Raw genomic sequence first — 141,491 nt, forward strand, 5'->3', positions numbered from 1 at the left:
ATGGTCATTATTTTACCAAAGCTCTAGGTTGCACTTGAAAGCTCATAATTTTCAAACCGCGTGAGATTTTTTTTTCTAAATTTTTTTCCGAGAGAAAAAGAAGATCTCTGTTTCGACTTGAGTTTAGTTCTGGGACACCCTGTATACATATGTCCCTTAAGCTCATCTATTAATTGTATAACGGGCACCGTCGGCTGGTATCGTACAAAATGACGGCGCGAGATGCAAGATGCCAAGATGTCGGAAAAGCGGTTGCGTTCAGCAAAGTCGTGACCCTGCTGGACGAAGGAGCTTTTTACTGCAGAAAAAATTACACTAGAGATGCTCAGAATGTAGAAAATATATCTGATAAGATTATAATGTGATAGCGAATAGAGGAACAAGAAAAATCTTGCAGAGAAATTTATGATTTCTAATTAAGGAGCGAAACATATCAAAAACATATAAAAATAAAAGCAACCATTAGGTGTTTCACACAGTTAGGTATTTCTTCTTCAAATTTGCTAATTATGTTGCAAATCATCTTACAGTTTCCAAGCTATTTCCAGTATAAAGGCCTTCCTTGAGCATCTCAGGTATTTCAGGTACGCAATTCTCAGAAATCATTTACCACCACTATATGCATAATTCTCTGATAAAAACCAAGAACGTAAGTTACAAGTTTTAATAACATGCGGGCTATAACAACAAATCCTGTTAGAAATCCATAGTCGAGGACAGCATGTCTAATATTTTATACCGTGGGATGATTAGATACACAGAAAAAATAGTTTTAAATGGGAATGTAAATAGTTAAGATATTCTTGATGCGTTTTATAAGATGAATTTATGACTTGTTTGTTGATAGTGGGATAATAGAAATCGGTGATATATGGTTTTTGGATAATTGCATATATGCAATTTCTTTGGATGACCTAAAGGTGATGATGAGAGTCAAATATTGGATTTATTAATAGTAAATTAATAGTAATTATTTATATTCATAAAAAGCATGATAACATTTATAAGTGTTAATGCATTAGACTAAATTTGGATCAGTTGAAAACAAAGCAAAATAACTTTGAACTGCATTTCTGCTATTCAAATATCATTTGGATCTCATCTCAAATATCAGTAGCAATTGCCATTTTCCTAATATTATTGCAATTTCAAAAGAAAAAAATTAACCAAAAAGCACTGAATTTAAGTGCTATCAAAAAAATTTTAGTGGGCATTACTGCACTACTAAAAAATTCATCAGTATCACAAAAATGATAATGAAAAAAATAGCAGATTGATTTAAAATAATCGTTCGGGTTGCCACCATAAAGCCAAGTTGTTCAAGAAGTCAGCACAACAGCTTATAGTATTTGTCCACTTCAGATTGCTGTTAAAAATAATCAATTCTCAATAGCACAATTTTATAGGTTACAGCACAAATGCAAAACCTGGGTCCATTTCCAAGGTCCCTCAAGTGCAGCCACCGTTATTTTCCGCGCCGTGTGAGAATGTTGTTATTTGTAATGACGAGAAATTCAGTAATCGTCGTCGATACTCGTCCCACAATAATAATAAAAGTATGCATGAGCTCATAAAATTTGTTTGACATGCGTTTCTGTTCGATGAAAGTCCCTCGCTGACATTCTGATACAAAGAGCAGAGGCAGTTAGTTGGAGTCGAAACTCGTTTGTTTCGCATAATCGCGATTGCCTTCCTCCTGAATCGCTCCAATGCTCGATTGCTGAATTATATTGCCATACAATCGTATTTGATCGAAGGTCGAATCGAGGAGATTGTAACGAATCGGTGTCATGAATCCAAAAAATAAAATCGGCCGTCGCGGCTCTCGATTTTACTCACTTTGTTGTGCCGGCGAAATAGATGTTAAAGGTCGCGGATAGATTAAAAAAAACGGAGATGAGTAACTGTTTAAAAATGCGGAGATATTCGCATGAAGAGATTTAGAATTCTGCCATGCAGGTGACAACTTCAACTTATTATTAGAAACATACTGCCAACAATACCAATTGAAAACTGATGTCACTACTGCTTGACATCAGACTGTCCAAAGCAGAATTGAACCTGAAACTTTCCATCCGAAGGCTATACCTACAATGCAATCCATTACCTAGTGTTTTCCTCTTTGTTTTTTACCTGAGCAGCAACCAGACATTAAAAATCATATGAATTGTGATGATTATACTTAAAGTCTTGTCAGATGAACAATTTACTAGTTGTCCTATGTACAATTGATAAATTTTATATTCGATTTTTTTATAGTTTTTATATATTTTCTATCCAAATGCAGCAATGTAGCAAGGATTATTTTCACTTGAAATAATGTTATAGTCCAGTCTCGGAATTCGAGATACCCAGCTGTAAGTCTGTAAATACTTGTATATTGACACCTAAAAGTTGTCTCAAAACCTACATATGGTAGATTGTACGCAACATATGTATGTATGTTTTGAGATAACTTTTAGGTATTAATATACAAGTATTTACAGACTTACAGCTGGGTCTCTCAAATTCCGAGGTAAACTTACTATAATGACTGGACTATTATCATAAATGTGGATTCGAACCTGGAGCATCTAGACTACAAAATCAGGAGCTTATCTACAAACTCCCACCTAGTGAAAAATAATAATTTATTTCTTTTTCTTACTCTGTTGTGCCTTCAATACACAATAATAAACGTGACTTCCAGTTGTTAACACGTTCTTATCCAATTGTACACAGTGAACTATTGTTTCTGCAACCAGTTTATTTATTAATAATTAAGGTGTTGATTTAATACAAGAACCACTGTATATATAGGTATATAGTAACACAAGCATTATTATTTCTCAACGTAATAAAAATGATTTATTTAAAACAAAGGCAAATGCAAAACAATGAAAGCTCTGCAACAATATTAATCTAAAATAAACAATGATTCGAATGATTGATTTTTGTTATTGCTTTGAAATCCTATTTTTATTTCAATAACTTTTGTGAGAAACTTTGAAGCTTTTAATTTAATTGAGTTCATAATTTAAAAGTACATATTCAAAATGAGAATATGTTAGAAAGTGTGTTGAACCGTACAGAATTCATCATCGCACGTCTATTGTTTTGGAGAAACATCAAAAACAATGAATAAAGGAAATGGGTGTACATGTTGCAATATTTCGCCATCGATCACATGCAGTCTACTGTGAATGACAGCGAGAAAATATCATATAATACTTTTTATAATAACACCTTTCAATGAAATTATTTGGATAATAAAATAATTAATTTTAATACTTATTATTAAGGCTTTGATATAAACCATAGATCCTGAACAGTCCTAGACAGCCACGAGTATTCTGCACACTTTCTGCTTCTACTTCATTTAAATAATAAATCAATTTTACATACTACAAGTTCAGGATTTATTATTTGATTTTGTGTAATCACAAATTAATTCAAAATATTTTCAAAATCTAACGCCAAGGGAATCCTGTATATCAAATCAATTGCTCAGACTGTGATTTACTATACATTGGTGAACCTAGGTGAAATTTATAAAATGCATTTAATACAAAAACTATTCATGAAATAGCAAACATCAAACTATGTATATATAAATTTTCATTTATACCTATATTAAGCTCAAGCTTGTATCATTGTACTACATAACGATAAGACCATAAATAAACGCAATGACATCTCTGTTGGATTTGGATTGTTTTGCAAAACTTAATGTACTAAAGATATACATCTATTGCTTTTGCAATAAATTATACCTCAAAGCTTTGAAAAAAAATAACATAAATTATATGAATTAATAATAAAATTTTAAATTTCAATTTTTCAATTTCAATTCCAAGAAAACTCCATCATAATTCATAAACCTCATTGTTGTTCCATGTTTACACACACAGTAGTCTTTTTTGCACCTTCTCATCTCATTAGCTTCCATTCCCACAGGAGAGTTCTTAGACAAAGTTTTGGTACAGAGTGCAGCATCTCGCTAATTATCTCTGATCACGATAGTGAAACTGTTCCACAATTCTCAGAGAATACAAGTCGTGTTCGTTCACTGATTACGATAATTGATTTCAAAAACTTTGGCTTCCAAGTTAATGGGTCGATGATACATTTTGCATTAACCTGTTATTGTTATGTTTGCTGAAGTCATGAATGGAAATGGATGGATGCGCACTTGGTAACTGGGAATGCATCAGAGGATTAATTTTAAAAGCAAGGTAATTTAAAACTTGTGGGATAAAAATATATATTATATTTATATGTATCATTTTACCATTTACCTATTCCACGTGTATGTAATACTTATAGAATTATTGGTTCAAATGTCCATATTTTTCTTTTCTTTCGAATTTGTCAACAACAAAAATTAACAATAAGAGTGTGTCAACTTGTGCATTAATATTTCACCAAAGTGATGACAAAATCATTGCAAAATAAAACGTTTTATAAATGTTTATATTTCTTTGGTGTGACACTTTTTTACAATTTTATGTCACGTAAGGTTATGTGCTAAATTATTTTGCAACAGTAATGGATTATTCTCTAGAAATTCATTTAAATAAAAAAGGTAATTTTAGACACGCAATTTAGTATCCTAATTGTTTACGCTTTTTAACCACAATACTTTTGTTACCAGAATTAAGACTATTTTCAAAATCGAATGCCTTGGTAATCCTGTATATAAAATCAATTGCTCAGACTGTGATATACTTGATATTGGTGAAACTTGCCAAAATTTATAAATATACTGGGCACTCGCACATATCAACTCACAATATAGTTTTAACTCGACTATCCTTCACTTTTAAAATTTTTCTAGAGAAAACGTTTTGCAGAAGCTTGTTTTATTTAACTACATAACGATAGGACCATAAACAAGACTCGATGACACTATTTGTGATTATAAAAGCTCTCAGTTAATGAAATAGTATCATTCTAACAAATGTTACTTTACAATAGGCAAAACACAAAGCAAAATCTATGCAAAGGCCGTTTTGTAAATTCCTGTAACAAATGCAATTGAATTGAGTAACAAAGCGTTGTGAATTCGATTCACGCATGATTTGACTGCGAAATCGATTTCAAGATGGTTTTTACATCAGTAGAATGTTAAAATCTTGATAATGTGTATTTAGTTTTCATCTTTAATCCTGACTAATGCAATAAATTCTATCTGCAAATTGCTAACATATGGTAATACATCGATTCCGTATGTAATACAAATTTCTTACAATTAGTTGCGTCAATGTAATGGATAATGAATAAATAGTTTTTGGAATTTGAAATCGATATACCTATATATAGCTACATTTTAAATTCTTTAGATATTTTTTTTATGAAAAACCTAAATTTTGGTCAAGAACTCATTTTAAAAACATGGATATCCAATAATGGATATGAATGTCTAATATCAAATTAAACTTTTCCCTCCCGTGTGCGACGTAAAATATGCAATAATAAATTGTTTAATAAATCAGCCAATTAAACATTTACAAACTAGCTGTTAAAATAATAAAATCTTACATAATTCTTCATTAAAATGCAATCCACGACTGAATGCTATAAATGCAGAATAAATCATACTCGAAGCAGTTTGAAAGTAAAAGGTTGAAAGTATTTTGTTCTATCTTAAAAATTCGAATGAACATTTTGAGAAATTAAGTTGTAGACATATAAAACATCTTTTTTACATTGTTATTTCAAATTTGAATATTTCACGGTTGTATACATGAACGATAATGATGCTGACCGAATAATTTTGAGTACAAACTTTCGAAGATTTGTATCGAACAATAAGATAAATTGTGATTAAGTACTTTTAGAAATTGATCAATTATTAACAGTGATTTGTAAAAAATTTAATAAAAAATTGATATAGAGTACAATAAAAAATGTGGTTCAACTAATATTCATCAAAGTAAGCATTTTAGATACCAAATCTAAGAAATCTTTAAACACAGTAATAATAGAATTATTTGTTAACTGGCTTTCTTATAATTGATGTGTGATTATACATTTGGTATTTAGGATGATTATTAGCTTTCTTTAATGTAGTCGACAAGAAAATTATGATTAATTGTGATTTTTAAATAAATTCCAAAATTCTATATCGACACAAATACCCTCAATAGGGCTTAAAGTTCAAAAGCTCATTGAACTGTGACTGTATTTTTTATTTACATTACTATATCAAATACTAGATTTAGCTGTATTACACTGGAAATGTAAAAACCAAGGTCTTGAATGAATCAGTCAACAGTCATAAGTTTTTTATTGTATAATATTTCCACATATTGGAAACCCAAATAAAATTTCCTTGACGTGTTCTAAGTTTCTAAGAAAAATGCTGAAATATTTCAAATAGAAAAAAATAATTCAAATTTATTGTGACGTTGAACTAGTTTGTGGTTTACCTATGTATGAAATTATAATAAAAGTGTAATTAAAACTATAGATAAATTTTTAATTTAAATCAATATTTGCTTCTTATTTTAAATTAAATCTCAATGTAAAACCAATTACAAAAATTACATAATTTATTTCATATGTAAATAACCGTTTAGTAATAATTTAAATTAATGAAAAAAACCTTACTTTTTTACAATCTCTTCAAATTGAGATATAAAATAATCCATAACAAAAAGTGTGTAATATCAATTACCATGCAACTTTTCAATCTATCACGGCGTTTTATGGTTATAAATTCCTAAATCAGATTTCACTTTTGCTTGCAAAGTTTTTTGTACTAACAGACATAAAAGAAAATTAAATTATCAGATACCAAGAAATTAAATTATTTAAATGGAAAGTATTTATAAATGATAAACGACAGCTGTGTTGGATACTTGGGCAGATTTAATAATTGAATTGTTTTTGCTATATTTTGTGAAATTTAAATTTATACGTATATTTAATTGTTTTACGATATTCATTATTATTTTATTTTAGACATAACAGATTTTTAATAGAACTTCTATAAAAGCTTACATTAGTTGGAGAAAAAAAGACCAACGGAACCTTTACACTCTCAATTATAAAATAAGATATAGTAATTAAAAAAGTTAAAAAGTTAGTTGAAAATGGAATTTTACAAGAAATAAATTGAATTTTTATTCCTACTCTGATGAAGTATATTTGAGTATAATCTTTGCCATTGGTATTTGTATTTGGCATTAGGTAAATAGTAAAGTTTTTATTCAGAAAAGTACCTTGGTGTGTTTGAAAAATAGTAAAAAATAGTTAAATAAATATTTCTACATTTAGGCAATAACTTGGAAATTTTCTGATCAAATTTCGTTAGTTTTAGCAAATTTACTGAAAAAAACTGATAACTTATAAACGCATTTATTGTGATGCTGAATGGATTGTTTCACTTGATGATGCATTTTCAATCTTGATAACTAGATATCAAGTAAAAATACTGATATTCTTATAAGTCTATTTATTGTGATGCTGAATGGATTATTTCACTCGATGATGCATCCAATACTCAACAATCAATCAAAAAATATACTTGCCCTATTTTGAACTAGATGTGACAGAATTGCATTTTTATAAGTCGCGTACAGCTAGTCTTCTTTATGTTCATAAATTAATAGAAATAAATAAATATAATTTATTACTGTTAACATTGTTATCTATATTTTATTTCTGATTGTTCTATGATAAAAGGAGCAATGTCAGGATTTGGGAAGCAAAAAAAAACAAAATAACAAAAAATCCGGTGACACCACGATTTGATCAAAACTTTCTATTATCATCTCGTTTTAGAGATTATGAAACAACAGTTTTGTTCGTAATTAATTAAACTTTCATTTGCTCCGTCTCTGCCGCTATTAATCGGTGCGATGTCGAGTTGAATTTATTTCACGCCCATACGTTTCGAGAGTAAAATCCCGTTTCGGTTCATGTCAGAGATTTCTGCTCTATTCCCGATACTCTATTTCTATTTCTATCTCTACATCTACTGTCACTTTCGGTGACGCAATCGGACCGCGCCCGTTAAAGTTGCCGCCGCCGCTCGACCGTTCTTTTCTGCGTCAAGTTTTAATTCACGCACACGAGCTTTTCAAACTATATAATTATAAAAGATAATTGAATAAATGTAAATCAAATATTTATTGGAAACTAGATCTAATCGACATACAAGAAAATAAGTAAATAAATAGATGATTTAAATGAAAATCAAATGATTTTCTTGAAACTAGATTGTACTGATGAATAAATTCAGAAATTAAAAATCAAATAATATACTTACAATTATGTCAATACAAGAGAATAAATTGAGTAAGTGAATGAAAATCTAATTGAAGAGTACTAGAAAATAAATGAGTAAATAAAAATTGCATCACACACATGAGTTGAATAACAAGGAATAAATGAGGAAAATGAAAATATAATCATATACATATTTGAAATTAGATGAATAATAGAAAGTAAAAACGTAAATAAATAAAAATCAAATCATATACTTGAAACTATAATATTGCAAGAAAATTAATGAGTTAATCATACATTTGGAACTAAAAGGATAACAGTGAATATATACAAGTACGTATATAAAAGTAATAAATTTCGTAATTTTTGTTGAAATATTTAAATAATTGTGTTCTAGAAAATAATATAACATAATTTTGTTTTAATTTAATAAGTCATACAATATCTTATAATGCTTGTCAATCCTCATTTATATTTAAAAAAATTAAACTAGTTGTGTTAAGAGTAAAAAATCATTACATGTGAATCAATATAATTTATACAATAATTAAAAAAACTAATTTATCATAAAATGTGTATCAAAAAAAGTGGTTACAACAACCTTGCCCTGGGCAAATATAGATCATTCTAACGTCCTTGTCGCCAAAGGAAATTTAAATTTGTAAGGACAACCACTATCTAATAATAAGCTAAAATCTGTAACAAATGTAGATATAAATCGGTAAATTGGTAAATTTATCTTTAAGATAATGCTGTAATCTAAAAAAAAAAATCAAATATAATAAATAATAAATTTTTCTTATTTTGGCAAATCTTTTGAAATAAATTTTTAACAATGTTTTGTGTGCAATTAAATTTGCAAATTTTGCTATAATTTGATTCAGTATATTGCAAATATTGTTGATGTCATTTCATGAACTTATTTTAATTAATTTATGATAAACGATTGCGATCACAATTTCAATATAACCGCGTTCACCTAATCCATTTATATACCAAGAAAAAACAATTTTTTACGCTAAAAACCGTAGGTATTTTAATATATAATAAAAACAGTGAATCAAGATGTAATATGTCTGTAAAGGTGCTGTAAATCAGTAAATATTTTTTGTTCGAAATAATCTTGCTCTATTAACAAACTTGCTGAATTATAAGAGAGCAGCAACAAAAGAAGCCAATTGAGTGCATTTATGATATATCGTATTTTGAGTAAAACAAATTATTTAGTCTTATTAAAAACAAGTTAAATAAGCAAAATATGTTATATTTAAATATGCCTAAACAATATATGTAATATATTATTAAAGTTTAAAAGATTTAATAAATAAATTAAATTATCAGTTGAATCAATGATTGTAAATGATTGCTATCCGGAGTCATACTAAATCATAGTAAAAATAAATTTTAAAAGAAATCTTAAAAATATGAGGAAAGAATATTTTGGTCCATAAATATAATATAGTATTGAATCTTATTACCCAGATATCAATGGATTGGCATTTGATTTTAATATTTTTAAGTACTACCAAAACTTTGCTGTAGTTTCAATGATATAAGCGCAGATAACAAAAACAAAAATCTTACGAGATATTATTAAAAATCGAATTCTAAATTGAATTTTTTCTTATATTGAAGTGTTTATTTAAGAATATTCGAAAACTACTGATCTGTGACAAATACTTGCACCTAACGCACGGTACGCACACAGGTATCACAGGTAACCTGCGACGCAGCTTCGATCGCGGGCAAAATCGAGGTGTACGAACGCGTAGCCTAACTCGCACAATATGACACACGGCAAGTATAGGTATAGGTACGATACCTATTACAGTACAGTATAAATTGTTATGCATTTACCTCGATTAGATCGACTATGCAGTTAGATCAGAAATTGCATTCGTTATAGCTGATATTAAAATTAAAACGGTATTACTTATGATCGTATGGTAATAGATCGGGGTACATGATCCTGAAGTGAATAGCGAAGTGAAAATTTAGAGGAATACTGAGGTATGTTGCAATTTAGTCAGAATTTTTCAGATGTAAGTAGGAAAAGCTAAATATCAAGTATTATAAACTAAATATCAAGTATTCCTAATACTACAACTTTAAATATGCAATTTATGTCACAACACACCCAACAATCTATTACTATATGATCATTTTAATTTTTAACCTTTAATTTTAATATAAGAATTTTGGGCCGGTAAGGTAAAGGTAACCTTACAAGAGACCTTAGCTTATCATGGCTTCAGCGCGTTGTAAAATCCAAATGTATCAATAGTTTTAAAGACTAATTTGTATCTAACACCTAAAAATTAAAAAAAAAGTTGATCTAATTGTATTGTATCGAATAACTAACAGCTCTCTATTTATTCGCAGTTTTATCCACAATTAATCATCCCACAATTAAAGTCTAATTCTTTACTCTCGAAGAAACGATAAATCACCGTCAATTTCAATCCAGTTTGAACATTAATATTAATGAAAGCTCAATCAATTACCCTTTGATAGTTAAACTAGAAACTATTCCAATACTGCAATAGAAAGAAAAAAATTGCTAGACAAGATAGAATAATTTGCAAAAGATATAATTCGCAATTCACATTGCTATTTCCAGTATTTCCACACTTGCATGCATAATACGAGATTGTTGATGAAGAAGCGCTCGCAATGCGATATACCAGGGCGACTGCCTCTCTGACATGTAATAAATTATTCTTGTTGGATTTATGAAATCTGCCTGCATTTCACGACATTTTAAATCAAAATACTATTTATCATTTTTTATTAGTTACCGGTGCATAGAAGAAATTTTATACCCTAGAGGAAGGAAATATGATGCCGAAAATTGCATTCAAAAGAAAAAATTACAATTTTTTGTCTATTATCACATGATAATCCCTACACTTTTAGAGATAGCTCACATACATATTATTTATACCTTCATATGAATTTTATAAGCAACTTAACTAGTAGCTTTTATAAGTAGCTGATTTTTCTAAACTAAGTACAGGGAAAGGTGATATGGTACCAAAAATTGCATTCAAAATATGATCAGTTCCATTCGGGCCAATATCGGTTCCAAAAAAATTTACAAATAAAATTTTCATTATCACATGATAATTCCAACACGTTTAGAGATAATTCACATACATATTATTTGTACATATGTATTTTATTAGTAACTTATTCATTGCGTTAAAATAAAGCTATTGTTCGCCTCTAATTGTTCTACTTTTCATGTTTGAGTGAAAAAGTATTTAGCATAACTTGTAACACAATGTTAAAATAGAAATTCTACAAATATATGGACCAATGTCTCAAAAAAAAAAACACTCAAAAAGAACGGTTTTGCAATTATTGGTAATAGATACAGTATTAATCCTTTCCACTCAGATGCCGCCGCAATTCGCGAGAGGAAAAGGTTAAATTATAGCGATATAAAGTTGTAAGACGCTTATTATGTTATTTTAATTTATTTATTTTATTATGACTGTTCATGTAATCTATAATTAATTCTTTTTGATGAAGAAAAATTAGAAAACTATTTTTGGATTTACATAAAGATTCTGAAAATCTAGTAGTGCTTGTGCTATCTGTTTGCTCAAATAATTTTAAAAATTATTCATTACAATTATTAGATTGAAGTGCAATAGATACTTATGAATGACTAACTATTTGCAGAGATAAAATCCATTACAATAAAAAATAATTACAATGACTAACACAGGATACATCAAACTGTTCAAATATTTACTCGATGACGAATAACATTCAAGAAATCAGGTGTTGCTTCGAAGAAATAAGAGCCGAGATAACGTTTCAGCTTAAGAAGTTCCAAGAATTTTGAAGCAGCCTCCTTTGTTTCGGAATGTAATTCTTTTTTTTTTCATTTTGAAAGGTGAAAAAAATACCAGTCGGTATTCCTTGTGAGTCATCGAGACTTAGATGGTTTCTATACAGATTAATCCTTGGTGTTTGTTGTTCTGACATTTTATTAAATCAATTACTACATTCACGTCATAATTTGTTTATAACCTTTTTCAATTAGCAAGTTTTTATACTACATACTTTTTTCGCACACGTGTCATATTTTCAAACAAGTAATCAATCGAATGATGTGAATGTTTTTTTTTAACTAAAATAATAAAAACGAAAGTATTACACAACAACTTCTTACCAAAAAAGTTGTCTTCATGAATAGTGCCTCCTGTTGAAAAAATAATTTTCTAGTAGTAATTTGGATTTGGAGATATCAGATTAATTTCCAAGATCTGGTAATAATTTTGATTGATTGAAAAATTGTTTTTACAAACATTGCACAAGGTTGAAAAGAAAAGATTCTAGTAGTAATTTGGATTTGGAGTCATCAGATTCATTTCCAAAATTTGGTAATTATTTTGATGGTTCCAATCAGAATCTAGTGGGAAGATAGTGAAAATTGGAGCAAAAATAAAATTGACATCTTCAACATTTGTTAACTTTAATAATTTTTTTCAATTAGCAAGTTTTTATGCTTCATACTTTTTTACACACGTGTCATATTTTCAAACAGGTAATCAATCATATGATGTGAATGTGAATATTTTATTGAAACAAAATAATAAAAACGAAAGTATTACACAACAAGAACTTCTTACCAAAAAAATTGCCTAAGGTTAAAAAATAAGATTCTAGTAGTAATTTCATCATTGGAAAAAAATTACTGGATTCACTTCTAAGATCTTGTAATTATTTTAATTGTTGCAATTAGAATCTAATAAAATGATAGTGCAAATTGGAGCAAAAATAAAACTAAAAGATGAATGAAGTTTATATTAAAATATTTTGAAGGCCAACTGGATTTATATATTTTACACACACAATAAGAAAAGTGGAAATTTTAGTCGATATTATTAACATACCTCTGGCGCGAGGAAATGCATTTCGGTGCTTTGCAAATATGTAAAATAGGGCAAATTTCCAAACTGTTTTATTTTTTTATAAAAAAAGTACATACACACATGTATATAACATTTAATATGACTATTTATACAGTTATTCCATCTCTGGGCAATTACGGAATAGAGCTTTATTATTATTTGCGGCTTTTGAGTCGGTTGCCGTTGAATTTCTTAGGAATTCGCCTTCTCATTAGAATGCAAGCTCTTCGGTATTGTTATCACGGACGTATTATTAAAATGTTTAATGTCCTCTTTGTTATTCATGGTTACCTTCATTTATTAAAGTGTCCGATGTACCTATATGGTAATAGGAATTCTTTGTACAAGAACTTAGGCGGCGCGAGAGGTTTCTTTGTGACTGAGATTGGATCGAAAATTGGAAAAAAAAGATTTAATTTGATCCTGGATAGATAGTATTAAACCTATTATAAGGGATTATTTACACCGTAGTCTATTAAGGAGTGTGTATTAAATAACTCGAATTTAAATATCGTGCATAATCTTCGAAATTGAATTAGAGAGGATTTTATTTAAATTTTTAAGCTCTTGGTTCCTTCAATGATTATATGAGCAATTGGTTTCCAAGTCAAAATAGCCCTTATCCGAAATGGGTAAATGAAGGCCAAATAAAGTTTGAAGTCATTTTCTGACCACATAGTTTTTTATTACACTATATAAAAATTAATTATTCATAAATTTACCAATTCATCCTACAAATGTAGTCATACCACATTGTTTGACATACTGACATTAAGCTCCGCAATTAATCTATTAAAATCCTCAAGCGTTACAGTATTATATCTCGCGGTGTAAAAATAACAGTTATTACTCACTCTAAATGTCGATTGAATAATCTACCTCTATCATCATATTTCTAATAATATACTACTGTACATCATCAGATCAAATGCTCGTCTATGCAAATTAACGCTAATAAAAAGCAAAATGGTATACAACAATGATTATTCCACGTGAGTGTGTTCACAAAACATTAGTCAAAAGGATATTCCATTGGCGAACTGAATGAATTATTCATAGTTATTCTGAGATGTTTAATTAAAAACTTGTCTTAAGATATGGTTTTGTACGTCAATAAGCAAGCATTGTGTAAAAATCAGTTACAGTTTAATAAAATATCAAATGTTACTATGGCTATAAAAATATTATCCTTACAATCGCTGCAAAATTGGCAATGAGGTAAAAAATATACAGAAATGAGTATGATTTTATCATGAATAAGCATAATAACCATCAATTAGATAACTAAACGATCTTATGGGAAAAATTATAAAAATCACTTTAAAATATATTTGGAGCAACTAGATAACTATAAGATCTTATGAAAAAATTTAGAAAAATCACTTGAAGCAAGTATTTTATTGATAGAACAAACGTCTTTTACATTTTACCTGAGTAAATTTGTTGTTAGGCACGTGGCGACTATTTAAAGCTTGATTTTTTAAAACATTTCATCTATAGTAATATAATTGTTACTATCACGAACATATAAAAATTTAAACAAAAATGCCATTCTGTTATATTAAGTTATCAAGATGAAAAATAGTACACGTATCTTTCATGATTGATTGTTGAGGCCTTTGATGCATCATCGAGTGAAATGTTCCATTCAGCATTCCAATATAAAATATAAGCTTATCAGCATTATAAACTAATTAATTATAAAATTTTCATCTGTCCTCTTTTATCCCATAGGTCGCAAATACATACATAAAAATATAATTGTTATTATTTTTATAATATATAAAATATATAATGAAATTTTGTAAATAAAATTCTGATCAATAATAGCAAATCATTCAAAAGATTTATTAAAAAAAAGTTTACAATGATCTCTGGACTTATGTATATTCAGTAGAGTTTTTTTAGTGTCTACGTTTTGTTTAATCAACACGTAAGCAAATTATAAGTTTAAATTCTGCAATATCATTAAATATCCAGATAAAACTAAAAATATATGTCTTTTGTATGAATTTATGTATAAATTTATGTATAAATAAATTTTGATACATAACAAGATATAACGGAGAATTCATGTTACTTGTTATTAGAAATTAAATAATTTATCACAACGAAAATTATTTATAGATTTTCAGATATCGTAATGCTAACAAAAGGTAAATAAAAAAAACTAAAAAAATAAGTAGATAAATAAAATATAATAAAATAAAGCAGAGTTAATAAAGTAAATAAGTAAAATTCATAAGCAAAAGATTTATGGAAAATACAAAGCACCAAAATCCGTCATCATAAAAAATATACTATTAGTATATAAGGCTGTTGGATTAACCACAAAGTTCCAAGTTCTATGCCTCGGACAATCTAATATCAAGCAGTAGAGATATCAATTATGACTTTTAAATATCGGTCTAAATATGTTACAATACAATTTAAAATAGCTTGCAACATTATTAGAAATATCTAATAACAATCCCATCACGAAGAGATAGGTCAAACCACTAGGTTGATTTCTAATAATCCTAGGTTGTAAGGAATTATATGATATCAGCTTATAGAAATTCATAATATTGTGGTAATAAATATGATTTACAAAAAATTAAAAAATATTAAAATTATTATTTGGCACATAATTTTTTTTATACCATAAATCAGCAATCGTTTCGTTCTGCTCCATATGAGCTATAACATATTACGTGTCATTTATGCATAAAAAAATCTTTTATTCATAAACATATTATCGGAACACGCATAAATAATTTATTACAATAGAAAGCATTTAATAAAAATGCGTTAATCGATGGCATATCTCTTTTTCTTCCAAGTGAGACGTTCCTCATAAATTGACGGCTCATCATGAGAAGAATGTTACAAAATTGCATAATAGAATAATTCTACTTATGTATTATGCAGTGATATAATACTTGAGAATTTTACTTGTGAGCTTTATGAATTATGTTAATGTAAACACATAGAATTCTTTTGTTTAGATTTGAATTGTGGGGACGGTCCATCGGCTTTGATTCCATCAACTGACATCACGATTTTCCTTTCACATAAGTTACGGAGTCTGCATATTTTTAACACGGAAATGAAATAAAAGCCTTTAGGCAATAGTTTGAAATAGATGCATCCTACATAACAAGATTCATATATCAATAGATAATATTACTAATATGCATATGAAATACGACTCTGAGAGTTGTCACCTTCAAAGAATACATTCGAACTACAAAAAAGCTTCCAATAATCATGAGCATTTCAACTCATCTTCAATGCCGAAAGTCCATTATTAAGTTTGACTATAAAAATATCAAACTTGCAACTTTTTTATCACAATATTAATGTATTATTATGATTATCATATTATTCTAACATCAGTTGACACATAGTCTTTAGATCTTAGTTTTAAATTTCATGGATCTACCGCTTATAATTATGCAAAATCATAAAAAAAATTTCATGTAGTTTATCAATGTCCATGTATGTTGTATATATTTATTCACCGTTATCCGAATATTTTCGTTATTAATCCATAAATGCATATTTATTACACTCTTATGAATGCATCTTTATTTAAAAGAACCGGTAGTGAAAACGACCACATAGCATGCAAGATTCGGTAGAGAAGCCATCCAGGCGTTTGAAACCATTTTTAAACATTTTGTACATATTGTTATATTGTTATAGTTCATGTTTTTCTGGGTAGCTAATATTTTTCAGAACTAAAAGCTTCAAACACATATTGATTTAATTTTTCAATTATAATTATTTCAACATTTTGAAAAGGTTTTTGCGGAATCAACTCAAGAATAGACCCAAAAATATCTTAAGATTCATACAACCTTTTATTTTGAAAATTTATCGACCAAGATTGAATTTTAAAGAGACACCAAGGATTAACTTTTAAAATACACCTACGAACCTACATATACCATCAATTATATTTTTAGTGAATGTAAAATATATTTTTAAGTGAGTTTATTTTATAAAATATTTAAAAAATAATAAATCAAATTCACTACAATCTGTCTCTAATTATACAATATTTTGATTAAAAAATACTTTTCATTCATGAAATGAATCTAGAATTTGAGGTATAGAATAAAATCAATTCATCTAATTCCAATAATTAAACAAAAATTCAGTAAATAATAATTATTCTTTTTTTTATTGATAAGTAAACATATTGTTATGATTACGTTTATAAAATTAGCACTTTTCATTTAATAAACTATTCTATAAAATTCAATAATTATTTTAGTCAATTTAATAATTAATATCATTAAGTAAATCTAATTATATTGAAAATTTTATTTTTACATATATGTACAAAGATTCATTAAAATTGTTAACAATTTTTGTAAAAAAATTCAAAACTAATTATTAAAATTAAAATTATTAAAATTATTAAAATTTATTATGTGGTTTAGTATATAGCTGGAGTATAATATTAATTTTACCATCCTCTATTACGAAAATATTTATTAACCTGTTGTGCATTTCTGAAATAGTATAACGGAATATTTGTATCGTTCAATTTCGAAATTTATCTAGTGGTCAAACTAGGTATAAAATTCATTTCGTTTTTATATGCAATGTTGCAACCAGATTGATGGTCTTGTTATTTATTAGTTTAGTAGAGAGTTTAGAAGCAAATTGTAAGTCGTAAATGATTATGGTTTCAAGAGCCTATGTAATGTAACAGTAATCAGTTCTGAGGCAATTTACAGTCGTTTGTAGTAATTAAGGTTTGTGTAAAAGTTTTATGATTTAAAGCTTTATTAAGCTTAAGTAATAATAAAAATGTGTAAAGATCAGATATAAAATAAAATTTTCATAATTTTCTCAAATTGCAGAAATCATTTTCCCAAATAGCACAACTTAACTAAATCTTGTAAAATAAATTAAATACTATCGTACCAGATCATATGTTTGAAAAGAGTATCATCCAGTGCAAACAATAAATTTTTTTGGCTGCGCAATTCTATATTCTGATAGAATATCCAAGGAAATGATTTAACAAATAACTATTTATCCATATAATTACTAATTTGTGAAAACATGATTATTGTCCATTCATCCTAATTGATATTATATCACCAGGTCTTTGACTTTGTAGCAAATATCGTGACATGTGGGCATCGTGACATAGAAATCACATAACTGTTTTGGTTCTTTTGCGATTATCGTAATGAGGTGAGACAACTTACCAAAAATAGTATTGAAAAGATTTAATTTTTTTTTTAACATTTACCTTTGTTTAAGATATGTAACTAGTTCTTTTTCAAAATTGCTGTATTGTAACATAAATATGACAGAACAAGTTATGTTCTAGTATTTAATTTATGATTTATGATGCTACTCTTTGGATGAAACAATACTAAATTTATAATACTAGTATTTCTGATATTTAGTGTTCAATGTGTTGATTAATAAATTTATTATTAATAGAAAAATCCAAAGATACATGAAATAATAAAAAATAGTAAATAAATTTATTACAACATTTTAGTATAAAATAATAAAAACATTCTAGTTCTACATAAAATAATAAAAAATAGTAATAAATTTTTAATTTATCTTTTAGGACTTTGGACAATATTTTATTTCTAAATTTTTCAACAAAAACTTCTAGAAAAATTCTAAAATCCAGTCCAGTCCAGTTGTTAAGCAGTCACAGTTGTTAAGTGGTTAAAATATAAAAAAATATCTATGGCTACTAGTGTATAAATATGAAAATATCATTAAATAATAGGTGTAATTTGCGATTATTATACCTATTGTTAAATTTGAATACATATGTAATAAATTAAAATGTCTGATTTGGTGATTTATATCAAATATAAATACAATTTTAATTTGATTCGTTTTCACATCTCGTAAATAATGAATAGATATAATTTTGTTAAAGGACATATATCTCTTTCAGTTCAGAATTATTCTCTATTCTCATTTTTATTATTATTTTATTTTATTATTATTTAATTATTTGTCTAGTTATTTATAGTTATTATATCTAGTATGCATGCATTATTTTATTATATTATATTTTGTTGTTAAATCGTAGCCGAAGAAATATATAGAATTAATTATACGTAATTTAGATTACTATTTATCATTAAAATAAATAACTATTTCAAATTAATAATATACAAGACAAAGAATATATATTTCAATAGTTTTTAACAGCATTTTTAGTAAATAAGTAAAATTTGCATACATATAGGTGGTATACACATACACACACATCCACGACTACATAAATATCTCTACATTTTTATTAATAAAATGTTATAAATATTAGTAATTTTTTAAACTGTTAAACTTTGTAATGCACAATTTTCTTGAGGAGATATTAGTTTAGTTAACAATAAAATTAGCGTTCATTATTTAAATTTTTTTATTCTATTTTATTCTGCAATCTGCATATATTATTACATTCAGTAGAAAATGCTGACAAGTATATGTTATCACAAATTAGTAGATACCCCCATTAGTTAGTTTATCACAAATTAGTAGATACCCCCAGTAGCGTATCTACTAGGGTTAATTGAAATATAACAAAAAAACTAAAAACAAAAGAAAAAAAAACAATAAAATATAATAAAATAAAAGTATTATAGTTAATTATACTATATTAGGTCTCTAGACATTTTTCTTTTAAGCCTGTATTTACATAAAATAAAATAAAGTGGAAGGTAATGTCCAAAACTTTTATTCAGATAAGAAGAAAAGAAAATAAGTTGGTGAAAATCAAGCTTGATTTGTACTTTTTAAAATTAGCTAAAACGCTCTTTTAAAAAAGATTTTTCTTGATAAGATAGATCAATATATAAATATTGTTTAACAAAAAACATGATTATTTTTAATCTTCTTAATATGCCTTTGAATCAGGAATAACAGCCACATCAGATTTTACCCATCGCATCTCTAGAATAATATAAGGTCGTAAAATTTAACGTCAATTTCCAATTACTTCGACAGTTGGCTGAAACTTTTATTACCAAATAGTTGAACAAAATAATGCGGAAGACTTCTCCAATATTTTACACATTAAAACGTTCTTCGTCCTTCCTCACATCGAAATCTCTCCAGTATAAAGTATATTATTTTCTGTTTTCTGTTACTGCATATAGAGAATATCACCGGAGATTTCGACGAAGCCGTGCGATGCAAACCGGCTTGGATCGATCTCTTTCGCGCGGGGGAAGTCCGAGAAGAAGAGGCCCGAGAACGAGAAATGGAGATGGGAAAAATAATAAAAAATCGATATTAATCGATAATTACGGTAACTATTAATATTAATACTTATTTATGAGTTAAACGGCATGGATTAATAATAATTGTTAATGATATAATATAAATTGTGCAGATAACGTTATTTATTAGACATGAAATGCACGACGTCGCCGAGGTCAAGAAGGATTATTGGATTTATTAATTATAATATTGATTATTATTCAAAGGCCATTTGATAAATGGTAATTAAATATTATTGAATCAAACGTTTCAACATATAATTTCAAGCCATCATCAGCGGATTTTAAACATTGAAGTTTCACATTGATTTATATACAGAGCAATCGTAATTGGTACTACTAAGTATCATTAATCTTATAAATTTTGTATATATTTTTAACAAAAAATGCTCATTTTATACCTGCCATTTCAGGCATTAACTACTTGGTATAAGATTTTTTACTGCATCTATAAATATATAGATATTTATAGATGCAGTAAAAAATCTTATTTTTTTAAATAATGATAATTGACGAAAATATAGATACATGTTTTACTCGAAGATTATTCTATTCAACAAATCAATACTTTTAGATACTATTAAAGGTTTCAATGATGGTACCTAACATGTTTTGCTAGTGAACTAGTATAATAAATTCCATATATCGATTATTTATTTTTCTTTACACTGAAAAGGCTAAAAATGCCTTTTTACTTATTTTTTTAACACTATATACAGTTAATTATATAGTAATGTAATGTAACTTATAATTATGATTCATGAATGTAAAATAAGATCAAACAAATATTCATTGTGTTAAAAATCGTTCACTTTTATTAAATTTTATAGCAGTAATGGACCCAATAAATTGAAAAAAAAACAGGAGTATCATATAAGATCATAAATTATGTAGTAACAAAAAAGGAAGTAACAAACTATTTAAAAATACTTGAAACTATAAAGGGTTTTTAAGAACTTTGCACTGTTAAGGCGTTTTGAGTAAAAGCAAATAATATCCCTAATTCAATTGAATTAAATTTTCAAACTTTCAAATTCACAAAACACTGTTTTAAATCAATGGCATATTGCTATGCTATTTTTGTAATTCTAACTCTGCAAAATCAAGTGTTATATCAGGTGAATAAAATCACATTATTATCAGGTAAATAAAACTACAATTCTTTAATATTCATAGCAAAAATCAAATATTTCACCTTGATTTTGTACTGATATATATTATTAATAAAATTGTCCCAATATTTTAGCAATTTTAAATCTGTAAAATCAAATAATAAGTATCATCAGACAGTTATGATGTTTTCAAACCCATGTTCTTAAAAAAAATTTTTTGCACTTCGATTTTGCAAAACATTGTTATAAATTATTAATAAAATTGTCACGTTATATTAACTCCGTAAAAAGAAAAAATATTATCAGATATATAAAAGATCTCTAGCTATTCCTAAAAAATCAAATTTTGTCCCTTAATTCTGCTAAACACTAATATAAACGTTTATAGAAGTGGTACATTTACTTAGAATTTTTATTTCTTTAAACCCAATAATTAGAATCGGAACATATTGGTGATATATTAATACAATGGTTTCCAACCATTTTTGCACCGCGCCTCCACGGCCTAATAAAATTAATAAATTGTTGCTTCCCCCTTAACTTTTTCAACATTTTAATTTGCCGAGGTATTAATATAATTACTTTTATATCTCTAGTACAACCATAACCAAAACTCAAATTATGCACTCTAAAATTTTTTATATTCAGTTAATAAAATTATTCTAACTGTGATAGACCAACAGTTATTGTCAGGTAATGTCGCACCTCTAGAACTACCATAACCAAAAATCAAATTTTGCTTTTAAAAATTTTCAAAATAGTGCTTGAAGCCTTGATCAAATTGTCACGTTAGTATATCTTTCTCTGTAGCCCCAACCATTCTTAACCAAAAATCTTTATTACTATTGCCAAAAATCAAATTTTGCTCTCAAAAATTTCCAAAACAGTGTTATGAAGCCTTGATCAAATTGTCACGTTAGTACTTCTAATTCTGAAAGACCAACAATTACTATCAGAACATATCGATAATGTATATATTACTACAATTACACCTCACATCTCTATTACATCCACCGTCGTCGTGCACTTTACATCCTCGCACATGTTTTTCTTTCGTACTTTTTTATTTAATAACTTTTCTGTTTTGTTCTCGAGTCGCCGTCTCGTTCGCTCGCAGTTTGTCCGCCACGGGCGCTTTGCTTCGCGAATAAGAAACAAACCGCACCACTTCGGCCGACTCGAGCTCAACAGAAACCACTCGACAATGCCAAATGCCAACATGAAATGTTGCCCATTATTACTTTCGCAATATGGCAATGACGTAGTCGTTAGTAAAAAATAGTTTTTTTGGGTTCTTTAAAAGTCATGATGTCAATGTGCAAAAATTGACGAGGATAGTATAAGTAATGACATGCATACGCATTGCGTATGGACAATGTCCGAGTTATGAAAACGTCTTATTGCTGAGTTATAAATTATTATAAATTCTATATAATGCTATTATTTTTACAGAAATTAAGATTTCTGTAAGCCGTTGTGATGATACTTCTTAACTCATAGCTTTTTAGAAAGCAAACCAAAGGTTGGCAATTTATATTTGATATAGGGCAGACCGGGACTTAAAGGTCTGTGGGTAAAACCATTATCTCAAAAGCAAGTAAAGTAATTTTTACTTTCATGGGTTACATATTTTATTTTACATTTATATTTTGCGTAAAATCTCATTAAAATTAAAAATAAAACATTGGACCTGTTTTTCCCTGGCCGTTCAATTTTACACTGGCTCTGGGGAATTTGTATTAGGTGAGAGTTTTACTGACCATAGTCATATATAAGGTATGCCGTTTAATATTTTTCATTTTCATTTTTTTCAACGGTCAGCCGAGGCATTTTTTCTTCATTTTTGAATGAATTTATTATAATCGTTATTAACTAAATTAATTTCATTATTAACTGAAAGGATTGTTCTTTCAAATAAAAAAAGAAATTTTAGAAAATATTCAGTAGTTTGTTAAAAAAAAAAATTTGGCGGACCCTATAGTTGCTTATTTGACATGTTTTATTTGTTGTGATATGGTTGGTTCGGTTCTCACAATATAATTGCTCAAAGTCAAATTGGACCTTTGTGCCCGCCCTAATCATTCTAAAAGTAATGAATTTCAATTTGATAGCGCAATGGGTAAGAGCTCTTTTTATTTGAAAAAAAATAGAGATGATTTGATGATAAACATAATTACATAATTATTATCAATTTGAAAGTTGCATTTTGCTTTAAGTAATACACAATAGAATTATAAAGTCAAAAGCGATATATATCTTTTAGCAGGATAATCCTTAATTTGTCTAGGCCTAAAGTACTTTAAATTTTAATCCTTATAGAAAATTTCATAAGATTAAATTATGCAATAATTAACAAATTGTCATAAGTGGAGTTTAAAAGTTTGTATAATATGCAAATTCAAAATCTTTTTATTTAGGGCTAGTGAAAGATTTGTAAAATCATTTTTAATAGATTTTTAATTATATAAAAAAATAGAAAATTGGTAAACATGTCATACGACTGAAATTTTTTGAGACATTAAAATTGTTTTGTAAAACATTTATTACTATTTTAGTCGTAGTTTATATGTGTATAACTTAACTGTTTCTTGCAATAAAATCTATTATACAAAATTTTAATATAGCAGCTTTAAAATTTGCAAAAATCAGTTTATTTAACGAACAGATTAATTTATTTTTGGGCTGAAAATTATTTTTATGACTTTTTAAAATTGTACTTGTTCTATAAGCATAAAGATTATTCTTATAAAAAATGTAGGTTCAATATATCATGAATAAAAGAAATTCATCGTGGATAATTTTTATAGCCTATTTTCCAGCATGGTTTTTATCAACAATACAAAATTGGCATTTTATCATAACAGTTTTAAATTATTTTAGATTGAAAATATGTACGTGTGACTCAAATCAATTTAAATAGAAACAAATCGAAATTATTAATTTTGCATAGACGCACATGATGTATTTACTATGAATCATACTTGACATATGAAAAAAAATTCTTCATAAATTTAAAAAACCTAATTTATTCAAAAGTAATCAATAAAAGTAAATATTATAATGATAATTACGATAATAAGTTGATCTATAGGAAATAACATTCTTATAAATTTATCTCGTTTCTTTGTATATATTATTTCTATATTTTTTTTTAGTATGAAAGAAATGATATATGTCGGAATAAACACTTATTGTGTGTTGTATGTTCAATTATTATATATCACACTTTGTTAGCACTTGGCTAAACAGATAGATGACAGTGACCGTTTGCGACATGGGTTAAAAATAAAAACAATACCGCAAAATAACTGTAAAAATTCCACTTGAAATGATAAATATTGTATATCTGTTACCTCAGAAAAAATCGATGAAATATATTAAAATTTAGATTCAAAATTGACGAAACTGTGCAAAATCAATGTGGAGTAATCTGATCATTTGTTATGTAATTAGTTTTACTTTTGGTAGAACCTTGATATTGCTGGTATATGGAATGAAAATATATATTTTTAGCACAATAGTTTTACAACCCCTGCCTTATGTAACCTGTCCAATGCTGATTGCAGCAATCAACAAGAATCGCATAGAAATGTCAATCAATCTCAGGTGCACGTCCTGGGGCGTTGTAAGGGTAAAAAGGGCTCGGAAGTTGCTGTCAATTAAAAACAAGCTAGGTACTTGCCGTAAATATCTTGTAATGTTGTTTTTGAATCTAAAGCAATGTTATTCCAGCCGTTGAAAAGATAACATGGTGAAACATATTTTGATAGGTTCGAGGTATAATGAGGAAGAGTCGTTTATCATTGTAGGAAACAAAAGGAAGATTTATGCTGGATCCTTGTATTTTTCTTAAGCATAATATAAACTAAAATTAAATTTGTTAGCTGTAATTATAAAGCGTAGTTTCAGAAAAGTGGAATCACTTGTCACACCTGCAAAAAGTCTCTGTTCTTTGTTCAAAAAATGCTTCTAAAAAGGCACCTACAAGTCAAGATATGTCAGGAGCTTTTCTCAAACAATTTACAAAATATGACTTTAAAATTAAAAACTCAGTAGTATATTCTTTACTTAAGAAAAAAACTGCTCTACTGCTAATTTCAATGTTGGGTGTATCTATTTTAAAATCATTACCATTGTTTACAACTGTTGAATGAGTACGTTGTTTATCATTTTTTTTCTGCATCGATCATTAATAAACTAACGATATTTTAATTTAATAATCGTGATCAGGTATTATCTCTGTAAAGTTACTAACCATGTAAAAAAATTAATATTAAAATTGCAGTATTTAGAGTTAGACATACAAGTACCAACAATAGTGTTTTAATATATTAGGTGAAATAATTTTTACGTAAAAATAATACGATGCTCACTTGGCAATAATTGAAAGTAGCCTATTTTATAAAGGTTGTTCTCCACTGGTATATTAAACGAATGTACGACTTACAATTAACAATATTCCATGACCAAAGTCACTATGGAAACCATAAGTGCATATTACTTGCATTCACTCCTGAATTATATGACTGACTTGTATTCAAAAGTGAAATGATAAAATAGAATTCACAATATCGATTATATGAATTGGAAAGGTAATATTGATCAATCAAGGAAATTAGTCATCATTTTCAAATATCATTTGCTCGATACATCTGATTAAATATTGCAATTCAGATCAATTGAATCACAAAATTAAGTAATTTGTTACTAAAAAACATTAAGGTAATAAATAATAATTTTAAACATTTAGCATTTTTGTCTACTTATTATCTTTTAGCAACAAAATTCTTGACTATGTAAATTTATGTAAAATATTAATAACTACCACACCAATTATTATTTGCTACAAAAATTATTATGCAATTAAAAACTAATTTTAAGTGATTTTAATTTTCGCATTTCGGTAATCCTATTCTAATCCACATTACAATTATAAAGTCAAAACCGATATACATATATCTTTTAACAGGATAATCTTTACTTCCATTATCTTGTCTGGGCTTAAATTAGTTTAAATTATTATCCTTATACTAAAATAGGATTAAATTATGCAATAATTAACAAATAATTATGAGTAGACTTTAGACGTTTGTATACAATTCAAAAGCCTATTTAATTAGAATTAACGTCACAAAATATATTTGTGAAATCATTTTTAATACATTGTTAATTGCCTTGTCCTATTGTGTATAAATTATGCATAAAGTTTCGTCATTTTAGATGTTATGTAAATATGTAATATGATTGGAATATTTTGAGACATAAGATTATTGTCTTGTAATTTGATTATTAGTATTTAGTTATAGTTTGGACGTAAGACTTTTATTGTTTATTGAATAAAGCATATTTTTATATACAATTTTAAAGAAAGTAATTTTATAAAATTAGCAAATAAAATGAGTATAGTTAACCAACCAGGAAATTTGAAATATGACTGATTTATAAATTTGGATTTATATAAATAAGATGTATTTTAATTTTTGATTTATCAATATGACAATTTTATAAAAAAAAATATATATATATAAAAAAATTATAACAAACGAGCAAATTTAATACACAATAAATTTAACATACAAGAAATTATAAATCAGAATTGTGTTCATTAAAATGCTGATTTATAATTTATTGTATATTAAATTTACTGTGTGTTAAATTATTACTTTTGATTAATAATAACAGCAGTTTTAAAAAATTGACAAAGGACTAGCCGAGTAAATAAACTAGCAATTTCAAAATACATATAATAAATTATATATCTGAGTTTATATAATTAAGATTTGATTAATTTGCACAACCAATTTATAAAATTGGTAAAAAATCAGTTTATTTTACAAGCTACGAAATTAAAAATATGATAAATTATGAATCTGCATTCAAGTAAATAGAATAGAAATATAATAGATTTTGATTATTGCTAATTAATTATCTGGTTATATATTTTTCTTTAAATGCCATAAAATCGATATTATAAATATCTCTATATGAATAAATGTAGACAAATAAATCAAAATCATAATTTTATACTGTTTGAAGGGCAATTTACTCAGTTAATTCTGATTATTATTAATAACTTTTATTTATTACATTTTAGTTTTATATGAAAAGATTTCAATTTCTTAAGTATTTTAATTACACATTAAGCCTTATTACTGAATCAAACTAGAGCACAATAAAAATAAAGTAATATTAATTCAAATACAAAATTATCATAAAGAACCATGGCAATAAAAGTAATATAGGTATAAAATTTGTGGAAAAAATAATATGGGAGAAATAATACTAGTCCTTGATTTTTGATACAATTTAAATACACAATCTCTGTATTACAATTAGGATTTTAAAATCTCTGTGTATAAATTCAAATACAGAATCATAACAAAGAACTATGCAAGAAGATGCAGACATCTGATTGTAACTTCCAATAGTTTGCATATATTGTTTACAATTAGATAAAGTAAAAATATATATATATATTTTATTTCATTAAGTAATTACAACTGTCTATAAATATGACATCTAGTAATTTTTTGATTAATATAAATAGAAAGGGCATATCAGACCGCCCAGTGGTGGTTTTAATGTTATTGTCGTTAAACTAAAATAGATTTGATCCATAGTAAAAATATAATTATTAATACTGCTTACCTTATAAAATTGTATATATCCTATTCCATCAAGTCAAAAAAAACGTTAACACAAAGTCTTGTTTCAAACCACTTACTATCCGTTACAAGCACAATTTAGCAATCACTTTAAAATCTCACTCAAATAAGTCAATTATGATAATTATGATAATTTTTATATAAATCCGATCCTGGACATATATCCTGCACGTGTTGCACTTTGCATAACAAATTCACGCGTCGACGTCGCCTTTCATTTCACTTTTGCTCAGGAAGAGAACTGGAATCAGTTTCCATTTACCAGTATAAACAGTTCCACCGCTCTTTGGCAGTGTTGAGGGACGTATGATTGCATGGTACTCGACAACACCGGTCGAATGGTCTTCGGCTGGGACCCCAAGCACGCCCACATGCACAGAGGCAAAAGGTCCGCTTGTCGACAAGCGTCTGTGTGGTCGCAGGTCAACGTGTTAGTGATTTTATAATATAGATAGAGAGCTGGGTAAGTATAGACAAGGTCTTTGGGAAAGGTCTCTGAAGTTGCCATACGATTTTTTTTTAACATTATTTAACAGCATTCAGAACATATTGTTGTTCTATGGCTGTTTGGTTCAATATTAAATCAAATAGTGTTGTACTTGAGTATAAAAGTTGTCATGGTAGATAACCCTCCAATGAGGATTACTAGACGCTTAGAAAAGATCTGCTGGTTGTTAAAATAAGTTCACAATGTTTTTAAAGTCAAAATTATAACTTAGCCAATTACATTGTGGTAATATGTATAAAAAAATTGCATCCGCACACACACACACACACATACATCCGTTTTTTTAAGGTATGCCAAAATGTTCAAAAACCTCTGAAACGTAAAGATATATAAACAAATTACTTTCAATTTTTTTCGATTACTATAACTTTCGATTACAGGAAGTTAATAATACATTTGACTGAAAGTAAATTTAAACAGACAATAGTGGTCCACTTAGACTATGGTACTAAGATGGTATTAGTGATGATGAGCAAATTAAATGTCTACTTAGAAGATAAAATAAAAAACTTTCAAGTAACGAGCTAAATATACGATCTAGTAAAGAAAACAAGGACTTTTGTGAAAAACAAACTGAATATCCGCCTAGATTATTAAAGAAACTTTATCGAGCCAGCTGAAACTTGAATACAATGCTGATAATGATTTACAGTCGTTGCTCATTGATGTACTTTTATGATATGGTCATGATGTTTGACGATCTAGTAAAAGAAACTGAAAAATAAGCTGAATATCTACAGGCGAGCAAACTACTGACAAGAAATTCATATAAAAATTTAAAAAAATTACCAACAATGAAATAAAAAACTCTACTGATGACCAATCCTGATTCAGATCCGCGGTACGAGAGTACCAAATTTTTAGAACCCAAATTATGACTTTTGATCGACCTAAAACAGTTGCACAACGAGATTGTGTTCTTCTGAATAATTTATCCCTTAACCCTCAACTTTGCTACTGTATTTATCCTTTCGTGTCCTTTACTTTGGTTTTTGACATCCTATATCTTTTTTCAAAATGTAGATTATTACCATTTGTTTTCATCCCAGCCATCACTATTTTTTCTTCAATCCCAAATTTTTTATTATGAATCCAATTCTGTATTATGTTCTTTTCACAATCTGGTGCAGAAGACACATTTCTTCTTCAACACTTTGCAAGAGGTACTAATTAATATGTTGTCGTAATTATGGTGTCGTTCTATTTTATATTCTTCATTCCTTCTCAGGCAGTTCTTATCATATTTACATAGGAAACCATGCTCGAATTAGCAATTTAGTAATTTTAATCCCAAATTGAGATCTACGCCAGTAGAGTTCTTCGATGAAACTGTCATTGGCGGCGTGAATTTTACTCCTGATCTACAGAATCTGAATAAGTTTAAAATGGTTCATTTCTACTCCTTTACATATATAGATGAGCCAATATTGTAATTTTGCTGATTTTTTCCCAAGATTTTTGATTTGTTCGCGCCGATCAAAGTAGGCGGTTATGCGAAAAGAAAACAAAAAATCATCAATTGATTAATTATAAAACCAAAATCAATTCAATCAATACGTAATCAAAAACATATTAAATTTGTTGTAAATACTATTATAACTTATAAAATTAATATATACAGTTATCAATTAGGTGTTTTACAATTGGTCCTTCGAAAAGTAAATTCAAATTCAATCAAAACAAGATCCTAAAAATTAGTATCGTTAATCAATATTTTTTCTGATTATAATTCGACAATTATTCCACATAAATATATATTGCTACTATATGACAATGATTATATATATCATTTCAGTACAATAAATCATGAAGTACGAACTCACTCAAAAAAGTACAAAAGCCGCATTGATGATCACCCTTACTCACTTAACAGAGAGCATCGATGATCACCCATACTGACTCGCCAAAGAGCCTCAAAATCCTTGACAAACAGAAGATTTTGTATTTTAAAAGTTGATTGGGTTTTATTACAAGTTTTACTTGTCATGTTACTTTTATGATAAATGTAATATTTAATAATTAAGAAAAAATATGACTGAAAAAATAGAATGTACAAAAAATGTTTTGAACTTCAACCATCAATCCTAGCAAGCAATTACACGATTACTACCATGCAAAATTTTTTTAATAAGGTTAACTCCAAATGTTTTTGTCTTTCACTCTGTATCTCTTTTGTTATTATTCCCCCAGCTCTCCCTCTAATCAGTTTGTTGTAGCATTCACAATAGTCGTCCACAAAAGTTTTCGAGTCAAGTGGGGACCGTCGATGTGTGCGTGTGCGACTCTCCTGGCGAGGGACATCGGCGACGAGAACCTGCCGCCAAGTCCGCCAGGTTTCGGTGATCGCGATGCCTGGAGACCGAACCGTGCGCGGCACGAGCTGAACTGTTTACGGAATTATTAATTAAATTTATTAGGGTTCCTGAAGGTTATGTGGGATATAAAAATGCAGGAAATGAGGATGTGTAACATGCTTTTTATGAATGGACAATACCTTTTTTGTAGATTATGATTAAAAAATTTGATGGTATTTTTACAAATATCTTCCAAGAATCAAGTTGATTTTGAATTTTGACTGCTTTTTTAAATTTTTGGAACAACAGGGATATAAGCTGTTGTGATAATTTTTGACTTAAATACTTTTTTTGTAAATTATAATTGAAAAATTTGATGTGTTTTTTAAACATATCTTCCAAGAATCAAGTTGATTTTAATTTAAATTATTGGAACAAAAGGTTTATAAGCTGTTGTAATGAAGGTCGTTTTCTTAGATAGCAAACGAAACTATTGCATCCATTATACTGATTTGTTTATGGGTTGCAACTATGTTTATTTGTTGTTTTATTTATGGTTGCATCGAACCTGGGACCTCTGATCAAAATCCCATAGCTCCAACCACTAATCCACGGAGGAGTTCACGTTGTACTTCTAGGTATAAACTATTTTTTTCTGTATAATGTGTTCAAAATTTCCAAAATGTTGATAACGATCTACTGTCACAAATGCACTTTTATGATATGGAAATTACTGATTATTTTATGGACAATATACCTTTAATTTTTAGGAAACTTTAATATTTTGTAAGCTGAAATAAAGAAGGATTGTTGAACGTTATTACTGCGACGAAAATTAAATTATTTAAAACTACTTTTTTTTTCAAAAAAGTACTAGTGTTTTCTATATTTTATGATAAATTTAATAGTTTGACAATAATTTTAAATTACTGACGCTTTTATCAAAGCGTCATAAAGCTAGATTTTAGCTTCCAACTAATTTTACATTATTGTTGTGACAGGTACAATGTTGAACAGACTCTGTATGAATTTTTATATCCAATAATATAAAATTAAAAGTATTTGTTAATTATAAATTATATACTATATATATATATATATATATTATTAAACTAGTGTACAGAGTCAATTTTTAGATAAATTTTGTTTTTCAGAACAAGCATTGTTTTTTTACAAATGATTGGAATGGTCTTACTAGATACAAATCCAATTTTTCAACTTTGTTAGACTTAAAAACAATTAAACTTAAAAAAGGCCTAGAACTGTACATTTTCTGCATAATGTGTTTAAAATTTCCAAAATGCTGATAATGATTTACAGACATAGAAGTACTTTTATGATATGGTGATGTCTGACTATTTTATGGGCATTTTATTTTAATGCTTAGAAGATATTGTTAAATATTTTGTAAGCTAAAATAAAGAAGATTTGTTAACAACACAACGGCATTTAATATAAAAAATACTGGTCACTGCTAAAACTTATAGTATAAATTATAATTCACAAAAATATCAAAAATATTATATAATGTAAAAACGGAAACTATTAATAAAATAATATGTAAAAAAAAAGAAAATGAAATGCTTTTGAAGATGCACTGATTAAAATTTAATGATGAATAAATTTAATCGTTTCGCAATAATTCCAAAGATGTTTCAACACCTACATTAAACACACTTTGATTCTTCAAAATATGCATCGGAGTTTTACCAATGATTATTTTTAATTCATTTTTAAATTACCATCTGTGTTATAATTAAAATGCATTTAGTAATTAATATGAGACTTAAACTAGGCATAATGCTTTTAGAGAACCACCCATTGGTACGTTTTCTAATTTATGAAAATATGTACTAAATTTGATAATAATAAACAAGGATTGTTATAATTATTTTACCAGAACTCATCGGTATTTCAACTAAAAAAATTACCCTAATAGATATTAACTCTGATGTAATATGCATTAGATGCAACAAAAAAGTTTGTATTGTGAGGTACTTAAAATTAGTATTACTTAGTTAAATTAATTTAATCAATCAATAAATCATTTTACAGATAGTATATTACAATTTTTTTTATATAAATTTATATACAGAAATCTCAGTGAACTTGCTTAACCATAACATTATCATTTACCTCGGATCTCCAGTACCTGGTATCCATATCCATACTGACATTACAAATACCGATCCATCGATTAATCAGAAGAAATATTATTCATACGACTAAACTATCATAACTGCGACGTAAGATTCGATTAAAAAACAGTTATAAAATCCATTTCAAACACATCAACGTTGTCAAGCCTCAACAGGTAAGTCAGGTATGAAAGAGTGAATGAGAGGTAAGGTGGATGACTGACGACAGAGAATCATCCTGTTCATAATACAAAGGTAAATAAAGTTTTTGCTTAAGTTATGTTTGTTTTTATTGGTTAATGGGATTTGGATAACCAATTATATTGCTGAAATTTTCTTAAATGTTAGGCAGGTAATAAGTTGACTCTTGTACTCTGGTATAAGTATGTGAATTAAATGGATGAAAACAATGCAGAATTGGCTAGAAATTTACTATGTTTCAAAAATTCATAAAAATATATAAAATTCAATATATATATATATATATATATATATATATATATTTTTTTTTTTTTTTTTTTTTTTTCAATATATATATATATATATATATATATTTGTGAATCTTTTTCAAAATGCGGTAATCGCCACTAATTTATGCCTCCTTCCAGCCTTCGATTTATTTATAATCTTTATAATCTTAAAAAATAAATTCAGATTAAAGCGGCTCTATAAATCACTGCATTAGCGCATTGTCACCGGCGAACCGAGAGTAAAAATGTTGTGTGAAATATTTTACCTGTCTGCAGAGGATGTTGCATCAGAGGATTGTTGTAGGATCAACTCAATCGCATCTTCTCGTGAAGATTTTTTTTGTGAAATGTATATTGAACATGCGATAAATAAATATTGTTAGATATGGTAGAAATGGATCATGTAAGTGTTTGCCAAAGTTGGCGACTTGCGTCAGTTCTCATATACCAATGATTCATTTCTGGTTTGTAGACAATTTTACAAATTGCAACATTTTAGAAAATTTTGTTCAATTTCTTATCTTGTATTTGTTGCCCAGTTCTGATGCTGAATGGCTTTCTCAGTCCACCACAATTTTGTTTATGATAGTTCAATATTTTGTTATTTCATTTTTTCTTAAAGGTGACCATGATGTACCTTACATCGTCTGTGCAGTATGCATATGAGCCAAGTCTGTGTGCACTATATTGGAACTTGAACGAGGTGATTCACCTAACTGCCAGAGCGTAAAATGTATTCCAAGACATAAAACACAACAACAAGATGTGGATCAACATCAACCCTGGTTTTTGGACAAACGATACCTCATCCGTTAACTCAAGTCCATCCCAAAAACAATGTGGACCAAAAAAATATTCAGAGGAGAAAACAAATATTCTTTTAATTTATGTTTTATATAAATACAGACTTAGATACAGACTCACTTAATACATTACGACATTAGTTTCCACTTAATTTCTGGTAAATTTCTAGGGATACTTACATTTAAAAAATTGCAAATTATATGAATAAATGTCTCAAACCAGTTTGGATGTATGGCACCCATCTATGGGGTGCTGCTAAAGTCAGTAACTTACAAATAATGCAACGATTTCAAAATAAAATACTCAGACAAGCAATATCCGCGCCAAGGTATGTACCGACATGGCTAATTCACCAAGCCACCGAAACACTCACAATCAGTGAAGAAATTAAAAAGAGTGCCCATAATTTCAAGACTAAAATTGGCCACCATCCAAACGAACTGATTGCAAGTCTTTACAACACCACACATAATATAAGATTAAAAAGAATACAATTAATAGATCTAACATATTAATCAGTAATAAGTTGTTCTACCATATTATTTAAAATAGGTGTGTGTATGTATGTGTATATGTAGTCTGTGTAATGTACTTTATTTATAATCGTATGTATATTTGAGTTTCTTTTTTTTACACCAAAATTAAAATATAATTTCGTACACTAATAAAAGGTGAACCACTGGGTTTTCCTTTTAAAATTTAATATGTTATTTGTCAAATTAATTTAATTAATTACTCAATGTTTTTCTATTTAGACAGATTGTAATTTATAAGAAAAAAAATGAATAAATGTTCACTTCAGTTGTGTTTGTGTATGGAAGAACCATAGAGAACATACAATATATATTTGCTCATAGATACGTTTGAGTAAATTTACAATGTTAAAAAATATTTAACGACTATTATCGATCATCTATTATTATTAGATGAATAAAAAAGCGATAAGTTAAACGACAAATTGTCCATGATGACAAGAAAACTAGTTTCAATAATTGCTCGAATCGACATCCGCCGCTAATTGCTGCGAGATCAAAACAAATACAATAATTAGAATTACATTTGCAGATACTTAAGGCATTGGATGATTATAATTGTTGATGTTTAATAGACGTAAAAATTTGTTGACTTCCTATCGAGCAATGACAATTGTGAATTGTAAGAATAATATGACATTGATTAGAATAAATAATCGGCGATAAATGGCAACGGGTTGGAGATTTGCGTTTCATTACATTCATCGTATGCAATAATGTAGTAAAGTTGGTATGTAAAGTTCGTTTGTCCAGCAGCTCAAGGATAGCAAGGTGAGACTGACGATGGACGGACTGACGGTGGACGGCGGACGGTTAACCGTGGCGAAGGTGGATTTTATTCGTAACGAATTCCATACATTTTACACAAAAGAAAGTAGATATACATAAATACAATTAACTAGTGGGGCGCATTGCATCGTGCCTCAAGGCAAATTGGTGGAACTTTCCGTACCAAAAACTATTTTTTTTTTAAAAAGATTAACATTTTTGAAAAAAATTTACTCTGAAAAATTAGATTTTTGAGAAACTATAAATTTTTGATAAAAATTTACTTTTTTTGAAAAAAAGACTTTTTGAAAAAAAGTGTATTTTGAAATATTTTGGAAATTCTGAACTTTTTTTTAAAGCAATTGTACTGCTTTAACTCCATATAGACCAAATATCAAAGCGCGTTAGCGCCGCGCCGCCGTCTAACGGATTAGCATTGTTACGGAACCCATCTTGTCAATACAAGTAAAATGTTTTTTGAGTTATTCAAATCCGACGCTTCGTTGTCTTAAAATCTGAGTTACCGTTTTTGGCACTTTTTGCCCCATATCTTTGGAGCGGTTAGACCTGCCTTCGTCAAAAACTAATCAGCACGTCTGCAATACAAATCGAATGTTTTTTGAATTATTCAAATCGCTTCATCCGTGTTCCCGAAATCGTCGACAAAAATTTGTATCCGAACACACATACACACGCACACACATACACATGCACACACATACACATGCACACACACACACACATACATCCATTTTTTCTGAAGTATGCCAAAATATTCAGAAACCTCTGAAACGTAAAGATATATAAAAATTTTCATTTTCGATTTTTTTGCAACTACTATAACTTACCCTACGGGAAGTTACTACCCTACGGAAAGTTAAAAATGGATATAATTTTTCTTTTTGGCAAATTTTATTCTCACTTAAAACTGGAAACACATCCAAGCCATATAGTTTCAGTACTACTCGAGATCCCTACGTCAAGAAGACTGTAGAGAAAATATGTAATTATTTTAATTATTAACTTTTCGTATAGTAATTGCAAATAATTTGACACTAAAAATTTATGTTAATTTTTAAGTATCAATACCATAGGAAAATGAACGCGTGAGTGTATGTGTATTATATTCGTATTCACAAATTTTTTTCGCAGATTCCTTGCTATTGTTTTCTGGAAAAAAAAATGCTCATATGATTTTTTTAATACTTCTTGAAAATATTTTCCAACTTTTATGCAATATTTATCATTTATCATAATTTATATTTACATAATACTAATTTCTTTACCTATTAACAATACTAATATGGTCTTCAGTAATAAACATTTATCTGCATTATGTTAATTTTACAAGAGAGTTGTAGCTTCTCATTTATTTAATAATTTTAATCATCTGAAAGTTGTCCGATCCAGTGATAGCTATTACCCAATCTTAAAATTTACATAATTTCTAAATTTTGTACGTGATTAAAAATCCGATTTATTTATTCAATTTACATAATTTGTTATATGCAGTTTATCAAAAAGAAATTTGCTACGCGACGCGCTGTCTGACACTTTAGAATAAATCATATTTTTTTTTAATTTGGTGATGGATGATTCGAAATTCATATTTTGAAAGAGATAGAGATTTGTATTGATTGGTATTTAGTAAAAAGTTATCTATGTAGCTAAATCTTAAGATAGGCACTGATTTTTATAGACTAAGTATCGAGAAGTTAATGCCACTTACACCTATTTTTATATAAATTATTTTAACTGGGACAATGAAAATTACTCCATCTGTTTTATTCATTTTTCTACAAGTCCAAAAAAGTATACACCTCTCTAGACATGTACAAAAAATATTAATCAAAATATTCTGAGTAATTAATCAGTAATTAAACAAAAGATAAAAGCAATGGTATTTCCTATTCCAAAACAAACTTCGTAATTATTCGAAAATATTAAAACAAAAACTAATCATATTGTTCGAACAATATTGCGATAATGAATTTAATTAATAAAATTACTAATAAATAATCAGACAATACGTCGGAATGCCATCAAAATTTATATTTATTTGAAACTGTTTCCTGTTATTACCAAATAGCAATTTGCATTTTACGATACTGTTTTTAGTAAACAGATAAATAAGATAATTGTTTTATGACAGGACCCAGGTACCTGGTTTTGCTAAAATTTGGAAATTTTTGTTTGCATTTTGCATGCGGTAAATCTAGTCAAACCCCAGGATACTTAGGTCATAAAAAGGCGCCTTGATAATAAATCATTTATGTATATATACTAGTATTAATGTGTTTTTGATTTTTAAATTTCAGAACAGAGAGCCTCCTTTGAAAAAATTTTTTTTTAAATTTTATTATTCATTATTTAGGGGTTGTAGGATGTATTGTTTAACAAGAACTATTAGTAGCATTATTGTGATATTCAAATTTTCTTTCCAAAATCTATACGCAAAACAAATTATTTACAATATTAGCAGTCAAATCTTGAAAAAATTGTATTAAAATATATTTATTCTGTACTTTTCGACACAGAAATCGAGAATGTATCAACTTCAAACCAGGAAAACGAAAATTATTGAAGTAAATACAAATCGTTGAAAATTAAAAACATCATACATGACTATATGTCATATCAAAACTATTGCTTAACATAAAAATATTTCAAATACCAAAAACAATAATCCCATTTTTGAACTGTAATTATATATGTCCTGGTATTCATTTAAAACACAAGGAATGCAGTTAATAATTGCCTGTTCAATATTTTGAGGGATGTTTTCAAAAAATACAAATAAGACCTTTATTAACGGTTCCAAAAATATTTTGTTTTATGATTTTTTCGTCTAGACAAGTATAATAGCCGATTCTATCTATACGAAAAATAAACGTCTCAAATATGTAACTCAATAGTGCACAATATTTATGAGATTTTTTATGAATAGTCATTTTGTGAATGAGGATGTCGAGAGATGTTTAACATATTTAGGTAATGATTAAATATTTGAGATTGAAATATTTAGATTTAGAATAAAATAATTTACTAATTATCAATCATGCCTAACCTAAGTGAATAATAGCAATCGATTATAATTTTAATTAATTTAGAACTAGAACTTGTATTTTGTAAATGTAAACTTAATTTTTATTTTCATTTAAGATCATGTTTGAGATTTATGATATCAAGTAAAAATCTGGTATCATACTGCGTGCTACCGAGCTGGCTAAAGTTGGGATTAAAATTATTCGATCGTATCTGGAATTGTTTATTACGCTGTGTTTACTCATTATATGACTCTATTTTCAGAAATATTATTTTCTATCTAAAAATAAATATTTTCGTCGAATAACAAACCTCAAACGATTTGCCAAAATTAACCAGTTTAAATCGCGAATCATGTATCAAATTTAATTAATTGATATGTATTTATGCACATAACTTTTCTAATTTATTCAAACGAAGGCCGTCTGGTTTTTGAACAACAATTTTTATTAATAATGTGTAAGCTTCATAAGTAAATATTTTTGTATCATCAAGTACCTGTTTTATAACATCGCAATCATAAAAGATAATCACTAAAATATCATAAATGATGATTTAAATATGATATTAAAATAATAAGTGAATTTATTTAGATTTCAGGATTAGTTACAGTATACGAATAGCAGGGAGTCTCTACTAGAAAGATAATTAGTTCTTTGATTTTTTTTACCCTTAGTTATTTGCTCCTCATATCTTGAATAAAAATGAAAAACATTACTCTTCTTTTACTAGTCTTTATCATTACTTTTACACAAAATTAACATGGTTTATTATTATTTAGTTACCCGAGGAAAGGTAGATTCCCCAAAAAACACTTCAGGGACGTTCTACGTATTCGAAGAAAGTAAATAATTCTCATATGAATCATATCCCAACTTCCAAAATAGTATCTCTCTAAAAGCATTTTTGTTTTAGAATATTTCCAGCCCGGAGATATTGTCAGAAAAGTGAATGTCCGGATAATTACAGTTCTGATAATACAATGATTTGCTTATTGTTTCATAGTTATTACATTACGTTTGGATTTCTTTTGGCTATTGGATTTAGTACAAATCGTGATAATTCATTTAGTTTGTTAATAGAAATTGAATTACAAGTTGCTTTTTGCGAATGTATGGTAATAAGGTGCTAATTTCAGAATCAAAAGATTGGTTTTCTCTTGTAAACGCAAATGAAATTTGGATCAGTGAGATTTTTATTGAAAGATATGTGTGAAATATAAAATTATAATGAATCGATATGTTATTGAGTTTTTAATTATTCTGTTCTAAATAAACACAAATCATCTAGTGAACAAGAATATTTAGCATTTTCTGATTGTATCTTCTGATGATGCATTAGATTTTGCTCCAATATTTGACTATGTATTCAAATTGTATCATAATTACTGCAGAACCTTTTATTTTCTATTATTAGCATATCTATAGGTTATTATTAGGTGTTAATAACCCACTAATAAAAAAAATCCAAGGCATGTATTCATTATAAGTATCTTATAAAATGATCTGTAATCCAACACATGAGCCCAAGACCACAATTTATATAACAAAAAAATAGAACGCCAAGAATGTAAATGTGATACATTCTTCGGAGTGTAATACTTGCTCGGCCGATAATAATCTGTTCTTTTAAATTGGCACATAAATGATGTATTGCTCTTAATGAATCATGATTTTGTTCGTACAAAAGTTGGCCGACGACCAGAAACCAGTGTGCAAAAATAAAAAGATGGAAAGAAAATATTTCGTAATTACGAACTTTCTTTTCGCATTCGCATATCCGTCCTCGAAAGATCTTCCAGAATGCATAGTTGCAAGTGTTATACTTATAATATGCGACTTTCTTTTCGGTGTAATAGAGAACTTTCTTCCAAGAGAATAATAATATTTTGGCTGGCGAAGGGTTCGACTCTAATTCTCTAATCATTAGAGGATACAAATTTTTAACTTACCTAGAGTAAGGTATTATAATCGTCCAAACTTCAAAATTGAAAATTTATGCATATCTTTACGTTTTGGAGGTTTTTGAACATTTTGGCATACCTTAGAAAATGTATGTGTGTATGGATACAATTTTTTGTCCACATTTTTGGGGCGCACGGATCAATCTATTTGAATGATTCACAATATATTCGATTCTTATTGATAGGGAGATGTGCTGATTAGTTTTTGGCAAAGGCAGGTCTAACCGTTTCGGAGATACGGAGCAAAAAGTGCTGAAAATGGAAATCGTGTTTTTGAGAGAACAAAGCATATTCAATTCGTAATGATGGGGAGAAGTGCTGAAGATTTTGACAAAGGTAGGTCCAGCCGTTTTGGAGATTCGAGAACTAGGCATCCGATTTGAATTATTCAAAACTTTCATTTATTTGTTTAAAGTGTAAACAGAATTATTTTTTAACCATTCTCTTTTGTTCGGTAATTATATATATATATATATATATATATATATATATATATATATATATATATATATATATATACATATGTTGCAGCAATGCCCCCGGCTGTGAGATCATAGATGAAAAGAGTGCTAGCCAATGCTGGGAACGAACCCAGTACTAAAATTTATCCAGAAATTTAAAAAAATATCGTCCTGCAAGAAAACTTGCAGTTTTCTTTAAAATAGGATATTGAGTGTATAGATTTAATAGCATTGAAAAAAATTAAGATTGAAATTTCTTATTATATAATAATAACAACCCTACTAATACTAAGTAAGTAGAATAAATATAATAAAATATTCTTATAATTATAATATATTAAAATATTCTAATTTTGACCATATTTTCAATGACCAATATGACCAGATTTTTCTCCAACAAATAAAAAATTATTGACATTGTATTTCAACGACTTCGTGCATTATATTTAATATTACTTGTAAAAGTCCGACCGGATTTTAAAACGCAATTAATTGGATCAAGGACAAAATCGCTTAAACAAAAATGTTAATTTAATTCGAAGTTGTTTTTACTATTTGCGGAAGCTTTTAATGCATAAATTTATTCAATAATAATTTATATAATTGATGTTAATTGGTAATGGAAATTCCTTTAATTTATTATTCTTAGCCAATAACGCAAGTAATGGTAGAAAGAATATATTTGTAGGTTTTTTCAACTGATCTTCATTTCCACATTTTTTGTAAAAAATAATTTGGACTAGAACGTTATATAGATGCACTGGAAAAAATATGAGGTGTTACTTTCATCTTTATTTGAAGAATTTCTTTTTAAATTAATAAAAATAGTTCGTGTAACTAGTGATAGTTTAAAAAGAATTATCTCTATCTACATCTATTATTACAAGTAATTTTATTGAAATACAATAATTCCCAGTTGTATCTTTTACAAATTGAACCAATTGTAACACTATCCTCTGATCATTATCATCTCCAGTAATAAAATACAATGTACAAAGATATATTGTAACATAATATTGAAAGTTTTTTTCTCACAATCAGATCAAGTATTATTCTGATAACTATTTCTTTCTTTATAGTTTATAAACGAGTTTGTGATCATAAATTTTACGAATGTGACAATAAATTAAACGGCACGTTCTAAATAAACATTTCTATGGTATCAATTGGAGGTAAAGAGTCGAGATCTATATCAAAATTTTATAAACTATGTGGGTTAAAAACAAAATTTAAATGGACTTAAATGGAAAAAGATATTTTAATACTAACTTTTATAAAAGCTTACACGTGGATGGGGTAAAAAGGACTAACAGTACCTTTATCTTGACAAAGGTGTAAACAATAGAAAATAGAAAATAAAAAAGTAAAATGAATTAAAAAAATCAATCTCACAAAAAAATTAAATAAATCGTTATATATTTGTGACAAAATACCAGATCAAGGTTATATACAGTGTTTTCTTTGTAGAAAACGTACCGATGAATTTTATATTTTGCATTTGTTGAATAATGTAGTTATTATTCAATTAGTATTATTATTATTTTTTTTAGTACAAATTACGAAAAAATTAATAATTTTTAACAAAACATTGCTTTTAAATCTATTTTCTCCAGAACTTGTATTATAGAATAATTTAGTAATAAATGTGTAATAAAAATATAAAATAATTTAGTAAGCTATTTTTAATAAAAAATATGAAAAAAAACATAGTCATGAATCATAAAACTTTGTGTGGGATTGGGATAAATATGTTATTAGTATCAGTATGTATGCAAAAATTTCTAAAACCACTATTTCTAATAATTACTCTTTATTACAAATTACGAATCATTTATCAATTTTTATTTTTAATTACTACTCTAGATTATTTTTGAGAAACTTAGAATGATGTGATTATCTGCAGATATGAAAGGTCGCCGCGAGAGACTGTATTTTAATTGGTGAAAGGTTCTTCGAGTTCTTCGGCAAATAACAAACACCTGATGAGAATAAAATTCTAAACATTTGACAAAAATCATACCACAAGTTTATACAATAGTTACTTTGCGAAAGTAATTTCTAATTACTTGTTAATCACTTGCAATTTATTGGGTAAACCAGGGAATTTTGAATTATAAAAAATACAGGTGGAATATGATGTTGTATAACTACATTTTATAATGTATTGTTAATTTGTTCTATTCACGTAGATCACTTTTTTTTTAATTTTAATTAAAGGATTTTTATAGGATTTTTAACGAACAATTTTAGTTACTAACATCTGACAATATTATTTTAGTATGCAACAAATGTCTATATCAAAAAGTTTTCATTTAAAGAAGTTTCAAGGTGCAGGGTTGTTTTCAATATATAATACTAATCTCAATAATAAACAGAAGTTTCAAAATCATAAATACATATGAAACAAATAAAAATTATGGTTGTCTCAGAAGAAACTGATAAAAATGGTCGTAAACTATCATTAGGGTGTTTTTACAACCATTTGGAATGATTCATGAGAAAATCATAAAATCGATAACATTCACTAAAAATTTTATGAAATGTGATAAAAATGGTTTTAATGCCTGTTTTATCTAATGACTATGGTCTTTGTTAAAGATAAATATATTTATTTCCAATGGAAGATGTATGAGGAATAGTTCAAAAATGTAAATCATAATTTGGATACAATGCAAACCTTTCATACAACTGATAATAGATTGTATCCTTAAATAATGGTGCAGTGAATAAGGTTTTTTGAATGACTCAGAGTTTCAAAATTTATAATAATTTTTTCACTAATTCAAATAAATAACAAAATCATGGTTGGGTTGTAATTTTGTAATTAGCACTAAACATATATAGTTTAATAAATATTCAGGTTTTGTAAAAAAAGTAATCGCAGAAAAATAAAAAATGAAAATTTTCATATATTTTGACGTTTTGGGGGTTTCTGAACATTTTGGCTTACCTTAGAAAAAATGAATGTATGTGTATGTATGTGTATGTGTGCATGCATGTGTGTGTGTGTGTGTGTGTGCAAATACAAATTTTCGTCGACGATTTCGTGAACACATATAGACCGATTTGAGTAGTTAAAAAAAAAAATTCGATTCGTATTGATAAGGAGACATGCTGATTTAAAATTTCTCAAAAATCTAATTTTGTTAGAGCAAAAAAATAATCCTTTTTAAAAAAAATAATTTTCGATACGGGAAGATCTGCAATTTGCTTTAGAATGCCATACACCACTAGTTGAATTACAAATATTAAATATATATGAAAGTATTAGCCCAGAAAATACGAAACGATTTGAGCTTACCTGTTCTATATGAACACTGAATAAACTAAATCAGGCGCAAAAAACTCACAAAATTTGCAATTCCCACCATTTTTCGTAATATTTGATAAAAATTTAAATGTATATATGTGTAATTTATATAAAATGTTTATATGTGTAATTTATATAGAATGTATATATGTATAATTTAACTAAATGTATTAATATCAATTTGGGTAGAAATACCATGGCTTAGAAACTATGATAGTCTAATAATGTATATAAATTTAACTGAAATAAAGCTCTTATAAAACTAAAAAAAATCTGATAAAAACTAAATAAATTTGAGAATTACTTAATAAACAGTGAAGTATACAAACATCTAGTGTCACTACTAGGATATATAAACTAATCAATGTACACATTTTCATGTAGTCACTTACCAAGAACTTTCCTTGAATAATTGATCGCCATATCCGATCCATAGCATCATATAAGCATATGACAGTAAATCACATAAAACAAAATTATGTTTAAAATTTGGTTTGATTTAATATCATCCATTATGCAGTAAAATACAAAAAAATAAAATTGATACATGACATAAAATATACATATTTAGCTGACAACTGTGCACCAGATTTCAATCTAATATGAATCCATCTCAGATATTTATCAACTCGAGTAAACACAGTAGGTTTAGAATCTAAACCTGGTATATAGGAGGCTATGCCATATTGCTCACCTTGACAAATCATCGGACCTCCATTATCACCTTTGCTAACACCTATTTCCATATATTTTGGTAACGTACATAGATGAGTTTTGCGAATATTAGATGTCATTTTAGTTAGCCTGGCTTTCTTGCAATAAGAATGCGACATCGGGCGTAAAGTAACTGATCGAAGATTATTTAATATAAAAGGCAGGCTTTCATTCATAGTATTCTGACCCCAGCCGATAAACGTGCATTCTCTAAACTTCGATGATAAATCCTGCTTCACGTAGATGTCTCTTGGCAGTTTTACAACTTGCACCGAATTTGACAATTCAAAAGGCTCGTCCAGCAAAATCATGCCGATATCATTAAATTTCTTCCTCGAATCATATCCTTCGTGAATGTAACATTTAGATGCTTTTCGCTTCTGTTTGGTAGGACGATCAAAATAGGATTCGACGCTATGACTAGATCCTGCTATTATTTTCAACGAGCAAGTTGTAAGGAAAGTCACACGTTTTAGGCAATTTGCCGACGTCAAAATCCAATGCACGCTGGCGATCGTTCCACCGCAAAAATGTTGACGCCGTTTTTGGAGTGAAACCATGAATGGATATTTTTCAATCGATGCGTCATTTCCACGCAATATATAATCAGATCGATTTACACTTTTGTCTTCTAATTCTGACACTTGCAAGTGAAATAATACACACAAAAATATTAATGCACACTTGATTAATTTCATTGTCAGGAGTAAATATTTTCAGAAATAAAATATTTAATGACAAATAAAAAAATATCATTCATAACATGCTTTTTTAAAATAAAGTTATAAAAAAATTGAGCAAAATTTAACAAGGAAATGAGAGCAATTTTAAATAAAAAGACTAAAACTTCATAAAAATTCAGCAAAATAAAAATAAATTATGGTTTATTAAAAAGTAAGCCCCATTAGATAAATTCTAATAATAAATTTATCAAATATGGATGGATAAACCATTGGATTACCATCCAAAACTACAAAGTAAGGAGAAGTTTTCGTCTAACACCTCGAAATTACTCGAGAGCACCAGATGAAAAATATAATTAATTTTGTAAATTCTGCTGGATCCTAATTGCTTGGGTGGAGTGACTAGGGCGGATGCTGAGCACACCATTATGAAGTGCAAAAAATGGAAGAAGGGTAGGCAAGAGCTATAGAGGGATATTGTAAGGCTAAAATGTCCTTCTTACCCAATTTTATAACATTATAGTCAAAGAAAAGTATATATGATGCACTATATAAATATATACAAACAAATAAAATATAAGTGTAAAGGCAACTTATAAAATGTATATGACTAAAATACAAGTATACAAGTTAAACAAATAAACAATAAAAAAAAGTCCTGCAGGGTTATTTTTAGACATATTACACTAAAGATACAAATATTTTTTAATTATTTACAATCAAAAAATATAGTAAATATTGACAGAAAATTACGAACTGTTAAGGGAAATAGTCCGAATTTATATAAAGATTGGTCGTCTAATAAAATATTGACAGCAACATGTTTATAGTATGTATTGTTTTTATATTTTTGTAATTTTGAACAAAAGTCATCGATATTACAGATACTGCAAAAATATAGTCTTATTTATATTTAACAAAAGTGCAAAATAAAGTGACTTATAATATGTCGGAGACCCTGACTTCATTGTTTTTTTAATCCACTTTATATATTTATCAACACGTGTAAATACAATTGGCAGCATTGCGATATCAGGTTCTGCTGTGAAAGATGTTATTCCAACTTGATTTTCTCCACAAATCAGAGGACTTCCAGAATCACCTTTATATGCACCTTTTTCATAAAGATTTGAAAATGTGCAAACTTGTGTTTCTTTTATCTCTGTGCGTGAGTATCGTCTCCATTTTTGTCTGCAAGATGAATGAGATATCAAAGGTAGTTCAACAGATTTAAGAAAATTTGATCCATAATCATCATATTTAACTGAAGTCCGTCCCCAACCGATTGCAGTACATTCGTCATACTTTTCACTCAAGTCTATACGAGAATTTTTCATTGATGGTATGGGAGCTTGTTGCACATATTTGGTATATCGTAATGGACTTCTCAAGTAAACCATACCGATATCGTTTTGTTCTGATCCTGACACGTAATTTTCGTGAAGGATGCATTTCTTTCCTCTAATGGCTTGGGAATTTTTATCGCTTTTATAGCTTTCACAATTTCTAGATCCTGCAATTATTTTAAGTGATGGCACACACTTATTTAAATAACTTATATGATTTAGACAATGTGCTGCTGTCAATATCCAACGTCGACTCACAATTGATCCTCCACAAAAGTGCATTCCTTGTCTACGGAAAGAAACGATGAATGGATATTGGGTTATAGGCACTGTTTTTCCTCCAATTATGTAACCAGATCTATGACCAGTTGTATTAGTTGACAACACTTTGTGACAGTAGCAAGTGATTAATAGGATTAATGCATACTTGATCATTTTAGAAAATAATTTTGTTTTATTGTACTTGTATTAGACATTTGTTCAAAATGAGTAGGTTGTATGAAATTTATGCGAGAGGTTGGTCATTTTTTATTTTCACAAATTCAATGAATAAACATTATGTTATGTAACAATTCAGTGCTCAAAGTATAATAGAAACGCATTTTTTAATAAGCATGAAAAGTGATTTGTTTAAAAAATTTGAAAATCATATAAAGGAAACATTTGGCAACTATAATATATCTGAAGGGTTAATTAATAATAGTGCTAAATAATTAGCTTTACAGTTATTTACTAATTGCTGTCCTGGATCAGAATAACTAGCTAATTTTCAATGTCCTATCTCATACATGACAAATTTCAAATTAATTAAAACTCAATATAAATTTATATTTTCTATTTAATAAGTCAATAAACCTAACTATTCCAAACATCCTATATACATACATATCATCATTATTTCACAATTCCTTAAAATTACGTCTAAAAATGTTTTTGACTCTTACCTCTTAGAATATGAAAGCAAGTGAGAATTAAATTATAAATTATGCACGATTTGTCATTTTATCAAATATTTGGTACACAGCACAAAGTCACGAAAAGTTCGAAAGAACATCAGGCCAGGCAACTTTCCTGGTAAGTCTGCATCCTCATCGGCTCTACGGTTCCGTAGTAACTTCCTAGACTTAGACCAACTCCGTTTTCCAGCTTGAAGAAGAGGTCGTTGATGTTTACATCGGCACCGCTAAAAATAAGAAATATTGGGTAAATGAGTGATGCAAATTTTGGTAAAAGTCTATCGAAATGTAAGTTTCCAATGAAGATCGATATTGAATGTACTGTACTATGCAAATAAGTTGACCATTGTCTTTATGAGCAGCAATACCCCGTCACATTTTGGATCATTGATCTGATATCATTACTGCTCAATATCCAATTGGCTGAAGTGGACATGAAATCCTAAACCAGTCGTTTCTAAACCATGTAAACTATTGACAGTGGTTGCTAAACCACTAAACCATTAGTTACCACGCACTGGCTCAGTAAGTTAAAAATATAAAACAAAATTCTGTTTTATATCTGAACCAAACCTGATTTTGAGGAATTGAAACCATGAACTTACATTAATTTGAAACAAATATTGAATATTTACTAATTATTAATATTTATTAATTATTAGTATTTATTATCGAAATTAATTTAAGCAAACAAGTTATTGGCCTTAAGCACAAAGAAAGTGTAATTAAAAATTTTCAGCAAAAAGTTTTGCAACAGTATTAAAATAAAATATTTTTATTAGACTGGTCACAATTTTACTTTTTTACTTTTTTATATTTGTGAATATTTTTTGTTTTTTGTTCCTTTCATGCATTTTATTTTGATGAGTTATGCATATTAAAATGAATAAATGTTTTAATTTTAAAATATATTAATGTTATTGTGAATTCCAAAATTATTTCAGTATGATTATTTCAATATGAATGAAATGAAAGATGAGATGAATGATAAACATTTATTTAGTAATATATTATATATAACAAATATAGAAAGAACTATTTCTAAAAAAAACTATCAAATTAATCTGCTAGTATTCCTAATGATGCGGTGTATACATGGACCTGTCTCTTCTGTCGAAAATAAAAATATGAAATTATTAAAATGTAAGAATAAAATTGTAAATAATATGAAATTATTTAATGTAAGAATGTAGAAAAAAAATATTGTTAAAATTCTAATAAAATGATTATACTTTTATCTAATTTTTGCAAATCTTTATAAAAATTTGGCATTTGTGAGTAAATAATTGAATAATGAAAATGATCAATGAAATATTTTTTGAGTATTTTGAAATATTTTTACCTTGCCCATTGTCCTTGTAGATTTTTGTAACTATTAACACTATTACATGCTAGAAGTGAGTTCATGCCTCCTGGACGAGATTGTGGAGTTCCGTCAATGGTAATATTACCAGCAATAAGTTGTTTTAAACTGAAACAAATGAAAATGATCATCAATGAGAATCCAAATTAGCATAAGTATGATGAGTGTATAATATTTTAATTTAGTATGTTTTAGATGCAGAATTATTAATTCATTAAAACTACCTTCTTGTTGATCCACTCTCATTCAATAACAAACTCGTGGTACTTCTGCATGCAGATGGTGGAATTTCTTTGTATGGTCCTTGTTTTCTTTCAAGGCACAAGAATACAATCAAGGTGATAGCCTGTAAGTAGTAAAAAAAGTAATTTGATTCTATATCTCGAAAGTACCTTAGGAGACTTTTAGGAAATATTCTCGTATCATCTAGTTTCAAGTAAGTATTTCTTCTATAACTTACTACAAATCCATGTAGACCTATGACGAACAATGTAGAATTCCTGAAGCCAATACTGTCGAAAAGAGCGCCACTCACAGAAGGACCAACAAATGCTCCTAAGGCAAAAGTACTTGTCCATAAACCAGAAACTAAGCCGTAAGTTTCAATGTTGTTGGGAAGTCCACGAGCACTACAATTGGATTTGCGCAATTGAGGCAAAAAATAAATCAATTTATGGAATTTTGTATTTATATTGGTACTTACACTGATGTGTTCAAAGCGTCAGTGAAGGAAGCTACTAATTGTGCAGATATTCCTAAACCGTGAATTACCAGACCGATAATTATAGTAGTTAAAGATCTGAAAATAATTGGAATAGAATTAAGTAAAATATTTTGTATAAAAACTATACTCTTAAAAAATCTAAATTGGAAAAGAAAACTGGACTAATATAGATGTATGTGCGGTTTAAGGACTAAATCCAATTTTGTTCCTCTTGATAAATAATTTTCTGACAGTAGCAATTACCTACTAATAATTTTATTCAGAAGTCCATTATTACTTACGAAGTATATGGCAAGAATGGAAGAGGTCCTACAAGAGAAAATCCACTGGCAACTAAAATGCATCCAGCCAAAGAAGCAGTTTTTGGTCTCAAACCGCGATCGCACAGCCATCCCCAAACTGGAGCAGTAAGAGCATAGGTTCCACCGTTTACAATAAACATCATACCTAAAAAAATTTATTAGATTTGTAAGTTATACGAATAACTATGCAAAAATTCTAAAATGGACATTCACCTAAAACAATGGGCGATAATTCAAATTGTCTAAGATGTGGTTCCAATGTTGCCGATAAGAATCCAATTGATACACTGGTTGCAGCAATGCTCAGAGCGCAAACAATTACAGCAGGAATACGTAGAAGACTAACCATGGATGCTGAAAACATGATAAAAAGATAAAAATTGCCTCCAAATAGATTTGATTATATTATTATCCTTACATCCTTGGTCTGTAACATCAGATTCCGACGTTTGTTTGGGAAGAACCAAAGCAGTCATAACGGCAGCCAGGAAGAGTGCAGAACCCAAAACAGCGAATGGAGTGGTATATCCTCCGACTGAGTACAAGGCACCTCCTAATGTTGGTCCAACAATTAGTCCTAGCCCAAAGAAGGAATGACGCCTGATAAGCTGAAGAGTTGGAGAAAGAGATGAACAAAGAAAAAAGGAAGAAGAATAAGAAGAGGTAAGGAAGAAAAAAAAAAAAGAACAGGAAGAATAAGAAGAAAAAGAACAAAACAAACGGAAGGAAAGAACAAAAGAAAGAAAGAAAAAAAAAATAGAAAGAACTAAAAACAAAAAGAAAGAAAGAAGAACAAAAGAAAAAAAGAAGAACAGAAAGAAAAAAAGAACAGAAAGAAATAAAGAAGAGGATAGAAGGAGTAGGAGAATTGGAGAACATTTTTGTAACTAATTGATAGTGCCATAGATAAGGAAAAATATGAATAGTACTCCGGCGAAAATCTGTTTAATAAAATGTTAAAAGTACATTGAAGAAAATTTATTTGATAAGGAGTTATTTGTGTGGAATAAGTAATTACCCAAATTTCATTGAATTTTAAATATGAAATTACATTGAGATGAATTTAAATTACAATTTAGTGCATTGTTTTGACATTAGACAATATTTTGCACTTGAGACATCACAATTACGCAGATTCCAACCTAATTTTAATGAATGACGTCAATACAATATTTATAACAAGGCTATTAGAATTTGTATTGGTTTCGTATTAGAAACTAATCTTATATTTCATAGTTAGATTATGAAGTACCAATAGTAAGTAATTGTAAGTATAGTAAAAATTATAAAATGTGTGAAAGAATTCGATTTACATAAACAAATATTTATAATTAATTTAGTTGAAATGACTTGCATACATTTCACATTAAAAAAACAAATGGTCTTAATACATTCTAATAAATCGATTTGTGCATTACTACCATCAGGAATAAAATCGATGTTGAACACAATTTTTTGTAGAAGAACTTTGAATTACATTTTCTAGCAACTCTGCTAGTTATATTGAAATGAAAATAGTAAATATACATAATATGTTACTTACAAAAGTGGTAGCAACATTATCAGGAAATTCTCTGGCAATTATGGCAAAAGAGGCTGTGAGAAATGCAGCATTTCCCAAAGCTTCAACTATTCTTATAATGAAACTCAATGCTATGAATGGTATATGATCATCAATTCTCTCCAGAAATCTGGAAAACAAAATAGTTTAAAACAAAATCAACATATTAAATATATGTATGTAATTCATTTATTACTTACCCAAATAATATAGCACATGTACCCGTCGTAAAGATGCCTGCATTAAACAAAACTTTGGGTCCTATACGATTTAAATATTTACCATACACTGGACTAATTATAAATACTACAAGTTCAAATACTCCGAATACTAATCCATACTCCGTAGCCGTCGCTCCTTTCTTTTCAGCCTGAAAAAAAAATAAAAATTTAATTAGCTGTTGCTTAATTTTATAATTAAATTGCGAGTTCAATCTCCCAAAACCAGAACATGGTTCTGATTTCCGCATTTGATTTGTTACATCATATCAGTTCACAGTCTACTTCAAGTTCATAGTAAAATTGTAAACCAGTGAACCTCATCTTTTGTTATTGATATGGGAAGCCTAAAACTAGAATTGACTAGATTTTGTCATCTTGATTTAATTGCCACATACAAAGTGCGTCTTGATTATGTAGTTCAAATTTAATTGCATTTTTTATTAATGCTAGAACTAGATAAAGTCTATAAATAGGATTTTTATGTAACATCTTTCACTGTTAGAAAAAAAATTAAAAATATAAAGATACAGAACAAAATATTTTTAATTAATAATGCAATAGAAATGTTGATTAGTTGACTTCCCAAAGAAAGGTTGGTTTCAGCCAGGTTGCTAATTTTTTCTTCTCGACGTCATAAGCCATTCTGAATTTATTGACACCTGAGTTGAAATGTGTATATGAGCATGTATATGTATACATTTGTGTGTATGCCAAAATTGGACGTTTTTTCAGAAACGCTAAAAAATTTAATAGCCATTTGATACTGGGCATGGTGGTTAGTTTTGCATTGATTGACTGAGCTATTTCTTCACATATAACAATTTGCCTTATGGCGAAATTGCCACTTACACCTTTATTTAAATAATAGATTCAGTTTTCACCAAATATTGTAAAAAAATATTTGTTGATTAAAAAGTTATTCGCCTAGCTGAAGTTGCATTAAACATAATTCAAATTACAAGTTCAATTATTTATGCTGCAAGCATTAATCAATAATTATTTATGAATCACGAATGTTATTTTTGCATAAAAATGAATACTAAATATAATCTAGTTTGATAAGAAGAAACTGAAAAAAAAAATCGGCGTCCACTGATATTAATTGACCCATCATTGATAACTAACCCAAATAGTAAGGAGGCCATCACTTTCATCATAAATTGATTATATGCGTAGTAAGAATTGAAACAAAGTTGCTTTGGATATAGATGAGTATTGTTTTTTGTTGAATAATTGACAATTATATTAATATGTACAAAATCAAAGGTTTAGGTGGAATAATAAAAATCGTTTAAATAAAGACACTGCAAAAATACCTAATAACATTTGCTATATAAGATGCTGCAAAATATAAACTGTGCTACTAAATGTGACAAATGTGATGGTACTAAATATACAAAAATATTTACATATATTACCAATATGAATAAAATATTGAATGTACATTACATAAAAATCTAGTAAAATCCAAATATATACTGAACTAATTCAATTCGGATTTTGCATCATGATTTTTGCTGACCGAGCAAAGATCAAAAAACAAGTATCATTTGCGAAATTATATAACTTCCAATTTCCGACTTGTTTACTCAATTTTATGTATACATGTCGCCAAAATAAGTGCAAATTCTTATTTAGTGATCTATATTTATAAAATCTTATAAATAAATTTATAGTAAACAAAATCATAATTGATTATAGATATAAATAAATTTCTAATTAAAGTTTTCGTAACATATGTAAACAGATTTTAATTAAAGAAGAGAATTTGATTTAAATGATTGGTTTGGGTGAATATATCAGTGTTTTCTAGTAAAATAATAAAAATTAACATTTTTTAAAAAAATTGTCAAAAAAATGCAATGTACCACAGTTTAATATTTCACTATTTTTATGATAATTTGTAAGTGGCTAAATATTATATGAATATTGTACTTGGCATTATATAAATGAGAGTATATATTTCATTACTGATTATTATTTTGTAGTATTTTCGATATTTGATATTTATTAGTAATATCAAATTATTAAGGATTTCAAAAACAAAAAAAAAATACATTTAACAAAAAAATCATAATTTGGGAGCCGACGATATGTCCAGAATGTGGAGTGAGAAAACCCATAGCCAATATAATTTTTTTCTTGAAAAATCTGCTGAATAAGGTAAAAAACATAGAAAAAATGAATCAAATTACTAGTACTAACAAAAATAATAATTGCAACTTACTAATAAAGTAAAGTGATTTTGATTGTCCTTAAAATAAGTAAAAATAATTCAAGAATGGCCTAGATATTAGCAAATTCCTAGATTAAGCAAAAATACTGTACGTCTTCATATTACACTTCAGTAAAATAAAATAGCTTTTTTTTTTTAAATAATACACATTATAGACATGCATTTCATTTTTTATAACAAATTGACTATTGATTTGGATAATCATAACTAAGTTATAAATATTATGTAAAAATAAAAAATACTATGGTAGAAAGTGATACTGACCATACTGATACTGAAAAGTGATTTAATTAGTATAGAAATAAATTAGACTATGCATTGTCTAATATGAGTACACTTTTACGAAGTTGGTCATAACTCATAAGAAAAATTGAAATATTTATCGACCATAATACAATAAGGCAGTGGTTTCCAACCTTTTGCTCCAATAAAAAAACATGTTGCGTCTCCCTTAATTTTATAAATTACTTGACTGATATCAGAGCACAATCTAATATGCAATATTATGTAAAATATGAATATATATGAAAAAAGTATTTTTTGTTTTTTTTTAATATATTAAAAATTTTGGGTTATTTTGGAAAATATGGAAACCCTAAAGAGTGCACGCCCCACGGGTTGGAAACCACGGCAATAATAACTTGTTTTTGCATAGATTTATTGTGGATCAAAATAATATAATATGCTGGGTGTAAATGTAGAAGTAACTTTGCACAATTTAAATACTGTAACTCAAAAGGGCGACCTTAAGAGGTCCTTAAAACCACATTTTGATGTAAATGTATGACACTTATATAACTTTGCATTATTGTGCAGATTTTTTCACAAATGCTGGTTGTATGAAAAATATTGCAAAATTTATTATTTTGTAAATATTTGTACAATCACGGGTTTGCCTGCCAATAACACTAGATTGAAAAAATACATCACAACAGCTCGATGATACTAAGGGCAGTAATGATTGCTGTCCATAAAAAAATTTCTTAGTTGATTCTTATTAAAGAAATACTTTCCCGCTTTTCATATTCGCAATCAAATCACGTTATCTATTACAATCGCACAACTTTATCTTACAATTAAAAAGATAACCAGAATGTATGAATGAAACAAGATCATCATCATCATCAGCATCCGCTCGGCTGTTGTACATTGCTCCAGATCCGCCAAAGTGCGTAGTACGATGACAATTATTTATTCGGGGGTTTGACAAGATTTATTAACATCGGCATAGATAACGAATTTAACGACATTTAGAAGAAACAGGCGCCTATATGTATTCGATAACAAAATGTTTATTTACATTAGTCATTTGCGATAATCGTATTTAGCTGGTGTAGTGTGATTTCTAATTATACTAAACGTCTAGCAGCCTTATCTCTCGAACATATGTTTAGCTGCTGAAGTCAGACAAGGATGTATGATTATTATAAAAAAATGTTTACTAATATCTGAGAAATTTAGGTAGAGGAGTTATCAACATGTATAAATAAATTTAGCAAATTAATTTGACGTCTGTCTGGGTAGATATTTCTAGATTAATTAAAAAACTGTTTTCGGAAAAAGTTCATTGAATGCGAAATTAATCTAGGTCGAAGTAGTTTGGCGTAAACAAAATGTTGATTATGAATTTTTAATTTGGACGCTGGTAGCATTTGAATGAAATTGTAAATATTAGAATTTTGCCAATGTACATGTTAACAAAACCAATAAGAATCTTTAATAATCACATTTTTATGTAGTAATCTCCTGTAAGCACTTTTAGTTTGAACACATTCAAAAACTGTTCTTTAAAAAAAAATGCAACTCAACAATTATAATTTCTAGTAAGTCAAAATTACTAATTTTTGCAACAATGCCTTCAAAAAGCAATTTTAACGATATCGTGTTTTGAATCTAATTGTAAATGAAATTATGGTATGCTTTTTATCAAGCTGGTGAGATCGAACTCGGAAATATTAGACTATAGATACTTCACTAAAACAAATCCAAGGCTTAAATTGATGCATAATGTATTTAGTCAAAATTACTAATTTTTGCAGAAATGCATCCAAAATACAATTTTTGCTTAATATCGTGTTTTAGATTTAATCTTAAGAGAAAATCTGGTTTTACTACTGCTTTGTATCAAGCTGGTGAGATCGAACCCGGAACCAGCAAACTATAGGGACATAATTTACAAAATTTAATGAATTTAATAAAAGTACATAAGAAAATATATGTATCATCAATAACAAATTTGAAATATTTGAAGTAACTATTTTAAATTTTAACTCATTGAGATTTATATGAGTTGCATAATTTGCATAAAAATTGCATGTATTTGTCGAAGTGGCGATTCATCTAGAAAGTCATTTTTAATGAATAAATACATTTGCCATCTCTTATTAAAATATTTGATTTTAAATTTATAAATATATATATATATATATATATATATATTGGAAATAAAACATTAAAGTCTTGATTAACAAAAATAAATTATAACCGAAAAAAAAAATAAGATGAGTATCGAATAAAAACAGATCTAAAAATATTATTGTTCTAAATAATTATTTTGAACTCAAATATTTTGTACTACGACTATGAAGATTCATAAAAGTACCGTATTTTGTATGAAATACTGAAAATTTTAAGAAAACCGATTGATCAATAAAGTCACTAACAATATATCTCAATATCAATACTGAAGAAGTGAATTTGTTAAAATTCAACAATTTTTGAAACTAGTCCGTTACTGCAAACACTAATCCCCACAATTGAATATTGGGATTTTGGAAACCCTGAAGTCAGGAATTGTTTTTTCATAAACTAAAGTAAATTTTTAAATGGTAAATGTGTTCTAAATCTTAATCATTGTAATGTGATTAATTAGTATTATCACAAAACTAATACCGCATTTCTATTGTCTCGTCATTTAAAGTGTCAATTTCTTGAAGACAAATACGATCACAAATCAGAGTTATGTATGTGTGTGTATATATGTATATATATATATATATATATATATATATATAATATACGTGTGTACCTGAACAGGATTATGCATGAAAATTATAGAATATTAAATAGTTGACTGCCATAACCTTTAAGAACGTACTCCAATGTTGGAACCATATCGGAAGCAAATTATATATAGAACCAGGAAATGCAAATAATTATGCTTTTAAATCTGTGACACTGCATATAATTCAACAGATAGTGATTACACTACATCCGTAGTAAATATCTCAAAAAAGAAAGTGGATCTGTGCAGAATTGCAATTGGCGCTTAGATATGGTGACAAATTGTGTAAAATCGGGTGTTGAACTCAAAAAAAAGAAAAAAAAAATTAAAAAAATGTAAAAATGTTCTCAAAGGTAAAACGTTAACTTCTCACGGCAATTGAAAGTTGATATTAAAAATATTGAACAAAAACTATTGAAAATTAAATATTCTAATAAGATAATGCCAGTCCAGTTTGCACATTTATAAGCACTGGTACCTTGGTATCAATACGTATGTTACATAAACTACCTCGAACACAATGTAGATTTGTTATTCTCGTACAAACAAATTCGAGAAATCCAAATGGATTCACAGGATGTGCATCGAATTTATATCAATACGTATGATTGATTTCTTATAAACAAACCTTGCAAGTGTATCAATTGGACATCCGTGGAACTAATCAATACTTTTGAATACATAGTTTCTTTTATGAATAGGCAATGAGTATTATGATTAATATATTAATTCAATAAATAACTAATTAATTAACATCATAACTAATATAATAATTACATAAATTATTCATATTTAAATATATTTTTTATTATTTTCTTACCTCTTGTGGGTAGAATGGTGCCTGCAAGCTGACGCAAATGGCGTTGCAAAAATCAGCAATTCCTATGACGATCAGCGTCAACCACTGCCTTCTTGAAAAATTCAAAGCCATCTTCCTACTGTTTTACACTTTCAAAAAGTTCTTCAGAGTACTCTTTAATACTCCAATAAAAATAAATAAAATAAATAAAAATGCGTTTGCGATTTCAAAGGAATACTATAAAATATACGCGCGCAAAAATTATGTAGTCACAATTAATTAAGTATTATTTAAGAATATCTACGAGTCCTTTACTACACTTTAAGTCCGTTTACCTCACTAATCGCGCGCGTTAAAAGTTCATAAAACCGTGGATCACGTGGAAAAGTTGCTCATGTGTTGGATGACCAAATACTTCTCATAGAAAAATTTCCTGTTATTCATGATGGCGCATTTTCTACAAAGTCCTTTCTACTATTATAACTCACTGCACAGGATTACCTCGACATGTGAACAGGAAGAAGGAAGTCTTGAGCACCACAACTGTTCCTTGGAACGAACGAATTTGTACTGATTTTTTGAGAGGACGATTGATCATCGGCAACCCGGGCAGTGTGCAAGCGACATCTGGACACTGTGTCGTCTAGCCAGGGTTGCTTGTTTTTCATTGGTCGCATAATCTACAATGTGTCGAAGGTCAGACTGATCAGTGAAGTTGACTGAGGAAGATCCAGGCACCAGGGGTGAGAAGAACCGAACACATTTTTTGGATAAATTTTATAAAAATTAATATGCAGATTGAGGAGGAAGGCCAATTCAATAAAAAGTAATTTGAGATAAATATTAATATTTTACTTCTGTATTTTTAGAAGAACCGAACACATTTTTTGGACAAATTTTATAAAAGTTAATATGCAGATTCTGGAGGAAGTCAGATTCATTCAGAAGTAATTTATGAGAAATATTACTTCTGCATTTTTATAAAACATAAATATTTTTTATCAGTATAACTGGCAATGCTGAAATTTAAAACTGTTCTTTAAGTCAAAAAAATGAAATATTATATTTGAATTATGACTAGTTCAAATCTTAACCATTATCAAGTGATTTATTGCACTATAACTGTACTATTTATTTACAATTTGAAGTTTATTAAAGTGCAAATTAATAATAATTAATATTAACAATAAAGAGATTTTATATAAAACATTATATTGAGTGCTATCTTCAATCACTAATTCCCAAAAAATCTAGGTGATTAAAAAAGAATAGAAATTTAAAATTCAAATAAAAAAGATAATACATATAAAGTGTAGATACATAAATTAAACCAATATTAAATATATCTATAATTGAATAATCATATGATATATTATTTATTATATTAGTTTTTTTTTAAATATTAATAAGGTTACCAAGTGAATATATACAGTATGTATAAATATTTTGTATGATTTTTCATACCTCTGTCTAATTAAAACCTAGAAAAAATATATTATACTTATAAGTAAATAAAAAATTTCTCAATAATAAAAATTGCAACAAGATTCTAATGAGACAATCTGGACTTATCAGATTCTAATAAGACTACATTGCCAAATTCCAATAAGACTACATTGCCAGATTCTAATAAGACTCAAGATTGCTTATGTACAGTTTTTGATTTGATCACATTTAGTATATTTTTATAAAGGATATTAATTGCAAAATAATGATTTAAAAATATATCTATACTTTCCATTATATTTAATTCAAAATTGATATTATTATTTGAATCTTACATACAAGGAAAAACCTGCAAAAGACTTAATTTTTGGCAATTATAAGCAGAAACTTATTTTTTAATATTATTAGAATGCTAAATTTAATAACGGTGATAAATTTTACTGTATTATTTATTATTTACTTTATTATTCATTTCAACACCATTTATTAATTCTTATGCAGTAATATTAAATAATCACATAGATTTACTATATTATTATTGAAATTTATGGCTTTAATTATTGTGCAATTATGATTATGAAAAATTTATATTATTAATGAATTAATGAAACAGCAATTAAATAAATATAACCTTTTGACATTTGATTTAAATATTTATATTTACAAAGTGCCTAATTAAAAATAAATACTTTATAAGTGAAAAAAATTGTCATTTGAAAAGCAATTCAATTATAAAGATATATTTCACCTGAGTATTATTTATTTCATCTCATCCTTTAAACTGTGAAAATATTTAGTACACTTCTTACAAAAAATAAGATTTAATTATGATATGATTATTATTATATTGAATTATATTATTAATATATTGAATTTATTAGTATTGTTTTTAAATAAAATTTTTGAATTCTTATTTTAACCCAAAACTTTTTTTCAAAAAATTTATATAAAAATGCATTTCCAAACCCTATCACACGAGGATGATAATAGAAGAGACAGCAATTCAAAATATTTTCGTATTATTTTTACACTTTGTATGCATATGACTTTTGAGTTTCTTGTAATCGTTATAATTCCATTAAATTATTATCGTGCACGCATAGTGATATATCGATTTTTATTTATCTATAATTGCTAAATTATTTTTAATAATTTTTATAGACAGAATTTTTATTGAATTTTAATGATGCCAATTGTCAATGTTGGTAATACAATCTTGATGTAAAATATTTTAGTAAATTTCAGTACGATTTTAATATATCTCTTTCAATGAAGTAGTATTGTATCTGCAACGTAATGGCGTCAAGGTAAAATAATAATTTTAATATTTGTTTCTAAATAAAATTTATATAAAAAAAATTCTTCATTTTTATTTTCACATTTTTATATGCCTAAATATAAGTTAAAATTTAATTTTAATAAAAATATCTTTATATCTATCTCTAAAAATTATTATATAAAATTAACAGTATTTTACCCATGTTTTAGATGACTAGGAGTTTCATATTTTTGTATATTTCAATTACATTAGTGAACAATATATAGGTATTATTAAACAAGAATCCATTTTAAATTATTATATTATTATATTATTTATTATTATTATATCTAAGTATTTATATCCTAAGAATTCAAGTAAATATTTAAAAGAAGCAGTAGACATAAAAAAATCATTTTCATAATTAAATATTTTTTATTAGTATTCGCCAGTATTACGTTTTTCTGACATTGTGCATTATTTTGGGATAAGAATGATTTTTTGGGAAATTTTAATTCAATTTAATTATTTAAATGTCAATGAATTTCTACATATAGTATTTCCACCTTTAGAAATATTTAAACAAAGTTGTTTGAAAATAAACTACTTTGTTTTAAAACTATGAGATCTGATTGCTATTGAAAATAAAAAATTAAAAAAAAAAAAAATATGAGATATAAAAACAAATGTTTTATGCTAATAGCAGCCTAACTGCAAGACAATTTTGATTTATAATTTGCTTTTATGCCCTATAGCAATTAAATTATTATTTTTAACTAGTTTTTAAACATCTGAAACATAAAAAACCCATTTCAGATATCTTGTGCATAAGTATTATTACATTTATAATATATAGATATTTAGGGGCTATTTTTCCAATAAAAAAATGTTATGTTACGAGTATGAGTATGAATTTTACTTCAAATCTGCTTCTAAAACATAACCTACAAAAGGCACAAATGTCAAATAACAATTTTTTAGGTGCGACTGAAAATTGTTGCCAAAACCTAGGTTTCGTATCCGCACACATGTACACACACTTACATACATAAATACATTTTTTCTAAGGTGTACTAAAATATTCAGAAACGTAAAGATATAAACAAATCATTTTTGGTGTTTTTGCAATCACTATAATTTAGAAATATTATACATATATTATGGAGAAATTACAAAATTCAGTACAATATATAACGCATTCAATAACACAAAATTACATAATACAGAATGTAAAAATATTATTTAATTACATAGAATAAAATCACTAATGGATAATATCCTAATCTAGCCAATTTTTTAATGGGACAATTTCTATATTTTTTCATAGTAAATTATCAAAATATGTTAGTTAATTTAATGCTTTTTTGTAGTATTATTATATTATATTTTTTATTATTATTATATATTATTATTATTATTAATTACTACTTTTGTTATCTTTATTTATTCTTATTTAGTTTATTCTTTTTAGTTTATATACATTAGCATAGCAGCTCATGGAATGTAATTACTGTTCTGGTTGCTGTATAATAATAAATGAATAAAAAAAATAGAATAAGGTAATATAAAGAAAAGAAATAAAAAAAGGTCATCTTGAGCAGATGGACATTATTTGATGAAACATTATATTATATAAAACGTAATATATTACTCTAAACAATTTTTATTCTATGACTCTTCTCTGTTGCTAGGCAGCACTTGTTACCCCCGTCCCCCACTACTTTTTAATTCCAAACCAAATCGGTCCTAAATTTGCAGGTGTCAGTCTGTCCTTGAATTTCAAGGAGATTTGTTATGTTGCGCCTAAATCGCACGTCGGGCTACGTCGGTTTACGTCGGGTTAGTGATTCTTTCGTGGACATTGCGCAGGGGTACGAAAAACTACTAATAAATAAGGTAAATCAGTTTAATATAATAAAATCTAATTGCTTCTATGTATAAATATTTTATATATAAAGGTTTTGAAGATTATTTAAAGCATAAAGACAAATGTGTTATACCAATAACTGGAGATGACTCTGAACTATTAGTCACGCAATTGGTTTTTAATTTGTTTTTATGTGACATTTGAAAAACTTTTTGGCTAAAAATTGATTACGATGAAACTGTTCGGGTAATCTTTTACAAATTTTCACACATTTATCTTATGCAATTAAGTATTTTGGTACTTTAATTACATGGTAGGTGTAAGTGGAATTTTGCCTTAAGGAAAGATTTATTTATTTATTTATTTATTTATTTATCGTATAGCCCACAGAGTAGCTCCAGGAGGACTTAAAAATACAATTTTAATATACATATTATAATATACATATTATAATAATACAAATATACTAATATATGATATTAATATTAATAACATAACATAATATAATTCATAACATAACAATACATAACACAAAATAAAAAACTCTTAAAAAAAAAAATTCTTAACGGTAAAACTAAATTATATATGATGGAAATAACATATTCGTGGCAAAATATTAAGATTAATTTGTACAGATGGTAATTAATTGTTTTACTGAAGTATTGTGAATATCGATATCTTTATTAATTGAGTTGAAATTAGAGGACATTAGCACTATAGGTGAGTTTAATAGAGCATTAGTCTTAGGAGTAGGATATTTGAAAAACATTTGAGTTCGGGATGAGAGTCTAGGAACGTTAAAGGATAGTTGGTTAAGAATTAGAGGACAATCTATGGCATTATTACATAATTTATACAGGAACAAAATACTATCAGTGAAACGACGTGTTGCAAGAGATGATACGCAGAATGTATTAAGTAAAATATTGTGGTCGAAACCACGTTCAGGATAAATTTTGTGTTTTTTAAAGTATAGATATTTTAGAAATTTTCTTTGAACCTTCTCTATCGCATCTGAATTATTGCTATGGTTAGGATACCAAATGATCGATCCATACTCCAGCTTTGAACGTACAATTGCATAGTATATGCTAATTAGTGACATATTAGATTCAAATTTTTTGCAGTTTCTTAATATTATTCCTAGTGATTTTTGCGCCTTGCTACATATGTTAGATATGTGATCTGTAAAAGTCAAACTAGAATCAAATACAATGCCTAAGTCAGATATTTTATCACACCTTTCTATGCAGGTGTCAGAAATTTTATAATCAAAATGCGTCGGAACGCGCTTGTTTGTAAAACTAATAATTTTGCATTTAGATATATTCAGTTCCAGTTTATTTTGAACACACCAGGAGTGAAATGAATTTAGTTGAGACTGCATTACTAGGCAGTCATCTATTGAGTTTATTTTAAGATATAACTTAAGGTCATCTGCAAACAATAGATGAGGACAATTAATTACTTCTGATATATCGTTGATAAAAATATTAAATAAAAGAGGACCAAGGGTGGACCCCTGGGGCACACCCGAGCTGACAGTTGCAAAGTTACTCAAAAATCCGTTAAGAAAAACGAACTGTTTACGATTTTCAAGATAGCTTTTAAAGAAATAAGTAAGTGAAGTATTAAAACCAATTTTGAATAATTTAGTAAGTAGTATATTGTGATCTATTTTATCAAAAGCTTTACTAAAATCAGTGTAAATTACATCAACTTGTCCGTTAATGTCAAGATTCTCAGCAAGAAATTGTTTAATGCATATAAGATTAGTAGTTGTCGAACGAGCAGGCATAAAACCATGCTGATTATTAGAAATTAAATATTTTATTGATGGAATTAGTTCATTAAATACAATTTTTTCAAAAACTTTAGCAAAATTAGATAATAAAGATATGGGTCTATAATTAGTAATATTAGATGAGTCGCCATGTTTGAAAATTGGTACTATACGCGCTATCTTCCAACAGTTCGGAAAAGTGTTTGAACTCAACGACAGATTAAATAAAAATGTAAGTGGATCACAAAGAACAGTTGAACAATCACGTACAAGAAATGATGGAAAGATGTATGATTTGTGTGAATATTTTTTGACAACATGCGACTCGATTATTCTACTGGACGAACAAGTGCTTGCAAATAAATGCTATATGGGCAAAGCCCATTATTCCCAATATTAAAATATTATTATTCCAAAATTTGATTTAAATGTTATATTTAGACTACTTACTGTAGGAGTAAACTATTTTAGTAAAAAACTAGTGGGGCGCATGGCATCGTGCCTTAAGGCAAATTGCTAGAACTTCCCGTATCAACAATTTTATTTTTAAAAAACATTTTTGAAAAAAAATACTCTGAAAAAATTAGATTTTTGAGAAACTATAAATTTTGAACAAAAATTTCCTTTTTGTTGAAAAAAGACTTTTTGAAGAAAAACTTATTCTGAAATATTTCGGAAATTCAGAATTTTTTTTAAAGCAATCGTACTGCTTTAACTGCATAGAGACGATATCGAAGCGCGTAAGCGCCGCGTCGCCGTCTAACAGATAAACATTGGTGCGGAACCCATAGGAATGTAATCAAAATTTATACTTATTGTTAAAATCTCTATAAAATATCTGATAATTTGATGTGCATATGTCTGATGATCATTTTTGACCGCCAAATGGCATTTTTTATTACTTTTTTTACTAAATCTCCGAAACCGCTAGACCTGCTTTCATAAAAATTTGATCAGTTTTTTATCTTGTTAATATTTTTTGCCCCATTTCTTTGAAACGGCTAGACCTGCCTCTGCCAAAAACTAATCAAGCACGTCTTCTTATCAATACGAATCGAATGTTTTTTGAATTATTTAAGTCGCTTCATCCGTGTTCCCGAAATCGTCGACAGAAATTTGTACCCGAACACACACACATACATACTCACATACACAAATACACACACACATACATCCGTTTTTTCTAAGGTATGCCAAAATGTCCAGAAGGTTTTGATTTTCATTTTCGAATTTTTTGCGATTCTTGATTAATGTTTTTCAACCAGCTTTTTTATTTTTTTGCAAAATCGTAAACCATCTATGTCGAATTTCATGTAATTGTAAAGAAAACGGCTCGGCTGATTGAGTTGTATGCAATAGCTTCTAAATTTTTAAAATCAGACGTTTTTGATAAAACATAGAGAAAATGTAATATTATGGCACACGTATATTTACATACACACATATACACTGGTATAATACTTAGAACGTTGAACGTTAGAACTATAATATCTATGAGAAAAATTTTCATGGGTAACCTTATTTATTATCTACATCTTAAATAGTAGATAATTTAGTTGAAAATGCAAACTTAATATACCAAAAACATTTTTTCTTGACAAAATTCCTGGAAAAACACTATTCGTCATGCTACATATTTGACTGACATGGTTCTATATTAAAACTTTTCCACATTTTATCAAATTTTGTATATCAGATTTTTGTCTGACTGGGCTCATATAAATTTCTTAGCGTCAGACACATACGACTGACATGTTGATTAACGTGTTGAATTTACTTTATTTACTCCAAAGATATGTATTTTGAAATACTGTGTCACCTAGTCATCTTCTAGTAAGAAATTTTTCGTTATTACATAGTTTTTTAAATAATTTTGCAAATCTACATTTGAAATTGAAATCGTTCAAAACATTTTATACAACTGAATTTCATTTTTCATTTTTAATACTGATTGCTGTTATTCTTTCACATTTTGTGATAAATAATAAGCCACAGCATAGTAGCCTTTTTCTACTAATGTTAACTCTGATTTCTGATATTTCTGATCTATAGTTTTCTGAATTCATTGAATCTCTTCTACATTTAACTTTATTTGCTGATATTGTTTTAACATAACACATTAGTCTCAAAATTATCAAATATCAAACTTTTGATTGATTGGTTGTCGTAATAACAAGATAGATAAATGCATTGTACTTTATAACAATCAAATGATTCTGTTGCGTCTGCCGTGATTGTTTATACAAGAGCAAGTCTGCATAAGAAATAATAAAAATAAGGCGACAGTATCGAATTTTTATCATTTTTTATTCCAGTAATAAAATTAAAATTATACTAGATTTCAGAAATTACAAAAAATAATCAAATCAGTGGTTTTCAATCTTTTTGCATCGCGCCCTCCTGCTTAATAATAAATTATATTTAATAAAAAATATTGTTGCGCCCCTCCCCCCCTCTTAAGTTTCGCAACAATTTAATTTTATAAATACTCAACTGATATTATCAGATTACAAATTAATTCACAATATTATGTAAGAATATGCAAAAACTAAACTATTTTTTTGTTTAATTTTTTACATCAAATCAAAAATTTTGGATTAATTTAGAAAAGTGGGACATATCTAGCCTGACTGAAAGGGCGCGGTCCACAGGTTAGAAACCGCTGAATTAAATAATTATTGCAATAATTAATTACGTTATTGTGTGATTGTTAAAAAACGTTGGCTAGCATGAACTGGTCCTTATTTTGATCCCTACCAAAGGCAGCTTGGTATCGAGCAGTATTATATCAAATATCCACTTGAGGTTATTGGAATGAAATATAATCTCAAGTGAAAATCTCTTTTCGTGAGCATTGCTGCAACATATATATGCAAACACTATTAAATATACATATCTGATAAACAAAAGAATTTCAATAATCTGGTACCATATAAAACCAGAAGGCGTCGGATTACTGGAATGTTAGGATTACTGGATTACTCGACAAGTAAGAATTTTTAACATATGATATTGTAAAATTAAAGTTTCCAAAAATTTTGAAAAAAATAGGACTACTTTAGGCATTGGTCTATGAAAGTGCCAACTGATATACAGGATGCATATAGTCTAAAAGAGAGTGGTTGACCGCTGGGTTGCCGTTTTGGGTTAAAATACTAAATTAGGATGTACCAAGCCAACTCTTAAAACACATGGTTTTACTCTGAATATACACACCTAAATAAATATTTATAGTCATTAAATCTCAATTTTTTATTAGACACTTTCAATTGTAATATCTAATATCTAATCTATTCCTATATTCAAAATTATGTTGTTACTATTCAAATTTTTTCCTATTAATGTTTACAACTCAAGATTCAATTTTAATTCTTAATCTAATGCATAAATTCTTTACAATTTCTTACAACTTCTGGTGACAAATCGAAAGATATTTAATTATCTTAAATCAATAACTATTTTCACTTAATTACAGATATATCTATTGCGCAGTTAGTGTAAAACAAACATGCATTTTAATTAATTTTTTTTTGTAAATACTGTTATTTTTAATTGATTTACATTGTATTCTTTCCTGGATTATCTTGCACTGCGTAAAATTGATTTTTATAATCGTTATTTACGTATGAAAAAATTTAGCATTTCAAAAAATTCTATATTTAGCAACTTTGTTTCGATTAAAATACGTCTTTGTTTATTTATTAAAATTATCGAAGCTACGTGTTGTTTTTGTCAATTTTTCAATTATTCGTGAACTGTTTCATCATATTAAAATGATTTTTAATTGAATTAAAGAATTTATTAATTAATTCTTGAAGAATAATCTGTTGAGTGCTAATAAAAACAAAGTTTTTGATAACCCGTTTTCTGTTTCGTTTTTGGACTAGTATCAATTTTAAAAAGTACAGATTTGTATTAAATCAGCATTTGTTACAGAATTTCAATTTTTTTCGTACAAATTATAGTAAATAAATATTAAACTAAAATCATTGATACTCTAACAGAATTAAATCGACATATAAAGAAAAGACATATTAGATGTATAAAATTAAATTTTATTATTTTTTTTATTATTTTGTATGTAGTATATTGTGTTTTATCACTATCTTATTATTGTGTTTACCAAACTTTCACTTATTCGGGAATTTTATAAAATTGAAAGAAATAATCTCTGAACTTTGCTAAACATCAACAACTGCTGATAACTAATAAAAACAAATATCATTAACGCAATTTGTGTTTCTTGAGAAAATAAGAAATCCCATGCAATTGTACAAGCATTGATAAAACTTCTTAGGAACAAATTACAGAAAATATTTTTTAATAGTAAATGATCAAGAGTAAATGGCCACGTAATATTCGCAAATAGTCTTATGCGACTATTTGTATGAGTACATACCAAATGCAATTATTTGTAATTATAATTTCCATCTTTATAAAAATTTTACTATAAAATATTTGTTCACAAAAATAAATAGTATGTCATGTCCTTTTTTAATTGTTCGGCTTCATCTACTATGATCCCACATTAGTTACAAATTTTACATTATATTTTGAAAAACTGATAATATTACATACCTTAGACTTCAGTTATTTATTTATGTTCATCTTTTCAAATTTTTGAACTTCAATTATAACTATTGTTAATGTTCTATAAGCTGATGCCTTAGATCATTATTAGAAGGCAAACTAGTAATTCCTCGTCTTTGTGGGAATATTATTTAGCCATTTCTAGTAGTCATATATATGTTACAGCAATGTTCGGAGACAAAATTTTTGATTAAAACATATTTGAACTTTTGTTTTTAAGTAAAGTCTCCACTGCTTGAGATCAAGCAGTCTGAGACACGAATAGAATCTATGGTTGCATCACCACAGGAGCTCTTGCTAAGTATCCATATCGAATATAAGTTATAAATAAAATCTGCTGCAACTTTGACAATTATCATATTGTACATGTATGTAGAAGTAATCCAGATTTTACTGGTCAAACAATAAAAATTATTCCCACTCTATCGTTCCGAGAGATTATGACTTGCGGTTCAAGTTCTTCATTCTAGTTTCATAAATTCTATATCCGACAACGTCGTAGTACTCTAAATCTCAATTTTCATATTTGCTATCTTAGCCATAAAACTATAATTAACAACTAATGAGCTGATAACAGGACAGTTTTTAATTTTGAATTGGGATCTAAGTCGACAATGTTAAAATAGATGTATTCGCAGAAATGTTGTGGCTGAATATATATATATATATATATATATATATATATATATATATATATGTATATATACATTATAAAACATGAACAAATTTAATTGAAAGTGGTTTGATTAAATTAGATTACCACCATCATGTCTCGAAATCCAATCATTGGATTGGCATTCAATTTAGACATTTTTAAGTACTACCAAAAAATTTGTTGATATCATATAAAAGAATAGGAGCTGATATTGAGAAAATATTAAAATGTCAGTTATATATTTCTGACTCATTTTTTTTTAAATTTAATCTTATGTTCCATGCATTTCATGGGTTCTTTTTCTCAATATTGATGCTGTGGTACTTGATACAATTCTGAAACTTAAATACTTATGACAATAATTTAGTGTTTCTATCATTTTTGTATTTTGCAGTTTTTCTTTTGTTTACTGCATATTAGTTGAATTTGATTTATAATTTTTGTATCTTTATTTATTCAACATCTTGTATAATTTTGGTGCATTTTGACAAATTATATTAAAAATTTGGTTGATTCTGTTATGTAATTTTACTTTTGCTATAACTTTTTATTGTTTATTTGTTGACTTTGTATACATGTACATCATTCGTATACATTTTCTAATTAATCTTTACACTTTTTTTATTTGCTTTTATATAATTGTATAGTGCACCGTATATCCATTTCTTTGTCAAATCATACGAATTCTTATCAAGAAATTTTATTACAAAAATATACAATATATAAACATTTATATACCACTTAATATATTAAATTAAAACTTAAACCTAATTAAATTATATTTAGTATTTTTGCATGCCAGCGAACTACATTTGCATCTTAATAGAAATTTGTATTTTTTATTTATAATATAATTTAATTTCTTAAATTCTATATGAGTATGTAACAGATTTCCTAAAATGATTTTACATTTAATTAATGAATTAAAATCATGAGAATAAATAAAAACATGTCGTATAAGTTATATGTATGATCCAAAACTTTGAAAATAATTTAAAACAAAATACATTTAATAATAAAATTCGATATTGACAAAATTTACTAATTCAGAATATTAATTAAATACATTTTCCTAAAATAATTTTAACGTACGTAACAACTGAAATACCATTCCAAATGTTTTAGAATATTTAAAACTAATGGATGAACTTCATATAAACCAAATTTCCTTACTTTTTTAACATTAACATAATTGTAAATGTAACTAAGGATACGCAAAATTTACCAACAAATGATGCTAACAATAAATTGTTATAAACAAATATTTTTCAAAAAATTTATAAACCAATAAATCTAAATTGTAGTTGTAAGCATAACATTATACGATTTTGTGAAAATTAGGTTTCATATTCGTATTAGAATCTAATTAAATTTATTTTAAACTTAATTTTCACAACTTTTGTAAGTGCTCGTTATATGGCATCACATTTTCATAAGGCTTCTAGTTTTGTACCAGATCGTGAAGTATAAAAATTATGTAGAATCTTATTAGCACAATTATTTACATTTATAACATATATTTTGAAATTTTTTCTTACATTGTCGATGCGTTTAATTTTTTTACCGATTTTTAGTGAGACATAAATTTATATTTATAAGTGTAGCACCAAATATTAGTTATACTATTATCCCAAATTGTGATTCTGAGATGTGGATCAATTTGTCGACTTCACTACAATCTATTACAAAATTTCTCAATTGGCATTTAATATTTTTATGTGGTAAATTCTAGCACAAACGATTTAATAATTGCCTTTAGCAGACGATTGCATAATATCCTTCTTTCTGATTCCGCGTATTTAGCAATCTCTGTGAGATTTAATGTTACTATTAAATCTCCAACATTTCCTTGATATTTATCTTAAAAACAAATTTTGAATTAATTATTATGTAATATCTCTGCACTGATTCAGTTATTCTTAGGTCTCATTTTGTTATAGACCGAACATCCTAGCTCCAAACAAAATTGTTTGGAGCTAGGAATTATTTACATTTATATATAAATTTGTTACTAAAATACACCAAAACGGACGTTTGGAGTCGACCTTGTTCAAGAAAATTTATCAAATATTTCCAATATTTTGTACATTTGTTTGGCCATTATTTTCGCTAATTTATTAACATTAGACAGTTACTAGAAGCCTATCGAAGCCTAATAAATATTCATACCTTAATTTGTTATTATTAAAATCTTAATTTATTACTCCAAAAGCCACAATCTTACGGGTATCCTACTGAAGGCATTGTCCAGATATGTTCTGAATAATTTACCTATACTTTGCGATGCTGCTGGTCTCATTTCGTTGATAATTTCGGCTCCATTTTGGTTCAGGAACTGGTTTATAGCTTCACCTAAATAATAAAACATGTCAGCAGAAAATAGGCCAATTTTTGAGTCGCCTTCTTAAAAAAACGACTTTATTGAGGAGTAAAGTACCATAAGAACAGCTAATAGAACTATGAAGTTCTGACTGCTGTTCAAGAAACAAAAACAAAAATAATTTCTAATATGGTAATTAAAATAATTTATACACAATATTCAACCTAAATATCATGTTATAGCTAAAATTGACACTCAAACTAGTGGAAATAAAACTGGGATAAAAATATGTTCTTTCTCGCCTTCTTGATTTACTCTTAAAATTCCTTCCAAAGAACAATTATTTCAATAGTAATAAAACATTAATTCAGCATACCTAAGATATTTTCCTGATTAGTTGTATCTCTTATTTTAAATCTGGAACCTTTCACAGTGAAGTCAAGAACTAATTTACCAACGTTCATGAAAGTTTCACCTCCACGAGCGACTTCTTTGCCATGTATCCTAGCGACAGCGTTGATATCAGCTAAATATTACAAAAAATTTTTATACATTTGTTCCTGAATAGAGCCAAGTTTTTATTTTGAACTCACAAAAAGCAGCCCAGAATTCCCCACGACTTCTGACAGGGAAGAGCAAAATATTTCCATTCACATCATAAACGCCACTGACTTCCACACGTGGAATGGTCAATCCTAGTGAAATGCGCCAATTTTTAACATCAGCTCTGAGAATAACACAAAAATAGATATTTACAAAATAAAATAAATCACTACATTCTGGATCTATTATTCTGTTACATTTATCGGTACCTAACTTCGCGCACCGAGAAGTTTCCTGGTCCTTTGACGTTGATGTCAGAAAATCGTGCTTTTACTCGGACAGCTCCAGCTCCATTTTCCATAATCATTTCGTGGATATACAAAGGTTCTATGGCAGGTACATTTAATTCAGGTATTCCTTTGACTAAATAAGGTTGTAGATGGTTGAAAGCTCCAACTAGACAGGAGTTTAGTTCTACTGAGGGTATGGAACGGTTGCAAGCAACTATGTAGGAAGCTGGAAATAGAAAAAAATGGTATAAAAACTGATTTGAGGAATTATTATTTGTTAAGGGGGTTGTTCTTTTTTCGTTACAAAAAATGCAAGGTATTTGTTTTTGTTTTTTCTCGAAATGTATTTATCATAGCGACATGCGGTTTTTTTTAAACAAAAATTACAAAATCATAGAATATTACGTGATTTTCTTCTTTTCTTTTTGCGCCGTCATTTTTTAACCAGGGGGCGCCAAAGTCGGTCTTGCAAAATCGATCTCTTTTGCGGTGCCACAGATAAATCCGTTGCGCATAGCCCGAAACAAAAAAAAAAAGAAATTACGTTGAAGAAGAAGTTTGTTTCCAGTCCCCCTACCAAAATAAAAGAAAAAAAGCAAGAAGGAAAAAAATGGCAGCTATTTAAAAAAAAAGTGTCAAAAAAGGCCTTTTTTTGGGGCGAGAAGCTTCGCAAATTTTTTTTGCGTAATGTTATCAAGTTGTTTGAGGTAGGGGGACTCGGTATTGCAGTGGTGAACAAATTAAAAAAAATGCAAGTCGATCCGACTTGTAGTTTTTGTTTAATTTGTGGCACCGCATTGAAAAAAGTCAATTTGAGAAAAACGTATTTAAAGTTCTTAATATAATGTACTGAATACACCATTTAATTTAATGTACTAAATACACAATGGTGTTCAAAGATGCTGACACATTAAAAAGGTCATGTGCATGAGGTATTATAATGAAAAAGAGGAATCTGGCATACAATAGCTCGCGGAGCGATAAAAAAACGCTTTCAGAGGATCATACATATAGAGATATATATATATCTATAACTTCGTCAAAAAAATAGATATTGAGATGATTTCTTTTTGAAATGATTCTAAGGTTTTTATCTTTCATAATATAAATAAATAAAGAAAATAAAAAAAGAACAACCCCCTTAAAAAGAGTTTGGATAAGAAAATAGTGATAGGTATCATGAATTGATGTTGATTAGATAATTCTGGGTTAAGACCAGTTGATCATACTTCTGATCTTCAGATCTTCTAAGATGGGTTGTTCATACTTCTTTTGCCTGCCAGGCTGTTTGGATAAATTTGTGATGATACTAAATGTTGCTTTATAACAATGCAATTGTAACAAGGAGATTGTTAATAAAACAATAGTCGATGTTCAATACCAAAAGTAAGCAGTTCATCACAACACAATTAAACATTAGCATCACCAAGCAAACTTACTTCTGAGATTTGTAATATTTCTATATTTAGTATTGTTTATAAACTAAGTTACATAACTCGTATAGGTATACCATGACCTCAATGCCAGTCCTCTATTACCTACTTTTCAAGTTTTTCTTTGTTATTAATATTTTAATTTATTATTCATTCTTTTTTCCAAGTCTTCAGTTCCTTACACAATTGCTGTAATCCTTGATCATAAATAGGTTAAAAACTATAATAGCCTTTGTTACTAGACAGTTGTTATTTATTTTCACATAAATGTTGTTTAAAAACCTATTATGTTTGTCATCATTTGTTGTTTATTACTGGTTTAACATTTTTACAAAATAATTATGTCTTTAATATGTTTTACATGCATTCCTTAATTCGTTGACATACTTTGGACGTCCTTGTAAATAAAGATCAAAACCAGTTGTTGAGTAATATTTTGTGATATAATTTTAATTAAATATGGTCTTATGAAATGAGAAGCCACGAGAAATTGTAATTTAAAATTTAAATTCATAATTTTTTTATTAATTGTGCATTTGGCACGGTTTGGGATATGTAAATAGTAGTTGATCTACTTTTTGAAAGAGGAGTTGAAATTGAAAAAAAAAAATGAATCAGAGAAGTATTTGTTGGCCAGATTTCAATAAATTCAATAAATTATTCTGCTGCAATATTAATAAAAATATCCTTTATAGTTTTATGTAAATATACTTCTACATATTTCTGTAAATGTAGAATATTGATATTCTTTTGCCTGATTTATATTATGCAACATTTGAAGAATGCCGAATGTTAAGAAATATACTTTCACATTTCTTATTACTCAGAGATGCACGAATGACGTATATCATTGTTTTGGAGGTGGGATTCAACATCTTGGATAAAATTTGTATCATAAATAGAACAAAGAATCCGTGTGCTACTTTTGAAGAAATATTATTGAGAATTTAGCACAAAATCGAATCTTGGATCTTGTAAACTTGTTTTGGATGGTTGGCCATGATTTTAGTCTTATTAGGTTTAGGTTCTCGATTTCTTTCATTTGTTAATGTTTTGGCTGATTACATTTTTGGTACAAGATTTTCGAAATATGAAAAGGATCAGGGTTCGTAAATTTAATACAATTTGATTGAAGAATCAGTATCCCATTTTTTGTTGAAGAATGAAGTTAAAATTTTGATGTTACTTTGGTAACACCAAAGTCAGAGTTGGGAGGCTGGAGTTTACATTGAGTCATGTTTTGCTCTCATAGCCCTCATATACTTTTGGAATTTATTTTTTATGGTCTGAGGTTGTCATGTCTTTGGTCCAATAATTTGTTCTGAAATTTGAACGTGATAGTTAAAATTTTAAGCTTGCTCTTTAGGTTCCAAAATTTTAGTGGTTTAAAACTTGCTATCAACCAAAAATGTGTTCAGAAGACTTTGTTATAAGTTACTACTAATCCTTACTATTTACATTGTGACACCTTTGTCGCCTTTTTTAGATGTCATAATATCACAATATGTCATTCTGAATAGACTTCAAAACCTGAATGGGTTTTGTGACTATGACACATATAGTAAACGATGGTACGATATATATGAAGAAAGTGAAGATTTTTCGTAACTTTGCCGCCAGCTAAACTGTATGAGTGTTCATGAATAGAATTATGCAAATATTTTTTTTATAAAACCGTGAAAGATTTTTTTATGTATACAGAAAATGAATTATGATGAGTAACGATTTTTTACATACGACAACATGGCATGATTTTTTATTATTTAATAAAATAAGATGCAACGGCTTCTTATTAGCAATTAGGATCGTTCCTGATGCTAAGACAATAAATCAGTGAAAAAAACTACTTACTATTTATTGCTAAATTTCAGCTATTTTTTCTGCTCATATGTCTATTTTTCAAAATGTTCATATATTTAAAATCAACCTTTGATATATTATGAAAATTTTAAACATTTTTAGTTTTATGTTTCTTCTATCTTTTACGGAGTTATTTATACTTCAAGTTAAAAGTCATTGCATTATTTAATGCATTCTATTTCAGACAATTCCTGTTACATGCAGTTTAAATCATTGAAAAACATGATATCAATTTTATTAGAAGTCTCGATCCTGACAACAACATAAATTCTTATCACAAATTTATTAGCGTCACAATGATGTTAAAAATAGTTTGTATTGCAAACCCTTTGGTAAAAAATAAATAAAACTGAAGACAAAAATGGTAAAGATAATCTTACAAATTTATCGAATATTTTGTATTTTCTTAGACATGCAAAAGTAGTCTGGCATAATATTAGAAAAATGTTTTAGGATTGTCTTTTTACTAATAGATTTGAAAATCCGCAGACGTGATATAAAAATAGATTATTTTTATTTTATTGCAATTATGTGCTTTTGTATATTTCAATACTTGTTTTTAAGAGCATGAACCAGAAAAGTATTATATTTTATGAACCTGAATAATTTTGTGAACAAAAATTTTCATTATCACTTATTCATTAATTTACTAGCACAACGTTTTTGAAAACATATAGAATTAAAATTAATATATATATATATATATACACATATATATATATATATATATATATATATATATATATATATATGAGTAAGTTCTTCAAGGGCATACATCAAATAAAAGGCAAAGATTTAGAAGTTAATCTTTAATTTTTGTAATGTTGGATAAATTAAAGATTAACTTCTAAAACTTTGCCTTTTATTTGATGTATGCCCTTGAAGAACTTACTCATATTTCTCAACATCAAAACTAACTTCTTTAACATATATATATATATATATATATATATATATATATATATATTTGATTATTTCAAATATCTATTTCCCAGAAAGAGTGTAAAGTAGATCACGTTCGATAAAGACCTTGAGATCTCCATAGAACTTGGTGCATACCACAAATTTTACAATCTCTTGCATAATTCTTGTGGTATGGAAGTAATGTGAAAAAAGTTAATCAATAAAAACTATATCTGGTCTATAATTGATAGAATGCGAAATATAGTCAATCCGATTTACATTTACTTTAGTGTCTTGACTTATACAAATATATCATGACTTATACTTTCGATTTTAAGTAAGCATTTCCATTCAAATTAATGTTAATATTTATATAAATTTAATCTAATGGTAAATATTTGGAATTCTAATAGTACTTTTTCTGCATTTTTATTGTTCTACGACATATTTTTTTAGTTCTACGCCATATCTTTATAGTTCTACGCCATAGCTTTATAGTTCTTACTCAAGAAAAAAAAATTAGGCCTATTTTGAACCCTGGCTAAGCACATTATTTTTATTTGCACTATTGTGCATAATATTATTTTATTTTGTCACGCTTGCAAATAGATATAGTAAGTTCTTTTTACATTCATATTGAAAACTTAATTTTATTATTATTAAATCCAAATACAAATATTGGTTTGGAAGCAACTAATGTAAAGAGCTGAAAATAGCAAAAGATGTTTAAATATTGTGGAGAATAATAATTTGTTAGAAGATTTCAGATCGGAAAATACTGATAGGCATCACGAATTGATTAAATGACTCTGGGTTAAGGCGAGTTGAACATACTTGCTTTGCCAGGGTGTTCGAATAAATTAGTGATAATACTAATGTTGCTTTATAACAATGCAATTGTAAGAAAAATATTTTATGTTATATACGAGCTGACATTTAAATCTCTAAGCACATCCGCACACGTCTGTAGATCTTCCTTCGGTAATTTACTACTACCTGGTGGTACTGCTTACTATCAATCACCAATAATCGTTCAGAAATTCACATTCATCTCCGAAGAGATATTTTATAAAGTCATTACCCGATGATAGTTTACCTATATACATAACTTGTAAACCCAAGTAACCCAAGCTAGTATAGTATATATTATGCAGTAGTGACATAACACAAGAACTCAATATGAGTGCTCGCGTCCCGGCAAGTATATATGTTTAATGTAACACTTTCACTGTGTTTACTATTGCACAGTATTGGCAACCTTTTGTTGAAGACGACGGTTACATAACACCAGGACATAAATGATAAAAAATTATTTTAATGGATGGATTGACCTACAAATTTGTATGGATAAATTTTGTTAGAGACGCAATTTTTTTTATTATGGATACTGATATCATAAGGAAACCACTCCTTACAATAATAAATAAATAATCACTCCTTACAGAAATCACTGCTAGTAAATAATAAATTTTTTAATTTGTTGATTTATAAATTTATCACTATTAATTTGTTACTATTGGTAGATAACTTTTCTATTTTATCTCAGTATTATTATTATTATTATTAATTATTTTATCTTATTATTACTAATTAATAATTTCTTTAAATATATTATATATTTCTTAATAATATTCAATGTTTAATGCACATATTTTAAATGTACTTCATTTATAAGCAAATTAGTTCTATATTCGATTTTTAAAAATTTGATCTTTAAAACTATTTACAGAATTTTATTTAAATAGTCTTAACGTATTTGTTCTATAATTTTTCCTATTGAAGTTTTTAAAAAATAATTATGCTAATTAATAAATCCACATTAAAAGAAATTGATCACAATTACTTGTATATTTAAGTCAATATTTTGTGACAATTTTATGCCTCGATATAATTTGTGTTAAATATCATTTAATTATTTTATTTTCTTAAAAAAGCCAATATATGTAATAATTTTTAAAATTTATTATTCAGAAGTACATTTTTTGAATTTTTCACAAAGCAATTGCTCAAGATTATGACGCCCTGTATCGAATTATTATTTTTTTTAAATTTTATTAAAAACATTGTTATTGGTTCTCAATATTTAATAAGATTTATAGACTTGTTTTTACATATAATTTTCTTTATAAATATTATTATCTTAATATTAATTTTATAAAAATTTTATATGGAAAACCTTACATTAGGCCTTAGTTTCAATGAAAATTATGATTTGGTTATGGTTTAAATAATTATATAAAAAAATGCTAAAAAAATTGCAAGTACTGTAAGTATGAAATTTTTGTCTGAACATAAATTTCCAATTTTTTCTTCAGAATTCAGGTCATTAAAAAAATTATTGTTTTAGTTGAAGATTATAGAATATTTTTATTATTATTAATATTATTATACATATATAATTATTATAGTGTAACACATCTGAATATACCACAACATCAATATTTAATAAAACTTAATATTTTTTGTTATTCTTCTAAAAACAGTTCAATTTGATTGAAATATATAATAAGATTGTCAGTCGTATTTTTTACACAAATTACAGTGTAATTATTTGTCAACATTATTTAGCTATTTTTTTTATTAATCTAAAGGGTTGGAAATTAAATATTGGGTTTTTAATTACAATTCCAATAAAAATTTTTATTGGAAATCAATGTTCGTCACCAATTAGGACAAATGTATCAAATGTATGACAAATAAAATCTAATCTAGTACAGATATAAATTTTATATTTTATTTGTTATATTTTTTTTAAATATAAAAACTTACGCCTTTCAAGAAGATCTGCTCCTTGTACCCTTAGAAAACATGCCAGCAGAATTGCTAACAAATATGATATCTTGCTCACCATTTTAAAAATATAATTACCAAATAAATCACGAAATGGTAAACATTAATCACTTTTGACTTTGCACTAGTAGTAAACACTAAATTGCACTAATTAATTAAAATCCTTGCATTTATATATTAGTTTTTATTATTATTCGTATTTGAAACGAATTCTTTTTAACTTACGCGCCAAATGTCGCGTCGTATCCCTGGACTTTCAGTTTTATACCTTCGGCACTGCAACGGGTGGGGTGTCACATTTTTTTTACAACAACTTCTTAATTTACGAAAAGGCAATTTATTTGTAAATGTTAATTTAAATACCCCAAGTTTGTGGTTTGTCGATTAATTTTCTTGTATTGCATAAGGTGTTCGAGATTTGCTTAATTTTAATGGTTAAGAGATAGCGAAAATGGGTCGTGAAAGGTCCTCGATTTTTAGGACACTTCTGCCTTCAATTTGAATTTGAAAATATTTTATAATTTAAGTTTTATTATATTATATTTATTTATAATTATAATATAATATAAAATATAATTTTATGATATATAAATAATAGATTCATGAACTATATGTTATTCATCCATTTTTATTGCGTGAAGCCTAAGAATTTTCTCCATGGAGTGAAATCTATTTATTTTTTTACTTTTTTCGTTTTTTTTTTATTTTATCTTAATTTTTTCTTACACCTGTATGAAAGAAAAGCTTACAAAGTTTATTTTGAAAATAAAAAAGTTATACTTGATTATATATTTCTATGAATATAGTTGATAGAATTTAAGACTATACAAAATTTAGAAATAAATAATAATTAGTGAAATTTGTAAATAATTCATTTTTAAATTGAAAAGTGAAAATTGAAAAGTGAAAATTGATCAATTATGTAATTCTTTTATCTAGGAACATAAAATCTAGGATTATCTATGTATATTTGCTTATCCATTTCGACAAATACATTTATAGAATATTATATTATACATATATTTGTAGAATTCAATTACTATCTAATATAATAAAAATGCACTAATAATTATTTATATATGAAACAACTGATAATATATAAAATTTATTACTTTTATCAGTTTCCATAAAATTAATATTCTATTTTTTTATCTAGTTTATTTATCTACAAACCTAATATTTAAAAATATAACATTGACTTTTTGCTAATATCTTTATAAGATTTCAGATCAGATTTATATTTTAGAACTTAGAATTATTATACAAAATATTTGGAAAATTTATTTGATTTTATAAATTATAGGATTTGTACGTAGATAGAATAATATGAAGTTTTTTTCTATATTTAAAGCTTTAGTTCTGTAATTTTTTTAAAGTACCAAAAGTATGAAAATTTATGAATTACAATATTTTTATGTTTCTAATACATTAACTATTAATATATTAACATATATATATGTGTATATATATATATATATATATATAAAAGCCTAAAAAGATATTATTTTTTTTATTTCAGGTGATGTGTTAGTGTTGTGACTTTCTGACTATTTACGTATTTTGGCGAAAACTGAGACTGATACCCTGGAAAGCTGATCAAAGTAAGTGATATTATATTTTTATAATTTTCATATTTAATACGGTAATTCATACTTAAAAACCGAAAATAATTTATTTACCGATAAATAAGTGCGATTCATCATTTTTATGAAGGCCATGGATGATATGATGGACATATATAATAATATGACAATGTCATAATAAATATTAATTTTCTTGAAAAAGTACAGATCATATAATTTATGATTTGTTCATGGGTATTATATGTTTTAGTACAAAATTGCTTGTATTACATTTACTCTTCCTACATCGAAGTTCTGGTAAAAATATTAGTTTTGTCATGAACGTGATTTTATAAATTGACATTAATAACTATAAAAATATTCAATATTAAATTAAATAAATATTGATAATTTGAAAAATATACATATAAAATCATATCCTCGTACGAATATATAAATTGACATTAATAACTATAAAAATATTCAATATTAAATTAAATAAATGTTGATAATTTGAAAAATATTCATATAAAATCATATCCTCGTACAACATTATTTACAAAATTTAAAATATAATGTCGCCATAAAAAATTGTATTAAATGAGATTTTTTTGTGTTAGTTTATTTTAAAAAAATATCCAAATATCCTGATTAAACTGAATATTTTTTTTTGATAATTTCTAGTAAAATATAAATAATTCAGTTCAAAATATATTTCTCAGACTTCACATGTAAGTCGAAGAAATTTAGATGTTGTGAAATATATTATCACATTTGCTTAACAAATATTTGTGAATTTCTATTTAAATATTTATTCCAATAACTCGTACTAGTTTGTTTGATCTGGAAGATAGATAAAACTAAATATTAAATCATTTTCTATAATCATTTTGTAATTTTTCTTTACATCCAGTATTTCTAATTCTCACTATGTCTTCGAGTTCATTCCAAAAATACATTTATAATAATGATAATGAAAATACATTAATGATAATAAATAATGAGATGAAATACATTTTACTTATTTTCACTTAAAAATAAATAAATATTACCAAATACATAAATTGATGAATTCACAGTTTATATAAGTTTCTTACATCTATATCAAATAAATAATAAATACCACAGTTTTCATACATATCAGTTTTGATTTATCCTTCTTCAGTGTTTTAGACATTACATTAATTTTTTACAAAACAATAGCTCTATAGTATAAAGTCTTGAATCTAAGTAAGCATTTTTTTAGTAATTTTATTAAAGATTTAATTATCGTTCTTATAAACAAGCCAAAAATAACTTGATGGCAGTGTTAATTCTCTTGATGGTGGTTATAAATTACTTAAAACTACATTGTTTTTTCAAAGATTATATTATAATTGTTTGCTTGTAAGGTCGTGACGTCAATTATGTTTCTGTTATGAATTGTCAACTGATCATTGGTATGAAGCAGTTAATTATTATAATTAAATCTATAAAGATTATAATTTAATCTATAAAAGAGTGTTAATGGTTTCATTCACAACCTCACTTTTTATGGTGCGATTGTAATAAATTATTATTTATTGGTTTTATTTCCTATTGTTTGCAAAATAGAGTAGTGATGGGTTTGGCACCCTATTTTTTAAAGAGTAATGTAGTGATTATATGAGGATGGTTAAAAAAGGTAAAAATGGAATTTGATGTATAAATATATGAAATAGGCCTGAAATAGTCTCTATGGAATTCAAATTTTTCTACATTTTAAAATTACTTTTTCAAGATAAATCCAAATTTCCTGATAGTCTATTTTCGCTTAAATTGCAATGTTATATTTGAAGTTTATTATATTTGTTTATAAATATAAACACCAATTACATCGATTAGATAGATTTTTAAAAAATAAAATAAAATTTTTAATTCTACAGTTTTATTTGTTTTCTATTTAAGTCTAAAATAATTTGAGAGAGGGGTTTTAGGAAAATGGAGTTAAAACTTCAATACCTTTGTAGTATCTATTTATAAATTATATTAATTATTAATATAAATTTATTTTAACTGTTTGATTACGTACGATTTGTTAAAAATTGATTTTGATGCAAATATATATTTATTTATTTTAAAGAAGGGATTATATAGTTTGAGGAATCTAGAATGAAAATTAAGGCGTTCAAACTTCAAGATTATCATAGTATCTGCTTTTAAATTTTAAGTATATTAACAATAGATTTTTTTTTTGAATTTTTGATTTTGTACATTTTGAAGTGTGTGGATTTACAACTAGATTTGTAAAAAATAGATATAATTTATTATCATCATCTATAATTTATTTTTTGTTGATTCTGGAAATTTTCATATTAGCAAAAAGTACCAGTATAAGCAAATTCCCATTTGTTGTTTTTAGAATGAATTTGAAAAAATTGGACCGCAATGATTTCTTTTTATCGTGAACTTAAAAAATCACTGAATGAATGATTCATACAAAAATCTAAGAAACGTGATTAAAATATTAAAACAGTGTAAATTGCATATTCAACATCGAAAAAGCATCCATATATAATATGTATTTTATCGGTGTTATTTTATTAATTTCAAAATTGAAATTACTTTTGAAAAACACTTTAAGGTATCTAATAAAATTACAAGACTTTCAATCTAAAATTTATTATTATGATTAAGTATTCAAAAACTTTACATCAGGGCTTGAAAACAATTTGTCTGGGATGAACTTTTAGACGTTTTACTTCTAAACTCAAATTTTGTGTCTCAGGACTTCTTGACTTAGAAATTTTAATATGAGAGTTTAAAACTAAACATATAAAAGGAAATATTACTACATAATGAGATTCGAGGGCTAATTCTGCAAATCTTATCCTTCCTTCTTGGTACTAAAAACTGAGTCAAAATTTGTTTTCAACAAGTTGTTTATGTAGAAATAAGCTATGCAGAGTAATTGGCTACTTAATATTTTCGAATTTATTTTTCAGAAGTTTTTTTTGTAGGCCTCGAACTTCTTTAATATTTTATTTTATTGAAATAAATGAACCATATATCATTACTGATCTGATCATAGTCAAATACCGAGTATAGTAGTAATAAATCTTGTTTCGGAGCGCACACATTTAAATATTTTTTTTTACGGTATTATTCTTATTGTTAGTGAAGCTAAATATTGTTATAAAAATGCCAATGTTGCCGCAAATGACGTTTTGACTGATTGCAATAAATTCCTATAGAAGTCAATAAATTGCTAGATATTGTTGTTTTATAATTTTTCCTCCGACAGATATAAAACGCGTTACATTATTGTTAAATAAAAACTGACAAACATATCTATTATCATTGTTTAATATTTTGCTTTGTAGAAAAAACTTGAATGAACTCTGTAATTCCAAGGACAAAAATATTGCACACAATAATAAGATTATGAATATCTGGCGACTTAAGGATGTTATTGAATTTTTATGGCGATAAAAATATATTTTTTCAATTTACAATGTTTAGATTAATCACACTTGAAATAAAATTATACTTCTTCTAATTAAAAATATTCAAAGATTTCCTTATTGCAACAGTTAGTTTTTAATGTGTTATCATTGCTGGATTTATATATGTCTAACATTTATGCAATGTTGTATCTAGAAACCACATAAGTAATTGTGTTCTAAGTGATGAAATGTACCAAAAAATTTGATTTATTATATTCAGAAAAAAATATGAAGAAATTTACACCATATAATTTCTCGTTCCATTAAAAAATTCACGCTTTGTTTTTCGTAATACTTGTTGCACGCAAGAATATATGAAATTCTGCAAGTCATATGTTCAGTATTTTCTAGGAAGATTGAAATTAGATAAAATTTTATGAAATTTATTAACAAATGTATGTGAAATTTGAATAACTAATTTTTAAATTGTTTTAAATATACGTGGAATTTGAATAAATATAAAAGTTTTGGAAATTTTCTGGTAAAGTAGATGTTGGTCATAGTTTTATAAAATGCTTTAGAAAACTCTCCTTCTGATCAACTCTTGGATCGAAACTAGTTAAAATTTCAAAATGATTTTTCGAGGCATTACTGTTTCAAATTAATCATTTGAATTTCAAAATTTAATAGAAAAAATTTGTAGTGCATTGCATCGTGAAATTAAGTTCAATATTTTGAAATACTGAGTTATACAATTTTAGGCACTTTTTGCATTTTTGGTATTTGGAAACTTTGGCCAAAAACTAATCAGCACGTCTCTCTATCGGTAGTAATCGAATATTTTTTGAATCATTCTAATCAGTTGATCCGTGTTTTTGAAATCGTCAACAAAAAATTGTATCCGCGCATACTTACACATCCACAAACACACATACATGCATTTTAGCTAAAGTATGCCAAATAGTTCAGAAGGCTTTAAAAAGATGAAAAGAAATATAAATATCTTTTTTTCTTATGCGATTTTTTCCCTCGGTAAGTTGCCTTATGAAGTTGCCCTATAAAATTCGACGATATTATAAATCTGTTAAATTCTGATTGCTATTCAAAAATCCAAGAAAAAAAATGTACGTGGTGATGACGTCAAAAACAAAAACCAATCATTAATTTTTGATAAATCAAAAAAAATCTAGAGAAATTTCTATAATTTGAGAAAACCAAATAACTACAGATTGGAACTCTGAATATATATTTGTTGATAATATTGGTTTTTGTTATTTTTAATGCTCCTGATGATCAATCGTGAAACATTTCATTTTTGTACTATTGTATCCATTCGGGCGTATTTATTATTAAATTTTTTTAGAATAAATGGAATAGTAAAAATATTATGAAAAAAATGTTCTTTATCATACACAACTTTTGAAACTCGAAATATTGAGGATCAAAAATAGGAACTTCCAAGTGTACCATAAATAACTTCTTGAGAAATATAAACTATAATTTATACCTCTTACCTTTGAATCATTATTTAATGGTAAGGATTAGTATTACTATTATTGATGAAAATAGGATTTGTGAAAATATTATTATATTCAAGATGAAAGTCAAAAAATACCATATAATATGCTAGCTTAATTATTAGTTTTGTTTCATTTTCAGTATGCCCGTTTCTTCAACGTTCATTTTTCTAAATTATGCTGAAATTTGTATTGTTTAATGTATGCATTTATTTAATATAGACAATTTGTTTACCAGCACTACAAATGTTATTATATTTTCTTCTCATAATGATAGAAAGTTAACATGGATAATCAATGTTACTGATCATTAGTAGCTATTGTCTTCCTTGTATGTCTTATAAATTATTCATGGATAATTAGATACTTTGCTCATAAATAATAAAAATAAAAATTTCTGTACATTGTATTTGATAATTGTTGTAAATTACAACTTGTAATGTGTCAATTTGAATAATAGAAAAAAATTATGCTTTGAAATTATGAAGATTACACTCTTTTAAATATGCAATTACGTATATGCATTTATCACAGTTATTGAAGAAAAGCGTTTTAAAAAGTCAGTTTTAAATTATTTTAGTCAAATTATCAATTTATGTTTTCATTTATAATTAATAATCAATATTACACACTCAAATTAATATTATTGGTTATAGTAATATTTCTTGTACACAAATCTTACTTTGGGTTCGACAACAAAAATGTTGCAAAACATTTTAAGATATAAATTTAGAAGTTCAAAGAAACAGGTGTTAATTTTTGATTAATTTAATTCACGCAGATCAACATGTTCTTTGAAGTATTATAGATTCCGAGAGTTCATTCTTTTAAACTTTTAAAAATATCTATTTTATAGAGCAAGTTTTCACTCTATTTGATACCAAATTGTACAATTAAAACTTTTCAAATTTTGTCAAAAATTGAAATATTAGCAATTTATTGATTTGGATTATTTTTGGTAATTATTCGTACATACTGACATCGACAATATTTATCAAAAAAGTTGACTTTGTAATTAAATTTCTCAAATGTTGTTCAAATTATACATTAGAATTTCAAAAATTAATATAAAAAAATAATAACTAGTGGTGCATGTCATCGTGTATATAAGTAAAATCAGACGTTCCTTTCTTTAAAAAACTCAAAATGTACAAATTTTGATGCATTTGATTTTTGTCTCAAATTCAATACACTAAATTTGAACTGTATTTATTTAAATTTGTCCTGTATAAAGTACAAGTTTTAAATACTGTGTCAAAAATCTTTTGAAAATATTTTATCGTCCTTTGTTAAAAATACTAAATAAAATTTTCTAGTGAAATTAAACTTTTTTTATATACAATTTATTTTGTAAATTTTCTGTTTAAAGATACAACATTATAAATCTATAAAATATATCAAACATACAACAACAATAATAGTTATCACAATTCTCTCATTCACATAATAACTTCATTAAACTATAGTTAAAAGTGCATTAATTTTACAAATACCTTAATAAAAATTACAAACTAAAATAACATAAAAAATAATACTTATAAGAAACTTATTTAAGAGCGATATCATTTTTTTCGTGATGGTTATTTGGAATGAAATGCTTTTTAACTTAGAGATTATTATTTTGATCACAGATAATGTGTGTTTTAAAAGTTCAAGGAATTGTCCATAAATCTAAAGGAAGTCTTGAGAAAACGTTGTTCCATAAGGCTTTGAAAATATCAGCTAAACCACTTTCAAGATCACTTCTTAGTTCGGAGATAACTTCCATGGCGTTTTGGTTCAAAAACAGATTCAAACTTGCACCTGGAAAAAATAAATGAAATAATTCTTGTTTAACTAAAATTTAAAATAGAACTACATAGTCCCAATATATAGACACTTGGTATATTTGTCAAAATTAAATCACTATTTTATTTGCAAATTGCTGTTATTGATAAACGTCGGTTCTCTTGTAATTTGAACCTTCATGTGATAACTTTTATAATAACGTTTATAGGAACAACAAAATTTATATTCATATTGACACCATACATGTTGCACTATAAGTACAAAATATTTTGGCTTAAACCAATTCCAACAACTAACTTATTTTGTTAATTTGCTCATGGAAATTGGTGAGATTTATCATATTACTATTACAATTACCTAGAATTTCGTTTCCATTGAACAAATTCGTAAGATGTATACGCATTCCTCCAACAATGAAAGTAACTTTCATTGTGTCGATGTTGAGGACCTGTCTACCAGGTTCGCTCTCAACCAAACTGAAATTTGTACTGACACTGGTCATGACATCTCGTAGGGTCAACCTGGCATCACCATTGCCCACCACTGGAAGGAGCAGGATGTTGCCTTTTAGGCTGTACTTGGCATCGATTTTCAATTTGGGAATTGCTAGGTCGAAGTTCATTTGCCTTGTAACAAAGTCAATGCTGGAAAAGAAACCGATTTTAATCAGGGTTGATCAGAAATATTAGGTTGGGAAATGAGGGACCGATTTTGTTGCATAACAAAAAAATGTTCAGGCAAGGCCATGTTACGGTCCAACTTAATTAGACTGAATACTGTCAATTTTTATGTATTTGCTGTTCATTCAGGCGTTTTACACATAAACTGCAACGTCACTCCTTCGTTATGAAGCCGTGTCAGAAACTGTTATCTAAGATTGTTTTTTATATTTGTGCAGTTTCCAGGTTAGGTATTCTATCTGACAACCTGAGAAATACGCCTGACTTCACACTAACATGACTTTTGTCAATATTTAGTATAGAATGTTGTTGGGTTACCATTTAAAAATACGAAGTAAGGATAAGTGTCAGCCCAACAGCTCATAGGACGTAAGGTTCTGATTGCTGTTAAAAATATAATAAAAAAAAATTGTTTTTTCATTTCTGCAAAGGTAAAGAGACATCTTAAGCTCCCAAAAAGTTATGAGCTGTTTATGATAATAAAGCCCTAATAAAACGGCAGTGTCAAAATTAGTTTGCTAAATTTCGTTTTGGTGATTTTACATTCCAAGATAGACACCGCTCTCGTCGTTCAATAGATGATTAAACAGGAATTGTCTACTTTGAACTGTTATTACCAACCGAATGATCAATTCTGATATCTACGTTGAACAACTAATAAAATTACACAATGTAAATGAAAAAAAAGCAGCCTGAATTGAAAAATTTATGATTTGTTCCATTATTGACATATCACGTATCTTTGGCCACTGAAGAAAAATTATTAGTGCTTGATTGGGACATAGTTTGCCATATCCACCCTACTGTCCTGACCTTCTGTTCTGAAGCTTCTGATTACTGTTCACAAAACTTTTTGAATAATAAACAATTCAATGATTATGTTGGGGTCAATTTGTACCTGATTCAGTTTTTTGATGATAAAAATCAGAACTTATATGAAAGTGGTAAAATGATGCTGCTTAAAAGATAACAAAAAGTCAATAAACAAAATGAACAATATATTACTAAATAAAGTTTTTTAACTTATTCACTCCTTCTTCTAGTCAATAAATGTTAAAAAAAATCTTTTTTCTGTGGATTTATTGAAAATTGATTGATTTTTTGATCTGGTTCGCGTTGAACATTTTGATTATATCTTGTATTGAATCTGCGTAAGCAAATAGATAATGCTTATAAAAAATGGTCCAAAACGTGTAAGAAAAGCAATTTCTGCCTCTAGTACTTGCAATTTTAGAATAATCTTATATAAAAATACAAGCACACGGGAGTCTCCTAACCAATAACAATGTTGTAGTTATAAAAAATATCGCATTATGTGATTTCTATCCGAAGTAATAAATCAACTCATTACAATTTATCGGTTCGTTCCCCGAGCGAGAGTATTTATGACGTGCTTTCCTGTGCATCCAATGCAACTGCATGTTGTGTGCATGCACGATATATTTATTAGATAGACGACTGCATGAATATCAGATAAATCGCATTCTAGCAGCAAGAGAAAGTAAACGTAGCGGCAAATTCACCTTGCTCTTTGTACGGTGGCATTGCTGGGACCGCCGACCTGCAGGTCACGGAAGCCGCCTGATAGGGCCAGGCCGCCTGATCCCCTTGACACCATCACTCCGTCGATGTGCAGAGGCTCGAAACTAGCTACACCTATTTCTGGAATACCTGGGATAGAATAAACATTTGTTAATTTTTGTTGCTCCTGAAGATCTCATTTGAGAAAGTAGAAGTATCTTACTGCAAATCTTCTACCACGCCACATTGGGGATCAAAATTATAGCTCAATGGCTTATAGAATATGATAGTTCTGATTGCCATTCAACATATATTAAAAAAAATATTACTGATGTTTGCTAGGTATAATGATGTTTTAAATTCGATTAGATGTTGTTCAAGGTTCACAAACTAAATATTTTTTGCAATATGTTCATTTATTGCCATATATTGATCCAACCAATTATTGCAAAGTTATATATCATTTTATACCCTATCGATCTTCAATTTGAATGGAAAACTGGTACCAAAATTTTGACTCAAATTTGTTAAAAAAAAATGTTAAATTGACAAGAAAGCACATATAGGTATTTTATTTGTTTCAACAAAACATGTTTCCAATTGAAAATAGCACATTTTTGAACACTGCGGTGTGAAATGGTAATGTAAAATCTCTCAAAATATTATTTTCTTAATTGAGTTGGTGTTTAACCGAATCTACGGACTTGCCCTAGGATAGTACTGCCTACTCTTGTCATAAAGTTAAGAGAATGATGTATGGAATTCTATAACCAATATTACAGGAACATTTCCAATACGAAAATCCTATCAAATTTTGTATTCAAGAAAGCTAACGTCTTACTTAATGCTATAATTCTGGAATCTAAATTGAATATTTTTTTTTCTAAATTTAGCCCAATTCTAGGTGATTTTAGTTAGTTACAATCTTTCACCTTCAGTTTTTACTATTTAACTCATGCAATTTCCAAAACTAAAAACTATTAGAATAGTCAACAGACTACTACTAAAAATTCCTCAATTTAATTATTTTCAATGAAGATAATAAATCTTCCAGAATGATACAGATATTTTTGTTTGTTTTGACATGAAACAATACTAAAAAATATTAAATAATAATCTAACTTGTTATGAGGCTGTAAAAATTTACAAATAATTGCTAATATGGAGAACTAGATAATTTTGATTTCTAATAATTATTCCAATGCATTATTCATTGCCTTAATTCCAGAATATATAATCCAAATAACACGACTTTAGTTTTTGCATAAATTACTAATTCACTAATCTTTTCACATCCAGATCATTTTTTATACAAAAAAACACACAACTACATTTTATTAAACAAAAATCAAAAAATAATTTTATTAAATGTTCATAAAAGATTTGTCTTTGCATAAGATACAATTTACTATTCACGTTTTCTGAACGTTTCTAGTCATTCTGAATCGTTCTTCACCAAAATTAAAAAAAAACTTGGATTTGCAGTATGCAAACCAGTTGAACTTCATTTTATCGGAATTATTAAAATTAAAAAAAAAATCGGCGTATTTATTTAAATTTATCATTGCAATAGAGCACTAAACGAACATTTTAAAAAATTGTACAAAAAGTGTTAATTATAAATATTGATTAAAATTTGGTATAATCTGTTATGAAATTTTTAAAACCTAGTTTTTATTTGGTCTTTTAAAAAAAGTTAGCAGAACATTGCCAACAATTCTCAAAAATAATTAAATCACATGTGTAGTTGTAGCAAAAAATTGAAAATACCATGTTTAACATCATTATTCTTTACAAATACTAATGACTAATTATTTATTATCATTATAAAAGTTGTTTTCATCATTGAATTTTCGAATTACTATGTGGGTTATTATAACGAGTTACATGATCGTAACACTAACTAGCTGTAAGTGGAATTCTGTCTTAAGGCAATTAAGGCATCGTGCCTTAAGGCAAATTGCTGGAACTTCCCGTACCAAAAATTATTTTTTTAAAAACGATTAACATTTTTGAAAAAAAATTACTTCGAAAAAATAAGATTTTTGACAAACAATTAGACAAAAAATTACTTTTTTTTGAAAAAAAAAATTTTAATTTTTTTTAATTTATTTTTTTGAAAAAAAAATTTTAATTTTTTTTAATTTTTTTTTTTGAAAAAAAAATGTTTTCTTTTTTTGACATATTTTGAAAGATCTAAACTTTTTTCAAAGCAATCGTACTGCTTTAACTGCATAAAGACGAAATATCAAACCGCATAAGCGCCGCGTCGACGTCTAACGCGTAAACATTGGTACGGAACCCATAGGACTGTAAACCAAAATTATACTTATTGTTAAAATCTCTATAAAATATCTGATAATTTGATGTGCATATGTCTAATGATCAATTATGACCGCCAAATGGCATTTTTTTTTATTTTTTTCATTAGATCTCCGAAACCGCTAAACCTGCCTTTATGAAAATTTGATCGGTTCTTCACCTTGTCAATACAAGTAAAATGTTTTTTGAATTATTAAAATCGGACGCTCCGTTCTCTTAAAAACTGAGTTACCGTTTTCGGCACTTTTTGCCCCGTATCTTTGGAACGGCTGGACCTGCTTTCGCCAAAAACTAATCAGCACGTCTCCTTATCAATACGAATCGAATGTTTTTTGAATTATTCAAATCGGTTGATCGGTGTTCCCGAAATCGTCGACGAAAATTTGTATCCGCACATACATACACACACGCACACACACACACACACCCACACACACACACACACACACACACACACACACACACACACACACATACATCCATTTTTTCTAAGGTATGCCAAAATATTCAGAAACCTCTGAAACGTAAAGATATATAAAAATTTTCATTTTCGATTTTTTTGCGATTACTATAACTTACCCTACGGGAAGTTAAAAAACTAGATTAATAACATTACAAACAATTTTTTACTTTTGTTTTGATCATTGAATACATAACATGAATATATTAAAGTCTTCAATTACCAAATATAATCACGTAAGTCGAATTATTTGTTCGGGATTTACATTCATGACATAATGGGTTAAGTAATTGTGCTAGATATGCTCGAAAATATTTGTGTAAAGCCCGAAACACACGACGCTTGTTTCGTTGCTTTTTTGGTTGGCTGGCTGGCATGCTCGTTATCAAGTAGGCTAAATGATGGGTAATCGATCTCCATTTGTTTCCAGCATGCGAGATTTTGATATCAGAATGTGCGCTATTTTTGTGGATGGATCATAGACCTATGAATGAAGCCCGAATCACGCGGCATTTGTTTTCTGGACTGGCTACATTGAATACTTGATTTTTGAGTATGTTTTGTTTTAGCATGCTTAATTTTTAAGTGTGATTTGTTTTGGCTTGCTAGATTTTTGAGTGATATTTGTTTTAGCTTGCTAGATTATCAAATATTATAAATAACATGACCAAATACTTCCTCCCTATTGGTTCGAACGAACAAATCCATCTACAAAAATAGCACACGTTCTAACTTTTCCATGATTGCATTTTGCCTACTTGATAACCAGCATGCCAGCTAGCAGTACAAAAAAGCAACAAAACAAGCCTCGTGTGATTCAGACTTTGAACGTTCGCCTTTTTTGTGGATGGATTTGTTTGTTCAAACCAATAGGGAAGCATTTTTTTGACATGTGGTTTATCACATTTAAAAACCTAGCAAGCTAAAACAAATATCGCTCAGAGCAAGCAAGCTTTCTCGCATCGTGTGATTTGAACGGCTTGAAAAACTATCATGAAATCTAGCACGACAAAATCAAGCATGCGATCCAGCCCAGAGAACAAGCGTCGTATGATTCGGGCTTAATGTAAAAATAATTATTGTAATTACGATAAAATTTGTTCTAAATATTTTTTCATATTTTTTTCAAATATTTTTTATAATTTATTCTATTTATTTTACCTCTCGACAACGCTGGGAACATTCCTTCAAAAAGATTTTTGAAACAGTCGTCCTTGTTTGGATTGGACATTTGGCATACTCCAAGCCAGTCAGCTGTAAATTAAAGTCTTATGGTTAATTTTAACAAATTTAATTAGTAGGATAAATTTAAACTGAACTATTTAAAACTTGAAAAATGAGCACGTAGCGGTGTAAAAACGAAAACAAAATTTTAAAGGTTGTGTCAATAATGTTGACCGGGTAACATAATAATAGATATTTTCTAGTAATTCGTGTTTTTTCTTCATAAATATTTAATATAATATAATAATATAAAAAAAAAAATTGTCATTTTTTTCATTTTTAAATATTTTAATAGCCACTTTTAATAGCAACATTGTCAGTATACAGAAACCTTATATCATTTATACACAAGTATAAATAATATAAGTTATAAATAAAACACGTATAAAATAAATACATAATGAAATTACTCACTATTATAAGTTTTTACATTATTGACTAATTACTGATTAATCATTACCGAAAATATCATTTTTTTATAAAATGAACTACTATATAGAAGTTCTGAAACCAACTATAACAAGTTTCATCAAAGGTAATGATAATAATTTATTAGATGTATCTGTATTTTTATATTATCATCCTAACAAATTAGTGTGTTATTAACAAATTATATTTGATATTTTTACGACAAATTTTGAAGCTTCACAATTCTTATTTTGAAATTTGTACATACAGCTATAACAATAGTTGGTTGTCGGTTTGGAATTAGTAGTTATTTTTTTTTATTTATAAGTATTTATATATATATATATATATATGTGTGTGTGTGTGTGTGTGTGTGTGTGTATTTTATATATTTTTTTCTACTTACGTTTTGATTTTAGTAGAGGCATACGATTCTCGATGACCATTTCCCCGGTGGTTCCTAAAACTTGCAGAAATGCAAGACATAGTGCCACATACAATTTCATAATCCTTAATATAATATACACTTTTCACCAAGCTTCTTGTCCCAGTATATCACTGATTAAAAAATTATGTAAAAAATTCCAATAAATTCCGATTTATTATCTATCCCACTGGCGAGAGTTCCAATATAGAAAACGAAAGTCTTCCAAGATTATGATGATGATTCCGTCGTTATGTTATAATCAGTTAAAGATGTAATCTGACCGGTGAAATTTTCTGTTATTGTTTTTATCATGAATTTATTTATGAATTCGTGTTGTTGTCTAGTTGAGTATCGGATAAGAACTGCGATGCGGAATTATTGGTTTGCGGTAGTATCTCGTACTCCTGCTGAGGAACGCATCTGCGATTTGTTTTGTATTTCCCGCCGAGACCAATCAGCGTGAAGTTTGAGCGCTTTCTAACCGTCCACGTCCGCTCTGGAACGGCAACTGGAATGTGAACGAAATTGGCGATTATTTTTTCCAATTATGCTTCAATTAAATGCATTATTTTGTAATTCCAGCAGCCCTATCTTAAAAATAATGGTTTAGGAGGTAGGACATATTAAAGTTCCACTTTTAGACATTTACTGAACTTCCTGAATAATTATCCAATCTATTTCCTGCTATGTCTGAAAGCAAACCCAAACATGTCTGCAATTTTGGAAGAAACTGCGAAGATTTTGGATATTCTCATTATATGCTCCTGGCAGTGTTACATAAATTTATAGATAGAACAGGTCGAGAAAATTTGAGCTTTTGATCAACCAGACATTACGTACGATGAAGATAAACCTATCATATTAGGCTTACAATTTTAGACATTTACTCATCTTCCTGAATCTATTGATTCTATTTCCTGGTATGACTGAAAGCAAACCCAAACAGATCTGTAATTTTGGAAGAAACTGCAAAGATTTTGGATAATCCCATTTTATGTTCCTGGCAGTGTTAGATCAGTTTATAGATAGTACAGGTGGTGAAAATTTCAGTTTTTGATCAACCATACATATAAACTATCATAAAAATCAAATGGAGAAAGACAAAACCAAACAAAATTGGCCATTCATTATTTTGTAATTCCAATAGCTCTTTCATCAAAACGTACAAGTAACTAGGACAAATGAAACTTCTACTATTCTCTCATTGTCCTAAATGTGAATCCTAAATTTGGTCATTTCTTCCTATTTCCTGCTATGACCATGATCCAGAAACAAATGGCGGCTCATGATTTTGGAAGAATCTGCAAAGATTTTGTAAATTCTGATTTTATGCTCTTGGCAGTGTTAGAACAATTTATAAATAGTACAGGTGGTAAAATTTGAGTTTTGATCAACCAGAAACTATGAAGATAAAACTATCATAAAATTCAAGGAACTGGGACATATTAAACTTCTACCTATGGTCATTCTCTCAATTTTATAAATATAAATCCAAAATTTGGTTATTCCTTCTTCCTGCTATGATCATGATCCAGAAACAAATTGGCTAATGATTTTGGAAGAAAATGCAATGATTTTGGATATTACGAATTTATGCTTCAGGTTGTCTTCGAATTCTTTATATATAGTAGTAGTAGTGGAAGAAAACGAATAAAGTTGCTGATCAATTACATTTCACCAAAAACTATATAGGTAAAACTACAATTTATTTTGAATAAAAGTGTTATATTAGATTTCTGAATAAAATTAGGTTGAATAATATTACTGTGCTATTTTACACTAGAAGAGCTTCTAGAGGTTAGAATAGTCAGTAAGAATGGAATTTTCATGGAGATTGGAACAAACTTACAGTAGGTGGCACTTTCCTTAAGGCAAATTATAAAATTAAGATCTAGCAACATTTGATCAGAACCAGTATTCCAAACTTCAATTTTAAAACACTCGCAAAATCATAAAAATTTAGGATATTTGTGAAGCTCTTACATAGTTATCACTCTATAATTATAGAATGCTTCATCAAAATTTATTTTCAAAAATTAAATATGCTCTTAAATTTTCGAAATGGTTCAGAAATTTTTGAGAAAAATATCGACAATTGGTTGATTATTAATTGACCCAGATAATCTCATACAAACATCTTGATATTTGGTATCCAATGATTCAGAATTACTTTACACGTCCAAAAAACCATATAATTAGCAAATCAAAGTTTCTGGCATAGACATCAACTTCTTCTTCTGGAAGATTAGAAAAGATCATAAATTCACAATCTCAAAATTTTAATATTTAAAAAAATCAAGTATACTTAATTTCAATCGATTGAAAAAAAAAATTAATTTATTTTAATTATTCGAAATTTATATTGTCTGTATATTTTATGTAAAAAATGCATTCAATACTGTATGTATAATTTAGGAAGCATTTATTAATCACATACCATATTCTACATTAACTGAATATAATTCCAGCACATTTCTCAACATTTTATGAATTATTTATTAATTTGTAATTGTTGCTCACAATCAGAACAAATTATTCCAATTCCATGTCACTGAACTTTTGCCAGGAAACCGATTCAAGTTTGTTGTAATAATTCTATAATTATTGTGAGTAAATAAATGACACAATATAATTATACGTTCTGGGATATACACCTTTGATTGCATATGCATTTGTGCAACTGTTTGTACACAAATTATACCAAGAGATCCACTTACTTATAATGACGGATAATAACGTTCACTTTCATTTGTCTTCGGAAAAGAATAACATTTTTCAATTATAGAAAAAGACACATTTATTTTTATAAATAAATCGTAGGATGGGAATAAAAATACTAATAATACAACGTGCTATTCTCAAATTCAGAAGCATTTGAATTTATTATTATTATATTATAAATTATTACTATTTTAATAATTAATCAGGTAATAATTTTATCATAAACCTGATAGAAAAATTATCTTATATTTAATATTTTATTACCATAAAATATTTTATGTTCATATTTTGTTTTAGAAATAAATAATCAAAAAGCTGTTGCGAAGAAAACCCGATTGATTACTTATTATACGGTTTATGTCAAAAGAAAGTACCGCGCTGATATAAAGTTGTTTTATTATAAAATATATAAAAATATTGGCAATAAAGCCGACACGAGAATTTTATGATGATGTTCATTAATATTTTACAAAGTGCACTGGGATAAAAATTTAAGTAGAAATATAATTAACTATGGGAATAGATACATAAATTAATGTTTCAGGTTTTTGACCAGTTTAGGGGAAAGAACCGTAATTTATTGCAAATTATTTATAAAATTGTATTGTAATTTGCTCAAAGATCATTGGTAAAGTAAAGAACGTTTTCATAGAAATGAGTTGATGTGGATTTACAATAGTCTTGCTTTATTTAGAATGTTTGTAATTCTTGCCTTATTTTGAATGTTTGTGGAAAATTATATTAAAATTGCCTATTTATTATAATCTTCTACATGAATGATCAGTTTTATTCAAAGAGTGCTAGTTCTCTGATTATTATCTTGACATATGCCAGAATTTGATCTTGCAATGCGATCTTGCGTGACTACCGCCGGTGCCGCCTCCTCTCTTCTGGAGCAACGATTTTCAAACTTTTAATCAAAAATCCATAAAAATAATAATTAGTTATTTTTAATAGATTTTGAAATTTATATTTAGATGCCATTTTCAATAAATGCAATTTTCCTGTCTACAAAAAAAATGGAGCAACTAATCCTAAAGATTTTGAAACAATTTAGGACTATCAATAAGAGAATAATTTCTGATTGAAAAAAAAAATCGTGATGTTTATTTAACTATTGCAGAAAACACATTTTTTATAAAATTTGTTATTTTTATTAAATCTTTCTTTAAAATAACTTAAAAATTAATTTTCATATCAATTCTCTCATTCAAAATTATTAATTAAATAAATAAATTAAATTAAAAAATATATCAACTATCATTTTTAATAATTTTACTTCAGCCTAACTGCTTAAAACCTGACCATGTAATTACATAAATTTACAAATTTTCTCAATTTCTAAATTACATTACACACGAATAAATAAATCTCTCATAGTAAGCCATAAATCAAAGTAAAAATATATAAGCGGACATACTCTATATAAGCAGCTCTTGAAACTTTATTCTTTTAAGATACATATAGATATATTATTGCATTTATTTTTTTAAATATTTAGTAAGTTTATTACCATTTTAGGAATGTAGTAACAGTTGAACATATTTCAATAGCTAAATATAAGTAACATAAGGTACTACAAAAATATATAGTTCACGAGTGTTTCATTCGTAGCAGATATATGACCTATAAATATATAAGTATGTAAAATTTGAAGATCTTCTTATATCAGTGATTGCAATTAAAATAATATATGCCAACATGGGTCATTCACAAAGACACAGTCATACCTGCAATTCTAGAGCAAATAAGACGTCCATCCTAACCAATTAGCAAGTCAAGTTTACCTGGAAGGCCAGCTAACCAGACTTAAAAGAAAAATAACTGAAGACCTAATATAATATAATTAACTATTATACTTTAATTTAATTAACATTTAATATACATAGATTGCAGAAGAAAATAGAATAAAAACTAAAAAAATATATTAGGTACATATTTCTGACCAATCTTTCTTCTGTGTCTAAAGAGTATTTAGTTACAATCGTATAGTTTGAGAACCTTTAGTATATAGAACGGGATTCCGATGACGTTGTAGTCTCTGTAGGTACCTTTCTTCTTTTTTCCATTTCGCGCGCTCGCTCACCGGGACTAGTGAAAGTTTCCGCTATTTTTTCAAATTGCGGCAGCTGCAATTTGCGCCTCACGGGCACCGACGCCCGTTCTGTTCTGTGCTTTATTCCATAATAATATGCGTCATTTGTCAAATTCTCAATATTGGAGCAAATGTAGTAAATTACTATGATGTGGAAATTTGAAGATTTATAAAAAAAACGCATTAGCAGCGTTTTGTTGCTGCTGGTGATCATTGAGCATGAAATCGTGTACAATGTCTTTACCAGGTGTAATACTACTTAGAAAGATTGTTTAGTGATTCTAAATACATTTCTGCTTCTTTTCTGCTAGGTAATATTTTTTTATAGGTAAGGCTTATAAGGTAAAAAAAACTTTGTATTTATTTAAATCAAGTATCTAGAAAAATGTTTTGTTGTTACAATTTTTATTTATTCGATTGGTGTTCACCATATCGTCTACATAGTTTCTCGTGTTAATCTCATTTTTCAAGAACATCAATTTTAAGGAATTACTATTTTACAATGTGTTTTTTTAATTCACCTTTTTTGTGTTCCTACAATCAAATAGATTAGTTGCATTAATTGTGCTTTAGTTTCAGTTTTTCTCTTGGTCTGTTGTATGATGAGACACATCTTATCTCAAAACGTTTGTAACAAAATATTTTAATTTCGACGCATTGGCAGTTTTCTTCGTATCATATATATATATATATATATATATATATATATATATATATATATATATATAGAGATATTTATGCATATATTCAAAAATTGTGTAATATCCGATAATTGCAAATTGAATGCCTGTCTTCGGGCCTGTTTTGTATTTTTATGGCGACTCTTGCGTAAGGTGGCGCTTTCGAAACACCTGCACCAACTTATAATACGATGTCTTGCAGTTTCATTCCATAAAGAAATACAAATAGGGTCGAACATATCATAACAATAAGCGATAATCAATAGCACATAGAAGAAAAGATGTGTGCTAACTATTTATTAAGCAATGTAATTTAAAGATATTTGTTGTTACTTCCATAATCGATGATGTTGTAAATGGCACAACATGCCGGTGATTTTGATGATCAAAAACAGTAATCTAATAAAAAAAAATAATAATAAGAGTTAGCACTTACTGAATTATGGATAAATCTTAAATATATTGGAGCATATTTAATTTCATCAACTTTATATTCAAGATACAATTAAAATTAAAAGAAGGTCATTTATCAGAGAACGATAAACCACTCGGTTATATTCTAAAAAAAACGGGGCTGCGAATTTGCATCACAATAGACCATATAACCTATGTACATTAGCGGCGCTAGGCGCCGGCGGTGTCGGCGATCGCCGACGGCCTAGCGCTTCAAGGGGTGTTTTTATTTTTATTTTTTTTTTTATTTTCTAATTTAATAGGCAATGTATATATATATTTCTGAGTGTCAATCAAACCAAAAAGAAAAAAATAGGAAGTAAAAGATTAATATTTGCCAATACTTTATTTATTACCGATTAAACTATAACTACAGATGAACTTTTATTTATAATAATCTATATTTGTAAATAAATACTATTTCTACAATTTTTATCATGAAAATTGAACATTTACTTTGGCAGTAACATATCATAAGGAAAAGCTGAAAATACTCTTTCGGCGACACCTCTTACTAGACCAGTAATTGCCTTTTGCAAGGCTGGTCTAAATTCACTTGCAACTGAACGCCAATTCTCATTTAGATAGTGATTCATTGCTTCACCTGGTGAAATAGAATGTACTATATTAAGTACAATTTTTCAAGTAATATTGTAAAACTTAAGAGCAACTTCCTAGAATTCCAGAAACAAATTATACTCTACATCATCATATTCAATTCCAACTGGTAACAAAGTTGATGCTTTTGCTTTTGACTTTATATAAAAAATTAGGTAAAGCTTTAAGTATTGTTATTAAAAAAATGTAATTTAAATATTTATTTCCAGAATATAATTTATAATAATAATTTTCAAAATGTAGGAATAATGCTCAGTTAAAACCAAGAAAACTGAATTATTTATATGCAATCTTACAAGGAAAACCTGCGCGTAGCTTGTATCGGATTTTAATGAAACTTTGCATAATGGTAGATTTTATGTTCAAACTGGCCATGCTAAAATATTAGAGGCCTATGAAAAGTGGTTGCTATGAAAAGTTTGCATTTTTTTGCATAGAGCATTAGAATTATCCTCAAACAAATAATTTATTACATTACTTACCCATTTTTGCATCTCCACCAAACAATTCCTTCAAATCAATCTTTGCTCCACCAATATCAAAATCGATTTTAATATCTTTCACCTTCAAATAATCCTCACCATTAATTTTTACTTTCTCAGCTTGCATGACAGCATTTGCAGTAATGTTGGCTTCCAAAATTAAGATTTTTGTAATTAACCATTTGCACAAATTATGTATATTTTTATTAAGACATTTTAGTGCTTACAATAATTTCCAGTGCATGGTCCTGAGCCTTGTATTGGCAGAATTAAGATTCTACCGTTAAGGAAATATCTTGCTTCCAAATCCAGTCGTGGAAATTTTAAGTCAAGTTGTATCCGTAATTTTTCTGGGTCTACACTGCCAAAGAGTAAAAGAAATATGATATATAACAAATCAAACTGATTACTTGTTATATTAAACAACTTTTTCTATCCACTTACTCGACTCTGGCGATCTCAAAATTGCTAGGACCTCTCACTGTAATATTCCTAAATTCTGAATTCAAACTGAGAGCTCCTTCAATGTTGTTCATGGTCAGTTTTGGTATGTAAAGTGGGTCCAAAGATGGTAAATTTAATTCTGGTAAACCTTCTCTCAATTTTGGTCTCAATTCTTCCACCGATTGGCGGACACAATTTGAGAGATTTGGGTCTGAACGATGACATACTCTCATATAAGAAGCTGGGGAAAAAATAATATACTAAATAATTTAAAATATTTTTCAATACTGTATTTTACACGAGAAGCCAAAAAAAATCTATTGAAAGAAATTTATAATCAAATTAAAAGTTGCTTGAAAACAAACTTTGGCAAACTTCTTTTGTATATTAAAAAATATTTGTCATTTATTTAAATATAGAATGAGTATAATAATATAACTAAAAAATATAAACAATACATATTATTCTTAAACTTTATTCGAGTGATACTAAAACAATTCTAAAAATTTTGAAATAGATATTGCTCAAGAAAATATTTGGTCTTTTCTAGGCTTGCACATAGAATTTTGCATTATTATCTTTTTTACTTCGAAAAACAATTGCTATTTAAGATTTATGGTTTTTGTGAATATATACTTCTAATAACAATGTTTATAATTATTGAATAATTTTCTGAATGTAAATTTTTACATAAAAAACTATATTTCATGAACTACTTTTTTACATTACTAAAATTTCATATATTCTACTCATTCTGAGTATGTCTAATTTTTTTTTGTTTTTCTATTATATGAAAAACACAACTAAAAATCAACAAAATTAAAAATTATCAAACTATTTGAAGCACTAATATATGATAATTATTTTTCATAAAAATCTATGTATATACAAGGTAATTCGCGACATTATGTGACATTGAAAATATATTATTCTCAAGTGTTTATTCAAAAAATTCTTCGTTATTTACTGAAAATTATTCTATGAATAAATATTCTCCTGACAATGGTCATACATTCTTTTCTTATTCAAATAATTACAAACCTTAATATATCTTTACTTCTGACTAGAATTATAATCTTGAATGATAAAAAAAATATTTATAAAAAAATATTATTTGGTTTAGTTATATGATCCATCAATAAATGTGAAAAAGTAGATTTATTTTTCCATATTTACGAGTTTCAATTACTCTCAGTAAGTGCAAAACATTTTATTTTACAACTGCATTAAATCTTTTACTACTCAATCGACATAAAACTGTATAACTAGTTTAGTAGAAAGTTTTAATTAAAATAAAAAAAAAGAATTATTTAACAAAGTATTAAAATTGTAAATAATCACTCACGTATTGCAGTTAATTTTCCATTGATTGCTTGCAGAACGTTAAATAAAAATATGAACCACAAATAATTATTTCCCATGATAAAAAAATTAATTTTTAATCACTGTTTTGAATTTATATAGTTTAAAATATTAATTCATACTGCAATTATTAATTGAACGACATATTGTAGGAAATATTTGTTTTAGTCAGCATTTATTGTTTCTAAACAATTAAAAGTGCAAGTTTGCTAAACCTAGTTATTGTGACATACTTATTAATGTTACTGTCCAATTAATTGATAATATTTTTAATGTTTAAATTTGCTGAAATTTTCAGAAATGAAACATTTTAAATTAACTTGTTTTGTGTAAATTTATAAATATGGTTTGTAATTAGTAATTAATAATATTCCAAGAATAATACTCAAGAGTTGGTATTGGTACTTTTACTAGTGGTACAGCATTAGAATTTATTGAATATTTAATATTTTATTTATTTAATTAATCAAACAAATAACTTAGTATTAGGTAGTTTATTATGCAAATTATTACTTTAGTAAATAAATAAAAAAAATCAAAATAATATTTTTAATTTCAATTGCATTGCATACAAATTGAATGACAATTGCAAGTAAGTTAGTAATTTAACTAAATAATTTAATAAGTGTATTAATCAGTGAATAAGTGGATGTTTAAGCAAATAAATGCTAAAATAAGTTAGTAAATAATTTTTTCAAATAATATTTTGTTTGCATCCAAATATAAAAATCTGTAGCCCATCTATTACTTTCCATCATCAACTCGAACTCATGTTAGTTTTGATCCGAGGTTCTGGTACAAGCTATTTCTTGTAAATCTTGAAATTTATTGGTAAATGTTTAATAAAAACGTGTTTGATAAGTTTAAACATCATTAAATATATTTTAGTGATATCAAAATATACAATTGATTTATATCATCCACCCAATTAACAAAAGTTCTTAAATAATTTATAAATAGTAGGTATAAAAAATATATAACGTTTCTTGAATTTATATTATGCAATTCTTAATCTAATTTTTTTTATTATTTTAGTCTTATTATTCAGGATACAATTGTTCAAATGTATATCTGTCTATAATTTGGTTTGCAATTCTGATGAACAATTTGGATAAAGCTTTTTCAATAAGTGGTACAATTTCAGTACTCAAAATCTCAATGTTGGAGTTTATTGTTTGGTTGATGATGTCACCTAAAATTTAAATAACAGTAAATGATATATAATTATAAAAAGATTTCGAATTTCGTTTCTGAAATATACCTAAAGTTTTGTCGCCTCCAAAAAGATTCCTCAGATCTATATTACCTTTTCCCAATTTTATTTTAATATTCATTTTATCAGCATTAAGTATATTTTTACCATCTCGTACAAATGTTTTACCAGTTAACAAAGCTTTTCCAGTAGAATTTGCTAAAAAATATAAATGAAATAGTTTTTACCCTTTCCACTCGAATGCCGCCACTCCGGCGTCAAAATACGTGTTAATGCTGCGTTTTACGAGCGGAAAGGGTTAAGTTGAACCAAATTTCACATATTTATTATTGGTAATTTTCACAACTTACAGAAATTTGCGGTAAATGGTCCATTTCCTCGAATAGGTAAGAGCAAAATGTTGCCATCGATGTTGTAGTTACCTTTAGCTTCTATATGTGGTAGAAATACCTCAAAATTGAAGGTCAATGTTTCGAAATCGGCACTGCAATAAAGTTTTACAATTGTTAAAAAAAAGAGTAAAGTTTTTTATATAGATGTACAAAATTTGGGAACTAAACTAGAAAACTGACACTAGACTTGTGTCATCACCTTAAGGTCTATATAATTTTTAGTTCAAATTCATTGTTGCAACTAAATAGATTACTATACGATTCATGATTAAACAGATCAAGGATATTTTTTAAATTTTTGTTACTATGTACCTTATTTTTGTTATATCGAAGTTAGAAGCACCTCGTGCCAAAATATTTGTGGCAGATACTTTTATACCAACGGCAGCACCTCCTGCAAAATTTCCAATCAGCAAATCGCCTACATCAAGAGGTTCTAAGGAAGGGACCTCCCTTGAAGGATCTCCATTTACAAAAATAGGTTTCAACCCATCAATTGCACGTTTTATGCATTGGGCTAGGTCTTTGTCGTTTCTGGAACATACCTTTAGATACGGAGCTGGAATAAAAAAATATTAATCAGAATTCATTATTAAAAATTATTTTATTTCGATTACATAAAATCGCACATGGAATTTTTTATCAACCTGATCTTTATAATCTTTATAAATCCATTAGAATTAATTTCTAATTCGCGCACCAAAATCATGAATTCAAGTAGGTATATTATTAACATTTTTCAGTTCATGGCCACTTACTCGTTGATCTTCAATCGAAAACGAAATTATTCAATTTTTCAACATAAGTTGTCTTTATCGCCAGTTTAATTTTATTGATATTTCAACATAATCAGTCTGCCACGTTAAGATTCGAATATTTTTACATAATTGAGATTGAATTTGGATTGATATCTTTGTGGGTTAAAATAATGGTATGCTATGGGTGGATTTTGGTTTTTGAAATTAAAATTACTATGCATAAAATAAAAACTCATAAATTTTGTTGTATTGTTTGTTTGATACGTAGCATCTTGAAATAAATTGATTTTTTTAAATAAATGTATCAAGAATTTCCAATTATTTATTCAAATAAGCTTATGAAGAAATTTGGATGATAATTTTTTATTAAATTAAAAAAACTTCAAATTTTGTTTCTCTACCAAATTTGTATAAGCTTTGAATACTTATAATTTTCAAAACTATAATTTTTGTAGAATATTCAATTTTTATTAATACTTGAACCCAAAAATCCTTAAGTTCAATAATATTAAAAATAGTTTGCAAATAGTGCAAAAGATACATCGTACATGAACAGAAAATATTTTTTTGGATAAAATTTTTTTTTTTTTTCACCCGGATGCAAAATATCTAGAACTATTATTTAACACTGAATTATATTGTTTAAATTATATATTACATAAATTCAAAGAACACTAAAATATATCTATATCTGTTATAACATGGTCATCAAAAACTTTTTTTATTACAATATGGCTTGTGAATATATTACAGCTCACCCAACTCTTCTCCAAAAACAAAATTCCAATTAATTGCTAAGATTACAACTAATAGAACCACAATTTTCATCATGTGCACTAATTTGAAAATAACTTTCACATATAATTAATAACTAGTGGGGTGGGTGGCATCGTGCCTTAAGGCAAATTGCTGGAACTTCCCGTACCGTAACGAAATGTTCAAGGAATACTGAATGTTTTCAAATAGATTATTATAAATATTGTCTAATATTTATAAGAATTATATAAACTGAATTGCAAAGTTGAAATTATTTGTTTCAACAAAAAACTAAAAAAAAAAAAAAAAAAAATGGAACAAAATTTTTTTTTCCAAAATCAATTATTTTGTTAAGACAAGCAGAAAGTTTTTTGAATCATTCAAATCGGACGCTTAGTTCTCTCAAAAACTGCCATTTTTTACATATTTAGCTCCGTATCTTCGAAATGGCTGGGCCTGCCTTTGCCAAAAACTAATAAACACTTTTCCCAATCATTACTAATTGAATGTTTTTTAGATCATTCAAATCGGACACTCCGTTCTCTCAAAAATTCGATTTCTATTTTCCGCACTCTTTGCTCCGTATCTCCGAAACGGCTGGACCTGCCTTTGCCAAAAACTAATCAGCTCTTTTCCCTATCAATAGGAATCGAATGTTTTTTGAACCATTCAAATCGGTTGATCCGTGCGCCCTAAAACGTGACTGGAAATTTGTATCCACACATACATACACACACACACACACATACACACACACACACACATACACACACACACACACACACACACATCCATTTTTTCTGAGGTATGCCAAAACGTTCAGAAACCTTCAAAACGTCGAGAAATGTAAAAATTTTCAATTCCGATTTTCGGCCCATTACAATAACTTACCCTACGGGAAGTTAATAATAATCACTAAAGTTGTATATAATTGTTGGAATAAATTTTAAATTTGTGTTTACATACAGATTGATCAGTGATTTATAAGAGAATGGTCCAAACAAAAATATGTCCTTCAACCAATGTTTCATTTCAACATTGACTGGATATTTGGAGGGATCGTTTTTTAACCGACTAGACATTTTATAAAAAAGATACTGGTGTAGAAATAATTACTAATTCTTGATGCAACTTAAAATTTATTTTTATTATTTTGATAACAGCTTAAGATAGTTATTATTTATTTATATAAACCAGTCTCAATAAAATTCGATCAGTTTTCATATATTTGTCAAAGATGCACTATTTTGAAAACCTTGATTAATATGTATTCAAATCTAAATTTCTAAAGTTTTATTTAGTTTTCATTTTTTTCCATAGTAAAATTAGCTCGACACTTTTTTCAAATACACATTTATATTTATTATTAATTTTTTGTGAAACTTTTAGCCCTTATATTTTATTTTAATAGTCCCTTATATTCTATTTTAATAGTACAATTTTAGTGATTGCGATTTTTAGTCTGTATATAAATTTTCTCAAAATGATTGAGAAACTTCTACAATCTAGTGAAATTTTATTGAAAAATTGCAATAGCACATTTTTCAAGACATTTCTGGTTCATCTTTGCATATTAATAAACATTATTTGACTATTATGCAAATTTCTAATATAAATATTTATAATTTTTTTATTATTTTTGTATCTGCGCCTATTTAAATAAGGAACATCAGTTCTTTAAACAAAAAAACTGCCTTAAAACAGAATCATCAACTTGTATAAATAGGTAATAGGACATTCAATACACAAATTATCATTTTTTAAATTAATTATTTATTAATTTATTTATTTGATCTCTATACGGAAAAGTTATAAGTTTATGTTGTCCTTTACAAAATTTTAGTTTTATTCATTACTCCAGGAACATTTAATGTATCCAATCAATTATAAATATCGTAGGGCAATCAGTAAAACGACCTGGTTTAAAAATTGGGCGTTTATTAAGAAACCGATTTTTTTTTTATTTTATTTTTTTTATTGGCCTCGCTTACATAGAGCATTTAGCCACCTACAAGATTTCACATTTTTTATTCATTATTTTTTTTTAAATTCATTTTCTTACTTAACTTTCTATGCAATTTTAAATCAACAATACAAATTCTAATTAAGTCAATTCAATTAAGTAATTTAATTCAACATTTCAAATTCTAAATCAAGACATTATTTACTTCCTTTTACTTTTATATCAATTTTACCGACTTTTCTTTCTTCTGAATCCATCTTCTTTATCTTCAATTTTTACATACTTTGATCATGCTACCTATGAGTTATGTCCGCCACACCGAAATTTTATATTTAATAATAAATATAATTATTATAAACCCTTTTTATATAAAAAATAAAAACATCATGAATGTTTAATTATCTTTATAAAAAGTTGTTATAAAAAATTGACAATATTTTACGTCGGCTTTGATATTTATCATTCATAATTTTTTTCATATAAAATTATTCAATATTTTTTCCAGAATCTTCATTTTATAACTATTCCTTCTAAATTTCTCTAAATCATTTTTACGTTCCAACAATGAATCCACGTTGGTGAATATGACCATTGTGGTTATAATTATAATAATAAATTATATCCAGCAAATTGCAAAATGAAACAAATGTATAATTTTATAGTATACTATATTTTTTATGGCACATTGAAATAATATTTACAATAACTCGATTACTCATAAAAGTAATGAGCATGTTTCTATAATAAAGTCTTTATTTGAAATTGGATTGTCTAAGTTCAAATAGATCAGCAGTTCGTATTTTCTTAAGCTCTTGGTAAATGAGCACCTTCGGCACGGTAACCGTTCTCATCGGCGACAAAGTTGACGGTGTAATGTTGACCATCATCTCCTACAAAGGTGTATGATCCACGGACACTGAGGGCTTCATTTTCGGTTCCAGCATTCTTAAGTTCAGCTTGTTCTTGGCGACTGGTTCCATCACTGGTGTCAACTGCGAATTTGTATCCATCTGTTCCCAAATTGTCGAATTCGTAACGGGTTACGGTGGCGTCTTTGCCATGTTGGGGGGCTGAAGCGACGAGGGCCACGAGGGCGGCGAGGACAATGATCTGGAAATAAATGTTTTTATTGAAATCATTATGGAAAACAATATACTTCTAAAACAACCATTTGACAGTGAAGCAAATTCGAAAAATTTAAGTGCTGCGAGACTTGTGGTGGTGAAATTCTTTACACCAAATTATTGTCCATTGAATATCTACACATTGATCTAATAGAGTTAATTCTCGTTTTTATTAGAAAAATTGTTTTGTTCAAATAATTATTCTTATAATCAACTAATTCCATTTAGAAAGTACTCAAACAATAACGAAACTTCTTCTTACCATTTTCATTTTGATATTAGGTTTTTTTCCGTGTATCGGAGATGAGTTGTAAAGATAAACTGTGATGAATATCCAACAAATCTGCCATTTATATACAAATCTTTGTCAATGGCGTCATCAATCGAATCCATCGTCTCTGGATACTTAACATTTATACTTGACATGAGTAACCACTGACACAAAAATTAGATCTGGGTAACGAAAGCGAATTTATTAACATTTGGGTAATTTAAATAAATTATGAAATGCCTACTGTTATATAATCGGGGTAAAATATTTCATATTGTTCATCTTGACTTGTAAATTGACTTGTTATAAATATATAGTGATAAAGAAATTATATGAGACGTAAATTATCATAGAAACTCTGATCTAAATGTTAGCAATGCATAGTGCTTTATTCATGGCATATCATTAAAATATCAGCAATATGTAATGCTTCATATAAAATGACATATCATTAATTTTTCCATTGCTCTTACATTTTTAACTTCCCGTAGGGTAAGTTATAGTAATCGCAAAAAAATCGAAAATGAAAATTTTCATATATCTTGACGTTTTAGAGGTTTCTGAATATTTTGGCATACCTTAGAAAAAATGGATGTATGTGTGTGCGGATACAAATTTTCGTCGACTATTTCGGGAACACGGATGAAGCAATTTAAATAAATCAAAAGACATTCGATTTGTATTGATAAGGAGACGTGCTAATTAGTTTTTGGCAGAGGCACGTATAGCCGTTCCGAAGATACGGGGCAAAAAGTGCCGAAAACGGTAACTCAGTTTTTAAGAGAACGGAGCGTCCGATTTGAATAATTCAATAGACATTTGTATTAACTGAGTGAAGAACTGTTCAAATTTTTGGAAAGGCAGGTGTAACGACTTCGGAGATATGGAGGAAAAAGTAAAAAAAATGAGCCATTTGGCGGTCCAAAATAAACATTAGGCATATGCACATCAAATAATTAGATATTTTATAGAGATTTTAACAATAAGTATAAATTTCGTTTACATTCCTATGGGTTCCGTACCAATGTTTACGCGTTGGACGGCGACGCGGCGCTTACGCGCTTCAATATTTCGTCTTTATGCAGTTAAAGCAGTTCGATTGCTTTGAACAAAAGTTCAGAATTCCCAAAATATTTCAAAATAAATGATTTAAGATTCAATAATTTGATATGGTTCAAAATTCTGTTAAAAGTTTCAAATCATTGATCAACTTTTATTGATTATTATTATTGATTATTTTTAATTACTCGAATTTTGAATTGCGGGAAGTTCCAGCAATTTGCCTCAAAGCACGATGCTTTAATTGCCTTAAGACAGAATTCCACTTACAGCTAGTTGCATTTACAAACTAATTTGAAACTATTAATATTGAGTTAATTATTAATTTCAGTAGATTCCTAATTATGTGTAGTTTCGATTTCGCTTCAATTCATTCTATATCTTTATACTTAAAAATATCATTAACATTCTCAGAATTATAGTCGACCATTAAAACTTGATGAAAATGTTTGATTTATTCTATATAACTATTCCAATTATAAAAGGTATTTCAGATGTGATATTTTATGAACTAGTTGAAAAAAATTCGTATGATGATGTGATTGATAATGGATGTAGAAGAGAATAATTTTGAGCATAAAACTTCAATTGTTAGGTGTTCGGAACTTAATATAAATAATGAGACATAGGAATGGTTCTTCAGGAATTGATCACATCTTTGCGAAAAAAAGTATGCAAATATAGACAAAGAAATTGGATATGAAACAAGAATCATATCATAATACTTCGAACGTCATGTATTTTTTTTTATTTTCTTTTTTTTAATATTTTTTAAATTTTTTTTTATTTTTTTTGTATTGGTATATAAATCGAATAAGTGGCTGAATGTTTTAACTAAAATAAGGGATAAACAGAATTTTTTTTTGTGGTTTGTAAAACTCATACTTTGTGGTAGTTTTTTTTAAATTTGAGCTTATACAAACGTGCTTAAGTCATTAATAACTATTATAAACTATTTTTTAAAAAAAATGTACTACATGTTACCAGACAATGTGTCTGATAGGTAATGTACACATGAACACACATTGTAATAAATGACGAAGATGAGTCACGTTCGTGACTTTCACTACACTGAAATAAAATTGAGCAATTTTTTTATAAATAATTTTATAAAGACATATTTAATTGCAATTGTATTTATTATTGCTTAACATTATTTACATCATAATATTAAGAATAACGAAAAATTACTTATTCTTCATAAAATATTTTTTTTATTTTATTATCTAATGGCACTTTATTTTTGTACTTAAAGATGTTACTTATAACAGTAATAAAATCTATAAGGTCACTTTTTCAATAGTCTCTAATGTCTTGATTAAAATTAACTAAATGCATCAGTTTGGTACGATTGATTAGTTGTCTTAGGCTTGGGGCAAATGAGCACCTTCGGCACGGTAACCGTTCTCATCGGCGACGAAGTTGACGGTGTATTGTTGGCCATCATCTCCTACAAAGGTGTATGATCCACGGACACTGAGGGCTTCGTTTTCGGTTCCAACATTCTTAAGTTCAGCTTGTTCTTGACGACTGGTTCCATCACTGGTGTCAACTGCGAATTTGTAGCCATCTGTTCCCAAATTGTCGAATTCGTAACGGGTTACGGTGGCGTCCTTGCCGTGTTGGGGGGCTGAAGCGACAAGGGCCACGAGGGCGGCGAGGACAATGATCTAGAAATAATCAGTTGATTAATCATTTTATTGAAATTCATCAACACACTGTGCCAAAATTATATGAAAAAACTAAATTTCACTTTCACAATTAGTCAAGATATCCAAATCCTTGATTTATGCATAAAAGTATTAAAACAAGTAAATAAATCCAATCACTCTAATTTCACAACTTCACACTTCACCCATTCCATGGTTGTTCATAATCCAAAATCCAATAAATCGTTTCATGTTTCAATTATCTCACCATTTTCATTTTGATAATTTGATTATTCCGTGAACCTGAGATGAGTTCTAAAGTTTAACTGTGATGAAGATGTCGTGAATGTTGGTTTATATACTAATTTTTGATGGTGACGACCTCGAGTGGCATGCAACCGTCACTTAATATTTACACTTTTTATATATAAGCTAATAAATCTAGATAACTCCATGCAAATTAATTTTGAAATTTTTAAATAAATCAACGTGGCTGCAATTGCTTTGGTAACCCTGAGGAATAATACTAGTGACACTGATTCTATTTATACTTATGGTGCACTCATATTAATCCAATTTATCGCAATATTTAAGCAAAAATTTAAATATTTATGAAACTGTTTAATAATTGAAATTAATTAACTATGTGTTTAAAAACTTGCTTGTGAGCTTTTCTTCAAAGATTTTCCGGTCTCCTTATGAAAGAGCAATTTTCCTATATTTACTATTCTATAACGTCCTGTTGGATAGACTTGACTTTGATATTTTATTTCAAATACAGATTTTCCATGTTGAAAGAAATTATTTAATTAAAAAATTGTATACCAAAAGAGATGCATCCTGTAAAAATTAATTCTTGGAAAAGCATTTCTAAGAAAAATACGCGATGCAGTAAAATGTTTGCAGAAATCACGACATCCTTCTAATGTTCTTTTTATTTGTGTTTTTTTGAATGAAGTATTATTTTTAACAATTTGTCCTTGTTGTCATTTTGAGGGTTGAATATAAAATACAAACTACATATACAGATTTTTTTTAAAATGCACTTTTTCGGCCTTCTAACTGTATATAACCACTTAAGTGATTTTTACATATTTAGAATAATTTATTTTTTTCCGAATGGTTACAAAATTATGCACTATGTTTGCTTTAAAAAATTGCAAAAAAATATTGGTTCGATTCGGCTAAGAAATGTGTGAGAACTAATGCTTCTTTTCTAATTAATAACGTTTTTACTTGCGTATAATATTATTAGATTGTGTTCATATTTGATAAATTGTAACACATACTCAAAATTTAAATTTGTCAAAATATGTCACCTTCTGCAATTATTTTATATCGTAGTTACACTAAAATAATGTCTTCTTTATTTACATTCATAAATAATCTAAAAATTATATACTCATTTTTCCTTAATTTGCAATAGTCATTACTGCAAAGTCTGAAATTTTATGATAAGCATTAAACTATGAAATAAATGATCAAACATCAGTTTCATTTATTAGATATTTAACACATTTACAAATTACTAAAATTTATTACTACATTATATCACAATTTTATGAATAATATTATACATTACGTCCATGAAATATGTTTATAGATGGCAATAATATAAAACATATAGTGTTTAATTGGTAATTATTGAGGGAAATATACCACATAGTAATTTACAAATTTAGAAAACAAATAATTAAACAAATCATTAAATCAATTAAATAGTTGAACAAATAAATCTTTAGGATACATTTGTGACCAATATTATTAAAATTAGAATTAAATTTTTCTAAATAAACGTATGTATAAATTACTGATAACAGTAATATAATGAATTACATCTTTAGACTTATATATATATATATATATATATATATATATTTATATATAAATATATATATATATATTATTTTATTTTTTTTATCAATCCAAACTATAATTTAAAATACAAAATTATTGAGGATAATACAAAATAAAAAATTAAACCTAAATCTAAAAATATAAATGTAAATTTGGTAAATGTTATTAAGTTATTTAACACATTTACTGGCTTGTTCATGTTTTGTTTATACATCCCCTTGTGCTAAATTTTTTATTCGTTAAATATTAAACAAAACCATATATGGTTATGTTATCTAGAAATTGAAAAGAATAATTTAGCCGAAATAGGATAAATAGAACTATTTTTGTTTGAAATAATTACCCTTATACATTTTACTAAAAACGCTACAAGAAAATGCAAGGAATGCAAACGCACCTGTTGCGTTCGACGCCTTGATATTGACGACGGTCTCCCGTAACATATGCGTGCGCAGCAGTTAATATGTTAAAATTACAACATTCGATTACATCCAAAAGTTTTACAAATTAAAACAAATGTATAATTTTATAAGTACTATATTATTTATGGCACCTCAAAATAATATTTACAATTATTCATAAGAGCAAGGGGTTGGGTTCTATAATAAAGTCTTTGTCTTAAATCGAATTATCTAAAGGAAAATTAATCAGCAGTTCGTATTTTCTTAAGCCCTTGGTAAATGAGCACCTTCTGCTTGGTAACCGTTCTCATCGGCAACAAAGTTGACAGTGTATTGTTGACCATCATCTCCTACGAAGGTGTATGATCCACGAACACTGAGGGCTTCGTTTTCGGTTCCAACATTCTTAAGTTCGGCTTGTTCTTGACGGCTGGTTCCATCGCTGGTGTCAACTGCAAATTTGTAGCCATCTGTTCCCAAATTGTCGAATTCGTAACGGGTTACGGTGGCGTCTTTGCCGTGTTGGGGGGCTGAAGCTACGAGGGCCACGAGGGCGGCGACGACAATGATCTGAAAGTAGATAATTAAAATATATAGTGCAATAATTTTTCTAATTCGTTTATTTTCTTTTTCTTCAATATCCAAAAAAATAATTTCATTTTCTTACTATTAATAATTCTTACCATTTTCATTTTGATTTGTGGATTATACGTGAACCTGATGAGTTCTAAAGATGTACTGTGATAAAGATACTATAAGCATGTGATTTATATACCGAAATATGATAGTGACATCACCTGTTGGCATTAAGATAGATACAGAATAAAATCTAGGTAATAGCTTGCACGCGATTTTTGCAATCTATTCAAAATTAATTTTTGCATTTTAAATCTATAGTTTTATGTGCTGTAGGCATAAATTTAAAAAAACGTATAAATATAATATACGCAACAGAATTTAGTTTTTGTTTATATTTGAAGCAAATATATTTATAGTCAAAAGGGTCAGTAAAAATTCGTTCATTTGAAAAAATAATCTAGACTATACAATATTAATAGTTTCTCATTAACATCAATGTAAATATAAATCCTGATTGAACTATAATTATAAAAACCCAAATAACATACCATGAATTTTTAAATATGATTTGATCAAATTAGAATAATTTATATTTAGTACAGTAAATAATGCATTTCTCAGAAAAAGCTTCGAAAAGCTCCAGCAAAAGTAGGATTTTCTGATTTTTAGAAATAATGTTCAAGGTTTTTTTTATCAATGTGAAATTAATTTTCTGAAGGTTATGGTATATTTGTATTTTTTAATTTAACTAGAGTATCATATCGTATATTTTTATGGGAAAATTACCAATACAAATAATTCGGATAAAATAATCTTGAAGCTAAATATTTCTTTGTGATGTTGATTTAAATTTATGAATTAACTCTTCTATCAACATTTTGATAAAATAACTAGAATTTCGATTTTAAATATTAATAATAGATAGAACAAATTGATGTAGATCTTAGAACAATATAAATTTACATTTCATCATTGTTTATGACTAAATTAATTATTGCAAATATAGAAAATTAAAGTATTGTTTGAGTAAAATAATTGTTATTGAAGTAATCTTTAAAAAAATAAATTTATTCATTTTTAACTTCCCGTAGACCGTAGAGCAAGTTATAGTATTCGCAAAAAAATCGAAAATGAAAATTGTTATATATCTTTACGTTTCAGGCATACCTTAGAAAAAATGGATGTAATGTCTGTAAATGTATGTAAAATGTAAATGGATGTAAATCTGTGTGCGTGTGTGTTCGAATACAATTTTTTTTTCAAAAAAAAAGTAATTTTTTGTCAAATTCATAGTTTATCAAAAATCTAATTTTTTTCGAAGTAAAATTTTTTCAAAAATGTAAATCGTTTTTAAAAAAATAATAATTTTTGGTACGGGAAGTTCCAGCAATTGGCCTTAAGGCACGATGCCATGCGCCCCACTAGTTTGTTTTAGGTTCATTATAGAGCCGTATAAAAATATTTGTATTTTTTTATTTGTTATGCATGTTGTTTGAAAATCCAAACCTATATACAAAAAATTACTATATGATCTATATAATAGAGCTTTGAAATAATGTCTTTGCTTTTGTATTTTGATTCTGAATGATGTTGTTAATACGACTTTTGTTATGAAATACAGAAAATAATTATAATTAATTAATAATTACCACTGTGTAATTATAATAATTTAATTACGACTGTAGTGTTAAATATTCCTGAAATGGTTAAAAAAAAAATAGTAAAACAAGTGAATAAATTAAAAATTCTATATTCTTTATGGCACTCTGAGAAATTTATATATTTTCTAAAATATATCACTCAAATTTACTTATAACAGTAAAAAAACAATAAAATTTCATTTTCGATCCAAAGTAACTAAATTAAGTAAATGCATCATTGGTTGTCCTCCAGTATCAGTTCATCAATTTTCTTAAGCCTTTGGTAAATGAGCACCTTCTGCTTGGTAACCGTTCTCATCGGCAACAAAGTTGACAGTGTATTGTTGACCATCATCTCCTACGAAGGTGTATGATCCACGGACACTGAGGGCTTCATTTTCGGTTCCAACATTCTTAAGTTCGGCTTGTTCTTGACGGCTGGTTCCATCGCTGGTGTCAACTGCGAATTTGTATCCATCTGTGCCCAAATTGTCGAATTCGTAACGGGTTACGGTGGCGTCTTTGCCGTGTTGGGGGGCTGAAGCGACGAGGGCCACGAGGGCGGCGAGGACAATGATCTGGAAATAATAATAATCGACTGAAATTATTTGAAAATTTTATTTTAGTACTAATTTAGTATAAAATTTAAACAGGTTGCTTCATTTTTAAATCCAAAAACAGCATTTTTTGGACCAATTGGAGACATCGAGGTATACCAGTAGTAAATATCAAAGAAAACGGATCATGACGGTCTTTCCTTAGTCAGAATTTAACGCATAGTTTAACATTGACCAAATAATTAAACAATTAGTGACTTTGTAAACAAAAACGTTATGAATATTTTATATTAAAAAAAATGCATACAGTGAAATATTGATAACAATTGAAGTCGTGAAATTTAAGTAGCAAAATTCCGGGATTCTGTTAAATGATTGCAATGAAGTTCGTGGCATCTCAATTTTAGCACTAATTTGAAATTATAAAAGATTTTGGCATTTCAAACATTTTTCTTCATTAAAATTCCAAGAGCATCACACTGCATTCTCAACACTAATTAATGAACTACCAATTAATCCGTGCAACACTTCTTTATAAAAAATATCCATCACTAATTGTTCACAAATTGTTATTTTATTGACTATTACAATTATATTATATTTCAATTTATCTCACCATTTTCATTTTGGCAAGTTGGGTTATTCCTTGAACCGGTGATTAGTTCTGATGAAGATGTTGTAAATATTCACTTTATATACAAAAATTTGGCAGTGACGTCCTCGAATAATCAAGACGGTGGGTCGCTTGATATGATGACATTTTCTCACACGTTTTTTTACACAAATTTCACTTCTACAAAGAAGCCGTAGTTTTTTTATATAAAGATTAATTTAACTATTCGACACATACATATTTAAATTTGTCTATGTCTATATATGATTATAAATGGATACACATGTCAATCAGATATATGTATTCATTTATACATAAATGCGTTTCATGGCATGTGGCGAGTTAAAATTTAGTTAAGTTGTTTCGAACATTCCATTCTTTAAATGTCACATTGAGATGATTATTAGTGATATGTTGTAACTTGAATGTGGTAAATCTTCTTTTTTAAAATAATGTAAATCAGCAATAATTTTTTTTTGGTAGATGGCTTATTTTAATGGTGCCTCGGTCTAAGATTCATATGCTGCAAAAATTTTTAGATATTCAAAACTTGATAAGCTAAACATAAGGAAATTCTTAAAACACATGTGCAATTGAAATATATAGAACCACATATACTTATATCAAATTTTCAATTTGATAAATTAATTTGAAATTCATTAACACCTTTCACAGTTCTAATATAATAATTACGTACATCTTAAATCTGCCTAAGAAATTATTCTAATGTTTTTTTGAAAATTTTTGGGCAATAACGATTTTTGTAAAATTGTAAAGTTTTCAGATTTTTGTTGTTCTGTGGTCTGATTAAATAACTACACCTGAATGAAACACATAATGAGTTCAGTTTTGTTCATTAATTAACAAAAAGTTCTATTTACTAAATATTTCAAATAATATATTTATATACTTGTATTAATAATATAAATAATCCCTATATGCTGTAATGATTAATGAACTGAAATACTAATATCTGATTTAAAACATTTTATAATAGCTAACTATTAACTATATTAAATTCTTACAATGTCTACACTAAAAATATTAGAAAATACACAAATATTTATAGAACTTAATACTAAAATTTTATTAATTATTTATTATTCTGGATATAACTGCTCCACCGTATACCGATCCACTATTTTGTTAGAAATTTTAATGAACAATTTTGATAAAGCTTTTTCAATCAGTGGTGCTATTTCTTGACTTAAAATTTCGAAGTTTGAATTTATTGTTTGATTGATAATGTTACCTAAAAAAATAATTAATTTTATAGTTTTCATGTTATCAAATGTGTTATTGTTTAACAAAAATCAACAAACCTAAAGTCTTATCTCCGCCGAACAAATTTTTGAGATCAATTTTACCTTTTCCTATTTTAATTTTAATGTTCATTTTATCTATACCCAGCATGTTTCTACCATCTTTTTGGAATGTTTTGCCAATCATAACAGCTTTTCCAGTGCAATTATCTAAAAAAATCACATATTTAACTACTCTATATCACATTGCTCTAAATTAAAACTAAATTTAAAATATTTAATATTACCAAAACTTGCAACAAATGGTCCATTGCCTCTGATAGGTAATAATAAAATATTACCATTTACTCCATAATTGCCAGTGGCTTCTATATGAGGTAAAAATACTTCAAAATGGAAGGTCAGAGTGTCAAAATCGCCCCTAGAATAAAATCAAATTTTACAAAAGTGTTTGTATAAAACCTATTCAAATTAACACGCTAATCACCAGAATAAAACAGAAAAAAATTATCATTGTCCTTGATAACTTTTTTGTTAAATGAAATAAATTTTAACTTCCCGTAGGACAAGTTATAGTAATCGCAAAAAAATCGAAAACGAAGATTTTTATATATCTTTACGTTTCAAAACTTTCTGAACATTTTGGCATACCTTAGAAAAAATGAATGTATGTGTGTGTGTATGTGTGTGCGTGTATGTATGTGTGTGCCGATACAAATTTTTGTCGACGATTTCGGGAACACGGATGAAGCGATTTGAAATATACAAAAAACATTCGATTCGTATTGATAAGGAGACGTGCTGATTAGTTTTTGGCGAAGGCAGGTCTAGCCGGCATTTTATCCCTTTCCCCCCTGAGACTATTTTTACCCCTCGTACCTAATTTTAGTAAGTTCAAAATTAGAAGCTCCATGTGCTTTTATGTTTGTCGCTGAAATTCTTATTCCAACGGCAGAGCTTCCAGCAAAATCTCCAATTAGTAAGTCTCCTACATCAAGGGGCTCCAGAGAAGGAACGTCGCGCGAAGGATCTCCATTTACAAAGATCGGTTTCAAGGCATCTATCGATCGCTTCAGACATCCTGAGAAGTCCTTGTCATGTCTGGAACATACCTTCAGATACGGAGCTGTAAAAGGATAGCTCAGTCAGTGTTTAGGATTACTAGTTGTGAATTACTATAATCTAGAGGGGAGGAAAAAGGAATTCTTAATAGCAATGGAAGTATAATAGAACTTGGATTGGATTGCTTGAAAAAATAATAGAGATAAGAAATATTGAATGGTTTTATTACTTCAAGTAATGAGTGCATTGGATAATTTCTTCAGATACTGGAAAATAATGGGTCAGTGTTCAAGATTGCCAGTTCCAAACTATTATGATCTGTAGACGAGGAAAGTGGAAAACAAATAGATTTCAACAAAAAAAAACGAAGATTGTATATTGAATTTTGAAACACAAGACTCATAGACTTGCTGAACTAATTTATTTATAATTGATATTAAATATTTAATTAATTTGAGAAATCTGATTCTACAAATATGAGTGATATGGGTTATATTCACTATATAAAAGAGCAGTATCTGAGAAGAATTTCACTCAAATCCAGTTAAATTATTGCAAAAAATTCGAATAATTTTGTCAGCATAATGTCCTATGTTTGAGTATCGTTGGTTTCTGTAATTATATATCTATAATTATCAAAAATCATTAGTTTTGATTTACAATTAAAAAAATAATTCATTAGAGAAAAATCCCAAAATGTTTCCATAAACGCTTTCAAATTTTTATAGGAATAAAATAGTATTTTTTTTATTTTCATGATATTAATAAATATATATACGTGTATATCCAAAAACAGATTGTCGGAAAAAAATTCCACTTCAATCCAGTTACATTATAGCAAAAAAAATTGAATAATTTTGTCTGAAATGTCATCATACTGCCTTAAATTTGAATATATTGGGTTTGTGTACTTTTATGTCTGTAATTGCCAGAAATGATTAGCTGTGATTCACAATTAAAAAAGTGAATCCAAGGGCAATCAAAAATTAAATATCAAAATGTTTCCAAAAACGCCTTTAAATTTTTGAAGCTCTATTTATATGATATTATTTAGATACAGATTCTCTAAATGATATTATATATAGTAACTAATACAATTTTCACAAATCAATTCCACAAAAGTTTTTATACTTTTCTATTTACCAACAGATCACTTTTGTTTCCTATAAAATCCCATTTTCAAAATTTTAAATTTAATATTATAATTTTTTATTTATGACCTAAAAATTATCTGCTAAATTTTTTGTTGCTTTGCATTATCTTAGAGGGCTTTGATAACAAACTGCTCCTTTTTGTGGATTTTTTTTACTAAATTTAGCCCCAAAACCGTACAAAAATATTTGATGAATTTATATAAAATATCTATTAAAATAGTTGTCCTTTAAAATATATTCTTTCTTAATAATGATTTGAGTTTTTTGTCTGTAAAATTGTATTATGAAATTGGGATTCATTGGACGAATGTGAAATGATCATGTCATACGATGATCTTCTGGTTGATGGATCATTTGTTAACTTTGAACTTTACCTCAATTACATATATGTATATATATATATATATATATATATATATATATAATTCAACTTATATCCATATTTATTTAGGTAATACCAAATAACCAGGTCAACATCTTCATATAAATCCAAATTTTGGCAGTACGTAAGTTTTGGTGACAAATCTATGACACCTGTAAAAAATCTATAGAAACATTAAATTATTTGTTCCATATATTTATTACAATTTGTATCATGTTATTGGCGCTATGTTATATAATTTTTATAATATCGAATAATTCTTCTAGATTTTTCTAGCATTTATGATTCAGTGAAACCGGTATCATTATCAATAAATTTCCTCATTATATTTACCGCATAATAAGAAACATTATATTATTATATATACTATTAACATATTCGGTTCAAGGTCATCTTGGTGATCTTCCTTGCAGTATATCTAGTTCTTCTTAATAAATTATTCAACATTTGCAATAATTTATTATTACCAGTATTATTTTATTGACAGTTTAAACAAACAATATATTATGCATGTGGGATAAGTTATCAGTATTTGTTGCACTTCAATGCAATATGCCATTTGGTGCATTATATTAAAATCCATATAGGAATTTTGAAATTTAGAACACTTATTCTTCCTGATCTATGAAAGGTATATACCTAAACATAGTATGGTGAGAGTTAAGTTTAAACCAATTATTATTCAAAAATTCTGATTTAAAAATTAAAAAAAAATATTATAACTCACCTAATTCTTCTCCACAAACTAAATTCCAGATTATCGTCGTCGATAGTACCAAGATCACAATAATGTTCGTGATGCCCATATCGGTGATAAATGGCGCGTGATTTGAATTAATTTTTCTTCTGATGAATGAATTTCGCCCTTGGCCGCAATGCTTTAGTAAAACATAAAAATAAACAATAATATAATTATTTGAGGTTCTATTGTTACTTTCTTTAGCTGCTAAAATCTTTATCAAGTTTTGAGATAAGAGACTTAGTTGGACCGATAAGCAAAGTTAATCTAACTTTAACACTTCAATAAGGAGTTCATACAATACTTGGCACATTTTTATTGTTCGTAACGTATTTTATTATTAATTCAATTTTATTAGAAACAATGTGTACACATATATAACTTAATTTGAATTAACATAATTTTTTTTAAATGTAATGAAAATTTAATTTTGTCAGTCAAAATTGCATCAAATTCTAAGAGTGGAAGTACATAATGCAGTAAATTACAAGCAAATATACAATACATTGAATAAACAGTAAGAAAAAAATATATACACATTTAAAATATGCAGAATATATTTATTTTATTATTTATTAATAACAAAATACACGATGTGAAATTAGTATAGAAATAATGTATAATTGTTCATATACAATATCAGCGAAGTTATATTAATTTATAATTGAATTATCAAACGTTCATATAATGCAATTATTGAAATCATTTAAATAAATAAAGTGTAAGCATTCATATTTTAAATTCAATTATCTAAAATACCGTTACTTTGAAAGTATGAAATAAAAAAAATGTTTTTTATTTCTAATTATCTTAGTTTTCATTTGTTCACTTCTTTAAGACCATATTGATGTGAAAATGTGAAAGCAAGAATTGTAGAAATCTATCCTAAAAAGTTAAATTTGTTTATTATAAAAAATAATGAAACTACATTGATTCAATTTAGGTTCATATAAATACCATGCTGGTTTGTTTAAAAAAAATTATGAAAAAGTTTCTTTACTTTTAAAATCAGGAACCAAATAATAAAATGATAATAAAAAATTAATTTTGACTTACAAATGTTTATATAAAATTTTGAAGGGCATAATACCTAATAATTTGTTTTTTAATTAAATAGAGTTTTATATTTATTTATCTTTATTTTTAAATTAGCGTTAAAGATATTCTGAGAGCTTCCTATTTGATTTGATGTTTGTCTTCTAAGATTTTTTTTATATATGAAAACAGTCGAAATATTGAATATTAATAAGTAATTACTTTACAGTAAAGTCTATTAAATTGAATTAGAAATATATTTAATTTATTTCAAATACCAGCTACATTTAATAATTTATAATTACAAAATGTTTTATCAAAACAAAACAATTACGAAGAACCTAACTTAAAGAATGACATTGAGGTTAACAGTTTCCATTTAATTTGTTTGTTGAAACAAATGTAAAAATATTGCACATCCAAACCAATATTTTTAATAAAAATTTAAACATGTACTTTATCAATAAATAATCGTTCCTATGTGAAATAAAATTTTAGTTTCCCAGCATTTATACTGCTTTTATAATTCTATCCCCGTGCGTGTGGATAAAGATTTAAATTTTCCAGCTCTTGCATATAATTTGTTTAGAGTATATATTTCATAATTTTCTTCATATTATGTCAATATAAATACAGCAAACTATATTTATTGTGGCCTAAGTTGAACATCGGAATTCGAATGTACGTACATTGGCATTTATCATAGCGTGGCTAGTACAATTATGCAGAACAATTTTTTACTCTACATTTCGTTCCGTAAATATTTATGTTTATAAAGTGCACTGATCAAATGCACTTAAATGAATACTGCGTATAAAATTAATGTGATTAAATCATACTATTGGGTAATAATAATATTTTATGCAATTTAAATTATTTTGTTTCCTGGGATTAATGCAATATTATGAATTAGCTCATGGTATAAAATTTAACTAGGTTTAAGTGCTATTTTAAAGGCTAGTTGCAAAAACTCTCAATTAAGTAGTGAATTTCACTTGATCAGTAAAAATTGAGATGTAGCACTTATGAAAATTTGTTCATTGTTTCCAACTTAGGTGAATTTTATAATTAAATTATTTTGTGTAGGCTTATATGATATTTTAGGAAATTTGCTAGAATATTTAAAAAAAATTAATTTATTACGAAGACCCCAAATATTTACCAAAAACTGATCTGTACTATTCCCAACTGATCTCTATAATAGTATTCAAATTTAATAACTTTCCGGAAAAGTATGTTTTCTCCACAAAATCCAAATTGCTTATTTTATACTTTCTCTATATTTTAAGTCATTCTGATCTTTTGTCAGGAAATTTAAATAGATCTCTCGAAATGGAAACAAAACAAATTTGAATAGATCTCTATAAATGGAAATAAAACTAATTTGAATAGATCTCCCGAACGGTTTTTAAATTTTCAAAATTAGTTTTGTTTTTTTTTTTGTAAGAAACGTAAACAAAATTTTAGCAATTTTCTGTTAAGTCTAAAAAAGCGGCTAGACTGATCGTCTTGCAAATGAATTAATAAGTCTTATAGAGTTTTAAATGTTGCAGCCGTTTTTGATAAAAAGTCGACAAAATGTCAAATTTTAGCACACATACTACTTGTTTTAATTTTGTTGTCAAAAAATTCAGAACGACTTGAAACATGGAGTAACTATAAAATAAGCAATCTGGATTTTTTGAAAAAAAACATACTTTTTTGGGAAATTACTAAATTTGAAATAAAAATTTAAGCTCAAAGAACTATTTATATAAAATTGTAATATTTAAATAACTTGAATATGCATATGCGAAAAATATACATAAATTGGTTATAAATTTTCTATAAAAAATAAGCTAATATGATAATACGTAGATATCTGATTATATTCAATGATTTCGCAAAATATATTAATTTTCTAGATCAAAAATAAAAATATATAGACACTTTTAGAATAAACACCTGAACGATATACATTTTTTATTGGCATATGGAACTTCAATAATTAATGAGTTTTTGTGTCTTTAATAACTAGCTTATAGTTTAACCCTTTGCACTCGGATGCCATATAAAGTCATATAAATTTCAGAATTCGCGAGTAGAAAGAGTTAATATTTAATAGATAGCTATAAGAAAACAACCAATTGGTTATTATTATTTCTAGCCGGGATATTTACTTAATTAGTAATTTTGACTTAATTATTTTTTACAACATACTACATGGAAAGAAACATATTTTGATATACATTTTCAAGCAAAAATTGATATGTAATAGACATGGAGTGTATATAGCTTGAGATTTTAACTTGCAACTATGAGGTTGCCACCATGTGGTTTTCTAGTTCTTGCACTAAGAACTATCCAAATTGAACAATATGGATGATAATTTTAACACTAATCAAGCTACACCTGATTATTATACTAATTTACGTTGAGATTTATATAATCAATGATTAAATACCGGTGCATACAATTTTCTTATATTAAATTTAGTGTATACACGTCCTGCCTAACAACTCTAATATTAGGACCATCAATTGCCAACCTAATATTTGGATTTTTATATTAATCCTTAATCCTTAAATTCCTAGATAGATAGATAGATATCACATTCACAATTACAATTCTAGTCATTAAAATTTCTTAAAAAAAAATGAACTAATGCAAATAAAATTCCTGATATATACCTATCAGAGTAGATCCTTCTTTATCTTTAGGCGCATCAACCTTGTCCAACTATGCAATATAAATAATTTCAATAATTCACATAATTTTACCGAAACTTCTATTATATTTCAATTCCTTAGTATTGTTTATTACCGATAAATCACAACTACTCGACTTACTGATAAACATTTCAGTCGATTATTTATAAGAGAATGTGTAAACCAGAAATGTGTCCTTCCACCTGCGTTCCTACCATAGGTGTACTAGTTGGCTAGCCGCTATTATTTTTTAATCGACTCGATTTCTGATAAGGCATCTGAAGATAAATAGTATCTTAGGATATTTGAATTGAAAATTAAGTTTTTGCTCAGTCAGACGCGGCTAAGTTGACCGAATCTAGTCTTGGTTTTGTTTGTGTGGATGCATTTTTATTTTGAGATGAACATGCATAATGTAAAAATGCTAATTAAAGAATTGTATTAATTTGCCAAATGTAAAGCAAAATTTTCAATGTAAATTTAGCGAGAAACAATTTGAGTAGACCGTATAATAATTAATTTATTTTTATTTATTTTATTTTAGTTTAATAAATTAGTTTACAAAACTGTAGAAATTACACACTAAAGATTGACTGAAGTTTCCAGTAAATAGTCTTTAAATAACTTTAGTAGATAATTCCAACACATTTTTCATAATAAATTTAAAATATTTAAGTAAAACATTAAATTTTCACTTTTATCATAATCATTATTTATTTTGATTATTTCATAATCTACTTTTTTGCAGTACCTAGTTAATTATATTCAAGCAGCAAATTTGCAATTTATTATTGATGATCATAATTATTATTTATTTTGATTATTCCATGGTCTATTTTTCTTTTATTTATAGTTAGTTATGGTAATTTTAAATATTTGCTTATTAAGAAATTAATTAAAAAATAATAATCATATGTTTTACACATACCTATTTTTCATTGTAAAAATTTAACAAGTTGAAGTGCCATTATATTTCTAGGACATAATTATTATTTAGTAGTTTTATTATTTTAGATAATTTATTTGGAGTAAAATTTTAGAAAAATTATTTAGTTGATTCAACATCAAGCACAAAAAAAATTTAACTTCCCGAAGGAGAAGTTTATGTTTTCATCAAAAAATCCGATTCGCTAATTTTATGTTTTCTCGACGTTTCAAGCCATTCTGAATCGAATGAGACCAAATTTGGAAAAAGTATATGTGTGTGTGTGAACAGATTTTTTAACTTCCCGAAGGAGAAGTTTATGTTTTCATCAAAAAATCCGAATCGCTAATTTTATGTTTTCTCGACGTTTCGAGCCATTCTGAATCGAATGAGACCAAATTTGGAAAAAGCATGTGTGTGTGTGAACAGATTTTTTGATCTAATTTTTATCAATAAATTACTATCCTTGTTTTTTTATCAAATTTCTATATATTTCTCAAATATATAATAGAGAGATAAAAATATATAATATATTTTATAAGATAATATAGAGTCGAATGGAATTTTGCTGGAGGTCATTCACATTTTTTTTTTAAATTCTGTGATTCTTCAAATCTACTCTTAATTTCAAATGTATTAAAAGTATATTCATTTGTTAAATACATTGTTGATGCATTTCCAAACAATTAAATTATTTTTCTTAGTAATTTCATAAATTCTTGATTCTGCTTCTGTAAAATTCTTCTTCCTGGTATGGGAAGGTATTTTCAATAATAAAACAAAAACTTCAATTTTATCCGTTTTTAAATATTTTTATTTTTTTATAAAATTAAACCAATAAACTTATTTCATAAATAATAATTTTCTGTATTCTTAAAAATACTGTTCTATTTTTTCCGATCATTATTCATCTGGGTATAATTGTTCGGTTGTGTATGGTTCCACAATTTGGTTTGAGATTTTCAGGATCAATTTAGACAGAGCCTTTTCGATTAAAGGAATTATGTCTTTACTCAATACTTCAAAGTTTGTGTTAATCGTATGATTAATTATATCACCTATAAAATAAATAATTATTGATTTATGAAAACATTCATTATAGTTTTCTTAATTATTACCTAAAGCTTTATCACCACCGAATAAATTCTTCAAATGCAAACGACCTTTTCCAACTTTGATTTTGATATTCAAATCGGTGAATTTAATATGTTTTTGGCCATCTTTTTCGACGATTTCTCCTTGCATTACAGCTTTTCCTACACTATCAGCTAGAAATAAATATAATTTGCTATAATAATTGGTTTTTCTGAATTAAAACTTAAACAATCTTGAAATAAACAAGCATGATAAAGATATAACAACATTTAACCAAAATTAATAATAAAAATATATTTGTATTTTAGTGAAATATGTTTATGACTAATTATTAGACCAAAAGTAAACAATACTGATATATGCTAAACTGTTTGTTCATAATATAATTAAATTGAACCCTAAAAAAATTATTTTTACCTGTTTCCTGGTAACTAATTTAATATTTTAGTATATTGTTTAGGTATTTTTTTTACAAAACTGTAGAATTTGTCGATTAGTACTTACTGAAATTTCCAGTAAATGGTCCACTTCCCTTAATAGGTAATAATAATACATTTCCATCTACAGCATATTTTCCTGTAGTCTCAAGACGAGGTAGTAATACTTCAAAGTAAAATTCTAATTTATCAAGATCTCCGCTAAAAATAAATAAAAAAAATACATTATGCTAACACCTATTGATAGAAACAAATTATTAGTTGATTTCATTGCCATACTTTATAGTATTAATAAAAATAATGATCATTCCTTTACTCAAAAAAGGCTAAATTACAAATTCATCAGTTGTTTGTAGGCTATTCATACCCATATATACTTTGATTGTTTTTGTATTACTATATTTTCAGATTAGTTATTTATCAAAGTCCTGAATAAATAAATAATTACAAATATTATTGAATAAATAAATAGCTCAACTATATTTGTAATTATATAATTGAAAACTGGATAAAATAATTTAAATTTTATTGCATTATATAGTACTCATAGCATCTATTTTTATTTAATATAGATGTAAATGTTAAATAGTAGAATGTCATTATTCTTAATTTTTTTTTTAAATTTTATAAGTTAAATAGCTCCACTGACGATTGAATGCAGACAATCTTTTAGAGAAAAAAAATTCTAGGCTAGCAAATATCAATTTTTTGAGTAATAAAGAACTCTCCTGACGAGCAATTTCTAACATTTTTTAATAAATAGTATATTAATCGAACACTATAATTAAGGATGTATGGTAATTTATACAGTCCTTTACCTTATTTTTTCAATATGAAAATTGGAAGCGCCTCTAGCCATGATTTCCGTAGCAGAAATCCGTAGACCTCCATTGCTACGTCCGTAGTCGCCCACCAGTAAATCTCCCACCTCGAGGGGCTCCAATGATGGTATATTTCGAGCTTTGTCTCCTTCGAGGAATATTGGTCGGAGACCCTCGATGGCGCGTTTAACACATTGAGCTATATCGCCTTCTTTTCTTGTGCAGACCTTGAGATACGGGGCTAGAAAAATAAATTAATCAATTATATATATATATATATATATATACACGTATATATATATATATATATATATATATATATGATTTAGTAGTTAATTTTGATGTTGAAATATATGAGTGAGTTCTTGAGGGCGATACATCAAACAAAGAATTCTTTGTTTGATGTATCGCCCTCAAGAACTCACTCATATATATATATATATATATATATATATATATATATTAGGGTGGTCCTTAATATAGACATTTTCGAATTTCCTCGCTCCCAGGGGCTCAAATGGTTCCAAATTGATAAAAAACAATTCTGTGAAAGTTTTAGCTCTTAATATTAACTTTTAGATAGTGCACAATTCAATAAAACTTTGTATGGAAATAGCATGAAAAATATTTTGAAAACTAAAAAAAAATATTTTTTAGGTATAATTTAGCGACAAATGAATTAAAAGTGAAAATTCGAGTCATTTTTTATTGAAAATTCGACGCTCTGCAAAATTTTTGAAATTTTTTTTATGCTATTTCCATACAAAACTTTGATTGAATTGCGCTCTATGTAAAAGACAATATTAAGAGCTAAAACTTTTAGAGAATTGTTTTTTATCAATTTGGAACCATTTGAGCCCTTGGGAGCCATTTGAGCCCTTGGGAGCCATTTGAGCCCTTGAAAGCAAGGAAATTCAAAAATAACCATATTAAGGACCACTCTAATATATATATATATATATATATATATATATATATATATATATATATATATATATATATATATTAAATATATTTTTTAATATAGATTTTGAACAATTGAGGGCATATTAAATAAAGTAAAATGATGAAGGTCTTACTTCAATGTGAAAATTATTGGTGATTGCAAGAAAGATTGAATGTGTTGAAGTTTTGAAAAAGAATATTGTAAGATTGTGAGATTGAGGTTGAAAAAAAAATTTCAAATTATTTACGTTTAATTGATTATCCTGAGAATAGAAATGGGGTATGAGGATAAACTTAATAATATGTACATTTAATATTAGCGTCAATTGAATAACAGTTTTAAAAAAACTTGAATGGATCAAATTCCTTGATAATCAACTGCCTTATAATTCATTAATCAAATGTTATCCGATATAAATTATCATTTATTATATGAGAATTAACACCACGATTAAATATCTTTACTTTTATATTGAAGTTCTTTACATTTTTATAACTAGAATTTCCTTATTATCATGATAATAAAGAAAAACCATTTCTCTTAGTTTGGCTCTGATGTAATACATAATTATATTAGTTTAAGAGTTGAGATTTAGAGCTGATAATGAGATGAAGCTTTTGTGCAAAATCATAAATTTAAGTTAAATGTATATATCTCAACTGAAATCGATGGTGTTTAAAGAATCACCTATTTTTCGATGGTGTTTATTACACCTATTATTTTTAAAAAAAATAACTACTGCATTTGTAAAGAAGTCCATACTACATTAGCACTTGCATATAAATTACCAACGTGCTCAGATTGTATGATGCAACTGACACTAAGTTTTATATACAAATTAAATGCATTATTCAAATGCAAATTACTCTAATTTATATTTTATCGCAAACGCATAAATCAATTATAAGAAAATTGCCATTGGGAAAAATACTGGCAGAAATATATACTACGTTTTGTAAACCTTCTAATTATAGTTATAATTATTATTAAAATATTCATAAATAAATATTTAATATGCATGGATATTTGAACTTGAAAATTAATAATCATTATTGCTTCTAACAAATGTGTTTTTTTCTAATAATAATTAAGACAAAGTTAAAAATCTGATATAAAAAATATGAAGTTCAAGTTTTAAAGATCAGCTATGATACTTGTGCATAAAACTGGTTTAATTGCATTGTAAATAGATATAATTTCTTGAAGAAATTGATTGAAAATTGATAGTTTGTCAGGTAAGAAATAAAAATGTACATGTTGTCGGTATTACTTAGTAGGTAGTTTTATTTTTAGGTACAGTTTTCAATCAAATTTCCTTTACCATTTTGATTTATTTTATCGATTTGATTCAAGTATCTACTTACGCAATTCTTCGGCTTGAATAATACTGAAAAACGTCACAAACGTTAAAATCACTACAATATTCGTGATCGCCATAACGATGTTGTTTCTGGATGTGTCTGGAAGTCAAAGTGCGTGATTTGAATTTTTGTTGCGATTTTGGTTCTGTATCCTTAGATAAAATCTGCGCCCTTGACCGTAATGCCAAATTCAAGATGATAAAGGACAAACTGAAATAATAAATAATAATAATAATTTTTTTATAAATATTATATTTATAACTCATATAGTCTACGTTTCGAGCCTTGGTTCGACTTATCTTCAACATGTTTTTTGTTGGAAGTTGGTGGTAATTTTTTTTTGTCAATTTATCGTTTTGTTTTTTTTTTAATGTTTGTCTATGTTTCTTATACATTTAGTTGTTGGTTATTGTGTTTCATATTTGAATTGTATTTGTATTAATTGAACCGCCAAAATGTCGAATTTGAAAGAAACCAATTAGAGTAGATCATTTATTACAATGTACAGTGGGTGTATGATTTGATTCTGGGTTCCTGTAGTTTTAATTTTTTAAATTTTCCATATTATTTGTTTATGTATTATTTTGTTGTCTTCTACATAGTCTTTTACCATTTAATTTTAATCAATTAATGATACTTTTATCATTAACTTTACAACATTTTTTAATAAATAAACATATTTTACGCTCTCAATATTTTATTCTCTTACTAAAAAATATCGCACGTGGCTTGAAAATATCAAACAACAAACAAACCATGAACAAAATTAATAATTCAATAGATGCACCCGAAAACTAGTATTTGCACAAAAAATATAAATGAGTAGAGTGATTTATGTAGTATTCGTATGTGTAAATTCGATTTTGTTGAATGGATTTTGCACTTGGTTTTTTCCGAGACTTTATTAATAATGAATACATTTTTTATGGCTTTGCTAAATATTATGATAAATTTGCTAATGTTAAAAAAACGCAATATGGTGTGAAATAATTTTTGTTTTATCAAATTTGCTATATGAACAAATTTTAATTTTATACATTTTGGTTAAAGTTGGCTTTGAATTTTTCATCATTTTCACGATTTTTGTTTAAATATCATATTTTAAAATTAACTTTGAAATTATAGAGTTAATATAGAGTGCTGTATAATATTAATTTATTTATATTAGCTTAAATGTGCTGTTTTGATATTCAGATCATATATAGTATAATCAAAGTTGAGGAACAGCCGGCATGAATTTTAATTAAAACGTTATACAATTATAAATAACGCGTTTATTTCTATCATACCTAATTTTAAATTGAATTTAAAATAATTTTTATAATTCGTAGAATATAATAAAATTCATTATTTTAACTTTATAATGAAATTAATTTAATTTCAATACTGCAGATAAAAATTTTATGTAGATACATTTTTCTCTCATAATTTTGGTGCGTTTGTAGAGTTTTTTCTCAATTAATTACCAATTAATTCATAGACAAATTAGTGACCAAAAATTTAAAAAAATTATCTAAGGGTTTGCCATAATATGTTTATAACAGATAATCAATAAACTTAATATAAAAAGCGAAAAAACTATTAAAGATAAATGTACCTATTATAGATTTTTTTTCTACAGTGATAAAAACATATTTATTCAATTATCAAGTTAAAATAGTAAATTGTGCTATATTTTGCAAATTATAAAAATTATTTTAAATTTGATTAAATTTAATTTAAAATTAGGTATGATATAAATAAACACGTTGTTTATAATTGTATAACGTTTTAATTTAAATTCATATTTTTTTCTATAGTGTTAAAATCTTTAAGACCAAATTTATTTCAAGATACTTATTGAATATTACATTGCACAACATGGTTCTCAATTTTCAAATGTTTTTGATATTGGTTATTCAAATTTCAATGCATGTTTTTGTTATACTAGAACCGTCATTAAGAAAATACATCAATCCTTATACAAAAAACTGAAATCACTTCAATTAAATAATAATAATTGTTTTTAAATATTTATATAATGAGCATTTGTTTTTATATTTTTAATAAAAATTTATCTGTTCTCCTGAAATTATGAATGGACAAATGCCAATTGTTGACAAATGTGGAAAAAACAGTCATAATATTTTAGAAATTTTTTAACTGACAAAAATAAAGCCGAAATATCTTATGATACATATTTTTCAGGAACAAATATAATAAATTACAAAATGCATTTACTCCCAATATAATAAATTAATATAAATTAAAATCAAATGACAAACTCTTTCAATACGCGTACCAATGCATTTAAATCACTTTAAATAAATACCAATAATTACATATTTATAATAATGAATAAATTTTAATCATTAATAGTTAATAAAATTTTGGTACAATTCTTATAAAAAAATAGACGTCTTTTAAAATTACTAAGGAATGGCGGAAGTCAATACTTGGGATGGTAAATGTAAAGTAGTAAAATAGGTCTAAGTGCTTTTTATCAAATTAATTAATTTTTCAAAATAAGACGAAATATCCTGATCAACAATACATAATTTTTCACAAAACAGATGCAAATATCCCTAGTTAATAAATATTTATTATATCAAATATTAAACTTTTTTTTCAATGAAAATTCTACTACAACTTTTGAACTTATGAATGGACCAACGCCAATAGTTGACATAAGCACTAAAATAAGTCAAAGTGTATTTCAGCAAATTTTTAACTATACTATTTATGAAAATAAGGTGATTTATCTAGGCCAACTGTATACATAAACCAAATTCAATTTGCATTTACAAGTTTGTCTGTATTACCCAAATACCTCGCCTAATTTCGCGCAGTTTCAAAACAATATTCGCGAGAGAACTCTGTTGTTTGCACTAGTAATTTTCATCTAATTTCTTGCATAAAACTTAGAATATTTATTAGAACTCACGTTCACTTACGATGTAAGTCGAAATTATCACTTCTAGAGCACTTGACATCCAGATAAACAATGACAGGCCTGGAAAGAATCGCGGTTTACTTATATGAGAAGGATGCGTGGCTGATGTGTCACCTTGTCCTTGGTCAGACTCGGACTCATCCACCACTTGTTTGTGGATTTGTACGAGTACATGATGTACATGATCGTATTCTACAGCTGGTTATTATCTCGTCTTTTCGAATTATGTAAATCATTAAGAAAATTGTGACTTTGTACTTCTATGTCTCAAGTTCAGGACATGATTTAGTGTCGTAATTAATTTTATAGCGATAGGAGGAAGTAAATAAATACACGCAGTCTGATATGTGTTGGATACCAGAACACGTGGAAATTGAATTATGACACTTATTGATGAAAAATATTGATTACATAAAATTTTTATAGTGGCATGAATACTTTTGCACTTCTGCCAAATTTGTACCTTTTTATGGCATAGGTACAAAATTTTTCTCAATATTTCTCTATAATTTCATCCCGCATTGCGAAGAATTTGACATCAAGAAGTATTTAAAATATATTCATAAAAATGGTTTTTTATCCAGTTAGACATTTTGTCAATATTAAATGAATTCTGATAAGAAAAATATAAAATATCAATGGACATACCGTTGTTAGGTTACCTTCTAGAAAAGTATTTTAAAAGAGAAATATCATTGCAAATTATGTTCAGATTGCTGTTTAAAAATTAGAATTACTTATGCCAAGGTTCGTCGTTGAGATAATCCTTTCCAATCTTGAGTTCAAAATTCAAACATAAATTTCTGACTGTTTTCTTTGATTTATTTTTGAATAATTTTGAATATTCAAAAAATGTGCATGAATGTAAAATTATGTAGGTCTATCTGTTTCTTTATAAAAGTGCAAAGTACTTTGTTTAATATAACTTACAATTTATACTTATTATAAAGATGATTGTTAATCTCAAGTTATAATTAGTAAATTTTTTGAACAACAACAATGGTAAAAAGATAACTACAAAAATTGCGTTCATTCGGCACCTTTTATTTTATTTGTACTTTGATTTGGGCTGTTTATTTTAGTTCATTTATTATTTTTACAATTAAGGGACTACTCGAAAGATTTGTATAAATAAATAAATTTTATCCCTCATCGATATCTCGCACATAATTATTTGTCATATGCATTTATGGTATATGTCTCCTCCTAATAGAGGCATCTGACCCCAGCCATATATTCTGGTTTCTAATCCTTGTGGATCTAACACTCACTATGCAAATCTAATTAGCAATATATCAAGTGCTGAATTAAGATCTAATGGATTTTCTCGAATTAATGTATCACCAATAGAATTCTCGTTATATCTACGCGGATGCGTAGAGACGGTTCAGGAGATTTTGTCCTCTAAGCCGATGTTCTTTAAACTATATGGAGATTAAAGGAAACCTCGACAAAATTAAGTATATGGTCTTAAAGATATTTACATTTTTTTATATAATAGAAAAAATATGATAGGTATGCTGTAGTTAATATTGGAAATTTAAAATTTCTAACTGAATCTTTGACATATTAACTTCACGGTAGAGAGGGTTTTTTTTACCAGACGATCAGAAGGTCTGTTTACTATGGATAAATATCCAAAAATTTTAATATCGCCAAGTCTGAAAATTAAATGTGCTTTCTTCACTCTTGATTTGATATTATGCTTTATACTGATTAAAAAATCTTCTATAACATGAGTTATTTTCACCATATGATTTTGTTTAATTAAACAAGAATATAGAACTTGAAATTAAATTTGCGTCAGTAACATAATGATTATTTATCACGCTTGAATGACTATTAAAGGAATTAAATTGCATGCAAATACATGTTGAATATTATAACAACTTATTTAATAAGTAAATAATTTAAAATTTTCTACATTATTAGATGATGTAAATTAATCGCTTGTCCTATATAATTCTAATTTTATATATTTATCTTTTTATTCATGTGTTTGTCAATTTATATTAATTTTTATATATTAAAACACGATGCCATTCACCAATTATTAATGAGAAAACTTTTGACCATCCGAATATTTAAATATTATCAAATCTATAAACTGAATTACCATAGATGAATAATTGAAAATGTCGTTTGTCTTCACTTGAAGTATTTTTCAGATTTATCTCAAATTTTTCTCAATACTTACAAATAGACATTAAATAACTGATATCTTATGAACTTTTAATCATCATAATAAATTTAAAAAATATAAATAGTTTATAAATAATCTCATAAATATTGCTTCTCATGATATGATTTTAGCATTATTCTAAGCGTTGAGGTAATTATTTGTGATTAAATATAATTAAAACAAATTCATTCAATTTTCACACCAATGTTTATAAATAAAATTTCCGTGATCTCATTTGCAATAAAAAATATTTCATCATACTTTAATAATAAATAAAACATAAACGTACAATTTATTGTATAATTAAAATAATAAATGGGTAAAATCATAGCTTTCTGCGCAACTTTTGCAATTCTTGGTGTAAATAACCATAGTTGATGTTATTTTGACCGGTCACCTGTACTTTTGAAGTCTTCAACCGGTTTTCATGTAATTGCGTGTGATGTACTTTATATAACGACTTTTGTATTAAAATCATGTAATTAATTAATCCATATAGTTTTCTTGTTACCGCAAATCATCTCAAAACAACAAACAGGTTATTTTATATTTTATTGCGTTTGTGCACTCGGCCGCAGCTATTTTTAATAACTGCTAAGTCATCTAGTACTCTTGTTTTAAATTTTGAAGAGACTTATTGTTAGAAATTGTTTATAACTCGGGTTGGTGTAAACAAGTTGTAAATAAAAAAAATGGAAAAATTTTCTGGTAGTTTTTTGTAGTCATAACAACACAAGGGCCATTCAGGCAATTTACACTTTGAGTATTTTGATCCCGGACATGTAATGGACATACGTTGTAAAAAGTTAATAATAAATGAAACTTTTGTTTTCTCGAAAGAGATTTATTATGTTCTATTTTTTAATGGATTTGTTTGTCACCTATTCAGAATTTAAATTCGATTTGAATTTCTGTTTTGAAACATTAATATGGATTTATTGAACTTTATTTGTATTAGGAACCATTGCTAATACTATATATCAAGCAGTATGCACTTCAGATTATAGATCTGAATTAAAAAATTTCTTGCTGCAAAAATAATGAGAAAGTCCAAATATACTAATTAGATTAATTTAAGGTTAAAAATATGTCAATTAGAGAGGACAACTATTGAAAAGACTACTTACAATTATTTAGAGAAAGATCAAAACAATTACTAAATATTTTATAATAGACAATTCGCAAAATCTGAAACTGAACATAAATTCATAAAAAAATTAATGAGCGCATTTTCTAAATATAATTTCACTTCAATAACCTAACAAAAACAGATTTTATAATACTTGTTGCAGTATTATTTTACTTCCATACTCTCCTGCAAGCAGTAAGGTCTATAATCTTGGCAAAGAATTGGTTTTTGGAAAATTTTTTTTGTAAACTGTATTAAGCAATAATATTTTTTTGTGGTTCTCAAAAATACTATTTAAAATATTTGAAAAAATAAAACGTCGATCAAAGGTCTAATTTTAACAAATGCCACAAAAACGATACTAATATTTGCAAACTTTGAAGAATTTTTAAAATTTAACGACTTGTCGTAGGACCGTAATATTTTAGTATGATCTACAAGACTATGGTATCTACCGTCAAAAAAAAATCATAAAAATCGTCGATTTGTTTTTTTAAAACTTTATTACAAGAAAACGGCTCGGCCGATCTTTACCAAAAACTAGTAAGCACGATTCTCAACCAATATCTATCGAACAGTATTTGAATTTTCATAATCGATTCAGAATTTCGGGCCAGAACGTGGACATTTTTTTTTAACTTTTCGGTGATTTACAAGGAAACGACCAGGCCGATCGTCGTACAAAACTCAGAAACGCTAGTCCTCATCGAGATACATCGAATGGCTTTTAAATTTTAGAAATCGGCCCAGCCGTTTTGGAGAAAACGTCGATTTACGGCAAAAAATCTATTCACACACACACATACACACACACATACACACACACATACACACACACATACACACATACACACACACATACATTTGCCAAATTTGGTCTCATTCGATTCAGAATGGCTTGGAACGTTGAGAAAACATAAAATTAGCGAATCGGATTTTTTTATGAAAACATAAACTTCTCCTTCGGGAAGTTAATAACATGCGTAAAATTCCATTTGTTTTTTAGAATTTTATACCATTTTGATAAGTGAATCAAAATTCTGAGAATACCATTGCATTTCCTTATTTTGATAATAAATTTTAAAAAATTCAACAAAAATTTCGTACATTTTATGAATTAAGCATTTATTTAGGAAGAAGACCTAATAAACTTTGTTTGGAGTGCGGACTATCTAAATATTAAGAACTAAAACTTTCAGGAAATTTTTTTTTATCAATTTGGAAGCATTTGAGCCTATGGGAGCAAAGAAATTCAAAAACATCCATTTTAAGGAGACTCTAATATAGATTCATAATGTTTGGGGTCCCAATTTGACTCTACATCAGTGGATAAAACGCACAAATTATTAAGACTCAAACCCAAGTAAAATCACAATTAATGGAAATATTGCTTCACAACAACCATGTTAGTAAAAAAAATCTATATAATTCAAAAATAACTAAACGAAAATAATAGTTCCGACCATCACGCCACAAAGGGTGACTATCTCAATAAATTCAACTAAATCATTTTATTAATTATATTTAAATTACTTAACATACAAATGATATAATGGTATAACAAATAATAATTAACTTAAATCTTAATCTACTTATTATACTTAATTCCTAAATTAATATCAGTCAAGCCAATGCTCCAGTGGCACCTTTTCGAACAATCGGTTCATAAATGATGCCATCAAAGCCGCCAATTTCGTCCTCAGAGCTGGTTTCATTTCCCTAAGAAGTTCTTGTGCGTTACTGTTGATGAACAGGTTCAAAGCGGCTTCTGTATTGTATACAAATATGGAATATTATTACACGATGGCTATTTGTGATAAACATTATTCAAATTCAGATATTCAGCAGGTGATAAGTATGAATATGAGAGAATAAGTCGCAAATAAACAGAGTCATAAATTTCGTCATTATGGACTTGTTTGTTTGTGGTAATGTTTATATAGGTATAAACACCTGGCGGTGAGTAATTGACATGAGTTGATTATGGTTTTGCTAATTGTTGTCACGTAAAATATTGTTAATAAATAATTATTGATTTGTTTTTTGACAATTTGAATAAACTTAGCATAGTGCTAGAGTCATGATCTAATTGGACATCTAAAAATTATTAGAGGCCTGCGAAAATTGAATTAATCATGAAAACTCCTAATATTATATCAAGATACCAGAAGTACTGAATAGTTTATAAATTTCTTAGTATTTATTTTCTATGTGGTTTAAATTGCA

The 141,491-nt window shown here is 27.2% G+C and overlaps 11 protein-coding genes across 11 annotated transcripts in view; all 11 read right to left on the minus strand.

Annotated features, from left to right (window-relative positions):
- Nucleotides 1-44,967: 44,967 nt before the first annotated feature.
- LOC113371496 (mast cell protease 4-like) lies at nucleotides 44,968-45,805 on the minus strand. Its single transcript, XM_026612121.1, has one exon. The coding sequence runs from the start codon at nucleotides 45,741-45,743 to the stop codon at nucleotides 44,982-44,984; it is 762 nt and encodes a 253-aa protein (XP_026467906.1). The 5' UTR covers nucleotides 45,744-45,805; the 3' UTR covers nucleotides 44,968-44,981.
- A 939-nt stretch (nucleotides 45,806-46,744) lies between these two features.
- On the minus strand, nucleotides 46,745-47,647 carry LOC113370266 (chymotrypsin-1-like). Its single transcript, XM_026610939.1, has one exon. It carries the CDS (start codon nucleotides 47,645-47,647, stop codon nucleotides 46,745-46,747), a length of 903 nt encoding a protein of 300 aa, XP_026466724.1.
- Nucleotides 47,648-49,751: 2,104 nt separating this feature from the next.
- Nucleotides 49,752-58,510, minus strand: LOC113370269 (MFS-type transporter SLC18B1-like). Its single transcript, XM_026610941.1, has 9 exons — nucleotides 58,400-58,510; nucleotides 52,319-52,488; nucleotides 52,101-52,248; nucleotides 50,976-51,165; nucleotides 50,771-50,911; nucleotides 50,537-50,702; nucleotides 50,235-50,330; nucleotides 49,992-50,160; nucleotides 49,752-49,877 (listed from the first exon to the last, which is right to left on the minus strand). The coding sequence occupies exons 1-9, from the start codon at nucleotides 58,508-58,510 to the stop codon at nucleotides 49,752-49,754; spliced, it is 1,317 nt and encodes a 438-aa protein (XP_026466726.1).
- A 13,520-nt stretch (nucleotides 58,511-72,030) lies between these two features.
- Nucleotides 72,031-80,177, minus strand: LOC113370270 (circadian clock-controlled protein-like). The gene is made up of 5 exons (XM_026610942.1): nucleotides 80,096-80,177; nucleotides 73,110-73,356; nucleotides 72,891-73,024; nucleotides 72,674-72,823; nucleotides 72,031-72,329 (listed from the first exon to the last, which is right to left on the minus strand). Exons 1-5 carry the CDS (start codon nucleotides 80,175-80,177, stop codon nucleotides 72,178-72,180), a joined length of 765 nt encoding a protein of 254 aa, XP_026466727.1. The 3' UTR covers nucleotides 72,031-72,177.
- Nucleotides 80,178-88,250: 8,073 nt separating this feature from the next.
- LOC113370271 lies at nucleotides 88,251-105,039 on the minus strand. Its single transcript, XM_026610943.1, has 10 exons — nucleotides 105,033-105,039; nucleotides 102,923-103,163; nucleotides 102,706-102,839; nucleotides 102,479-102,628; nucleotides 101,835-101,982; nucleotides 95,409-95,512; nucleotides 94,532-94,624; nucleotides 90,591-90,738; nucleotides 88,745-89,031; nucleotides 88,251-88,402 (listed from the first exon to the last, which is right to left on the minus strand). The coding sequence occupies exons 1-10, from the start codon at nucleotides 105,037-105,039 to the stop codon at nucleotides 88,251-88,253; spliced, it is 1,464 nt and encodes a 487-aa protein (XP_026466728.1).
- A 285-nt stretch (nucleotides 105,040-105,324) lies between these two features.
- On the minus strand, nucleotides 105,325-109,623 carry LOC113370272 (protein takeout-like). Its single transcript, XM_026610944.1, has 5 exons — nucleotides 109,572-109,623; nucleotides 106,202-106,448; nucleotides 105,848-105,981; nucleotides 105,546-105,611; nucleotides 105,325-105,476 (listed from the first exon to the last, which is right to left on the minus strand). Exons 1-5 carry the CDS (start codon nucleotides 109,621-109,623, stop codon nucleotides 105,325-105,327), a joined length of 651 nt encoding a protein of 216 aa, XP_026466729.1.
- A 547-nt stretch (nucleotides 109,624-110,170) lies between these two features.
- Nucleotides 110,171-110,761, minus strand: LOC113369798 (endocuticle structural glycoprotein ABD-5-like). The gene is made up of 2 exons (XM_026610369.1): nucleotides 110,753-110,761; nucleotides 110,171-110,476 (listed from the first exon to the last, which is right to left on the minus strand). Exons 1-2 carry the CDS (start codon nucleotides 110,759-110,761, stop codon nucleotides 110,171-110,173), a joined length of 315 nt encoding a protein of 104 aa, XP_026466154.1.
- A 2,423-nt stretch (nucleotides 110,762-113,184) lies between these two features.
- LOC113370273 (endocuticle structural glycoprotein ABD-5-like) lies at nucleotides 113,185-113,746 on the minus strand. Its single transcript, XM_026610945.1, has 2 exons — nucleotides 113,738-113,746; nucleotides 113,185-113,490 (listed from the first exon to the last, which is right to left on the minus strand). Exons 1-2 carry the CDS (start codon nucleotides 113,744-113,746, stop codon nucleotides 113,185-113,187), a joined length of 315 nt encoding a protein of 104 aa, XP_026466730.1.
- A 2,245-nt stretch (nucleotides 113,747-115,991) lies between these two features.
- On the minus strand, nucleotides 115,992-116,419 carry LOC113370275 (endocuticle structural glycoprotein ABD-5-like). Its single transcript, XM_026610946.1, has 2 exons — nucleotides 116,411-116,419; nucleotides 115,992-116,297 (listed from the first exon to the last, which is right to left on the minus strand). The coding sequence occupies exons 1-2, from the start codon at nucleotides 116,417-116,419 to the stop codon at nucleotides 115,992-115,994; spliced, it is 315 nt and encodes a 104-aa protein (XP_026466731.1).
- A 12,832-nt stretch (nucleotides 116,420-129,251) lies between these two features.
- Nucleotides 129,252-136,080, minus strand: LOC113370276 (protein takeout-like). Its single transcript, XM_026610947.1, has 6 exons — nucleotides 135,956-136,080; nucleotides 133,026-133,232; nucleotides 130,713-130,956; nucleotides 129,962-130,095; nucleotides 129,481-129,630; nucleotides 129,252-129,420 (listed from the first exon to the last, which is right to left on the minus strand). Exons 2-6 carry the CDS (start codon nucleotides 133,096-133,098, stop codon nucleotides 129,266-129,268), a joined length of 756 nt encoding a protein of 251 aa, XP_026466732.1. The 5' UTR covers nucleotides 133,099-133,232; nucleotides 135,956-136,080; the 3' UTR covers nucleotides 129,252-129,265.
- A 4,804-nt stretch (nucleotides 136,081-140,884) lies between these two features.
- The window catches only part of LOC113370277, a 9,367-nt gene continuing 8,760 nt past the window's right edge, over nucleotides 140,885-141,491 (minus strand). The window contains exon 6 of the mRNA XM_026610948.1: nucleotides 140,885-141,033. Coding sequence (XP_026466733.1) covers nucleotides 140,885-141,033 — 149 coding nt within the window. The remainder of the gene's footprint in view (nucleotides 141,034-141,491) is intronic.

Source organism: Ctenocephalides felis, unplaced genomic scaffold, assembly GCF_003426905.1.
Source record: "Ctenocephalides felis isolate EL2017-DRISC unplaced genomic scaffold, ASM342690v1 CF-g0.4_SCAFFOLD_01492, whole genome shotgun sequence".
Taxonomy (NCBI): domain Eukaryota; kingdom Metazoa; phylum Arthropoda; class Insecta; order Siphonaptera; family Pulicidae; genus Ctenocephalides; species Ctenocephalides felis.

Bases quoted from the DNA above. Each gene is read 5' to 3' on its own strand.
- LOC113370270 (XM_026610942.1), bottom strand. From the start codon at position 80,177: ATGGTGAGCAAGATATCATATTTGTTAGCAATTCTGCTGGCATGTTTT. The intron at 72,824-72,890 runs GTGAGTTCAAAA...TGTAATATTTAG, and splicing joins GGAATTCTGGGCTGCTTTTT to CTGATATCAACGCTGTCGCT. The intron at 72,330-72,673 runs GTATGCTGAATT...TTTATTATTTAG, and splicing joins TAATCAGGAAAATATCTTAG to GTGAAGCTATAAACCAGTTC.
- LOC113370271 (XM_026610943.1), bottom strand. The intron at 94,625-95,408 runs GTAAGTAGAAAA...TTTAATTTACAG, and splicing joins GCCTCTACTAAAATCAAAAC to CTGACTGGCTTGGAGTATGC. The intron at 88,403-88,744 runs GTAATTGTAATA...TATTTTTTCCAG, and splicing joins CAATGGAAACGAAATTCTAG to GTGCAAGTTTGAATCTGTTT.
- LOC113371496 (XM_026612121.1), bottom strand. From the start codon at position 45,743: ATGGTTTCACTCCAAAAACGGCGTCAACATTTTTGCGGTGGAACGATC.
- LOC113370272 (XM_026610944.1), bottom strand. From the start codon at position 109,623: ATGGATTCAGAAGAAAGAAAAGTCGGTAAAATTGATATAAAAGTAAAA. The intron at 106,449-109,571 runs GTAAATAATGTC...TTTTTATTCCAG, and splicing joins TGATATAAAAGTAAAAGGAA to CTCCGTATCTAAAGGTATGT. The intron at 105,612-105,847 runs GTAAGTTGTGAA...ATAAAATGAATA, and splicing joins ACCATTTACCGCAAATTTCT to TTAAAATAAAATTGGGAAAA.
- LOC113370276 (XM_026610947.1), bottom strand. From the start codon at position 133,098: ATGGCGATCACGAATATTGTAGTGATTTTAACGTTTGTGACGTTTTTC. The intron at 130,957-133,025 runs GTAAGTAGATAC...TTATTTTTCTAG, and splicing joins TATTCAAGCCGAAGAATTGC to CCCCGTATCTCAAGGTCTGC. The intron at 129,631-129,961 runs GTAAGTACTAAT...ATTTATTTCTAG, and splicing joins ACCATTTACTGGAAATTTCA to CTGATAGTGTAGGAAAAGCT.
- LOC113370266 (XM_026610939.1), bottom strand. From the start codon at position 47,647: ATGATCAAGTATGCATTAATCCTATTAATCACTTGCTACTGTCACAAA.
- LOC113370269 (XM_026610941.1), bottom strand. From the start codon at position 58,510: ATGGCTTTGAATTTTTCAAGAAGGCAGTGGTTGACGCTGATCGTCATA. The intron at 50,161-50,234 runs GTAAGTACCAAT...ATCCAATTGTAG, and splicing joins GACGCTTTGAACACATCAGT to TGCTCGTGGACTTCCCAACA. The intron at 49,878-49,991 runs GTAAGTTATAGA...TACTACTTACAG, and splicing joins TAGGTCTACATGGATTTGTA to GCTATCACCTTGATTGTATT.